At 37.4% G+C, this 144,179-nt stretch overlaps 5 protein-coding genes and 2 long non-coding RNA genes across 7 annotated transcripts; 3 read left to right on the top strand and 4 right to left on the bottom strand.

Moving 5' to 3' along the window:
* Positions 1-26,174: 26,174 nt before the first annotated feature.
* Positions 26,175-27,341, bottom strand: LOC105044939 (1-Cys peroxiredoxin). The gene is made up of 4 exons (XM_010923043.4): positions 27,176-27,341; positions 26,951-27,099; positions 26,716-26,862; positions 26,175-26,589 (listed from the first exon to the last, which is right to left on the bottom strand). Exons 1-4 carry the CDS (start codon positions 27,291-27,293, stop codon positions 26,344-26,346), a joined length of 660 nt encoding a protein of 219 aa, XP_010921345.1. The 5' UTR covers positions 27,294-27,341; the 3' UTR covers positions 26,175-26,343.
* A 188-nt stretch (positions 27,342-27,529) lies between these two features.
* Positions 27,530-29,660, bottom strand: LOC105044938 (uncharacterized). Its single transcript, XM_010923042.4, is given in 3 exon segments — positions 27,530-28,772; positions 28,775-29,555; positions 29,558-29,660. Coding segments are annotated over 3 exon segments (1,965 nt in total). The 5' UTR covers positions 29,627-29,660; the 3' UTR covers positions 27,530-27,657.
* Positions 29,661-68,103: 38,443 nt separating this feature from the next.
* On the top strand, positions 68,104-75,397 carry LOC109505881 (uncharacterized). Its single transcript, XR_002164793.3, has 3 exons — positions 68,104-68,273; positions 74,892-75,211; positions 75,297-75,397. It is a non-coding gene; the product is annotated as an uncharacterized lncRNA (long non-coding RNA).
* Positions 75,398-75,916: 519 nt separating this feature from the next.
* On the top strand, positions 75,917-78,222 carry LOC140857768 (uncharacterized). Its single transcript, XR_012141223.1, has 3 exons — positions 75,917-76,022; positions 76,385-76,786; positions 77,955-78,222. It is a non-coding gene; the product is annotated as an uncharacterized lncRNA (long non-coding RNA).
* Positions 78,223-78,359: 137 nt separating this feature from the next.
* LOC105044937 (uncharacterized) lies at positions 78,360-81,520 on the bottom strand. Its single transcript, XM_019850657.2, has 3 exons — positions 81,245-81,520; positions 78,905-79,234; positions 78,360-78,826 (listed from the first exon to the last, which is right to left on the bottom strand). The coding sequence occupies exons 2-3, from the start codon at positions 79,229-79,231 to the stop codon at positions 78,524-78,526; spliced, it is 630 nt and encodes a 209-aa protein (XP_019706216.2). The 5' UTR covers positions 79,232-79,234; positions 81,245-81,520; the 3' UTR covers positions 78,360-78,523.
* A 2,210-nt stretch (positions 81,521-83,730) lies between these two features.
* Positions 83,731-104,216, top strand: LOC105045108 (kinesin-like protein KIN-12E). Its single transcript, XM_073257584.1, is given in 35 exon segments — positions 83,731-84,193; positions 84,196-84,308; positions 84,714-84,869; positions 84,952-85,035; positions 85,109-85,228; positions 85,300-85,413; positions 85,495-85,587; positions 85,697-85,857; positions 85,939-86,013; positions 86,337-86,424; positions 86,525-86,583; positions 86,683-86,746; positions 86,857-86,922; positions 87,004-87,168; positions 87,255-87,359; positions 87,576-87,811; positions 87,954-88,023; positions 88,119-88,172; positions 88,988-89,067; positions 90,221-90,287; positions 90,368-90,424; positions 90,551-92,668; positions 94,895-97,081; positions 97,167-97,274; positions 98,027-98,190; positions 98,288-98,375; positions 98,478-98,552; positions 98,627-98,869; positions 102,695-102,793; positions 102,877-102,951; positions 103,024-103,082; positions 103,396-103,507; positions 103,586-103,696; positions 103,773-103,904; positions 103,906-104,216. Coding segments are annotated over 35 exon segments (7,965 nt in total). The 5' UTR covers positions 83,731-83,877; the 3' UTR covers positions 103,957-104,216.
* Positions 104,217-105,527: 1,311 nt separating this feature from the next.
* Positions 105,528-127,762, bottom strand: LOC105044936 (calmodulin-binding transcription activator 2). Its single transcript, XM_073257583.1, is given in 14 exon segments — positions 105,528-106,185; positions 107,541-107,849; positions 110,659-111,125; positions 111,128-111,243; positions 111,394-112,070; positions 112,176-112,673; positions 114,437-114,508; positions 115,813-116,078; positions 116,287-116,731; positions 117,812-117,857; positions 123,066-123,154; positions 124,071-124,186; positions 126,236-126,355; positions 127,439-127,762. Coding segments are annotated over 14 exon segments (3,345 nt in total). The 5' UTR covers positions 127,479-127,762; the 3' UTR covers positions 105,528-106,101.
* Positions 127,763-144,179: the final 16,417 nt, after the last annotated feature.

The raw sequence follows: 144,179 nt of genomic DNA, 5'->3' as shown, positions 1-144,179 counted from the left end.
CTGGGGAGTGAGAATAGGATATAAAGCCTAGACTTGTTGAAAAAACAGGTTTTTGGAAAGATGAGGAGATTTTCTAATTAATAAGATGTAGAAGACCGTTGGGTGAGAGTACTCTGGAATAAAAGCATGCATCTATCAAGAGTTTGAACAGGTGATTGGGCAATCTTTTACTTAAAATTAGATATATTTCTAGAATTTAGTCATTTAAATTTTAAAGCACGAAAAAAAAAATTTATCACATGCAGTGATCAAATAGGTGGATTGCGGTATTTCTTTTACTTAGAGGCAAAATCAGATATATGTTTAGAATTTGGTCTTTTAGATTTTAAAAGCAGGAGATAAAGAATTTCTTTTTACAAGGGACTATGTATATATAGAATTTAGTCCTTTAAATTTTAAAGCAAGAGATAAGAGTCATGTTATATAGAGATTAGGTACATTCTTCGGGATGAGGTCAATGGTTTTTGACGACAATATCATCAAATCAAATCAGGGAGTAATGGATTTTGAGGAGGATAAGATAATAAAATAAAGGGCAACGAGTGCATGAATGAGGATAAGCAACGGAAGAGTGCTACGTAGAGACTGTAAAATAGAAGATTGAATGATGCATGGGAGGTCTGGATTGCAACTATATATGCCATGACGCCTTGAGAAATTATTAGATGGACCGGCTCCATCGTGGATTTAGATGAAATGAATCCATCAATTAATTTCATTCTAGGATGAAATGAATCCATTTAAGATGATTTCTTCCTAGATTTACAGTAGACGTGGTCGCTTAAGACCTCTGTGCCGCATCACCCAAGGTGATGCAGGATGCACGTGTAAGGCACGCATTTAGGCACAGAGAATCCATACTCAAGAATGTCGACGATGTTATAGGTTGAGCAAAATATAACACGTGTTTTTTTTTTTTTTTTAATTTGGCAAATGGGCTAGAAATAAGTCAGCAGATCATGTGTTTGGTGAATACTTTCATAGAAGGCAGGTACAAGAAGCTACATTGTAACTTCGAGGTTGGTTGGGAATGAAAAATGAAACTACTGAAACAAGGTCTGGATGTCCGTGGTTTGATCCCTACGATCTTTTGAATGGGGGTTGTATCTTCTGCCAGGAAAGAATGATTTACCTTCCTCCACATGAATCCGCTGATGGATCATGCAATCATTACAATTAGTTATGCACAAGCTTATGAATGAGGGACTTTGAAGTGTTTTGAGACTTGTGTGGGACGTGATCCAATAGCCGACATGATGAAAGAAGAACAATCTTTTTTTTTTTTTTCTTGCACGAAACAGATGTGCAACCCGAACCCCAATATTCCGTACCTTTCTTTTCGTTTACTCGCTGAATGAAGCTGATTAGACTATGACTAATTTTTTTTCTTTTAAAACAAATTAACGATGAGAATGGTAGTAGTTTAAGATTGCTGATGAATTTTGTCAAATCCAGTGACGTAAATCAGAGATATCTTCCAAGTTTTCTCTCTGTAATTAATTAAATTGGAGAAGTACTAAAAGGAAAAAAGGATGAGATTTGTAGCAGTCTAAAGATTGCGGAGTCTTTTTTTCTAAATAATATAAAAAAAAATTATTTATTTAAATAAATTAAATTTTAATTTATTTATAATTTAATATAAAAAAATAAAATATCATTTTGAATGACATTTTATCCAAATCACGTCACTCATAATTTCCACCTAGACGTTGTCCAAAAAAAAAAAAATAAAAAACACTATTTTAAATAATGTTTTTAAAAAAATCATTTAAAATGATGTTTTTAAAAATACCATTTTGAATCGTATTTTTAAAAACGTCATTCAAAATGGCGTTTTCTAATTTCTCCCTCAAAAAAAAAAAAAAAATGAAAAAAATAGGATAATTATAAATTTTATAAATTTAAATTTATAAATAAATAAAAATCTTAATTTTGAATGAAATTTAAAATATAAAAATTTAAATTTTTAATTCAAATAAAAAGATAATTTTAAATTACTTTTTTATTTTAAAATTATTTTTTTTTAAATCTAAAAAATCTTAAAAAATTAAAAAATTAAAAATATCATAGAAAAAGAAAAAATGAGAAAAAATATGAAAAAAATAAAATTATAATTTTGAATTTAAAAAAAATAAAAAATAAAATTTAATTCAAAAACATCATTTCAAATTCTTTCCCCATTTCAAATTAATTTAAAAAAATATTCAAAAAAATAAAAAATTAAAAAAACAAAAAATGTCATTAAAAAGTCAAAAATTTAAAAATATTGAAAAAAAAAGAATTATAATTTAAAATTTAAAAAAATAAAATTTTTAAATTTAATTAAAATAAAAAATATCATTTCAAATTACTATTCCCATTTCAAATTAATTTATTTAAAAAATATTCCAAACCAATAAAAAAATAGCCTAAAAAAATTTCATAAAAAAAAAAAATAAAAAAATGAAAAAAATTATATAATTATAATTTTAAATAAAAAAATTAAATTTTAATTTGAATTCAATTTTGATAAAAGAAAAATAAATGCCATTAAAAAGTGAAAAAAAAGAAGAAAAAAAAAAAAAATTGAAAAAAAGAAATTTATAAATTTAAAATGTTAAAAAAATAAGAATTTTAATTTAATTCAAATAAAAAATATCATTTCTAATTACTTTCTCCATTTCAAATTATTTTTTTAAAAAAATATTTGAAGAAAAGAAAAAAATATTATAAAAAAATAAAAAATATCATAAAAAAGGAAAAGAATAGAATTGAAAAAAAATAGGAATTTAATTCAATTCAAAAATAAAAATTATAATTTTTAATTTTAAGAAATAAAAATTCTAATTATAATTGAAATAAAAAATATTATTTTAAATAATTAAATTAATTTAAATTTAATTATTTTAAAAAAATAAATAAAAAAAAAATACGTAATAGAATGCCAAAAAGATAAAAATGAAAGAAAACTAAAATTATAATTTAAAATTATAAAAATTTTAAATTAAATTTCAAAAAAAATACCATAAAAGAAGTGAATGATGCATATACAATTACAGCATATATGAATGCTTGGAGCGGTGACTTTAATCCATTACCATATGAAGATTATTGGATGCATACATGTATGTTCAAATGTATTCCTGATCATCATCATTTGAGACCCAAACAAAAGGTAGACCAAAGTCAACAAGACTACGAAATGAGATGGATGATAAGCAAATAAGAAGAACCACTATGCATTTGTAGGAACAGGGTCATAACCGCCGTCGCTTCCTAGGATACTTCAACATACTTCAACTTCAAGCAGTGAAAGAAATTAAAGCTCCGAAGACTTATTTTCGTCATTATTTTATGTATTTCTGTGAGATTGTATTTAAATATACGTGTTTAATATCCTGAGATGAACTAAATTTTTGTTTAAGTTGTATTGTGTGACAATATTGTGTTTAAAATATATTTCTCTTAAAATATATTGTGTCTTATTTTTTAATATACCTGTGATAATATCATTATTTTAGATTCATTAGCGTATTATGGCTTATAATCTGCGGTATTCCGATCCTCGAGACAGTAGTATTCTTACATTTAGGAGTACCATCGATCACAGACTATTTTAGATGACGGCGTAAGCATTCCAATCCTATTTACTATTTAAATTTTTATTTTAAAAGTCATATACATTATCTAATTATTATATTTTATTGCAGGAGCCCAGACACCTTCGTCTACGATGATCCGATGCTGATTTCTGGAGGACAGAGGACATCCCACATAGAGTGTTAGATTATTTACGATATCTAGATTTTATGGAGTATATCGGATTGGTTGTATACAGATGGACGTTGGTCTTATTACTGTTTGCTTGAGAGATGACGTCCAGAGACACACACATTTCATCTTCCATTTGGTGAGGCGACCATCACTTTACAGGATGTCAGCATCCTTACTAGACTACCAGTTGATGGCGATCTAGTAACCGGAGTTGATCCCATGCTTACCATTCCAGAGTGGCAGGCTTTGTGCTTGCGATTGCTAGGGTTTGAGCCCAACGCACATTTTTTCGATCATTCACGACTCAGGATTGAGTGTTTGGATGATCGTTATCGATATTTTCATATTGCGGATGATGTACCAGAGGAGATGGTGCAGCAGTATGTTAGGGGTCAGGTGCTGCGGTTGTTAGGTGGTGTCCTGTTATCCGATACTTCATCGAATAAGATGAAGTTGATATTTTTGCCATTATTAGAGGATTTAGACTTCGCTCGTTGACTCAATTGGGCAGTACAGTACTAGCTTGCCTATACAGAGCTATGTGTCGGGGTTCTTATGCTGATCAGAGCGAGATTGGTGGTTATCTTGTATTATTACAGGTATGTGAATTAAAAATTTTTATTTTTAATATTCAATTATATTTTTATTGGGTATATCATGTATGATTTTTTTGAAATTTATAGATTTAGGTATGGGAGCATATGCCGACTATCAGTCCATTACGACGATAATTGCTCAAGATGTGGTGCGTAGTCATTGATAGCACCAAAAATAACTCTACTCACTACGTAGGTAGGATGAGTCGAGATCGTATACTCAGGGACTTGGGCTAAGTTGAGATTGCAAAATAAAAAAAGAAGTTATTTTGATTTAGAAAATAAATTATCTTAAAATTGATGTAATTAGAAAATAAAGAGCTCGAGAGTTTTGAATTAATTTTGCACTAGCAGAGTTGTATCTCTTTTTTAATTAAATAGATGCAATTAATCTTAAAAAAAATATCTATCTTTTCTCGGCACACTCCGTACCCATAGATCACGGTATATCTCCAGAAAGTACTAGGTAAACAACTCTTTTTTCTTGGCACGCTTGTACCCGTAGATCACGGCGCGTTTCTGGAAAGTAAAAGTTATTTTTAATATTAATCTAACAGGAAAGCATAAATAAAAGCATATGAAAGAGAGCAAATAAAGAACTCATGATGATTTAAATAAAAAGCATAATCTTTATTGCATATAAAGAAATAAAGAAATACAAGAAAGTTTAGAACAATAAACCCACTCTGTGTCGTTACAAAATTTTTTCTCCACTCCCGAGACTGCTAGCTTAGCTGCTCATGAAGTAGTCCCTTTATATTCCTTTATGCAAGGCTCTAGAAGAATTTCTGGGCTCTCTCTCCAATGAGAGTACAAAAGCCTTTTTATAGGTATTAGGAGGAGAAGTTTTACATGATTTTTCAATGTGGGACTAAAGAAAATACTAAGGACTAAAAGATGAATGGATGAGATGGAAAGATCACAAGCAGATAAAGAAAATACAAATTCTTCCTCTTGAAGTATTTTCAAATATCATATTTTTTTCTTTTAATGAGCATCTGTTCGTCTGTTCGCATCCGCCAGCAAAAACACCCCACGCCCCGCCATGCCGCACGCCCGCGCTCGCCCGCGCACGCCCGCGCACGCGCTGCCGCAATGCCGCGCGCGCGTTAGCTATTAGGAAGCACTCCTTTTTTTTGATTATCAAAAAAGAAACTTTTATTTCTTTAAAATGATGCCTATATCCTTTTTGGATTCTTTGCATAGTATCTTCATTTTTTATAATACCGTATGCATCTTCTTTTATTTTAATTTTATTTTAAGTCCAATTTTTTTTAAACTTGAATCTTTTTGATCTATGAATCGGACTCTTTGTATCGACGATCATCTTTCTTATAAAACATAAAAAGAAGTATCAAATTCTTAATAAATAAAATAAATTAAATATAATTTTTTGCTTTAAATGACTTAAATTAAGTGTTTATCATACCTCTCAATTTGAATTTTGCTCGTCCTCAAGTAAAATAGATATATCAGCATTGTGTACCTACTCGATCTTGAATCAAAAGTTAGGTTAGGCATCCCAAAAGGTAGATGATACCTGGTCAGACCATTAAAGAGATACTTCATTGAATTATCAATTTGACCCAATTAGTGACTGAGTATTAACTCAAGAAATTTTAAGAGCTTTTCTTTCACCAACTCTCCACTTTACTCTTTAAATCCTCTAACTTAATGTGAGAGAGGTTTATTATCTTCTTGCAATTTAGTCCTCTTATTATCTACTATTTTTTTTTAACATTGCCCACCTTTTTACGCGAACCACAATGCTTACTTAAGCGAAAGGGCCCGGTTACTCAGTAGGAAATCAATATTTTTTTTTAAATAAATTTTAAAAAAATTTTTTGTATACCTCGACCTTTCCACCCAATCTCTCACGAAGCAGATTCTTTATTGAGATCAGTAAGAAGAGGGTTGTAGAATCACTCCTAAAATTTGGTCTAGTCTAAACCCTACCATTCATTGGGTTTTCTTAATAATTTATTCCTCAGTATCTCTAAAATTATCTTGACCGTTAATCATTCATTTATTAGGATGCCTAATTGACTCTTAATCAAATAAAATTCAGATACACAAAACTAATTATTTCTGACCATACTTGAGGATTTGATTAATTTTCATTTCCTCCCCCCCCAACTTAATCTACATTGTCCTCAATGGAGTAGGAAAGCAAAGAAAATAAAAGGAGAGAGTGCACCTGGGATAATTTTGCTTTGAAAGTTGAAGATAGCTTCATTGATTAATAGGTTCTTGTTCTAAATTTCTGTAGCTACAGTAAAGTAAAAAAAAATATATGAAATCATTGGGTTGCCTCCCAACAAGCGCTAAGTTTTACGTCTTCAGCCAAACGTCAAGTTTATTGACAGACTCTTCCATACAGAGCGGTCCTTTATTCTTAAAAAAAAGAAGATCAGTTAAAACAAAATAAAAGAAATTTGGATTGCCTTCCAAAAAGTGCTAAGTTTAACGTCTTCAGCCAGATGCTAAAAGAGTGTCTATTCTATTCCTGCTCGAACCTTAACATGAGTATCGATCCCTCTTTCAGAAATAATATGTCTTAATACAATTTCTTTCCGCACCATAAAATGGCTCTTTTCCCAACTTAAGACAGGATTTGTCTCCATACACTGTTTAAGAACTTTGAAAAGATTATGAAGACAATCCTCAAAGGTGGTTTCAAATACAGAAAAATTATCTATAAAAACTTCAAGATATTTATCTACCATATCTGAAAAAATGGCCAGTATGCACCGTTAAATATAGCGGGTGCATTGCAGAACCCGAATGGCATACGCCGAAAAGCGAAGGTGCCATAGGGGCAGATGAAGGTAGTCTTTTCTTGGTCATCCAAAAATACAGGTACTTGATTGTATCCTGAATAACCATCAAGAAAACAGAAGAAACTTTGTCCTGCTAACCATTCTAAGATTTGATCGATGAAAGACAATGAAAAATGGTCCTTCCTAGTAACGGCATTCAGTTTTCTATAATCTATGCATACTCGCCATCCAGATGATATGCGAGTGGGAAGCAGTTCACCTTCTTCGTTCTCAACCACAGTAATACCTGATTTCTTAGGTACTACTTGAGTGGGACTGATCCATTTACTATTGGATATGGGGTAGATGATTCCAGCATCTAACCACTTTACCACCTCTTTCTTTACTACTTCACGCATGTTTGGGTTCAATCTCCTCTACATATCTCGATGGGGTTTGGCATTTGCCTCAAAATGAATATGGTGCATGCAAATGGAGGGGTCAATTCTTTTTAAATCGGCAATGGACCAACCGATAGTCTCTTTGTGTTCCTTCAGAATACCAACCAATTATGTTTCCTGATTAGGGATCAAGTCTGATGCAATGATTGTCGGGAGGATGTCATTTGGTCCTAGAAATATATACTTGAGCGTAGCAGGAAGGGGTTTCAATTCTAACATAGGTGGTGATTCTAAAGATGGGACTATTGGTGTACTGGCTAATGTGGGCAATGGCTCATACTTGATTGTCCATGGAGGAGTGGTTTTATTGTGTGGTGTATCCAACAAGGTGTTAACTTCTTTCATATATCCCTCAAAGTCATACACTCCAAAGTGAGCCAAGCAAGTATCTAAGGGGTCTGGTGCTAGAATTGTGAGTATTGCATCTTTTATAATGTCTTCTAGTGTATCTACTTCGAAGCAACTATCCATTGATGGCCCTTGGGAAGCACCAAATACATTCAGTCTCAATTTTTTATTCCCAAATGATACGTCCATAACTCCTGTCCTACAATTAATGCTCGTAGCTAGGAAGGATCGTCCTAAGATAATGGAAATTTGTCTTGGGTTGCCACTTAGTTCCATGTCGAGAACTAAAAAATCAACTGGAAAGTAAAACTCATCTACCTTGATCAAGACATCCTCAAGCATTCCACGTGGTTCCTTAATTGATCTGTCGGCTAATTACAGTGTGACTAATGTGGATTTTAGTTCTCCGAATCCAAAAAGTTCATACACCGAACTAGGTAAAAGATTCACACTTGCCCCTAAGTCCAGAAGAGCTTTTTCAATGTGATAATTTTCTATAACACAGGAAATGATGGGGGCTCCTGGGTCCTTAAGCTTTGGAGGAGTGGCATGTTGGAAGACAGAACTAGCCTGTTCAGTGAGGCGTACTTTCTTTGGGATTTGTGATCTAGATTTATGTTTTTGGGTGCATAAATTCTTCAAAAATTTGGCATAAGCAGGGACCTATTTGATTGCATCTAGAAGGAAAAGATTGATTTGGACTTGCTTAAACAATTCAACATCTCGTCAAGTCTTCCTCCCTTCTTATTTGCAGGAATAGGGGCCTTCAGACATCCAAAATAGGACTTTAGGTAAGTAAGATGATTCCGGTACAATTAGTTCATTCTCTATTTTCAGATCCTTGTTCTTGGGTGATTTGACTTCGATTAGAGGTTTAGGGTCGATCTCATTGGTTTTACTAGTGTGCTCAATGACCTTTCCACTTCTCAGAGTCATGATTGATTTGGCATGTTCAGAAAAAGCTTCTGGGTATTAGAGTTCTCAATCACAAATTGCCCTCTTGGGTTGCTCTCGGGTTGGCTAGGTAATTTTTCTCCTTTCCTCCTACTGAATGCAGTCGCTAGTTGACCTATTTGGGTCTCTAGCTTAGTAATGGATTGTGTGTGGGAGTTAAGGGTCTGAGTGTTGACTTCTAATTGTTTTAATGCTTTCAAAACTTTTTTCTCAAAAGCTGAGCGTGACCAGTAGTAGACGGTTGAGGAGCATTTTGAAATTGATGGTAGGTCCATGCCTATATGTTGGGTCTTGATATTGAGGTCGAGATGCGGCAGGGCCAACCATTGGTTGTGGTCTCCAGAAAAAATTTGGATGGTTTCTCCGGCAGGGTTATAAGTGTTCGAATAAGGATCGTTTCCTGGTCTGCGAGCTTGTTGGACTTGAGCTTGCTGAACCTGCTCGTGCACAAACTCAGAAAATTGAGATGCGGCTGGGCATTCACTAACAAAATGGTTCGGACTTGCACACAATGCACAAACTTCTTGAATTGGGTTAGGTGAAATCGGGAATTGTCCAGTATTTAGAAAACGGTCTAATTTTTGGACAGTTCATCTACCTTACTGTGGATATCCATGACGTTTCCAATCTGATAAATTCTACTTCTTTTTTGTTGAAGCATGGGTTGTTCTCTAGAGGTGGCAGACATATGATGTAGGAAATTCTCACTAAGTGTTTCAAAGAGCTGCCAGGCTTCATCCTCACTCTTTAGCATGAATGTCCCACCACATGATGCATCAACCATTTGTCGGTGTTTCTCCGATAGACCATCATAAAAACACTGACAAAGTTGCCATTTAGGGACAGCATGGTATGGACATTTACGAATGAGGTCCCTTAACCTTTCCCATGTCTCATGAAAAAGTTCACCCTCCAATTGGGAAAAATGGTGATAGCTTTTCTAATTTGATTTATTTTTCCAATTGGAAAGTATTTCTTGAGAAATTCTCTCTGAAGATGATCCCAAGTTGAAATGGTTATAGAGTTTAAGGAGTTTAACCAATGCTTGGCTTTGTCCTTAAGTGAGAAAGGAAACAGTTTCAACCTAAGGGCATCATCGGAGAAGTTTTGGATTTTTACTGTGGAACAAATTTCAAGAAATTCATCCAAATATTTGTATGGGTCTCGTTACTAAGTCCATAGAATGATGGCAACATTTGAATAATGCTAGACTTAATCTCATATTGGGTAGCTTCTACTGGAGGTGCTTGAATGCATGGAGAGTAGGTATACGAGGATGGAGTGAAATATTCTCTCAATGAGCGTGGAGGATTAGCCTCACCAGGTGTAGCCATGTTTCTAACTCGGATAGTTCTAAGAGTCTTTTCTAATTCTTCGTCTAATGATTGCAAGTCGGGTTTTAGGATCGTCGACCTAACATGCAACTAAAAGGTCTATGTAGGACTATCCTAGTTTGTTAAGAATTTTTTTTTATTAAGTGGAGAAGAGAAGAGAGAAAATATTCTAAAGAAGAGATCCTAAGAAGTCCTAAAACTAATAGAAGAATTAGTTGTGGTTAGATTTTAATTACAATCAAGTTAGCATGCAGTGGACTCTCTATCCTAAAGTTATCCTAGTTCTAGACAGCTCCTAACTGTAGTTAGCCTTCAAGCCCTCCAAGTCGGAGCTTAACCAACCAACTGGCCAGATAAGTGTAAGGTCGGTGGGAGTCCCCCCTTGCCTTCCTTAGACACCAATTAAATTGGTCAGGTCAGCGAACGGAACCAATTAAAAATCACCTTCCTTCGGGCCGAGTCATCCCGCAAACCACTTGCCTAGACACCAGTTAGCTAACCAAGTCTAACCTGGTTCAACTCTCAGGGTCACTTGTCCTAATAAGCTCGAAATCCTAAGGGGTCAACGTCTAATTCATTTTAGATTAAGGTTAGGTTATGCAAATGCAAGGGAGTGATTTGTGGGCCAAGAAAGGGTGATCAAATCTCCACCTTATCTTAGTTAATGGGTTGCGCCCTTAAAGTTACTTATGGAGATGCACTGCAAAGAAACAAGGTGTCCAATCAAGTTAAAAATTTTTATATTTGAGGTTACGCTATTTTAGTTAAGTGTTATGAAATGTCAGTGGCTTTTTTTTTTTAATTCAACTATGCCAAGGTCCCCAGCAACGGTGCCAAAATTTGGTGCATAGTCGTTGATAGCACCAAAAATAACTCTACTCACTACGTAGGTAGGATGAGTCGAGATCGTATCCTCAGGACCTTGGGCTAAGTTGAGATTGCAAAATAAAAGAAAAAAATGTTGTTTTGATTTAAAAATAAATTATCTTAAAATTGATGTAATTAGAAAATAAAGAGCTCGGAGTTTTGAATTAATTTTGCACTAGCAGAGTTGTATCTTTTTTTTAATTAAATAGATGCGATTAATCTTAGGAAAAATACCTATCTTTCTCGATACATCCCGTACCCATAGATCACGGTTGTCTCCGAAAAGTACTAGGTAAACAACTCTTCTTTCCTCGCACGCCCCGTACCCGTAGATCACGGCGCATCTTCGGAAAAGTAAAAGTTGTTCCTAATATTAATCTAACAGGAAAGCATAAATAAAAGCATATGAAAGAGAGCAAATAAAGAACTCATTATGATTTAAATAAAAAGCATAATCTTTATTGCATATAAAGAAATAAAGAAATACAAGAAATTTAGAATAATAAACCCACTCTGTGTCGTTACAAAATTTTTCTCCACTCCCGAGACTGCTAGCTTAGCTGCTCATGAAGTAATTCCTTTCTATTCCTCTATGCAAGCTCTAGAAGAATTTCTGGGCTCTCTCCAATGAAGTACAAAAGCTTTTTTATAGGTGTTAGGAGGGAGGAGTTTTACATGATTTTTCGATGTGGGACTAAAGAAAATACTAAGGACTAAAAGATGAATGGATGAGATGGAAAGATCACAAGTAGATAAAGAAAATACAAATTCTTCCACTTGAAGTATTTCAAATATCATATTTTTTCCTTTTAATGAGCATCTGTTCATCTGTTTGCGTCCGCCAGCAAAAACTCCCCGTGCCCCGCCATGCCGCGCGCCCGCGCCCGCACGCCCGCGACGCCTGCGCCGCACTGCCCTGCACACGCTACCTGCACAAGCCCACGCCCGTGCCCGTGCTGCCGCGCGTGCCATTAGCTTTAGGAAGCGCTCCTTTTTTTTATTATCAAAAAGAAACTTTTGTTTCTTTAAAATAATGCCTATATCTTTTTTAGATTCCTTGCATAGTATCTTTATTTTTTATAATACCGTATGCATCCTTCTTTTATTTTAATTTTGTTTTAAGCCCAATTTTCTTCAAACTTGAGTCTTTTTGATCTATGAATCAGACTTTTTGTATCGACGATCATCTTTTTATAAAACACAAAAAGAAGCATCAAACTCTTAATAAATAAAATAAATTAAATATAATTTTTGCTTTAAATGACTTAAATTAAGTGTTTATCAAGATGCCATCAGAGCAGCAGGATCCTGATGTTCCATTCAGACTAGACGGACCATTGGGATATAGGAATTAAAATATTATTTTTTTATTTCAAACTTACTATTTTAAATTCGATAAAATTTATTTAACATGAGTAGATTGTGAAACAGATGGAACGTTGTATTCAACGTTCATCACGTATCGACGAGAGTGGCACAGATTTATAGGTGCCAGTTGGATACATTAGTTGATACATATAGATGGATAAATTTTAAATTTTTTATAAATATTATTTTACAGTATTCATAATCTATTAAAATTTTAGCTTACTAATTTTTTTTATTTTAACTCTATCAGTTTTTATGGGAGCCATATACAGATGAGATATTGGCTATACTGCCATAGATGTGTACAGTTGGACACGACATATGGACTGCTAGGATGCCACTTATTTGTTTTGATGTGGTAGAGTGACATCTTTTTATCGTGTCCTGTGACAGTTTGGTCAGATTTAGGGCATCCCAGAGCAGTTTGATACCAGCCAGGGACTTCATCGTATTGATCGACGAAGGAGAACTCGTATTGACTGGCGTATCAGACATGCAGAGTACATCGATATTTGGGATGCACGTCAAGATCACATTGTTCATGGTGATCCTATTTTGAAAGGTCGTTCATATACCGATGACTACATGGCTTGATTTTTTAGCATTACGGTGCGAGTCATTGAACAGCCTCGATATGCAGTTCTTGGATACGAGGGCGAGAGTTCTACTGTGCGTTTTTTGGTAAGATTACGAAAATTACTTTATGTTATTTGTGTTATATTTTTATTTTATATTTTACAGTATACTGACTGTTTTATTTTTATTTTATAGATTGATTTAATGTCGGATCTTGTATTGGATACTCGTCGTGCTTTATCTACGACTGATGAGGACGAACGGATTCGGATACTGCAGGAGATAGAGAGAACAAGTTTCGGAATATTGGTGATGATTGGTGTTGACCAATATAGTTGTGCGTCTTGGTATGGAGCAGCCCCGACGTCAGATATGAGATATACGCCGTCACCATATGTTTCACATATGCCATCACTGCATATTTTGCAGATATCATCATTAGATGCTGCACAGATGCCACCATCTTTTGATCCATAGATGGCAGCACCTTATTCTTCCTACATCCCTCAGATGACATCACCGGATACCAGTTGACCACATGAGTATGATACTTTCTTTTCAGGTCCATCCGTATATCCAAATGAGAGGGTTGAATGGGTCTCTCAGTCCGTAGATGATCCGACAGCATCAGTTATTTCTGAGCAGCATGATCAGCAGATCTCCTCCACTGATATAGGGGAGGAGCCATCACAGCAGGAGCAGCCGGCGAGGACCTTCTGAGAAGGTCCAAGCGACCACGGGCACCGCGACGTCCTTGTGGGACTTAGTCTTTGTTATATTTATACTTAGTATTTTTTATATTTTTATTGTACTATTTTTTATACGTTTGATATTTTTATTTTATTTAATAATATTAAATATTAATTTATTTTATATTATTTAATTTTAAGTGATCGGATATTATGCTTTATGCATATGAATAACATACTCGAATGTGTCTGAGAACATTAGGAGAGAAAAAATTATGCTAAAAGGACTATAAAAATTATAACATAAATAATAATAATATATCAAATAATTTAATTATGAGATAAATCAGATCGTACTGGTACATCTTGATCTAATACAGCATGAATAGGTACGTACGTGTGGTATGAAAAAAAAATTAATTAATTTTAAATAGAAAAAGTAATTTGAAATGATGTTTCTTATTTGAATTATATTTTTTATTTAAATTAAAATTAAAAATTTTATTTCTTCTAAATTTAAAATTATAATTCTAATTTTTTCTATTTTTTATATTTATGGCTTCTTTACCATACTTTTTATTTTTTTAATTTATTATTTTTTTGATATTTTTTTAAATTTAATTTTAAATGGAAAAAGTAAGTTGAAATGATATTTTTTATTTGAATTAAAATTAGAATTTTTTTTAAATTCAAAATTATATCTTATATTTTTTTACCATTTCTTTCTCATCTTTTCTTTTTTTATGGTATATTTTATTTCTTTAATTTTTTAAGATTTTCTTTGAAATATTTTTTTTAAGAAAAAATTTTAAAAGAGAAAATAATTTGAAATTATTTTTTTATTGAATTAAAATTAAATTTTTTTTTTTAAATTTTAAATTTTAAATTTATATTTTTTCTCATTTTTTCCCTTTTTTATCTTTTTGGCATTTTTTTAGGTATTTTCTTTCTTTATTTAGAATATTTTTTAAAAAATTATATTTAAATTAATTTAGTTATTTAAAATGATGTTTTTTATTTGAATTATAATTAGAATTTTTATTTCTTAAAATTCAAAATTATAAATTTTGTTTTTGAATTAGAATTACAATTCCTATTTTTTTTCAATTCTATTTTTTTCTTTTTTTTCTTTTTTATGGTATTTTTTATTTTTTACATCAATTTTTTCTTTTCTTAGATATTTTTTTCAGAAAATAATTTGAAAGAGATAAAATAATTTAAAAAAAAAAATTATTTGAATTAAAGTTAAAATTTTTATTTTTTTATATTTTTAATTTTTAATTAAAATTTTTATTTTTTTAAATTCAAATTTATAATTTCTATTTTTTCACATTTCTTTCTCTTTTTTTCTTTTTCTATGATATTTTTAATTTTTAAAATTTTTAAGATTTTTGTTTAGATATTTTTTCAAAAAAATTAATTTGAAAATAAAAAATAATTTAAAACTATCTTTTTTATTTTAATTAAAAATTTAAATTTTTATATTTTAAATTCATTTAAAATTAAATTTTTATTTATTTCTAAATTTAAAATTATATATTTTATTTTTTTCCATTCTTTTTCATTTGTTTAAGTTACTTAAAATGATATTTTTTATTTCAATTATAATTAGAATTTTTTATTCTTAAAATTTAAAATTATAATTTTTTTTTCCATTAGAATTCTAATTCTTATTTTTTTTCAATTCTATTTTTTCCTTTTTTACTTTTTTTATGGTATTTTTTAATTTTTTACAACATTTTTTTTCTTTTCTTCAGCTAATTTTTTTTAAAAATAATTTGAAATAGACAACATAATTTAAAATGATATTTTTTATTTGAATTAAAGTTAAAATTATTATTTTTTTTTTAATTTTGATTTATAAATTTCTATTTTTTCACATTTTTTCCTCTTTTTTTCACTTTTTTATGGCATTTATTTTTTTAATCAAAATTTAATTTAAATTTGAAATTTAATTTTTTTAATTCAAATTTATGATTATATAATTTTTTTATTTTTTTTTGTTTCTATAAAATTTTTTTAGGCTATTTTTTTTATTTGTTTGAAATATTTTTTAAATAAATTAATTTGAAATTGGAAAAGTAATTTGAAATAATTATTTTATTATAGATAATTTTAAAATTTTATTTTTTTAAATTTCAAATTATAATTCTTATCTTTTTTTATTTTTTTAAAATTTTGATTTTTTAATGGCACTTTTTATTTTTTTAATTTTTTATTTTTTTGAATATTTTTTTAAAAAATTAATTTGAAATGGGGAAAGAATTTGAAATGATGTTTTTGAATTAAATTTAAAATTTTTATTTTTTTAAATTCAAATTTATATTTTTTATTTCTTTCACATTTCTTTCTCTTTTTTTTTCTATGATATTTTTAATTTTTTAAATTTTTTAGATTTTTGTTTAGATATTTTTTAAAAAAAATTAATTTGAAAAGAAAAAAATCATCTAAAATTATCTTTTTTATTTGAATTCAAAATTAAAATTTTTATTTATTTATAATTTTAAAATTTTAAATTTATTTTTTCCCATTCTTTTTCATTTTTTTTCTTTTTTTTGGGAAAAAATTAGAAAACACCATTTTGAATGTCATTTTTAAAAATATCATTCAAAATGATATTTTTAAAAATACTATTTAAAATGATATTTTTTTTTTTTTTTTTTGATGACGCCTATATGAAAAATGTGAATGACGTGGCTTGGAGAAAATGCCATTCAAAATGATGTTTTATCCCTTTTGTATTAGTTTTGTAAATAAGTTAGAATTTATATTATTTAGGTAAATAATTTTTTTTATATTATTTAAGAAAAGGACTCAAAGATTGCGGGCGAGTCCTGTACCATTTAGGCTATCCTCTTGTCTACCACTTTTTGTGCCATGAGGTTATTGTGACAAAACAAAAAAAATTAATTCCAAATATCAAACATAATAAGTTCCTCTATTTGACATAATAAGCCAATATTGTTTATATCTTAAATTTGCATGTGGCTCCTTACAACACTATAAGAAAATTCATCGTTAATAGTCAGTTTGTGTTACTAATACTATTAACGACGGTTTGCCGTCGCTAAAAATTCGATAAAAATATCCTATTCGCTAATTGCCATTATTAGCAACAGTGATTTTACCATCGCTAATAATGATAATTAGTGATGGTATTAGCGATGGCGATGCCATCCTTAATAATTTTTTATTTTTTAATTATAATTTTAAAAAAATTATTGATGATGATTTTTTATTTTTTTATTATAATTTTTAAAAAAAATATTAATAACGACAAACCATCGCTAATGCCATCACTAATAGTCTTTTATTTTTTTAAAAAAACTATTAACGATGACGATATCGCTAATATAATAGCTAATAGTTTTTATTTTTTTTAAAAAATTATAATTAAATATTTTAAAATTTATTTTATAATTATTTTTTAAAATTTGTTATAAATAAAATAATAATAATTTTACATAATTATAAATAAAAAATTAATTATATTATATTAAAATTTAAATTATTTAACATAATTTTTTATAGGGAACTAAATAAGTATAGCTGTTGTGGATGTCTGTTAAGTCATTGAAATATGAAATAGATCAAAACAAACTATTCTTCATATTAATATTGAAATAAAATGGCTGAAAAATCATAAGGATAGCCAAGAGGAAGGAGCGTAAATAAGCAAGAGTTAAAAAAAAGTTGAAGTATGTAGGATTTTCAAATATTTTAAGACATTCGATGGCACTTTTATACTTTGATTTCACAGTGCATTCCATTACTTTGTTCACTGAACTATAGTGAGCTGATTTGCTCCATAAATTATGCTGGACAAAAATTTGAACCATTATCAAGGTGTGAAAATTGCCTAAGTATTAGAATAAATAACCGAAAGCCAGCTATTAAATAAGGGCACTGCTTGCTTAAAGTTATTAAGAAAGCATGCATGTGGCTGCAATGGCTGAGAATACTCTTTGATGTCCTTTCTTATTTCAAATGATCAAAACTATTATTCTTTATCAAGAAAAGCTCTAAAATAAATCTAATCTTGCAAGGACAGAGACTAGCTATATTTTTTTATTTTTTTATTTAAGTTATCTGAGGTCAAGCCTAGAAAATGTCAAATAAAATTATGGGCTCATTGTCAAAAGGTAAACCCTATAAAAATGAATTTTCTTTGGAGATGCAGAAACTCTCCTTCAAGAATTTGACTATATAAGAATTTTCATTCTTGTATTCACAAATTATTTTAAGCAATTCAAGATTATTTCTTATTCTAGTCATCATACATGATAAGCAGTCTAGATGCAACCGATATTAATTGATATTAGCGAATCAATCAAATTGGATATGCAAAAACTAATATCAAGGCATTTAGGTTTGGAAAGTAGAAGACATCAATACATGATAAGTGAAAATTACTGTTTAACAACATCGACCTATGATCAAGGAGAATGAATCAAAATCTTGACACTAACTTATTCATAAAAGGATACAAGTTCTGCTGCAGCATCAGACCAGTGAATGCAATCATATTCTTAAACACTAAGAAACTAGAGCCAGTATAACATAATAATGTACCTAATTTGCTTTACGATCAGACCCTTGAATATATATACTCAACTCGATTAATCTATAAGCATGAAAATTGTTTTCAGAATCATGGACAAGCAAACATTAATTTAAGCCCTTAGATACAAAACACCGTCTGATAATATAAAGAAGACAATGTACACGTAAAACTAGATAATAGATAAAAAAAATATTAAAGCATACACATGTGAATAATGAAAGTTTAAAAATAAAACACTACATCGAGATTTTAGAATCATGTTATGTGAATGGACAGTATGGAATTACCCAATAAGTACTCCTTTGACTGCAATCCAACCATATTATCACTATAATCCTCCACTTTGTATGTTAACATCTAGACAATAATAAACCACCAACCAAAATATCAAAAAATCATTAAAAATAAAGATCCAAAAGATTAAACCATCATATACTGATAATCGGCAACCCGATCAGAGGGAGGCGGCCAGGGCTTGGGGAGGTGGGAGGCAACCGAGGAGCTTGGGATCTGATGGATGAGGGCTCGAGGAGGTGGCTGGGGGGAGAGGGGTAGGGGCTTGAGGCTTAAAGAGGTGGCTGGGGGGAGGCAAGCCGAGGTCTTAGGGCTTGGGGAAGCAGTTGATGGCTCGAAAAAACTAGATTCGGTTGGGGGGAAAAGAGGAGACCGAAGACAGCCAGGGGGAGGTGGGTCGGGGGCTCAGAGAGGCGGCTGAGGCTCGAAGAGGCAGTGGAGGGGCTCGGGATCTAATGGATGGGGGCTCAGGGCGACTGCAGGGTCGTACTGGGGATGTCGGGGCTGGGGTGGTGTCTCGAGGACCGACAAGGTGGGGCTGGGGGCGGCGGGCAAAGGCCACAGGTCTGGGGCAGGGGCTGATAGGGTCGGCTCGGGGTTGGGCCAATGTAGGGGCCGTGGGGTCGATCGGAATAGGGGTCGACTCGGGTCGAGCCGACATAGGGACGGGGCCTGCAGTGTCGGAGCAGTCGCGGGACGCCAGAGAGATAGGAGGAAGGGGGGGTTGGAGGGGTGAGGGCACCAACGAGAGGAGGATGAGGGGCTGGAACAGAAAAGAATGAGCGGAATAGTGAAAAGTTTTTCTCCCATGGTGGTTTATATGATGGACTATTAGCGACGGTAAATATGCTATCACTAATGCTATCGGTAAAGATATTAGTGATGGCCTATTTGTCATCGCTAAAATCCATCGCTAATAACCATGACTCCATCCCTAAAAAATTATTTGAATATGATATAATTTTGACATTTAAAGCTTATATTTATTATTCATTACATAAATAATTATTATTAGAGTATTGTCACAAAAAACCACCTCAATCCGATAGTCCTAGCTATGTCGATCAATAAAATTTGATTTCGATGGTCATGAACGACTGCATAATGATCTGATAGATAAAGATCATCGATAGATCCAAAAATTTACAACAATAATTTCAGTGACATTTGTAGCATACTATCAAAATTTTATTTGAACTGGATATCTTATCATGATCAATTTAACAAAGGATGATTTCGACCATTAAATAAAAAATAAGTGATCAAAAGGCCAAACAGCATTCGATTAAGAAGATTTTTTAGATAAATAATCTTTGCTACTATTTTAATCATTTGTATGAAAATGATCATAAAATCTAAACCGCACATATATGAACCATTCACGTTAAGTAGATCTTACAAAAGCACAAATATAAATTACTTAAGGACTTTAAGAATAAGTATCAAGAGACATATAGTTTTGAATCGTTCATATATGCATAGTTTGAATTTTACGATCACCATCATACAAATGATCAAAGTGGTAGCAAAGATCATTTATCTAAAAGATCACATTATAATCAGACACCGTTTGACCTTTTGATCATTCGATTTTCATTTAATGGCTCAAATCATCGCGTACTAAATTGCCATTATAATGATATTAGATTAAAATAAAATTTTGATAGTGTGCTATAAATGTCATCAAGATCATCGTTGCAAGTTTTTGGATCCATCAATGATTTCTATTTATCATATCATCATGCGATCGTTCGTGGCCGTCGAAATCAAATTTTAAAATGATCGATATATTTAAGGCCACCAGATCGAGATGATTTTTTGTGACGATACTCTAACGATAATTATTTAAATAATGAACGGTGAAGATGGACTTTAAATTTCAAAATTATATCATATTCAGAAAAAAATAATTTTTTTTTTTTTTGCAATGGATATTCCATCGCTAATAGTTCTATCACAAATAATTATAGTGACGGCATCGCTAATAATTATAATAAATAATTTTTTTTTATTTTTTACGATGAACATGCTATCGCTAATAGTGCCGTCGCTAATGGTTATTAGCGACGGCACTTACCGTCGCTAAATATATTTTCCACCATCATTAATAATTTTAATAAATAAATAAAAAATTTTTGATGGCTAATAATATTAAAAAATATTTTTTATTAGCGACAAGGAAATATCGTCGCTAACAATTAAGAATCTATCGTTAATAATTTTTAAAAAAATAAAAAAAAATTTATTAGTGATGGTAAAATCATCATCGATAAAAATATTTATTAGCGATGATTAATCTGCCGTCGTTAATAGCTGTCGCTAATACTCTTTTTTTTTTTTTTTTTATAGTGCAACTTCCATGATATAATAGATTGGCGCATTTTTGCCAAAGCTCCGGACGTTGTGTGGCTAGTTAAGATACAAAGAAAATATTTTGATGCGGTCTCTTTTGGGTCTACCAAAATCAACCCGTTACAAGCTTGTCTGCTCTCCTTTTAGAAATCCAGAAAACTGATGATGTGTAGTCTGAATTGAAAATTCATACTAGTAATCATGATGTATATAATGAGATATTATTCCTATTCATCAAGTGGTCTGGAAATAGATTCGCAACTTCTCTTGCAATGAGACCATTATCTGCAAAAAAGCATTGATTCCTTAATTTTCCAAAGTGTAATGCTATGCTACTGAGAGCTGAAATAAATTGAATTGTCTATGGGCTTTCACTAAAAAAGATCAAAAAATGGATCATTAATTGTTCAATATGTTGTTTCGAATAATTATGTTTTGAATATCAAAATCTATTCAGTTTTGGTTAATACATATTTTGTAAAGAGCAGTGTGTGATCAATAGTACCCAGATTCTTATTCGTATGTCCTAATCTAATTTAGAATATACATCACAACCTGGAATATTTGATGTATGCATAGGAAGTCCATATGCATGACTTTTGATTTCTTGATAAAATTTATAATATAGATAATGATTAATTAATTTTGGATTTATCAAATGGAGATCTCAATTTTTTCTAAGAAAAAAAGAATCTCTAATTTACTACATGCGCGAATTCGGATATAGAGGTATAACCGCCATGCCAAACTCTTGTTGTCATTCATATTATGAACCTTTGGGCGGTGTTTGGTTGGAGTAATTAACACCTGAAATGAGAATCGGAATGGATGACTCCTATTCCTATTATTTGGTAGGACATAATCCCATTCCAATTTTCATTCCAAAAAAGAATGGAAATGATCCATTCCTTAAGTACTCGAATCCGGACTCATCCCAAGGGAGTTAAAATCTCATTCCCGTGTAATGAGATGAAAAAAAACTGTCTCTGACCTCGGATTCTCGTGATTGTGGTGATGGTGAGCATGGAAGCGGGGATCGTTAACGGTGGCGGTGCCCAGATGGTCGGAGAACCTGAAGGGCATGGAGATCTGGTGGAGGTAGCGGTCGGCTAGGAGCGGCGATCGAGAGGAGGCGGCGGGGGCAGAGAATTTCCCCTTGACCGAAGTGGATGGAGGTGAGGGAGTCTTAGTCGGAGGAGGGAGGAGGAAAGCTCGGATCTTTAAGGGGAGGAGGCAGTTGCGGCTAGTGAGATCGTACTCCTCGATGAGGTTGGCGAGGTTCTCGTAAGAGGTGATGGAGACTAGGGTGTCAAGGTCTTCCATCGACCGCAAAGGAACTTGCAGGGGGCTGGGATGTGGGTGTCGGGGTAGGGAGGGAAGTGGGGGGAGAGAGGGATTTGTGCGGAGCCGATCATCATCATCGGGAAAAGAAGGGGGCGAAGGAAGGGAAGGAGGGAGGGAGGGGGTTCGGCCGTGGGGGACCCAGTTGCAGGTGGTGCGAGGGTGCAGCCGGGGGTGCGTGGAGGGTAGGGTGGGGTGCGGGTGCCGAGGCTGGGAGTGCACTTGGCCGCAAAGGAACTCACGGTGGTCGGGGTGTGAGCGCCGGGGCTGGGAGGAAAAGGGGGGGTGTGGAGGGGCGTTGAGCCAAAGAACATGTCGACAAAAATAATTTTGGTATATTAAATTTTAATATCATATAATTTTGATATATTAAATATAATATGAAATAAATTAATTACTATTGTACCTTTAATCATCATAATTTTTTATAAAATAATATTTTCATGATAAAATAATTTTTGCTATCTATATTTTTTTAATGATAAATTTTTTAAAAAAATTTAAAGATATTATTATTATATTTAATTTTTATTTAATATCAATTTTTAAAATAATTAATTTTTAAAAATTTTAGTTAACAATAAAAATAAAAATTTGAGTTAACTCCGATTTTTATCTTAGTATGAACCAAACAACAACAATGAAAATTATCCATTTCGATTTCAATTCCGATCATGAACCAAATACTTCAGGAGATTTGGCCATTCTGATTTCGATTCCAATCCATTTCGATTTCGATTCTGATCATGAACCAAACATTCCTTTGATTTCTTGGTTTCATGAACCTATAAGATCCTTGGATTTTTCAAGTAATGTGGAACGATTTTAAGTAATACCTAAGATTTGATTTGAATATTTTTTTTTTTTGATTGAAAGCAAAGGTAGCAGGATGCTATCCCTTTTTATTACTGATAAAAATTAAAGTTATATTATCAAGGAAAGCAAGATAAAGAAAGAACATTAAATATAAAGAAAGAAAAGAAAAGAAAAAAGAGAAAAAATTATATGCAATTTATTGTAGTAGTAGCTAAAGTTTTTAGCTTCATCTAGAGTCTTCTATGATTGTCATGATTCTTCATAGAAAAGAGGCATTCTTAGCCATGAAAAGTTTGAAAAATATTCTACAAAACAAAGAAAACAGACCTTTTCTTCCTTAAAAAAGTCTCCTATGATCTAAGTATTATTGTTGTGATTACTAGAGGTGGTGTTGGTGTTGTTGCTGTAATATTCAGAATTTAAATTTGATAAAAGAAATAAAAGCCAACAATTATTGGACTGTAAAAAGATGATGCCACGCAAAGACTGCATAGAGATTATCCATACTATCACTCAAGCACACCTAACTGGGATCCCTCCATTTTCATAAAATCATTCATTTTGGAGGATGTTTGGTTCGCGATCGAAATCGAAAGCAAAATAAAATCGAAATCAGAATGGTCTAATCTCCTAAAACATTTGGTTCATGTCTGGAATTGAAATCGAAATGGATGATTCCTATTGTTGTCTGCTTCGTTCATACAAAGATAAAAATCAAAGTCAACTCAAAATTTTATTTTTATTCTTAACTAAAATTTTTAAAAATTAATTATTTTAAAAATTAATATTAAATAAAAATTAAACATAATAATAATATCTTTAATTTTTTTAAAAAATTATCATTAAAAAAAATGTATCCGTCCAATGTGTCGTGCATCAATTCGCAGTGACGTCTGCATTGCGTGCACACTGACCAGCCAATCAGAGCTCCAAAACTCAGGGAAAAATGATTTCTATCCATCCAACATGCCCTCTTGCTTCCCTCCTCTCCCCATCGCTTGAGTCTCAACCTCCCAAAAAAAGGGAGAGAGATTCCTCACGTTGATGAAACCCTAACCCTAGAATTCTCCCCGCAAGAGCATGCATTCTTTTCTTTTCCTATCCATGCGGTGAATTAATCCCAAAACCTTGATCCCAAGATTTTCGTTCCCCAAAAATCACATAAAAATCTAATTTTTTATTTCATGCATTCTACCCTCAAGCCCTAGATTTGGGGCACCCCTTCCCCCACCACCTCTTTGCCGATCGCCTCCCGGTGTCCTCCCCGCCACCGACAGCCGCTCCCTTACTCAGGATGACCTCAAGTGCATCGCTGCCCACCGCATTGTCGACTTAGCCGAGTCTGGCATGGTCCTCGGCCTAGGCACCGACTCCTCCACCGCTCACACTCTGACCGCCCCAGTAACCTCCTCCGCCGCAGCATTCTGTGCGACATCGTCGCATTCCCACCTCCCTAAAAATCGCTGCCCACACCTCCATCGTTGGCATCCCATGCTCCATCCCTTCCTCTTTCTTCATTACTGATTCTTTTGCCACCGCCCTTCCTAACTGACTACCTAGTGGACCGTCTGGACTACTCGAAAAATCAGGCTATCGCTGCCTCTAAGCCTCCGCTCCACATCATCTCCCCGATGAAGTCTGATACTGTCTTCGACTTTCTCAGCCGCCGCATCGGCCTCTTCGTCCTTCAGCTCCACCGCTTCATCCGCTATCGCCCCTCCATCGTCACCGCCAACGTCTCCTCCATCCTCCTCTCCAAGCTCTCCTTCTTCCATTCTCTCCTCCGGCCACGGTGCTCGCACCCCACATCCCACGCTCGACAATCGATGAGTTTTTTTTAAAATCTCATTCTATGGAATGAGATTTTGACTCCGTTGAGATAGTCTAGATTCGGCTACGAAAAAATGGAACATTCTCATTTTTCTCTGAAATGAAAATCGAAATGAAATTCCTTCCAACCAAACACTTAAAATGGGAGTCGTCCATTCTGATTTCCATTTTAGATATTAATTATCCCAACCAAATATCCCCTTAATTCTATTATAGCTCAAGCAAAAGTTTTTCTAGTATTACCATCACTTAGGCATGCTTAATTATAGAGTTTGATGAGACCTGATTCTCCGATATTAATATGAATATAACTTCTAAAAAGGGGGGAATCTCCATGCTTCCTCCAATATTTTTTTAAATATATATATATATATCATCTCCATATAAAGAGGGTTGGAGGAAGCCGGATTGGGAGGTTCATAGAAAATTTGTAAAATAGAAATAGACGGATAGTTAAATATGGAAGAGAAAAATCTCTTTTTTTATTTAAATTTAAATTTTCAAACTTAAGTAATGTATACTAATCTTTCTAAACAGCTCTCTCTCTCTCTCTCTCTCTCTCTCTCTCTATATATATATATATATATATATATATCTTTTCGACCTCTTAACAATTTTATGATGTCCTTTTTTTGCCGACTTACCAAAAAATAATAAAGGATACACTTTCCTTGGAGTGAATCCACAGTTGGAATCCGCTGGACCCTTCGAGCAGGCGGATGAACGATGTGAGAGCTGTGCAGTGGGTGATCCAACGGAGGAGATGCGAGATCTGTGCAGTAGGCGATCCTGATCTCGCATCTCCTCCGCGTCTTTCTTGCAACCCCTTCCCTTACTACTGTTTCCTACTTTTAAAACAGTCCTTTTCCGATATCTTTCTATATTGCGAATTTATATCTTGTTATGTTTATAAAAATATTTTACCAAATATCTACATTTAATATTTTATTTAATAAAAATTATTTTCACATTACAAATTTTTCATTTTTGTTGGTAGATATTTTAGCTTTCTTGTGGTACTTAACTTCTGTTTAATTCTAAAAAATATCTTTTGTTATTCGATGTCGAGCTCACCGCAGAGACCAAAACTTCCCCTCTGAATTCATGCTCGTGAAACAGTCCACAACAACCTGGTACACCCAGTTTACAGCCTTAGCGGCATCTTTCTAATTTCCTCAGGAGCAACGCTTTCACTTAACCGGCAACCAGCCACCAACTTCCCAGCCAGTCTACATGCGAACCAAGCACAGCAATTAGCAAACACTGCCTATCTTAATCTCATGGTAAAAACTTTAATAATTAACATAAACTACAAATTAATATCCAAACTCCCCTAAGGCACAAACTACATGATACCAACACAAACATATAACACGACAACACAGTATACAGTCGGGCCCCAGAAACCACTTATGAACATATCACGGACGGCCCAACAACATTAGACTTTTGTGAAGCGGAGGTAATCCTTCTTCGATGGGAGATTCACATTCTCAACTCCCTGCGGGAACATCTGCTTGGCCTCCTCATTGGACACGCTCGGCGAGATCACCACCGGCTCCCCCGGTTTCCAGTTCGCTGGGGTCGCCACCTTATACTTGATCGTCTTCTGAAGCGACTCCAACACCCTGACCACCTCCTCCATGTTCCGCCCCGTCGACGCCGGGTACAGAAAGCTCAGCTTAACCTGCTCCACCACCGTAACAAAAGTGACAACCCATACGTAAACCGTATACGTCACAAAATCATGCACAACCAAGAAGATCTGGTCAGCCACAAAATTATGACTCCAATTAGCCACCAACCACGGTACCTTCTTATCAGGGCCCACTATATGAAGGGCCCGTGACGGGAGCTGGTTCCCATTTGAGTCCTTCTCCTCAGGGTCTACCATGTTCAGCAGTTTGATCACCTCCCTCTTGGGGTCGGCTACAATTGGATATGTTACGCGACATCCGGGCTACATTTTATATTCAGGCCAAACAAAATTATTAGTCTCAGGAAGTAACTTTTAATGGAAAATTTTTGGTGACGGGTTAAAGGAGGACCGTGTAGGCCTCGACGTCTTTGATCCATTCCATGTGGCACTTGACATCGTCGCAGGAGATGCCTAGCAGCTTCACCCCTCTTTTCTCGAACTCCTCCGCGTACGCCGCCATCTTCCCCAGCTCCGTCGTGCACACGGGTGTGAAATCCGCTGCACATGCGACCAATGAGACATCAGAATGGAAGCAAGGCTCCAAGACTAAAGGTGTGACAGAGGGAAACCTTACCGGGATGGGAGAAGATGATGGCCCAACCATCGCCGACGTAGTCGTGGATCCGGATCTTCCCGTGCGTGGTCTCCACCTCCAGGTTCGGGATCGTGTCGCCGATCGTTAGCCCCGGCATCTTTCAACGGCTCCGATTCACCGAATCCCACCCCACTTGAACAACATCCCTGGCCTCGCTTAAAACGGTCTCGGTTGGGGCTGCATGTGGGCCACGTGGCCCGCGTCGTGGTCTCGTGGCAACACTCGCCGTAAGTTGCAAGCACGTGTCATCGTTCACAACAATGTCACGTCCCATGCAGTTAAGATGTGCAGGAGGAACACTTAATTAACTTTTTTTTTTTTTTTGATAAGGCGGACATTAACTCTTCTTTATTCCAACATGCCAACATCATAACTTTGCTTTAATCCAACTTTCCAACATCAGCTACAGCAGCACAGTGATGAACAGTCCAGATACAAAGTAGGTAGAGAAGAGTAATCACTTATATGTCACAAGTTATCCAGAGAGGCTCATCAAACTGGCCTCGGAGCTTGTCTCCGGTGGGAGACCGAAGGGAAAGAGACCCAAGGTCGTCGGGCCCACCACGCGAGCTCCACGCCGGTGTCCCGTTCTCGTACGAGCCACACGTCAGCCTCCTGAGTCCAGTCCCGTCGAGCCGGCAGACATACAGGTCTCCGTAGGGTTGAAATTGGTTTGGCCACGAGACCGGCTCGGAAGTCACGCTTCCGAGATTGGCCGTGAAGAGGAGCCACTTCGAGTCCGGACTGAAGCACACGTGGTTGATCCTCTCCCTGTCCACGTCGGAGGACCCCGCGGGCCCAGCCACGTGAACCCGACGCAAGCCCGTGCCGTCCGGGCGGATGAGGTAGATGCTGAAGACGTCCGGGTTGGAGGGGGCGTGGCGATTGGAGGAGAAGGCTATCAGCTCGCCGTCCGGTGACCAGGTGGGCATCGTATCCGTCCACTTCCCTTCAGTCAGCTGCCGGATCCCCTCACCGCCGTCGGATTCGCCGTTGACGGCGTCGAGGATGTAGAGGTTCTTGTGGCCGGAACGCCCCGACCGAAAGACCAGCGACTTCCCATCTGGCGAGCACGCCGGGAAGGCGTTGTTGCCGGCGTCCGATCGGGTGAGTATCTTCACCGCCACCGGGACCTCCTCCCGATCGTCGGTTAGGTCGTTGGGATCGAAGGAGATCCGGGCGATCTGGACCGTCGCTTTGCTGGACTCGAAGATAGGGCCGATGGAAGTGTAGATCACCCCCTTCTCGGTAGGGCTCCACGCCGTGTAGAACGCCCCCGATTCCTTCAAAAGAGTCCACCGCTTGGAGCCGTCGGATTTCAGGACCATCAGCCCAGGGGTGTTGAGGAAATCGCCGTTGGTGGCGATAAAATTTTCGTCGGGGGAGAAGGACGGGAAGGTCGTGTGGAGGCGGAACATCCTAATTCCTCTTACCGGGGACTTCACCGGATGGAGATTTGGGATGATGGAGTCCCCCTGGGCCGATTCTCCTCGGAATCGGTGGTAACCAAGATAAACCGAGTCCGGCGAGAAGAAGGGGTTATAGTGATGAAAATTAGGATTTAGAAGCTCTGTATCGGGTAAAAGTGCTCCGATTCGAGATCGAAGATCTCGATGTGGCGGAAATCAGTGCCCTTTCTTCGCGTGGCGACCGCTATTCGCTTTCCATCGTGCGACGCCGCCGGCGTGAAGCAGTGGAGCCCCGGCGGAGTGATCCGGCGGGCGGCGTCGGGGCCGCGTGAATTCTCCAGATCGGCAGTCAGATCGGACCGGAAGATGCTCCACCAGCCGTCCTCGGCCTTGCAGTGGAAGAACACGGTCGAGTCGCCGGACCACACCGGCCATCCTCCACGGCTACAGAGCACGGCGCGGCGGGAGGGATCGGAGGCCCGGAACACGACGATCTCGGTGGCGAGCTCGTGGAAGTCCCCTTTCCACAGCCGAGACCCGTACGACGCGACGGCGACGAACTCCCCCGACCGGGACACCGCCGGGCTGAAGTCGACGACGCCGGGCGGGGTGAGCCGGACGGTCTCGTTAGTATCGAGCCGGGCCGCGTAGACCGCGGACCAGCTCTTGAAAGGCTCGGAGGGCGGTTCGTGGGCCGAGACGAAGTAGACCAGGCCGTTCTTAACGGTTGGGCGGTCGTGGTGCAGGCTTTCCGGAATATTCGGGAGCGGTTTGGGTTTGTGGTCTGGCGACTGGGCCACGTAAAGCCGGGGCGAACCGGTTCGCTCGGACACGAACGCGACGGTCGGGCCTTCGTCCACGAATTGGGCGTTAAAGTTGACGGAGACGCCATCGGTGTGGCGGCGCTCCGTTACTTTGTTGACGGCGGCGTCGAGGTTGGCGGGAGAGGAGTGGAGAAAACGTCGAAGCCATAGTAAAGCAATCCGACGGTGCTGAAGACGATGGTTCCTTGGGGTTCCATCCGGTGGAAAGCGGCGATTCGTCAGCGATATATGAGGGACGAGAGAAGTGGCTGCGGTGGGTGCTGGTTCTGCCCCTACTTATATACAGGCCTCCCCGTTTCGAACGGTTGGTGTCGTATGATGACCACCCTCCTATAGGATAGTGCCACGTTACGTGGTTATCTCTTCGATTAACGATTTGGTGGCACACATTTTACTCAAAACCTTACCTCAATTTGACGTGTCACGATGTTGGCCTTAGAAATGATGATAAAAATGCGACACATTGGATGGTCACCTGATTGAGTTGGATGTGTTAGTGGGGGCAGGATTGCACATTCTTGTGTGACACGGCATACTCCTGACTGTGTAGTGTGAACGCGGAACCGAAGGGAATCCGGTTTGCGGTATGGTTACTTGAGCGGCAAGTTTTTTTTTTTTTGGGGGGGGGTCACAGAGCGGCAAGTTGATGGCACGCAATATTTAAGGCCAATGTTTTCATTTGTTTTTTTGGGATACAGAAGACCAGTGTTTTAACTTGAACATCCTCGAGCGGTAAGTTGCTGCCCGAAAGTCCATCATCATGTTAGCGTGCAATTTGATGCTAGCCCGAGAGTTCATATAGCTCTTTGAAATCTATTTAGATAATTTTGTAGGATTGAACTGGATTTTTCTTTTGCTGGATTCATGAATTGAACATTCTATTTCATCATAATAAATATCAACCCAACATCCTATCAATCCAACCCTACGGGAGCCTAAAAAAAAACACTTCACAAGCTTTTCTCCTGCTCCCTCTCTTTCTCCATCAGAGAAATATCTCGAAGGCTCTTAGTCGCATGGTACAACCATTCGGAAAAGCACAAAAAAGTTCCCTTTGTTCTAGAGCTTAAGATGCTGAAATACAGCTGGTGTAGTAAAAGATGGTAATGGATTGTTAAAGACAGACATTGCATGTGCTAAGTTCTAAAATAAAATAGAGTATATGTTTGATTGAAGGGAGTTGGATTTTAAAATAAAAATAAAAATAAATGATTCTCATTATGGCCACTTGGTTTGAAAAATTTTATTTTTATTGTAATTCCAGAAGAGAATGAAAATATCTCAATCTCCCAAAACTCTATCCCGACTCTCCCTATTAACTAAATCCCATTTCGATTTTAGTCATAAGCTAAACACATCAAATGTTATAGTTTTTCTTGTTGGGACAATCGGATTTGCTCCCCTCCGACTTAAGGTTGATCCCCCAACTCAGCGACGGCAACAGATGTCGGACCGTAAAAATATGGTCGTCGAAGGAGTTACTATTTCAATTATAGCATCTATAGGGTTCATCACTCTGATATTCTATCAGTGTCATAGACATCAAGAATGGCTGACTATCTATCGGTAAGCCGATTTCATATTGGCAAATCTCGATCGTCTTCCCAAACGTCTACTTATTCAAACAACCCAATACACCATATTACTGACGACTCTTTAGCACAAAGTATAACAAACCGACTTATAGTCGGTATATCAGAGTCACTAACTGACCGTTGGTATATTAGAACCATCGACTGATAGTTGGTATATCGAAATCACTGACCTCCAGTTGGTATGCCAAAATCATCAACTTGTTATATAATCAGAATCCATAATCATGACACCGTGATCATGGGTAACAACTCCATGCCATGACTGTCAGTGGACATAAACTGCCTACAAACTTCATGATCATAGTCCAATAATAGAGGCTGACTGCCCTTTAGTGTCATAATAAGCAGAACCACATGTGCTCAACTGTTACATCCGAATCATCTATAAAAGAGAGGTAAGGGAACAGCAATGGTAAGGGGTAATTCTAGGCTAAGATTCTGTCGAATTATATTCTTAAATATCCTATTCACCATTTTTCACTGACTTAGGCATCGAATGATCCCCGTCGAATAAAATTTTGGCCAGTAAACTTGTTTTGCAAGTCACTCTTCATCAGAGCCAGGCGCACACGAGGATTGGCCGCAATAATTTCAATTTTTATTTTAATCTAGTTCGATTCTAATACCGATTTTTCATTCTGATTGTGAATCAAAATGCACCCTAAAAAGCTCCATATTGGTAAAAAGGAAAGGATGATAATTTCTACTATCCAACTTGTTGATGCAAAAATTTATCTCGAGGTTGGGATAGTTGAGTCGAACGGCGACGGTAGGTCGACAGCAATGTGATAGTGGCGGTAGGACCTGCAAGAAAAGTCTCTGACTGGAAATGGCTCTGGCAGAGATCCTCCAACACTTAAGTCAGTTTTCTGCTCAACAAAGGGAGGAGCGAGCATTTTGGTAGAGAGGAGATCGCATACCTTAGGGTCCCTTTTTTAGCTTCTTTTATAGATGGAGACTGGAGGTTGTTAGGATAGGCTGTCAGGATAGGCTGTCCGTCCACTACCTGGTTGTTAGTTGTGGGAGAGCACTGGATTACCAGAGATTTTTGTCTCCGATTAAATATCCTTAACAGTCATGTCTGGCAATATCACCTTATGGCATATAAGAGGCCCCACCAATTGATGGTACAGACTGACAAGTGTTGAAAAATATGTCCCAAAAGTCAATCGTCATCCTGTTGACGGTTGAGCAACCTTGTATTGTTATTGATTTGTTAATAAATAAAATATATTTTTGATATTTTCATCATAAGTTTTCATCTTCTAATGAACTTCGTTGTTATGATGAAGTCCTTAAGACTATTTAGGTTCGATAAAGAGAAGATTTATCGATTAGTCTTTAAAACTGTTCACGACCAAATGATAGGCTGTTAATAAGGACGATAATTTCTATCGAGCATAGGCCGCTGTAGGCCATATGGGTTGGTTGTCCTTTTAATCAAGGAGTGTGGAGACACTGGTATGGCATACAAGTGAGATGTAAGGGTACATCGTCATTGAACGTGACCAACTCCAAAGCATTCTGCTGTCGAGAATGTCTCTGATGGAATATAGGTATAAGTGTCCCTTAAACCTGAGATCGCCTCAATGACTTGCAAGCAACTCACTGTGCTTTGGTACTGGACTAACTGAATTTCTAATTCAGTGACGGAAGGCTTCTGGGCACAGTAAAGTACTTGTGAAGTCGGAGTGTGATCAAGATGGGATTGACCACTCCAAGAGTTGGAGAAGAATGAATCGCTGTATTTCAAATTAGTAAAATCTTGACCAGAGTAATCCATTATATGGATTTTATATTTTGAAATATAATGTGGACAACCTGATCAGAGTTGACAGTTGAACTCTGAGGTGTCCTATGAGTATTTTGATCAAGGGGATGAATTATATGAAAACTATATCCGCATGGGTTTTAAGGATGTTGTTCTACACATTCGCCTATTCGACCGTCGGGTACCATTGCTAGATGATCATTTCGATTGGTACAGAAATTTATTTCTGTGCTACTGGCTTAGGTTCGGACCTATGAGGTCACACACATTAAAGTTTATGATCCGATCGGATGGTTGATCAACGATTAAGAATCGTTCTAGGGTTAAACGATCAATACGATTGACATTTAACCTAGTGCAAGTGTTGCAAGAGGATCGATTAGCCATTCAATTGCTAATTGGCTTAATTTGATTAAGCCAAAGGGCTGAGATTAAGTCTAATTAAATATGATTTAATTAGATTTAGTTTGGACTTGATTGGATCAAGTCCAATTAGTTTATTGGATAAGCCAAGTGCAAGAAAAGATTAGTCCTAGTTCAAATAGGACTTAGGTCAACCTAATTTTTAATTTAATTAAAAAATTAAATCAGATTTAAATCTCATTTAATCTGATTAAGTTAGGCTCTTGATTGGGTTAAGACCTATTTTAATTAGGTTGATTTGGTTTTGGTTTGATTTGGTTTGAGAAATCAAATTTGAACAAGTCATAGATTGAATCCTAGTAAGACTAGGATTCTACCTTAAGCCACCTTAGCCCCCCACGCCCACTCTCTCTTATCCCACGCTCACTCACTCTTATTTTATGCGACAAAACCCCCTCTCCCAGGTCTTCACGCATGCCCAAAACTTTCTTCTCTTTCTCTCTTACATGGAATGTGGTTGTAGACCAAGTCAAAGTAAGAATTAGTTTGGATTTCAAATTCTATGAGATAGAGTTTTAGGAAACCAAAACTCTTTCCTTATGGCACTGATTTTATTCAAATATTTTTAAAAATTTTTGTGACTTTTATGGCACATAATATGCACCCTTTGTTAGTGGTCCACAGAAGAAAAAAGGAGGGGACGCTCAAGAGTTGGGCGCCCCTTGTCTTGCCTTGTTTGGATAATCCTTGACTAGGTATTTGACCTAGACAAGGACTCTTCATATCTCTCTATTTAAAATAAATTTTTTCATAAAATTTTTATGAAACACAGAGCATTGAGAGACCTTTGGGGCATCCAAAAATCAAGAAGAAAGAGTCTTGGGGCGTGGAGATATAATAGACATAAAACTAGGTGTCTGGGTTAGAGCAAAGAGAAGAGGAAGAGGGTCTTCTTCTAGAGTTGCTGGGTTCATCTCTTTCCTTCCTCCATCTGTAAGCTTTCTGAGAGTGTCTCATCTAAAACTCTTTCTCTTACTTCTCATCTTTGAAACAGTCTAAATCAAGAAGAAGGAGGCATCTAATCGACCATCGAAGAAGGATCAGCGCAGTACTAGCATACTGTGCTGATTTTCTAGAGCAAGACTTCTGATCGTGATTCGTGGGCTCGTGTGGATGACTCCTAGAGGTCGGACGCATATGTGACTCACAACATCATCCTCAAGCCAAGATCAGAAAAGTTAGAACGTCTAACTTGCAAGATAATAGATCTGATCTATTATATTTTACATACATTAGATGTAGTATAGAAACATGTTGATATGATCAACATGTAGTTTTTACTTTTTATATTTTAATTTTTGATTTAATATCATATAATAATTATATAATAAGATCTTAGATCTAGAGATTCTCTAATTTTATAAGATAAATTTTTGATTTATTTTAGTCTTCCGCTGTCTGATCTTGAAAAAGTTTCAAGATCTAACCCTGAAACCCTAGATCTGGTTCCTTCAATTGGTATCAGAGCCTAGGTTGTTTATTACATAATTATTTATACATGTTTAGATTATTTTTTAGATTAGATTTAATTTATAATCTGATTGTTAAATCTGAAATTAAAATTTTTAGATCAATCACGAATTGTAGGTTGTCCTACTGTAAGGTTTACCCCTTACAGTACAAAGATTATCCTAGTTTGTGTAGATTTATCTTTAATCATAAATTTATTAGATATGATCTAGATTAAATTTATAATTTATTAAATTTAAAAATATTTAAATCTAAAATTAAATCTCTTTGTTAATAATTTCCGCACAAAAAACCATCATATATTTGTCTGAAAAATTTACGCAGTTTAAAGTTGAAATTATTTCAATTACATGAACATGTTTAGATTAGATCTAAAGTAGTTTCATGCTTATTTCACTTGTATTTTGATTATGAATCTAACATGCAACTTGAGTGGTAGAACCATATTGTAAAAATATTTTACAAATATGAAAATTATCTTCAAAACACCGAACCCCAACCCTCAGCCCAAAACTTAATTGAGAATTAAGAAGTTGTTTGATTAGGTTCTAGAATTATGAATTGAAGAACCTAAGACACAAACCATAACACATTGGGTTAATGGATTAGTGAGAATTAAGTCCATTAATTGGATAAGACCTAAAGTTAGATTAAAGATAGACTTAATTAGAGAATTGACTAAATCTAATCAATTATTGTCTTAGATTAGGTTAAGGATTCTCTAGATCAATTACAATAGTTATAGTTGGTCAAGTCCATATCTTTAACGAGAACCAAATGGACTTGATTCTTGGCTAAGTATCTTGAGCTTTGGTCTTGAAAGAAACCACGCCCTTAAATCTCAAAGGGAACCCTCCACCACCTCCCAAGTGAGATCCCCATGCTCTTTCGCTGGATGATGTTGACTACCCGCCGCCTCCACTGCGGGAGGAGTGCAAGAGGCAAGCTAATTATCTAACTGAAGGATGAGGCGAAGAAAGAGGTGCTCTCATGCCCAGCAACCGACAGCAACCACTGTCATCATTCCACCCTAAGATGGGATTCTGATCCGGCTGGAGAATGGGCAAAGTACCGATGGCAACAAGTGAAGGCCACGTCTGAACCACTTCAGTAGGCCATTGAGGGTCCCTTGAAAGAGGCCCCCCAACAGTGAGAACCGCAGGCCCCATTGGGAGCAACTACGAGGTCCGGTGGCCATCCTTCTTGGAAGCACATGCTCCGTGAAAATCCCACCAGAGACTGTCACTGAAGCCAAGCCCACTCTAAGCATGGCATCAGCGTAATCTCTAAAGGCCATGAATCCGCACTCCCGCGAAGCAAGATGGCCATTTCCAATACCTCTGATGCCAACTTGGAGCTTGCAAGATGACTCTACTCTCTTAAGCAACTGCCAGTGACCCCAGTTGGAAATAAAAGTTTTGCCGCTCGTGAAGAAGCTATTCCACCACACCATGGCAAGCAGAAAACAAACTTCCATCCTGAGGTGGAGAGGGGGAGGAGTCCCCCAATAAAAAGAGGAGTGCCTTGTAACTGCCCTATTAAATCGTGCTACATGTTGATTGGAGATTAGTCGTGGACACCGTCTCTACTGGCACGCATTTAATTCAGGCCTAACAACCTCCGATCTCCATTTATAAAAAAAAGCCAAAAGATGGACTGCAAGGTACGTGATCTTATCTCTCCTAAAACACTCACTCTTTTCTCTGTTGAGCAAAAAACTGACTTGAGTGTGGAGGATCTCCATCGGAGCCATCTTCAATAGAAAATTTTTCTTGCAGGTCCTACTGCCGCCATCACACCACCGTCGACTTACCATCACCATCCGACTCCAGCCATCCCGATCTTGAGATGAATTTTTGCATTAACACAACTCATTAAGCAAAAGAAGGTTTGTGAGCTGCATTTATGGCTTGGTATGTTTGAGATGTGTACAGTGCTTTGAAAGGAGACGGCGATAATATCATCATAAAGAATAACATAGTAGAAGTAATTGTGTAGGCAGGCACACCATATATAAAATGGTTCTTGCATTTGCAGATTTGCATCAGCAATTTGCACATTTTTTTGATGGAAGTGGGAGAGTCCACCCAAAATTTATTTTGATGTGATTTATATTACAGGATTTGAAACATCAGGATGCGATCCCTTTTTGGAGAAAATACCAAACATGCATCCCAAGTTTGATGCGTAGAATATAAGAAACAATTGGATTACACAAAGGGGAGGGATTTTATCATATTTTCCTTCTCAACTGCTATATTCTTCAACTTATTCGCATTCTCTTTTCAAGACCATGAGAATTCTATCAATATTGCTCTACTATTTGCCTTTGTAGTGTGTAGTCTGTTGCCATTGAACCTCAGTAACATCATAATAGAAAGCCAGTCAGGTGCGTCACGGACACGGGCCATCCTTCATGATTGAGGGACTTGCAAAGAAAGTCAGTTTGTTGAAATTTGTCCGGTGGAAGATCCCCCGATGCTTAAATCAGTCGAGATTTGGGGAACAGATGAAGAAAGACGAGTAAGAGCAGAGAGTTGGCCTTTCGGTCCGAAATTCAGCCTTACCTTAATGTCTCCTTCTTACCTCTTTTATATAGAGAATGTATGTAGATTGTTACGTCGGAATCTGATTGGCCGTTAGTACCTATGAAATCATGATTTGACAAACCATTAGGATTTATGTAATATCCCATAATTTGGATTGTTAACTATGCCTAATTATGGGTGCAGGTTGTGCCCACATTCTAGAAATTGCTAGAGAATCTCCAAGATCATCTATATGGTCGAATAGGCCAAGCACTTAAGGAAAGGCTCTACCCTAGATGCACGAGTGTGCAAACAAGTTGCTAGATATTGTCGATCAGGTACCAACCTTGGGGTTGGAAGCTAACCAAGGTAGACATCGGGTGAAAATCGATGTTATGCTACTGGCTAATCCTGAGTGCTCGGATCTTCTCTTGATGTTCCAGGTGGTCACATCTGACCATATCCATGGATGCTTGGTCATGATTCAAAGAGGACAGGTTGGTCCGATAGCAGATAATCCCCATAATATAGTCCAATAGTGTCGCAGAGGAGGCACACCTCAAATCTGAATAATTTCATATTCCTCTTCTTCCATAGCGTTTAGCAAACAGTTGCCACGATGGTATCCCAAGCTTTCAGACACATTTGACTAGGAATGTGCTCTCTCTAAAGTTAGGTGACTATATTTGATGTAAGCTGAATATTAAGATTGTTTGTGATTCGATGCTAAAGCTCCATTTAATACTCATGTTGGGACAATCGGACTTGCTCCCCCCAATTGACGGTCGACCTTCCGATTATGTGCTAGTATTTGATGATGGATTGTTAAAGTTGGACCACTGAACGAGTTTTGATTTGACTACAATGTCTACAATCGGTATCATCGAACACAACTGACTGTCAGTCAGCAAGCCAACTGATTGTCAGTAAATTCCGACTGTCTTTCCAGATAATAACTTATCTCAATTACTCGATCGACTGTATGACCAACACACAATTGGCATATCAGAAACTATCGATGCAAAGAATGTGTAACGGCTATATACTATGATTATTAGTGGGTATTAACTATCCACCCCACTATCATATAGTACTGAGATAAGCGGAACCCCACATGCCTAACCGTCACAGACAGTTATACTTAAATTGCCTATATAAGAGAGAGATAAGGGGACAGCAAGAGTAAGACGTACTGGGCTGATACTCTGCCCAAGTATATTTTCAACTATCCTGTTTACCACTCTTCGCTGACTTAGGCATCAGAGGATCTCCATCAGATACTGCTTCGGTCAGTGTGGATTTATTTTACAGGTCACTCGTCATCGGACTCAGGCATACTTGGAGATTGACCGTAACAAATTTGTGTGCCAGGTAGGGGGAGAGAACAAATACACTTATGGGAAAGATAAGAGCCCAGAGCAACTCCACCGGCTCTGTCAGGCAGTCTTTCTGTCAAAAAAATCTCCCACCTCCATCTCCAATGACAGAGCCCATTTCTTCACATCCGATCATTACTACGGATGCTCAATAACTCGCTGCTTTAATGCAACAAATGAATATGCTGATGGAGGTAGTGCATAGCCTCCAGTAACAGCAAATGCAGCAGCAGCAGTAACCTATGGCAGAGGAGCCGGTCTGCACACAGTGCTGTCCAGGCACAATCGTCGTGCCCCACGATGGTCTCCTCCTCCATCCTTGGAATGATGACCAGCTCGATATTCTCATCATGTCAAGCCACCACCTTCTCGACATTCCCACCGTGCCTCTTATCATTGACGACAGTCTCTTTTACCTTCTCGTCACCACAGTATCAAGAAGGAAAGGAGGCCATGCTCACCTTCAAATTCTCCCTCCTCAAGTTCTTCTGGAGATTCTACCCCTACATTTTTATAGCAATGGTGACTCAATGATTATGAGCGCAAGTTTAGAGAAATTGATTGTTGACTCACCCAACTCCAGATGGATGGCTAAGGGTTCTCCAATAATCTTGACATCTACACTACTCCACCTTTCTCCCGATGCATCTTGGACAAGCCGATCCCAACTCGATTCAAGATACCACAGATCGAGCCTTATGTTGGCTCCACCGATCCTGTCAATCACTTGGAGAGCTACAAAGCTCTTATGATGATCTAAGAGGCAATCGACATCCTCTTATGTCTTGACTTCTCGGTCACTATTCGAAAAGCTGCTCGGACCTGATATTCTAGGCTCCAATTAGAAAATATTTATTCCTTCAAGCAGTTGGAACAATCATTTGTGGCTTATTTCAGGACCAACAGGAGAATGCCACGAATGTCTGACAGTCTTTTCTCCATCAAGCAAAATGAAGGAGAGATTTTGAGGAGCTTCATGGCATATTTCAACACCGCCACACTTGAAGTTTGAGACCTCAATGAGGACATGGCCATCTCGACAATGAACAAAGATCTAAAAGGTTTCAGGTTTACTTATTCTCTAGATAAGACTCTCCTCCAACATATGCCGAACTTCTTGAGCATGCATATAAGTAATTCGCACACATATAAGTATATTCGCATGAACGAAGGTGCTACTAAGCGGCATCAATCAGAAAGAAAAGATCAGAAAAAAAAGAAGCAAAAGAGTGGAGCTCTAGTCGAACCAAGTCGGACATCAAAAACAAAGGAGCCTCACCCTGTCGACGAAGTTCGAAATCGAATAACTTCGATTCTAGGTATGACTCCTACACTCCTCTCTCTGTCTCTTATGCGCAGATTTTAATGGAGATTGAAGGAAAAGAATATATCCGTCACCCCTCACCAATGAAAGCACCATTGAGTAACGACCAGAGGAAGTACTGTTGGTTCCATCATAATCATGGTCACGATACTGAATAGTGTATTCAACTCAGAAATGAAATAAAAGTCATAATTCGATGAGGTTACCATAGGAAGTTTCGACGAGATCGTCCGACTCAACCTCCTACTAACCAACAACCTCAGCTCTAACTTAAGAAAGCGAACAATAATCGACCAATGGCGGGGGTCATCAACATGATCTCTAGGTGACCGAGAGACTGGGGGCAAACTTCAAAGAATAGTCACTTAAAAACCAACGACATGGTAATATAATCTTTTTTTTGGATGATGATGTTCGAGGAGTACAAACTTCTCGTGATGATGCTGTCATTGTCTCGGTGACGATAGCAAACTTTGATATAAAAATAATTCTTATGGATAATAGAAATTTGACTGATGTCTTAGCAAACTTTGATATAAAAATAATTCTTATGGATAATAAAAAATTTGACTGATGTCTTATTTTACTCTACTTTTTTACAAATACGACTATTGACTGACCAACTCAGAAGAGTCTCTACACTCTTGATCGGTTTCACTGAAGATGCAGTCAGTGTTGGGGATGAAATTACTCTCCCTTTGATTACAAAAATTGAACCACGATAAAGCACCATCCTCTTAACGTTCATAGTTGTGCGAGTTCCTTCGACTTACAATGCTATACTCGGATGATCTGGACTTATTGCACTAAGTGCGATAGTTTTGCCTTACCATCTCCTTATACGATTTCTAACAAGAGACGAGATCAGAGAGATACGAGGGAATCAGCAATTGGCTCGATACTGTTTCATTATTTCTGCCAAAAGCAGCAAGCCTGAAGATCCTCTATCGGTTAACAAACTAGATCAGAGGGATAATGAAGAAAGAGGTGAACCGATTGAACCACTGATTTTGATCCCATTGAGAGAAGAAGATCCGACTAAAACTATTCAAATTGGATCACTACTATCTGAATCAGAGCAGAATCAGCTGGTGGATTTATTAATGAGAAATACTGATATCTTTACTTGATCGACAGCTGACATATCCGAAATTCCATCAGAAGTAATAACTCATTGATTAAACGTCGATCCAAAAATTAAATCGATGAGATGGAAGAAAAAATCTTTTGCTCTAGAGAGACAGAAGGTCATCGATGAAGAAGTAAATAAGCTTCTTACGGCAAGCTTCATCAGAAAAGCTAATTATCCAGATTGGCTAGCCAATGTCGTGATGGTAAGAAAAGTCAATGAAAAATGAAAGATCTACATTGACTATACCAACTTGAATGAAGCATGTCTGAAGGATAGTTTTTCTCTACCGAAGATTGATCAGTTAATCGATGCAACATCGGGGCACAGATTTCTTATAATCAAATCCGAATGGTGTCCAAGGATGAAGAGAACACAGCATTCACAATCGACAAAGACATCTGCTACTACAAAGTGATGCCATTTGGCTTGAAGAATGCCAGAACGATCTATCAATGGCTGGTCAACAAAATATTCAAGGCATAAATCAAACACAACATGAAAGTTTATGTTGACGATATACTGGTGAAAAGTGCTGAAACCCATGATCATATCCAAGATTTAGAGGAAGCTTCTAGCACGCTTCGACGATATTGGATGAAGTTGAATTCGACTAAGTGTATATTCAGTGTGACAGTTGAAAAATTTTTCAGTTTTCTCATATCGCAATAAGAAATCGAGGCTAACTCAAAGAAGATAAAGGCCATTATCGATATGCAATATCCCAGCTCCAAGAAGGAGATACCGCAACTTAATGGGAGGATTGCCGCACTTAGCTGATTCTTCTCAAAGTCAGCAGAAATGTATCTATCTTTCTTCAAAACTTTATGGCAAACAAACAACTTTTCATGATTGGATGAGTACTGATAGACCTTTGAAGATCTAAAAAAGTACTTGATGTCTCCCCCACTACATACAAAATCGAAGGAGGGAGAGACGCTGTATCTCTACTTGGCTACATCGTCAGAAGAAGTCAGTTCGATCGTTATCCAAAAGGATGAAAATTAAATTCAATGGTCTATCTACTACACCAGTAAAGTACTCTATAATGCTAAGATAAGATACTCAAAAGTAGAGAAGATGATCTATGCTCTAATTATATTAACTCAGTGAATTCGATCATACTTTCAAGCACACTTGGTAGTCATCCTGACAGATCAGCCTTTGAAGACGATCTTACATTGATCAGATACCTCCGATCGGATAGCAAAATAGATAATCAAACTCAACGAATTCGACATACAAAATTATCCACGACCATCATGAAGGCTCAAGTCTTAGCTGACTTTATCGTCGAGTGCACTATACCTAATGATAAATCTAATCACAAATTTGATGATAAGTCAGAGCAAGTTGCGAATTCAGAGGCCAAACCAAAATCTATTTGGATGTTATATGTTGATGGAGCATCCAACGCTCAAGGAAGTGAAGTCGGCCTCATCCTCACTAACTCCGAAGGGACCATAATTGAATATACCCTCTAGTTTAACTTCAAAGCTTTCAATAATCAAGCTGAATATGAAACCTTACTAGCCGACTTGAAGATTGTGAAAGAGCTTGGTATAGACAATTTGAAGGTCTTCACCAATTCACAATTGATCATTGGACAGGTCAAAGAAAAATTTGAAGTTTGAGACCCGACCACAATGAAGTACCTTCAGAAAGTAAAAGATAGTATCCAAATCTTCAAATATTTCAAGATCTCTCACATTTCAAGAAGTAAAAATGCATGTGCCGATGCACTATCTCGACTAGTGACTACTTTCAATCTACTCGATCGAATGTTCATCGAATATCTCGAACAATCGAGTATCGACAAGATCGATGAAGTGCATCAAATAAATGATGAACCATATTGAATAGATCCGATCATTCAGTACTTAACCAATGGTACTCTTTTCGAAAACTCATCTGAAGTCAAACGACTAAGATGGACGGCTTCATAATATGTGTTAATGAACGGACAGGTGTACAAGAGGTCATTCTCATTTCCATTGCTTAAGTGTCTGAGGCCTACTAAGATCGATTATGCTCTTCGAGAAGTCGATGAAGGGATATGTGAAAATCACTTAGTAGATAAATCGCTGGCCTACAAAACTCTATGATAGGGATACTACTGGCCCACCATGAGGAAAGACACAATCGAGCTTGTTCGAAGATGCGAGGCATGTCAAAAGTATAATAATCTACAACTTCAACCGGCTAGCCAGTTGACCTCAATCACTGCACCATGGCCATTCGCACAATGGAGAATTAACATACTCGTTCCCTTCTCTCCAGTGACTGGTCAAAGGAAGTTCTTGGTTGTCGTAGTGGTCTATTTCATCAAGTGGATGGAAGCTGAACTCCTGACGTAAATTATCGAAGGAAAGATGGAAGACTTCATTCAGAAATTTATCATATATCGGTTCGGATTGTCACATACCATCATCATCGACAATGATCGATAATTTGACAATCATAAATTTAAGAAGTTCTGTGCGAAACTTCATATTACATACAAACTCACCTCTGTCAGCCATCCTAATCAAACAATGAAGCAGAAGTGATAAATTGAATAATTCTACATGGTCTCAAGATCTGACTAAATGAAGTCAAAGATTTATGGATGGAAGAGCTATATCCAAAATATATGGGTTTATCGGACGACCCCTAGCATCTCGATGAGAGAATCACTGTTCAATCTAGCATATGGAATAGAAGCAGTGATCCTATTAGAGATCGGATTGCCATCAATGAGGATTGAACAGTATGCAGAGATAAGTAATTCTGAATGTCGAAGAGCTGACTTGAACTTGCTCCTGAAAGTTTGACAGCAAGCTCAGATAAGAATGGCTACATGCAGACAAAAAGTGGCCCGGTATTACAATGCAAGGGTCAAACCAAAGGTCTTCCATCCTGAAGATTTGATTCTGAGAAAAATAAAAATTTCTAAACTTTTGGATCAAGAAAAATTATCTCCAAACTGAGAAGGCCCCTACAGGATGATCGAAACACTTCATTCAGGTGCATACCGACAAAAGACCCTCGATGAAACGACTATTCTTCTAACATGGAATATCGATAATCTTCGAATATACTATCAATGAAGTTGTCTATATATAATAGTATATTCAAACTTTCTACTTTCAATCGAATATCTGACTATCTACAAATGTGGTGTCTGACTGACGATCAATCGATCAATATACGTATCGACCTAATTCTGATCGGATGACTCTACATATCGACACCAGGCAAACAACTACATATGTCGAGTAAACTATGATTGAGCAAAAAAATATGCCGACTCAACTATGGTTGAGCAGAATAATAAACCGACTCGACTCCAATCGAGCGGAAGATATATCGACTCGACTCCAGTCAATCAAAGGATATTCGGCTAGCTCCTGTATATCAAATAGTTAAAAAAAATTTATGCTTAAAATTTAGTCAGTTGATACCCGACTAACAGATAAATTCTATGACTTTGACTATCGATTGTTATTCATCTACCAACTGATAGTCGGTTACATTGACAATAATTATCTACGATAAATGACACATCCAAAAAGATTCAACACTTGGGAAAAAGGTTCTTTCATTTATCAATAGAGGATTACAAAAATTAGACTAAAGTCTGGTTACAAAAGCAAAAGTTAGACTAAAGTCTGGTACCAAAAAAAAAGAAAAAAAAAAGTAAAGACCAATCTATGCTGATTACTGCTCAATATCCTCAGTTGTCGCTTCGATCTGTTAGACCATGACTGCTGTTGGTTCTATTTCGATCAATGCAGGTGCGATTTTCTCAGTCAGAGCAGTCACTTCGTTGATCAGCTCTACTTCTACCGTTCTCTCTTCAGAGCCCGGGATGGTGATGCTACTCAGATCTAGGTCCGGGCAAAATTTTTTGACAGCATCTCTGCCACCTTCATACCCAACCTAATAGGCCACATTGCCGCCCTCGAGGATTTTATTCTTGAAGTCTTCAAACTTCCTATAATCCTCGATGGCCCGATCTTATGCCTGACTGAGAGCTTCTTGGGAGGTCTTCACCTCTTCCTTGGCGAATGTCGACACTGCATCGGTCAGTGCCAACTTCAACTCAATGGCCCGATGCCTCTCCCACTCACCCTCCAACTCGTGGAAACAATCGTCGCATTCCCCCTGGAGACGACTAATTGTGCTTTTCTTCTTCTTGATCCACTCCTCTTGGGACATGACTGACTGTTGAGCCGACTCCAACTCGACTCGAATTGACTCTAGTTCGGTTTTCATACAGAAAATCTCTTTCTGATACTTCTCTTCCCGCTCAGTTGCCACTTGAAAGCGGTCTACAGTGGCTACTTTGTCAGCGTTTGTGACTGTAACCTTCCGATGGAGATCTGCGATCCTCCAGTACCCTCTTTCCAATGTTGACATGTTGTGCGCCAGTTGAAAAAAAGAAAGAATGGTTAAAAAAAGCAGGTAGAAGAGGTGCAAACGAAAAATAGATTACCAACTTACACTGAAAATTGTCGAATGAAATAATGAGAACATGTCGGCCACAGTCCGACTCTTCCTATTCTCTCGATCAAATGGGAGAAGAACAGCTTTTACAAGCTATTTCGCTAGTGTCGGGTTCGCCAGGGTTGACTCACCTAACGGCACTCGAATGTTGCAATGCTCCACCCAGCTTTCTGGAGCCTCACTACCAACTAAAGCTTCTGGTGCCTTCCCTTGCTCCTGGGCAGACGGTTGATGAACTAGAGCCGCCATCCATTTGGGCATAGGAGGTGCCCAGGATACTGTCAGCCCCTCATTGGCCGGCTCTGAATCGATGATCGCGACGGCATCCTAATCGCCTGGTTGCCTAATTGATGAAAGAACTCCAACTGGTGGTAGGGCCACTAGAGCTGATAGTGCAACGATTGCTTCTGTATGGGCCTCAAAAGCAACTATTGACGGTGCTTCGATACGGGTCTCAGAGACTGCTACCAACGATGTGTCAGGCTGACTCTTCTTCGAAGCCTGAGATGGTCCTGCACCAGCAGCAGGCCTCTTCTTGGTGACGGCAAACCATCGGATTTCATCTGCTGAAAGTCGCATCGAAGATTGCATAGCTACAAGCAGAAGACAACAACAACTCAGCTACAAATTTGAAATCAGATGAAAAAAAATTACACTATGCTATACCTACGGCAAGCACCAAATTAAGTTTGACATTGTACAGGGCCTGCTTTGTCAACAGCTCCCATTTCAAAGGGACTACCATGTCTTTCAAATGTAGGAAATCTTTTTGATTGACGACATCGACTCGACTGTGATCATTCGAGCTCACTCTCGATGCACCCCAAGAAGTCGAAAAATCCCAAAGCAAAGAAGAAGAAATAAAAAAAAATTGGTTCTTCCATCCATGGATGGAAGAAGAAAGACCGAAGATAAAGGACAAACCCTTATCGGGTTGAAGAACCACCAACACTTGGCCTTAAGATGAGGGCGAACAATGAAAAAAGCACGAAAGAGAGATGGTCTAAGATTGGTCGGGATCATGTGGCACAACAAAATGAAACTGATAATGAGTCGAATGGAGTTCAGAGCCAGCTGGGCAAGATAGATCTTGTAGTAATCAAGAAGATTCCGAACAAACTCCGAAATCAAGAAGCGAAGACCGGCTCGAAGGTCTTCTACATAGATTACTACCTAGTCTGGAGGAGGAGAATTTATCCGATCATTCAGACCAAGTGTAAAAAGCTGAAATTGCTTCAAGATTGCTCCCGGAGCTGAAGGATATTGTATTCGGATAAGGAAGAAGCTTCCACATCCAGACCCAAAGGAGAATTGTCAACCAGATTATCTGATCGATTATCCCGAGAGGGTTCATCTTCCCTAATTTTATCCTTGCCTTTCCTACTGCTACTAGCCATCGAAAATGATGGAAAAAGAAATCAAAGGAGGTAAGAAAATGAAGGAGAGAAGGAAGGAGAGGCCTAACCAGAAAGCTAAGGAATGCCCTGAAAACCATGGAGACGGGGAAGAAGAAGGCGAGAGGAAACTCTTAATGGCCTAAAAGCTCTTGACGGTCGACACCCATGAGAGGAACTCTCAGGCTATTAGAGTTGCAGCAGAAGATCCAAAGAGAAGAAGAAAGTGACCTTATATATATAAAACCCATCAACAGCCGTGATGAGCTTATATAAATTTAAACTTTCTCAGATCCTGACACATGGTAACATCTGGACTGACCATCAGTCAGACCTTTCGATGCACCTACCACCTGATTGAGACACATCAGCACTATCCATGTGAACAGTCAGGAGCCAATAATGGTCGGACGCATGGTGACAACTGATTGGTCAGAATCAAATCGATCGGATTATCCGATCGCCTAACCAACTGCAACCTTAACAATCGTCTCTTCAACTAGACGTGCTAATGATGATTGTGTTAGATGTGTGCCCTAGATGCCAGATTGGCTGACACATTCCTGTACAAATCTAAGGGCAAATTTATAATTTTGACTATAAATCTATAAATTGGTTATTCTTCTATCACATTGTGTACATTGTATCTGTGATACATCCTTTGAGTTAGTAGGAATGTCAATTCATATTTTTAAGAGTTAAAAATTTAAGGCATGAATTTACATAACTAACTCATAAACAGCTCCTGACCATAGGATCATCACGAGGATGGTGATCGATCCGGAAGGTTGGTGTACGATCGCTTTCTTAGGATAGATGTGTCTTGAGTCTATGGTGTGGAGACACCGAAGTGAAAGTATAGGTATTCATTGAGAATAAGAGTACTGAGCGTGACCATATCGAGCAGTCATAAGGAAGTCTACCTTTTTGTCGATGACTAGCTCGATGCTGCAGTTGTATGTCTAGTTCTTTGACCTGAGGTGCATTGACAGTTCACCTTGAGTGTGTTATAGTTTGACTACACCATAACTCAGTCTTCTAGCCATTCAAAATTTTGAGGTGTATGTTGACTGTAGCATATTCATTGTAAGAACTAGGTCGCACCAAGATGGGATCTATCAACCTCGGTAGATGAGAGGAGTAATCCTATGGTGATCGAAAGATCGAGTCCTTAAGTCCATGGCCATGGCAGAGTGAAATAATGAAAAAAAGTTTTCCATTAGAGTTTTACATCGGACTCGGATCGATCGATTGATTTATATGACTGATGTTGGGTTTGACGAGTTCACCTTAACCCTAATTCAGTCAGGACTCATGAAAGAGGAACTTAATCACACAGGTAGCTGCATTGAGAGATTCGTCTTCAGTTCTGATGGGTTGCCACCATATATTGCTAGGTGTCACTGGTAGATTTTGGAAGCAATTAGAATGATCTTGATGATCGATCATTCTAATTGTATGAATCAGAAGAGTTCTGATCCATCGAAAGGAGTTTCGATGATGTCGATGATGAGATCATGACATGTCTCATTACCATACAGAATTGAACCTAATTAGATCACACTAACAAGGGTTAGGATCTGGATGTCATCAATTGGACTAGTCCAATTGATTTGGATTAGATCCAATTAGGTTCAAAAAATCATGCTAGCACACGATTGAGCCTAATTTTCTCCTCGTATAATCTTTTCTATCTCGACTGAGCCAAATGTGATTTGACTCATCCAAAAAATCTTGAGAAGATTTCTCTCAGCCTGAATGAAGCTTATCCAGTTCAGAAAAGTCTTGTCTTAATTCATGAGATGAATTTAAGACAAGCACCTGCTAATTCCTGTCACCTGCCAATTTTATTTTAGGATATTTGTCAAAAGTTGACATATGGATCTTAAATTGAAAGCCACTTGGCAAGAGCTTATTGAAGGATTTTTGTGGAGCCAAACCACATCAAATTGGGCACCATAATCAGGTTATGGCACCAGCCCAATTGGATTAAATGGGCGCCCCAAGTGGATAAGGTTGGAGAGTCTTGATAAGATTAGTCTCTTTGGCACCAACCTCTTTTTGTCCTTATCCAATGTTGGTGCCAACTTTGAGATAGAGGCTTGGGCTCTAATCTGATGTGATCAGATGACATCAAGCAACTAATTAAATTTTTTTCAAAATTTATTAAAATTTTTTGATTGATTGAATGATGTGGCACTGCACAGCATACAGGGTCTATATAAACCCTTCTGCGCCTAGGGTTTTAGGCTGAAGTTATTTTTATGCACCAAACCCAATAGCTGCTGCCCCCTCCCTTCTTCTCTATATCTCCCCCTACTCTCCTATCTCCCCTCTTCACGTCCAAGGAGTTGGACGTTCATCTGGTGCAAGAAAAAGGCATGGTGATGCCTGGAACAGGAAGGCTGCAGGACATCTTCGACAGGCTGCTGCTCCAACTTCAGAAGGAGTTCTGAAGTACTTCCAAATCAGATAGAGATCTAATTTTTGGAGCATAGATTCATAAGGAGAAGATGTTCTAGGTTCTACCTGAGTGAATACTGGTAGAGGTCAGACGCTTGCGTGGCTACATCAGAACCTCAGGCTGTGCTGAGATCATCTACAGGGTAATTAGATTACCCTTGAGATATGTCTATACTTCTCATACTTTTAGATTTAATTTTAGATTTTAAATATTAGATAATAAAATTAGATCTAACAGATATTAGATCTAAAATAGCAAAGGATAAAAAATTTTAAATTATTTCGCTCCAGATTTGATGAAATCTGGAAGATCCAACAAAGGAAAAAGGCTGTTTTTCCTTCAACTGGTATCAGAGCCAGGTTTTTGGCTCTATTTCAGATCAAATTTAGATCTAATTTTTTATATTTATTTATTTAATATTTAAAAAATTTTAAAAGTCACATTAGATATGATAAGATCTAAAATTAAAATATTTAAAATTAAATATAAGAAGATCTAACATGCATGAGATGCATGACTAGACTAGGATTAGTTGAATCCATGAACAGTCTTAAGTTTTATATTTTAATGAGATTAAAATATAAATTAAATCTAATTTATTCTTTATTTTTTTGATGTTATAAGTATTATAATCAGATCAAAAAATAAAAAATAAAATTTTAATTTTTTCATAAAATTGATCTGTTACATGCCTAGACTAGTTATAGAATTGTTCCAGTAACTTGTCTAAAAGAGATTTAATTTTGAATAGTTCAATTTAAATCTTATTTTTTAGATATTACATGTGATGTATCAGATCTAAAAGCATGTTAATTAGATTGATTTTTGATACATGAGATGTATGCAAAGCATGTATTAGTTAGATCTTAAATTGTATATGAGATATGTAAATTTAGATCTAACTAGTTTTGTAGTTAAACTTATATTTCTGATTAAGGTGTTCCTCATGGCCGTCCAGTCATAAAAATGAAGTAGGATTTTAAGATCCTCTCTTTCCATTCAATGAGGTGTTCATATGACTAGACTAGGATTAGTTGAATCCATGAACTGTCTTAAGTTTTATATTTTAATGAGATTAAAATATAAATTAAATCTAATTTATTCTCTATTTTTTTGATGTTATAAGTGTTATAATCAGATCAAAAAATAAAAAATAAAATTTTAATTTTTTCATAAAATTGATCTGTTACATGCCTAGACTAGTTATAGAATTGTTTCAGTAACTTGTCTAAAAGAGATTTAATTTTGAATAGTTCAATTTAAATCTTATTTTTCAGATATTACATGTGATGTATCAGATCTAAAAACATGTTAATTAGATCAATTTTTGATACATGAGATGTATGCAAAGCATGTATTAGTTAGATCTTAAATTGTATATGAGATATGTAAATTTAGATCTAACTAGTTTTGTAGTTAAACTTATATTTCTGATTAAGGTGTTCCTCATGGCCGTCCAGTCATAAAAATGAAATAGAATTTTAAGATCCTCTCTTTCCATTCAATGAGGTGTTCATATGATGTGTAGCGATACTGCGCGTTCATCCTTAATCAAAAATTAAAACTTATTTTTCTGTAAAATTCTAGATCCTGAAACCCTAGGATTTATTTTACATGCTTTGTTTATGAACCCAAGACTTAATTAATGAATTAAGCTTATGAAATTAAATTAGGTCTAAAATTGAGAATTTCAGATCTAAGATATTTTCATAAAATTGGGTTTGGGCTTGGGTAGCTCAATTAGGTCTAGCGGTTGATCAAACTGAATCAACAGTTGGTTAGGTGGGATCATGAAAGCTAATAATTGACCAGCCTAATGGTATTATATCCAGGTCAAGATCGAATCACATTTAGATGTGACTCGATCAAGTTAAGATCTAATTTGGCTCAGTGGTTAGAGCTTAGATTGTAGGCTAACCCAATTAGTTCTGGTTCGATAATTTGGTGTCTAAGATAAGTTAGACAGATGCAATCGACTGATTTTTAATTGGGAGCTACTCGACTCGAATATATTTTTATCGAGTTAATGGCATATCCCTTCCATCGGTCTCACTTACCTGGCCATATGTGTCGATCCAGTTCTGATTTGAGGTGGCTAACAATTCGAGCTAACCCATGTCACTAGGTTAGTCATAATTGTTATGACTATGTCAAGTCAAGTTTAATGAGATCTAAATCAACTCTTTCTAAGAAAATATTAAGTCTAGGTCTTCCACCATTGTGGATGTGTGGGCCCTTCCCGAGGTTGATTGTTCTCGGCTGGATACAGTGACTCAGTTGCACCGGAAAGATGCAATCATGTCCATTAGGCATTGGATGCTACGAATTAGAGGATGGGTTGAGCTCAATATTTCGGATACGGTGAGGGATTCAATCAGGAATCTAGTTCGTGCAAATAGTGGGTTTGACTTAACTAAAGATTGGAGCAATATTTCGGGCACGGTGAGCTTCATAAATTAGAGACCAAGTTTTGGGTGCACCATGATTAGAGAATCATTGGATAAGAGTTGTCCACTTATCGGTTGATCCATCACTAATAACTATTAGGTGAGGTGATGAGCCAGTCGGTGAGACCGCACCACCCATTAAAAATTACTAATCACGGAGATTTTCACATCTCTACCTAGGGAGTGTAGAGATCTGAGAAAATAGTGAAAATCTAATTTGTTTAAAAATAAAACTCCTAAATAAATTGGTTAAGTCTGATTATAAAATCTAACTAGAAACTGTTGACTCTCTACAGGAAACATGTCTGCGTCCAACCTCCTGATCAAAATACAAGACACCCACAGATTGACTGGACCCAATTTCAAAGACTGGTTAAGAAACTACAGAATTATTCTGGGTTTCAAAAAATTGACTCGTGTCTTGGATCAGGACCCACCTGCCATGCCAGTACGTCCGACTGCTGAACAGAGAGCGTCTCTGAAAAAGTGGACGGATGATGATAACAAAGCAAGGTATTACATGTTGGGTGCAATGTCTGATGACTTGCAGCGCCAGCATAAGAACATTTTGACTATCCGTCAAATGTTCGCTCACCTACAAGAGTTGTTTGGTGAATAGAGTCGCGCGGCCAAGTATCAAGTCTGTCAAAGACTTTTTAAGGCCAAGATGCGTGATAGGCAGTCAGTCCAAGATCATTGTTTGACAATGATCAAGGATCTTGAGGAGCTTGAGAAGCTCGGTATCATCTTAGACAAGGATTTTCAGATTGATGTGATCTTTCAGTCCTTGTCCGATGCATATGGTCAGTTCATCATGAACTTCCATATGCATAAGATGCAGTGTACCTTGGCTGAGTTAATGAACGTGCTGGTTACGGTTGAGCTTTCTATGAAGGGTTCAAAAGGCTCAGTTCTTACTGTGGAGCGGACTTCTTTCAAGAAAAAGTTTTTTGGAAAGAAAAAGAAGTCTGTGAAGAAGCAGAAGGTGGATGGCAAGAAGAAGAAGACAGAACCGAAGAAGAAGGCTATTGATAAGGAAAAATATTTTCACTGCCAATCAGAAGGCCATTGAAAGCGGAACTGTCCTCAGTACCTGGCCACCTTAAAGAATAAGAAGGATGGTCCTTCTGGAGGTATGCTCATTTTAGAATCTAACCTTACAGTTTCTTCTGCATCCAGTTGGGTGCTTGACTCTGGTTCTAGTGCTCATTTGTGCACTTCTATGCAGGGTCTTGAGGAGAGCGGGAGGTTGAGGGATGGGGAGATGATCCTACGCATCGAGAACGGAGCAAGAGTTGCTGCTGTGGCCATGAAAACCTACCCTCTGCGATTACCGTTAGGATTAGATTTAGTTTTAAGAGACTGTTATTATGTGCCGGTAGCAAGCAGGAATTTGATTTCTATTTTATGTTTAGCACAAGAAGACTATGTGATTAGCTTTCATAAGGATCATTGTAACATTTTTTATGAAAATAATAAAATTGTAAATAGTTTTATCATGAACGATCTCTATCAGTTACATGTTGATGTATCTGTATTTAATATCGAGCAAAATATGAATGCCATAGGAATTAAAAGGCCTAGAGATAGTCTAAATAATAGGTACCTGTGGCACCTAAGGCTAGGTCATATAGTGGAAGATAGGATTAACAAATTGGATAAATCTGGGCTATTGAGTCCGTTGACTTTCGAGTCATATTCAGTTTGTGAATCATACCTTCAAGGCAAAATGACCAAGCTTCCTTTTGTGGGACATGGGGAAAGGGCCACAGACCTACTTGCCCTAGTTCATACGGATGTGTGCGGCCCATTTGATGTGCCGGTTAGAGACAACTACGTCTACTTCATTACCTTTATCAATGATATGTCTAGGTACGGATATGTGTTTCTAATGAAACACAAATCTGAAGCTTTTGAAAGGTTCAAAGAATTCAGACATGAGGTAGAAAAACAAACAGAAAAGTCCATTAAGGTTCTTCGATCAGATCGAGGAGGTGAATACCTTAGTCGGGAGTTCCTAGACTATCTTAAGGACAATGGTATAGTCTCTCAATGGACTCCACCTGGAATGCCTCAACTCAATGGAGTTTTAGAACGGAGAAACCAGACCCTATTAGATATGGTCCGTTCCATGATGAGCATCACAGACCTCCCTAAATTTTTTTGGGGATATTGTCTCATGACAGCAATATATGTATTGAATAGGATTTCCTCTAAAACTATTCCTACCACACCATATGAGATATGGCATGGTAAGAAGCCAAGTCTGAGTCATCTCAGAATTTGGGATTGTCCGGCTCATGTCAAGAGATAGCAGGCGGATAAGTTAGAGTTCAGGTTTTTTAAAGCTCGATTCATAGGATATCCTAAAGAGTCATTAGGATACTATTTCTATATTCCGAAAGATCACAATGTGATTGTGAATCGACATGCTATTTTTCTTGAGAAACAGTTTATTCAAGATAGTGACATCGGAAGAATAATTAAGCTCAAGGAGAATGTCTCCCAAGAGCAACGAGCTAAAGAACCTGAGGAACCCAATCAATTAGAACCAGTCCTAACACAACCTCTTCCACCTCGTAGATCGACTAGGATTTTTTGTCCTCCTGAAAGGTACTTAAGTACCATACAAGAGGATGTAGAGAAAATATTCCTCACGAAAAATGGGGCTCATGGTGATGCCCCCAAGACCTATGCGAGGCGATATCAGATATCGACTCCGAAAAATGGTTAGAGGCAATGAGATCAGAAATTGACTCAATGCACTCAAACTATATCTGGACCTTGGTAGATCCACCTGAATGTATTATACCTATTAGGTGCAAATGGATCTTCAAAAGAAAGATCGGTGCAGATGGGAATATGGAGACATTCAAGGCTAGGCTCGTAGCGAAAGGTTATAATCAGTGCGAAGGCATTGACTATCAGGATATCTTTTCGCCCGTAGCCATGCTAAAATCCATCCGCACATTGCTTGCTGTTGCAGTCTATTTCGATTATGAAATATGGCAGATGAACATAAAAATGGCATTCTTAAATGGATATCTTGAGGAAGATATCTATTGGAACAGCCGCTTGGTTTCACATCCAGTGATGATGATCACAAGATCTGCAAGCTGCAAAGGTCCATTTATGGACTTAAGCAAGCATCTCAGAGCTGGAATACTCATTTCAATGATGTGATCAAAATATTTGGTTTCATCAAGAACGAAGAGGAACCATGTGTGTTCAAAAAGGTCAGTGGGAGCGCAGTTGTCTTCCTCATATTGTATGTAGATGACATCCTCCTAATTGAAAATGACATTCCCATGTTGACCTCAGTCAAAGTATGGTTGTCTAAGGAATTCTCTATGAAAGATCTAGAAGAGGCATTCTTTATACTGGGTATTAAGGTCTATAGAGATAGACCAAATAGGATGCTGGGACTTTCACAGAAGATGTACATAGAGGAGGTGCTAAAAAGGTTTAACATGAAAAACTCCAAAAGAAATTTAGTACCTTTTAGACATGGCATTCATCTCTCCAAGAAGATGTGCCCTAGCACACCTGAGGAGATTGAACGCATGAGCAAGATCCCTTATGCTTCGGTAATAGGAAGCCTCATATATGCCATGCTATGTATACGACCCGATATATCCCATGCTGTGAGTGTCACAAGCAGATATCGATCGAATCTAGGTGAAGAGCACTGAACTTTTGTGAAATGCATCCTTAAGTACTTGAGAAGGACTAAGGATATGTTTCTAGTCTTTGAAAATGGAGAACTCCAGGTTCAGGGATTTATAGACTCAGACTTTATATCTGATATAGATGATCAAAGTTGACATTTGAGAGTCTGTTCATTTGCAATGGTGGTGCAGTCAGCTGGAAGAGTTTCAAGCAGATGGTGATTGCTGATTCCATCATGGAGGCAGAGTACATTGCTACATCGAAAGCTGCGAAGGAGGCATTCTGGTACAAAAAATTTACCGTAGAGCTTGGAGTGATGTCATCGGATGCCATCCCTCTTACTGCGATAATAATGATACCATAGCCCTAGCTAAGGAGCCAAGGTCTCATCAGAAGTCCAAGCACATCGAGCGGCGATTTCATCTGATCCGTGATTACCTCGAAAAAGATTATGTCGAGGTTAAGAGAGTCGACTCCACAGATAATGTGGTAAACCTGCTGACAAAGCCATTAGGCCAGCAAAAGATCGAAGTCCATCTTGAGAAGATGGGACTTAGATATGTAGCCAATTGGCATTAGGTCAAGTGGGAGTTTGTTAGATGTGTGCCCTAGATGCCAGATTGGTTGACACATTCTTGTACAAATCTTAGGACAAATTTATAATTTTGACTATAAATCTATAAATGGATTATTCTTCTATCACATTGTGTACATTGTGTCTGTGATACATCCTTTGAGTTAGTAGGAATATCAATTCATATTTTCAAGAGTTGAAAATTTAAGGCATGAATTTATATAACTAACTCATAAACAGCTCCTGACCATAGGATCATCATGAGGATGGTGATCGATCCGAAAGATTGGTGTACGATCGCTTCCTTAGGGTAGATGTGTCTTGAGTCTACGATGTGGAGACACCGAAGCGAGAGTACAGATATTCATTGAGAATGAGAGTACTGAGCGTGACCATATCGAGCAGTCATAAGAAAGTCTACATTTTCGTCGATGACTAGCTCGATGCTGCAGTTGTGTTTCTAATTCTTTGATCTGAGGTGCATTGACAGTTCACCTTGAGTGTGTTATAGTTTGACTACACCATAACTCGATCTCCTAGCCATTCGAAATCCTGAGGTGTATGTTGGCTGTAGCATATTCATTGTAAAAACTAGGTCACACCAAGATGGGATCTATCAACCTCGATAGATGAGAGTAGTCCTATGGTGATCAAAAGATCGAGTTCTTAAGCCCATGGTCATGGCAGAGTGAAATAATGAAAAAATATTTTTCATTGAAGTTTCACATCCGACTCGGATCGATCGATTGATTCATATGACTGATGTTGGGTTTGACGAGTTCACCTTAACCCTAATTCAGTCGGAACTCATGATACAGGAACTCAATCACACAGGTAGCTGCATCGAGAGGTTCATCTTCAATTCTGATGGGTTGCCACCATATACTGCTAGGTGTCACTAGTGAATTTTGGGAGCAATTATAATGATCTTGATGATCGATCATTCTAATTGTATGAATCAGAAGAGTTCTGATCCATCGAAAGGAGTTTTGATGATATCGATGATGAGATCACGATATGTCTCATTACCATACAGAATTGAACCTAACTGGGTCACACTAACAAGGATTAGGATCTGGATGTCATCAATTGGGCTAGCTCAATTGATTTAGATTAGATCCAATTAGGTTCAAGAAAATCATGCTAGCACATGATTGAGCCTAACTTTCTTCTCGTATAATCTTTTCTATCTCGACCAAGCCAAATATGATTCGACTCACCCAGAGAACCTTGAGAAGGTTTCTCTCAGTCTAAATAAAGCTTGTCTAGCTCAGAAAAGGCTTGTCTTAATTCATGAGATGAATTTAAGACAAGCACCTGCTAATTCCTGTCACCTGCCAATTTCATTTTAGGATATTTGTCAAAAGTTGACATATGGGTCTTAAATTGAAGGCCACTTGGCAAGAGCTTATTGGTGGATTTTTGTGGAGTCAAACTATATCAAATTGGATTCCATAATCAGATTATGACGCCAGCCCAATTGGATTAAGTGGGCGCCCCAAGTGGATAAGGTTGGAGAGTCTTGATAAGATTGGACTCTTTGGCGCCAACCTCTCTTTGTCCTTATCCAGTGTTGGCGCCAACTTTGAGATAGAGGTTTGGATTCTTATCTGATATGATCTGATGACATTAAGCAACCAATTAGAATTTTTTTAAAATTTATTAGAATTTTTTGATTGGTTGAATGATGTGGCACTGCGCAGCATACAAGGTCTATATAAACCCTTCTGCGCCTAGGGTTTTAGGCTGAAGTTGTTTTTATGCACCAAACCCAATAGCTGCCGCCCCCTCCCTTCTTCTCCACATCCTCCCTGCTCTCCTATCTCCCCTCTTCACGTTCAAGGAGTTGGACATTCATCTGGTGCAAGGAAAAGGCGTGGTGATACCTAGAACAGGAAGGCTGCAGGACATCTTCGACAGGCTGCTGCTCTAACTTCAAAAGGAGTTCTGAAGCACTTTCAAATCAGATAGAGATCTGATTTTTGGAGCGTAGATTCACGAGGAGAAGATGTTCCAGGTCCTGCCCGAGTGGATATCGGTAGAGTCCAGACGCTTGCGTGGCTACATCAGAACCTCAGGCTGTGCTGAGATCATCTACAGGATAATCAGATTACCCTTGAGATATGTCTATACTTCTCATACTTTTAGATTTAATTTTATATTTTAAATATCAGATAATAAAATTAGATCTAACAGACATGAGATCTGAAATAGCGTAGGATAAAAAATTTTAAATTATTTCGCCCCAGATTTGATGAAATCTGGAAGATCCTACAAAGGAAAAAGACAGTTTTTCCTTCAGATGGCACGACCATTAAAACGACAAAACGGCTAGAGACCTTTCGATTATCGAGGGGATTATTAATGACTGTAGCCGAAATGATCTCAAAATCGGGGTTCGAAATGACACGTGGTGATTTTCTTCGTCCAACATATCAAGCCACGTGTCAAGCCATGTATCAAGCTACTTTTTGGACTTGGGAGTGGGGGGCAACCGTTAGAACAACCAGACTTGCTCCCCCCCCAATTCACGATCGATCTTCCATCTATGTGTCGGTATTTGATGGTGGATCATTAAAGTTGGACTGCCAAATGAGTTCCGATTCGACTACAACGTCTACAATCGGCATCATGGATCATAGCCGACTGTCAGTCAGCAATCTGACTAATTGTCGGTAAATTTTGACTATCTTCTCAAACAACAACTTATCTCAATGATTCGATCAACTGTATGACTGACACACAGTCGGCATATCAGAAACCGCCAGTGCAAAGAGCGCATAACGGCTATATACCGTGATTATTAATGGGTATTAACTATCTACCCCACAATCATATAGTGCCGAGATAAGCGGAACCCCACGTACTTAAATATCACAGACAGTTACACGCAAATTACTTATATAAGGGAAAGATAAGGGAACAGCAAGAGTAAGACATATTTGACTGATATTCTGTCAAAATATATTTTCAACTATCCTGCTCACCACTCTCTGCTGACTTAGACATCAGAGGATTTCTGTCGGATACCGTTTCGATCAATATGAATTTATTTTGCAGGTCATTCGTCATCGAACTCAGATGTACTTAGAGATTGGCCGTCACAACTCACATGTAACAAAAATAGGGTCTGCTGTCTCCTCTTTGGCTAGCACACAATGGACAGTGAGGTGGCGCTTGTATTGGCAATTTGCATATTGCCTCTGACAAAATTGGATCAAGGTCCCATGAATTGTTCGATTATTGAGTTTGTTCATTTGAGGCAATCACATGTCATATGAAAATTATTAATTTTATTATTAATTTCGTCCTCCAGCATAAAAGATTTATGCTTCATTGATTTGCCGCCCTTGGGCCAAGTCATCCGAAAAGGACCCATGGCAAATACGAATCTTTCTTTCGTTGGCCAAATAATTTGGTCCATAAAAGCCAATGCCTGAACTTGCTTGCACTCATAAAATATTGACATGATACCCCACCTGGCATTGCCGGGTCCAGAATATGAGCCGGCTCCTTTCAGAAACACTTCAACATGCTGACGTGGCAAAACGAATGGAGCTGCCATATCACCAAGTACAAGTGCGAGTGGAATTGTGAATCCCAACCCTATGCTCGTGCTGCCCTTCATCATCGCGATCGTTATCAAGCATTCAAACCCTTCGTCTTCATCTCCATCTCCTTGATTTGGCCTGCTGTTGCTTTCCTCTCCTCTCCAAAATCCTCTTGCACGTCAACATGAGATCATATCCCCTCTTTCTCTTATGTAGTTGTTTCATTGGGTTGCACTCGAGTTAGGTTGGATTGAATACAATATAGATTAAAAATCCGTCAATTCAAATATGATATGTATATTAAAACAGGTTAAAAATCTCATTTTGAACTTGACCATTTTATTGAAAGCCTACGTGGATGTCTAGATCCAAAATTTCATAGAATTTATGATTTGGACCGAGACTATCAGTTAAGTCACATAGGATTAGACTTATATTAATTGAGATTTTTTTTTCTCTACTGTAGGATTCGGGTGTCCCAATCTATCCATTTTTTTGGAAATTTTTAAAGACAGATCTAGCCTAGTTTCATATAGTTGGTTGTGTTGGCCCAACTCATAAATCACATTTTTGGGCCCAAACATCTCAACAGGCCTTAAACTGTTAAACAGACAACTTGACCCAACCAACAACAGTTTGAATCAAGTTAACCCTCTCCTAATTGCTGCCCTCTTGTTGACCTCTTCCATAACCCAACTATAGTGGTCTATTTGACAAATGAATCCACATCTAAATCTGAGAGATCTAAATCCTTCCCTCTAGGATGGTAATGGTTAGGTTGAATTAGGGTACAATTAAGCCAATCCGAGTTAATTAGCTAAAGGCTTAAGCTCGATATGATTTAAAATATTCAAACTCAAAATTCAACTCATGATTGATTGAAATTGACTCAAACTCGAAACAATAATCGAGATTGATTCGAATTGACTCAAATATCAACTGAGCCATACTTGAGCTTAAATGCGAGCTTGAATTCAAGCCTTGTTCATAACTTCAAAAAATATGATAAAAAATTATAAGTTAGATCAGATTTGAAAAATATAAATATTATATTTTTAAATCTTAAATTAATATATATTATAAAATATCATATATATATATATATATTGTATGTATTTGATTAGGCTTGCAAATATTCAAGTCGAGTATTTTGCCACTTGAATTGGACTCAAAAAACTATTCAAGCTATTCGAGATCGGTAATAGCCGAGTTGAGTTTGGAATCGAGTTGAACTTTTATGAGTTGTTTGGCTCATTTGCACCTCCAAGGTCAAATACAATGATATATTTAAGTTGGGCCTGATCAGGTCAAGTTTGGTTCCAAAATTTCTCAACCCATAACTAATCCATTTATAATGATCCTATACATGAGAAAACTTGCAAATGACAGCAAATCAAGGTAAGATATAAGTAAATTTAATATAAGATTATGCTGAAAGTGGCTTGTGGTTTCTGTTATAAGCAATGCTACTTTGAATCTCCAAGAACAAATAGGAGAATTCAGCCACAAGAACACGATACCATCTGGTGATTAATGTGAATTAGCAATCATAGGCCCCGGCGAACCGCAATTGGTTCATCTAATAGATCTTTTCATCAATACTATACTATATATGGATAATAATTTTGAAACCCAAGAATATTCCCTCCTGATTTTATTTATCATTTTTCATATCAAAAATGCTGTTTCACTTTTCTATAATATATAACCTATTCCCTCTTATTAATTCTAGTAAAAAAAATAAAAAAAAAATAAAAACATTTGAATTGCTTATGAAAAAATAATTTGCTAAAATAAGAAAATATTTCTTCTAAATCAATTCTATTTGGTAATAGTTATTTTATGAAAATACCAACCTAATTAATCAGCTTTATTGATTTTTAGACGGGAGTCGTTTGAATACTATGAAAATGGGCAAACCACACGACATGGTGTCTCATGCATGGCACTCTGAAATTTGGGTAACTAGATTTCAGCATGTGTTTTATCCCCCTCCCCTCCAGAGCGAGAGAGAGAGAGAGAGAGAAGCATGGACATCTCTATCTCCGTCAAATAACTTTCTCCCATCTCTCTGAATATATAAACAAGAAAAAGAAATTCGATTAAACAATCATGACAGGGCATTAATAGGTCTCTGAGACAACTTTCCTCTGCCTGTAATTGCGCTTGGACTACCACCATCTCCTGGAGGTGTTTCCCCTGCATATAGGAAAAAGGAATATCTTGGAGCATATCTTGGCATCATCACATCTGCTGTTCCAATAACAATTTTATCACACAACATCACCATAAGACCATCCTGTAATTATAACTATAAGCAACACACTGCCAAGGTATGATTCCTATAGCCCCCATATCTTACCTAAATACACCTATTAATTTAACCCATAATATAATATACCCGGACCATTATAAAAACAAGGCTGCTACTGTGGATACGAAGCATAGCGAAGAAGATCTAAGGGTGGAATGTTTAAATGCCTTTGCTGGCGGGAAGAAATGGAGACAAAAAATATCAAAAGGAGGGGAGAGAACAGTTCAAAATGGCGTATTGCTGAGAATGTTAATGAATCCTGCTTCAAATAATTGGTGGAATAGTTATATGAAACTTCGAAGCTACTTTTCATTAAACGGATCCTATGATTTTGGAAGGGGGCATGTTCCACCGTATTGGCATGGCCTTCAGATTGACTATTCTGCAATGGCAAGAGTAATTCGATGTTTGGCGGTCACAAATCAAGACGTTTGTGGATGCAACGCCACCGCTATCTTTATGTACAAAAGCAAAAAGATAGAGCACTTTGCAAAAATAATCCACCAGTCTCTGTCTTCATTTATATCAATGTCATCAAGATACCCAGATATACATTGTTTGTTCGGCTTTAGGAAATATGGGAACAGAAGAGAAACAACGACTGTTTTCCAAGTAGTTCAGAAGAGATGTATTGCGTTAGATGGATGTCTGATCAGAACATCATTTTTTTTAATTTTTTTGGTACTACATGATATAGTAGAAAGAAAAAAAATAATCAAATACGTAGATCAGCTAAAACAGGACTCGTCTCTACCAAGCATGCAAATTTCACTATAAGAAAGAAATATTACAAGAGGAGATCTCACATTCAACCCTCCAACATCCAATTTTTCCTCACAGAAAATTTTTCCTAACAAAAGCTTTCTCTCTAGGAAGACCCCCCTGAACCCTTGAAGTGACCGCTGTCCGCTGTCTAGAAGTCTTGCTCCTTCTCTCTACAGCTTCCTTGCATCTCTCTCTCTTTTTCATGGGTTCTTCTCTGATTTTCACACGAAGCCGTCCGTGCCCACGAGACCACCAGCCGAACCTCGTGTGGGTTCTCTCTCGTGAAAAACCAAGCCACACCCTCTCTATTGGTATACAGGCCTTTTATAGGCTTAAACAGGACTTTGATTAGGATTAGGAATCCTAATCAAGCCCAAACAAAGCCCAGAAACCTCCCCAACCCATTGGATCAAGACCGCAACGTCCCAAAGCCGTCTGATCATGACGATCCACAGAATAGTATCGTGGACCATGAGAAACGTGTGAGAAACACCCATGCGATCCATAGATCTCTCGGTGCATCGCCTGGTCCACGGTGGACTGGGCAATCGGGCCTCAGAGTAGGGCGCTGAACCTGGGCCGTGCTCGCCTGGACCTGGGCCGGGCACGCCTGCTGGGCCGCGCCCAGCCCGCATGCTGGCCTCACCTGGGCCGCATACTGCTGCACGCGACCGCACCGCCGGCCTCCGATGGTCCTCTACCACTTTGGATTTCGTAACGACTTCAAACACCCGTATCTCCTCCATCCAAGCTCTGTTTGAGGTGATCTTGGTCTCGTTGGACTCCGTTTTTTATCGCGGACCTCATTGTGGGCACAATATGAAACGAATCTCAATGTATCAAATCCTAACAATCTCCAACTCGACTCGATATTTGACTTCCTTCTAACTCTGGGAGCTTCTGGATCTCCTCGCCCTCATGTCTTGGGACAATCACCTGCTGATCATGGATGGGCAAATATGGGAGTCGAGCCAGGCTGCTCGATCCTATCTCCATCGTATGCTATGCTCCTCCTGACTTGAGACCTGCTCGGGGCATCATCCTGCGATAATAGAAATCTCACCTTGCGACGTCACCTCTCATCTTCCCGAGTCTCCTGTCTCAAGCCCGATCCACCTCCACCTGGAGCTCCACCTCGCTTTGGACTCTGCCTAGCTCCTGAAGCTCCACCTCACACTGGGCTCCCCAACAGGTAATAATGTTCTCTCCTCCCCTTCTTCCCCTCCAACACAATCCTATCACCACATAGCACCCTTAGAATTCCTCCACCAGCTACCCTTCTGTAGCCTTTCGAATCCAGTCTGCTAGTGAGATGAGATTTCATCTGAAATTGGGTATGTATCGAACCTCCCTTAATTTTTTTACTGCACCATCATGTATCCTCCAGCTGACCGTCCTGATATCTCTGATCGCACAGTTCGATCCATCTGGTAGATAAACAACGCCTTTACTATTTTTCAGAGAGTAAACTACTCCTTCGTACAACAAACATGATGGGTGCATGCAGAATTTAATATCCACTACTGGGAAGAAGTAGATACCTCGTCAGATATCTTCGGAACATTTCCTCTGAATCACTGCTGGCCGTCACCACAGCAGCCATCGTCCGATTTTTGAGTTGAGGCAATCTCTGGCTAGATGCCCCAACTCCTCACACCGGTAACATCTGATTTTACTCAAATCTCTCTTAGACTTGGACCGCCCTTGTCGCGATCTCCTGTCGCTCCATCTACCGCCTCCTGCTCCTCCAGAAGCCACCAAGGCTGAGCTACCGCTACCTGAGCTTGAAGCTGGGTTCTCCCTCTTGAGAACCTCGTTCTGGAGTATCTCCGCGATGACCTCGTCCATCTTGATGGTGTTCTTCCCTACTAAAAGAGCAGTCATCAAGAACTCATACGAAGGGAAAAGCGACGCTAGTAAAACCAGTACCCTGATCTTCTCCTCAACATTCTCACCAACACTGAGGAGGTCAGTGAGGATCTTCTGGAAGTGGCTTAGATGCTTCTGCACGCTTTGTTCTTCAGTCACCGCAGCTGGTAGAACCACCTCCAGAGGAAAAAAATATTGGTGAGAGACTTCACCATGTACAACTCCTCGAGCTTCGACCACAGTACCGTCGGGGAAGTCTTGCTAAGTACATGGATCACCACCTCATCTGCTAGATACATCCGGATAGTACTCACTGCCTGCATCTGTAATCGTTTTCAATTTCGCACCTTCATGGTGATCGACTTCTCTTCGCACAAAAGAGTATCGATCAACCCTTATTGGATGAGCACATCCTTCACCCTTGCTTGCCACAAGGAGAAATTATTCTTTCCATCAAACTTATTGATCTCCATCTTGATTGATCATTTCTTCTCTATCTTCAGTCTTGCTCACCACCGCTGCAATCACGTCCTTGTATCACCTCGCTCTGATACCACTTATTGGATGGATGTCTGGCCAAGACACCACCTCCCAAGACTTTTCGGTACTGTGCGATGCAGCAGGAAGAAAGAAGAAATAAAATAGAAAATAATCAAATACGTAGATCAGTCAAAAAAGGGCTCGCCTCCACGGGGCATGCAAACTTCACTATAAGAAAGAAATATTACAAGAGGAGATCTCACCCTCAACCCTCCTGCATCCCATTTCTCTCTCACAGAAAGTTTTCCCTCATAAAAGCTCTCTTTAGAAAGACCCCCCTGAACCTCTAAAGTGATCGCTGTTTGCTATCCAAAAGCCTTGCTCCTCTACACAGCTTCCTCACATCTCTCTCTCTTCTTCACGGGTTCTTCTCTGGTTTCCGCATGAAGTTGTCCGCGCCCACGAGACCACCAGTCGAATCTTGTGTGGGTTCTCTCTCATGAAAAATCAAGCCACACCCTCTCTATTGGTATACAGGCCTTTTATAGGCTTAAACAGGACTTTGATTAGGATTAAGAATCTTAATCAAGCCCAAACAAAGCCCAGAAACCTCCTCAAGCCGTTGGATCAAGACCACAACATCCAGAGCCGTCTGATCGCGATCGATCCATGAAATAGTACCGTGGACCGCGAGAAATGCGTGGAAATGCCCACACAGTCCACAAACCTCCCGGTGTACCGCTCGGTCCACGATGGACCGGGCAATCGGGCCTCAGAGTAGGGCGCTGGACCTGGGCCGCATCCGCCTGGGCCTGGGCCGCGGCCCCACACGTGTGCCTGGGCTTGGGCCGTGCCCCGCATGCCCGGGCCTGGGCAGGCCCATGCGCCCGTGCACCCGGGCCTGGGCCGGCCCGCCGCTGGGCCGCCCCAGCCCCCGCTGGCCGTACTTGGGCCCTCGCACCACCGCATGCGGCCGTACTGCCGCGCTCCGCCGACGGTCCTCCGCCACCTCGAATTTCTTGCCGACTTCAAACGTCCGTATCTCCTCCGTCCGAGCTCCGTTTGATGTGATCTTAATCTCGTTGGACTCCATTTTTCATGCGAACCTCGTCGTGGGCTCGATATGGACTGAATCTCGAGGTATCAAATCTTAACATATTGATGGTTGCATCGGCCAATGGGGAGTATTCAAAATGATCACGAGGAAAAAAGAATCTGTGAAAAACAAAATGCATATACAAAAAAAAAAAAGGAGGGTTATGAATATGGAAAAAAAAAGAGGAAAAAAAATGATAAGATGAAAAATGTAAGGAAAAAAAAGAGGGAGAAAAAATTATGGGAAAACCAAAGGAAGTAGGAAAAAAAAAGCGAATCTCCCAGAAAAGGAGTGTTTTTCACTAACTTTTCCTTCCTTGTTGCAGGGTTTAAGTCATGTCAAAGGAATTTACATTGGGAGGGCATTATTCAATACCTATTATATAATAATTTCTCTAATCAATCAGTGTATGGGTGTCATCAGGTGAAGTTACATAAGCAGCCACAGCTTCATTGTCGCTGTCAATGCAAAGATTTCTCAACGAGTGTCCGAAGTTTTTACTGCCTTCCATCTTCATCTCTTTACTTTCATCAACCATGTGGGGGTAATACCAAAAACTTATTACGGTCCATATTTATTTTATTGATAGTTTATGTGGTCTCAAGCAAAGGGAAAAGGTAATACATCACTATCAAAAATCAGTCTTTCACTAAGAAATATATTAAGGGATCTGTCCCTCAGAAAATCACTGAGGGATTAGGAAGAATTTTCGAGAAATGTTAAGTTGCATTCAAAATTAGCTTCACTAAGGAATCTTTAAGCGATTTATGAGGATTTACTGAGGACAGTAAATCCATGAAAATCTCTTGATAATCTGTAAGGGATCAGTGAGTAATTACTTTATTAATTTTCATCAAGGGATTTGTAAGGAAAGTTTTGTTCTTTGGAGATTTACCGAGGGATAAATCCTTGGTGCTAATAAGATATTTTTTAAAAATTAAAAAATTATATTGGAAAGGGATTTTTTCTTAGAAGTCCTTTAGTGATATTAAAATTCAACACCAATCACTATAAGAATTGAAAGTATTAGTAACACTATGAAAAAATGAGGTATTTAATTCACTATTATAATATAAATTCATATAAGATATAAAGTAAATGAAGAGCATTTAACTTTTTGCTGAAGAAGTCCTATCATCTGATTAGGAAAAGAGAAAAAGATATACGAATTAGCAAAAGTAAAATTTTTACATCCTCATTAATGTTATTCTTCATTTAAATTGAGTTATACAATTATATTTATGAGGATATTACTCAAGCTCGATCAAATTTATATATCAAATTTTAATATAGCTCACTTTCTTAAAATATACATGATTAGTAGAAATAAACTTATAAAAGCTAAAATTATAAAAATAATAGATTTTAACTTCTACATAAATGTTAATGTGGCTTAAATTTTAGAGATTTTTTATGGGCAGAATTATGATCCAACTCGAAAAGCCCGCATTGCGATTTGAATGGAACTTCTTTGGAGGTCTGTGGTGGTAGCGGAGGGTGAACCAGTATAAATATTGTATTTTTTACCGATATCGGCAGGTTTCGTGAGAGGTTTCAGAAATCAGGCTACGGCTTAAGTCCATTTTCAATATAAAAATTGATTATATTTTTTCTGATCCATCTTATTGATACCATATTATGATTATTTTTATTCGAAATTATGCATTAAAGAAAATAAAATTATCCCACTGCCTATTTTTTTTAAAAAAAATCATGCCTTTTCCATCTCTTTCAAACGAAAATGGTCTAATGTTGGATGCACGGATGTAATTGGACCGCACCAAATCCCATGATGGACAATAGGCCATGTTACTTATTGTATTTCACCAATTCTCAATTGCATACTGTCCAGCGTCCATGTCCTTAAGATTTGGCCTGGTTCACTTGGACCAGGTGCATAAATTCTCTTGGCAACTTTTAGCTTTCCTATTCAGCCATTCAAAACCTCTCACCCAATTGAGCCTTTTCCCCTTCCTCTAAAGTGAAGCTTCCTATCCTGCTGCTGCAAGCTTCCCAGCTAATAGAGGCTCTTGAGACACCGTAAATAGAGAGAAAATCTGTAGAAAATGGAGGGAAAAAACCAACGGAGAATAAAGGACAAACGAAAAAATCAAAAGGTAAGAGCTTTTCCCATTCCCATTCCATCCTTTTTTTTATTTCATTCTTCTTCTTCGATTGCTCTTATGGAGTTTTAATGGGCTATGAGCTATAATTTTTCATTCTTATCAAATTTTTTGGGTAAAGAAAGAGAAGATATGAATCACAAATCAGCGATATTCTTCTACCTCATTAAGCTTCTTATCAAAGAGATGTGACTGCAAATACTTTGTGATTCCACATCCCATTTGCTGATCCAAGACTCTAAATAACCACATCTCTGAACCTTCTATTTGCTCTCTTTGCGCAAGCACAGAACCTTTAGGGTTCCCATCTCTTTCAACTATGTGAAAATCATGTGAAATGCCCACCCAGTTCCCCTCTTCTTTGCTTCCTCCTTGTCCTTAATTGCCTTTGTAGCAAATCTTCTCAATCTAAGTGCCTACAAACAAAACAAATTGCAAAAGGAAAAAATTACCACATCTAGATATATCCATTCATTAGGATCATTTTGGGGATCAAAACAAGATTGATTGATTCATCAAGGACTCTATGTTTCATTATTGATAGAAAGAGATATTAGATGCAATATATATGAACTACCACCCATCCAATTGCTAGTCCATGCAGTTTCCTCTCGCAAAATTTCAAGACACTCTAGTAGCATATCCTTATGAGCAAGAAATAAGAAAATCATAATTATATAATACTATTTTAGTCAGATAGTCAGCCATTTTCCATCAGACCAGAGCACTGCTTTTATATATATATATTTTTTTTTTTTTTTTTTATATATATATTTTTTTTTCTAAAAGAATAGATCAGATTTGCGTAATTCATAACTAGCACATCATGTAGCGCATGGTCATGATTCCAAAAAATGATCTTAAATTACAGCCACCAATACTTTGCTTGAGTTTTGATTTTATTTAACGTTATGTTCTAACTCCCAAATAGAATAGTGGGTATTCTTGTTTGGATTTTTTTTTTGTTTGGCATAGTGGTAGAGACCTAAAAAGAATCTTTTTCCAATTTTAAAACTATTTCTTGAGGTTAGGATGAAGTGCCATGCTCTAAAAATAGCATCAGCTGGCACATCTCATATTTCTGTTTCTTTATACTTATTGCAGTAGCTCTGAGTACCTAAAACTAAACTAAATATTTTTATTTCTTACACATATCCAACAATAGATTTTTTTATTGTTTGAATATGTATATAGCTTGTAGATTAATAAAATCAAAACTGAAATCTCCTAGATCAACACTCACACAGCCACCTTAACCTATTGATTTACAAATCATTCCCTGTTTTATAAACAAAAATTACCAGCCACCATATTTTTGCTCCTCTTCCCGATAAAAGCTCATCTTCATCTTATCTATCTAGCAGGTCCACAAGATGTTTAAGAAACAAATATATAACAAAATGAGAGATAGGATAATACTAAAACTAGCCTTCCACCACGTGATAAATTTGTTATTCCAAACCTATAATCTCGATTCTTGTTTACCACTAGCAGCCAATCACAAAACTAACAAGTCAAAGAGATAATTCCATATGCATAACATTCAACACCTTGCAATTAAACAGAACTGTCACATATACTGAACTTTATTCATCTTCTCGAAATGGACTAGAGCTGAAAACCAAACACTTATAGCCAAATTAACCTTCAAGCCTGAAGGGCATTCATAACGTAAAGTAATGAATATGAGGCATGCAATTGTCATACCACCAGCTCACAAAATAAAATGGTATCATCCACAAATTACAAAGAGAGGGTATCATCTCTCAACCTATCTTAACTCCCTGTGCACTTACATATAGGTTATTATCAATTAGAGCTAGAATTTGGACCAAACTAAAATATGCATGTCCCCTATCTGCATCCAATCTGAAATTTTTTAGGTTATAGGCTCGGTTTAAATCCGAAAATATGACAAAATCTAAGCCCGAGCATAAAACCTGTTGTATTCCTATAATATATCCAACACTTGGGCTATAGTAGAAGAGAACATCCACTGTGTTTGTTGAGTGATACTTGTATTATTTACTATTAAAATCTTGTCTATTATATTGAGTTTGATTTTTTTTTTTTTGCTTCAAAACTATATTCGAGCGATACTTATATTATTTATGATCTGATTTGACATGATTGCCTCTCATAGTTATCATTTGCATCATTATTTCAAAATAGCCATATTTACAATTATTTGATAAATAAATTTTATAATTTTATAAAAATACTGACTATTTATTGATTTTATATAGGTAAAAAAGATACAATATGTCAAAGATCATAGTTGGATGTATAATCGCTTGAGAAATGGATATGTTATCGATGAATTTAAGGAAGGGGTTGAAAGATTTCTTCGGTTTGCATTTTTGCAATTAATAATGTGGATGAAAATAAAATTAGGTGTCCATGTTCAAAGTGTCGTGACTTAAAATTTTGTATTAGAGATGAAGTGGTTTTGCATCTTTACTATAAAGGTTTTGATGAGCACTACACTGTATGGACTTCACATGGTGAGACTTATAGTCAGATTAGAGAATGTTCAGAAGGTGATATTAATCCATACAGAAAGTTGGTAGTAGAAGGATTTGGTCAGAATTTTAAGAATTACAACCAAATATAGAGATTATCTATTAGGAGGTTATAATGTACATGAATCTCTGAATACACATGCTAAGAAATTTTATTCTTTACTGAAAGCAGCAGATGAGCCATTATGGGAGGTTGTCGGAAGTACACAAACTATCTGCAGTGTCACAATTCTTAAATTGTAAGTCTGAATTTAATATGGGTGAAAATTGTTATGATCGTCTCTTATCGATTGTTAAAGGTTTATTACCAGAAGATGAAAAGCTAGTAGATAATTTCTATGAAAAAAGAAAATGATGGGAAAGCTTGGCCTTGGCTATCAAAAGATTAATGTGTCCTAATATGTGTATGTTGTATATTTAGAAGATGAGGCAAAGATAGAATGTAGTGTTTGTGGTCATGCTCAATGAAAACCTAGGAGAAATGATTGTAGTAGAAGGGTAAAAAATATCCCTTTTAAAGTACTACGATATCTCTCACTAATTGATAGACTTCAAAGGCTATTTATGTCATCAAAAATGCACAATATATGACTTGGCATGCCTCAAATAGATGTACAGATGGTTTTATGGCACACCCATATGATAGTGAGGTATGAAGTATTTTGATAGAATTCATCCAGACTTTGCATCCGATCCGAGCAATGTGCATTTGGGATTATGTACTAATGGGTTCAATCCTTTTAGACATTCATCAACACATTATTATGTTGGCCTGTTCTAATTATGGTATATAATTTATCTCCATGGATGTGCGTTAAGCGGCAGTATATTTTTTTAAACATGGTGATACGGGCCTGAAGAGTCCAGGCAAAAATATTGATGTATTTCTGAGGCCTTTAATTGAGGAGTTGAAGGAGTTATGGAGAGTGGAGGTGAATACTTATGATATAAGTAGAAGACAGAATTTTGAAATAAAAGCAGCACTTCTATGGACAATTAGTGACTTCCCCGATATGGCATGTTGTCTGGATGGAGCACACATGGGAGACTATCATGTCCTTATTGTATGAAGCGTACTAAGGCATTCACTCTGAAAAGTGATGGCAAGGCATCATTTTTTGACTGCCACCATCAGTTTTTATCTCTTGATCATCAATATAGGAGACAACGAAATACTTTTTCTCATGGTCGAGTTGAGAGAGATGTGCCCCCTCCTCGATTATCTGGTGAAGAAATATTGAACAGAGTATGCATGCTTCCAGATATGTCATTTGGCATGCAGCATGCTAAAGAAAAGCACCTGGATTTGGTGTTGAACATAATTGGGTGAAAGAAGTATATTTTGGGAGTTGCCTTATTGGCACACAAATCTAATTAAACATAATCTTGATTCATGCACATAGAGAAAAATGTATTTGAGAATGTCTTTAACACAGTAATGGATATTAAGAGCAAAATAAGGATAACGCAAAAGCGAGAAAAGATTTGGAAAGATATTGCAATAGACCTCATTTGCACTTAAGTTATATAATGATAGGCTTTGCAAACCTAAAGCCTCTTATGCATTGACCATTGAACAGAAAAAGGATATTTGTAACTGGTTGAAGGAATTGAAGCTCCCCGATGGCTATGTCTCAAACATATCTCGATGTGTAAATATTGAAGATTGTAAATTCTATGGGTTGAAGAGTCGTGATTGCCACATACTTATGGAGCGATTGCTTCCTATTGCTTTTCGAGGTATGGTGCCACCTCCAGTGTGGGATACGATAGTCGAACTATTCATTTCTTTCGGGATGTATGCTCCAGTGTCATTCAGATTAAGCATATGGAGATTTTAGAGAAAAATATTGTTGAAATTTATGTAAGTTGAAAAAAATCTTTCCTCCTGCTTTCTTCGATTCTATGGAAATTTACCGATTCACTTGGCTTATGAAGCAAAGGTTGGAGGACCAAATCAATGTAGATGAATGTATTTATTTGAGAGGTACTATTCTTTATTCTTAGTATATAGTTTGTTAAATTCATATCTTATACAAGTGAAATTGATGTTGTTTAGGTATATGTTGTACTTGAAGCATATGGTGCGAAATAAGTCTTCTGTCGAGGGTTCAATATGTGAGGCTTATGTCATCGAGAAAATCAGTTCTTTTTGCTCATATTATTTTGAGCCTGAGGTACAAACAAGATTGACTCGAGTCCCATGAAATGATGATGGGGGAGATGTGGGGCCTTCAGGATGTCTTTTTATCTTTTCGCATCCCGACGATCGATGAAAGCAATTGCGTCTTATAGGTTAATGACTGATGAGGAGTATGATACTGCACACATTTATGTATTGCTTAACTGTGAAGAGCTTGGACCATTTATAGAGTAAGCATTTTATTTTTCTTATTTATAATATGTATCAGATATTAAATTATTTAGATTAATTATGTGTGACTAACACAAGTACAGTCGATATGAGTCATATGTCAGAGCATGTTCACCTCATATTACCAATACAGAAGTTGAGAGATTGCATGAGTGAGAGTTTGCGAGATGGTTGAAAATTTTGGTTAGTCAATAATATCTCTATTTAATATATTTTCTTTATTATTGATTATTAATTTAGATGATTGTGATATTTGTTTCTTGAAAATAGGTGAAAAGTGAGAGGCATATGATTGATCGGCGTATCGTGGACATAGCACAAGGCCCAAATTCAGGAGTTATAACTTTCAAAAGATATTTTGTCAATGGTTTCAAATTCTACACACTTGAATATGGTATCAATAAACAAATAATGAATAGTGACGTGTGTACAAAAGGAAGCTGCTATAATGACTTTGAACGTGATTATTATGGCATGTTAACTGAGATTTTGGAGTTAACTTATTATGGTGCTGGAAATAAGGTTGTATTATTTAGATGTGATTGGTATGATACTGAGAGAGGCACAAGAGTACATCGTGATCATGGTCTCGTGGATGTGCGCCATAAATCATAATTGAATACCAATGAGCCTTTTGTGTTAGCACAACAAGCACAACAAGTATATTACACTACTTATCCATGCAATAGTAGAGAGACACGTGATTGATGGGCTGTATGTAAAATTAAAGCTAGAAATTCTTTTAATATCCCTTCAACGGATACAGGTGATGACAATGTATCTTCAGATATTGATGTGTATCAAGATGATGATATCACAAATCCATCTATAGTTCAGGCTAATGAAGAACTTGATGCACTCAATTTACTAGTTGACTTCTCTCAATATGAAATGCTTGATGATAATGAGATATGTAGGTTGCAACAAAGACTAGAAGAAGTGATCGTTGAACAGGAAGAGGAAGAAGAAGAGAAGGATGAAGAGGATGCAGAGGATAACGAAGAAGAATTTGAAGACGATGATGACTCGGATGAGAAAGAAAATAAGTTTGAGTTGTCTGATAGCAATAATGATTGATTTGTACAATATTGCTATTTACATTTAAATTTGTTGCTATATAATGTATTATCATATTGGATTGTTTACAATTACATATGTTTTGGATAATTTTGATTATATTTATCAAATATTTGTTTGGACTATTTGATCTATGCCTATATTATGGATTTATATTATATTATAGTAAAAATATATTTGATCTTAAGTTAGATTCATGATATATAATATGTGCATCTAACCTTTATGTATGAACAGGGATAATGATACATTGTGGAGTTTGATATGTGCCTACATTGTGAATTTGTATTATATTATTGCAAATAATATATTTGATCTTCAGTTAGATACATGATATGTAATATATGCATCTAACCTTTGTGTATGAATAGGGATAATGATATATGGTGGAGTTTGATATGTGCCTACATTATGAATTTATATTATATTATTGCAAATAATATATTTGATCTTAAGTTAGATATATGATATGTAATATATGCATCTAACCTTTATATATGAACAGAGATAATGATACATGGTGGAGTTTGATATGTGCCTACATTGTGGATTTATATTATATTATTGTAAATAATATATTTGATCTTAAGTTAGATACATGATATGTAATATATGCATCTAACCTTTATGTATGAATAGAGATAATGACACGTGGTGGAGCATCTAGACTTGGTCGAAAGGGTGGAAGAGAAAGAAATATCCCCAGACAACAGCTTCAAGATGAACATGATGGAGATAGTGGAAGACACCTACAATGATCTACTCATAGACTATTTGACACACCTCCACCTACTGAGAGACATGGCTCATTGTCGTGGAGGAGCCTTCTGTCAATCCTTCACCTCATGTGCCTGATAGTGTAAGTTCGGTTGATTCTATGCGTACAAGAGGTCCAAACCAGTCGCCCCTGAGCCAACCATCGAAGCAGATAAAGTTTTCATTACAGTGGAAATAAATAAGTAAGTTTTGTAATTATATGTTCTTATTTGATATTTATTTTTATTTTATTTTGTATAATTAATTTGGTTGATGGCTTATGCATAGATTCATCGAGCCTGAGGTGTCACGTCAGATGAGTGTTTAGCTGAAGCAGTGTTTTAAAGAAGCTTGGCCTTCATGGGGAATGGTTGAGCAAACAACCAAGATGAGTTATTGCGTAGATTTGAGGTATTGCATTAGATTTTTACTTAGTTCATAATGTAAGTTATTATAAAAATACTATATAAATCTTCGATTTATTTTGTAGACAAGATACAGATGGTCTCCAGCATAAGATTATATATTAAAAAATACTAGGTGAGTACTAATAGATGTTTACTTACTGGCATGATGAGTGAGGCATGAAAGAAATGCGTTGATGAGTTAAAAGAGACAAATCCACAAGCCACACTTGTAGACACGATTGGCAAAGTTCATCCAAGTTGGATGAAGCAAGAGATATGGATGAGTTGTGTCAGAGACATTGGCTTAAAGATAAGTGGCAGCAAAAATCTAAAGCTGGTAGAGAAAATCGAATGAAGCAAAAGGAGGGATCCATCACCAAGCATTCAGGGGGTTCCATTCCTTTTTGACAACAAGAGGAGGATGGTATTTTTATTAAGTATTTATCTATTATTATTGATATTTACATTCAGTCATATATTTATGATATAATAATTTATTGTAGATGCAAGAGAATGGTAAGAATCTACTGTTGCAATGCTGTTTGATCGCACCCACAAAAAGAAAGGAACGGGAGAATTCGTGGATGCAAAATCCAAGAAAGTTAGTGTAGGTTCTCAATTTTCTATCCAAGTATATCTATATATTAATATATATTAATATATATATATTTATAAATATATTATAAGTATCTAATGGTTGGATGTTAAATTCAACAATTGGTTTGCATTATTAATAGGTTATATGTTTATTATTTTTGAAAATCATAGTTTTAAAATAAACTCTGCTAAAATTTTTAAGAAATATCTAATAGATTTTAGATATTTAAATTTGTAGAGTTATCATGTTACATTAAGAGATAAATTACTATTATTTTGTTTGTCTTGTTTGTATATATATCATCCATAAAATAGAGATACTTGCTCATTCAATTTTTTTAAAAGCTGAATATTTTTCATATGTCACTGCAGGAGACATATAAGGCTGCTCTTACAGAAAAGTATGGCTCAGAGATTGATTCACAGCCTTCATTTGATGCTACTATGTGGGTAGAAGCTACAGAAGTATTTCTAAGAACAAAGTGTATGGATTTGGGCCGAATGCACATTCATCCAGCATACTCATGAGGACTGCTATATCATGCTCTGCTTCTGAATCAGATGATCTTTCAGAAAGTGCATCTACTGCCTATTCTGCTACTCCAGAAGCTATGGAAATGACACAGGAGCATATTATGGCGGCTTTGATGAACCCTCAACATAAGGAGATGCTACAATCTCTTATTTCTAGTTTTGGTTTTACATCATTTGAGCAGTTGTCATCTCCTCCACAAGAAGAAACCCAGTCAGCTATCCCTCCAGCTGATCCTCCAGGTGATTGATTCTTGGATATGAACTTATTAGATGTAGTATTATATTTAGTGCTGAAACTAATTGGAGTTGAATTATTTAATGTTTTAATATTTGTGTTTGTTTATAAATTGAAACCTCGATGGATACTAAATTTATATTTTATGGAAGTTTTATAAAAATATGTTTATTCAAATGTGTTGATGTGTTATTTTGTATAATAAAATATTGAGGTATCATTGATATATTAAGAATTAGGATATATACAGGTTTGATAATATATTTGTAAAATAGTCTTCTAAAGGAAGCTTCACTAAGGATTTGTAAGAAAAATAGAATGCTAAATAAAAACTTTACCAAGGGATTACTAAGAGACTTTTTAACAAACCTTAAACTATCACCAAGGGATTGTCAGGGCTATCACTAAGGGATCTGCAAGGAAAAGTTTTTTACAAATCATCCAGTTAGTCAATTTTTAGCAAGGGATATTTCCTTGGTGAATCCCTTGTTAATTACTGAGGGATTTCTGAGCGTATTTTGGCTAGTGAATCCTTTGAAAAAAATGGTCGGTTTTTGGCAAATGGCTTTCAGTTTCACCAAGAAAAATTCCTCGCTGAAATTTTTCGATCCCTTGGTAATTACTGAGGGATTTTTGAGGGAGACTTTCACCAACATCATATATTCTGAGGAACGGATTTCCCTTAGAAATCCCTCGGTAAATCTCTTCATCAAGGGATTTTTAACTTCCATCAAGGGATTTTATCCCTCACTAAAAGGTTGATTTTTGGTAGTGCATATTTCTGTTTCAACGCGGCATTCCAAAGGATTCTTGTTCTGTTTATCTGTTTTGGCACGCTGTTTCACTGCCTTGGCCTACATGATCACTCGCACTTCAGTTTTTTTTCTGTCACAATGTTTTGCTGGTTTACTCAGACCAAAGTTGTAATCTATTTATTCACACAAAGCTTTGATCACGACTGGTTTTGTGACAACCTGAGGGATTTCTTCCTTAATTTGGACGTCCCTGTTGTTATACTCTGCTGCTTTCATGCCTTGCAACGATTGGTCTGTTGGTATACAACTTCTCAAGTATTATTGGGTTCTCATGTTACGAGCTTATTCCTATTATCAACTTAGCAAGTTCCTACTTTGGATGTCATGTTTTCCTACTCATATATGAATACATCATCAGATTTCATTGATTCAGCATGCTTCGTCGCTCAACTTCAAATGTTATGCTGCTTCAAGCCACTTGCTAGATCAATAGAATTCAGCAACTACTTTTTAACAAAGCATGGGATTTCAAAGATCAATGCAGATGCGTCTACCTTGTTGCAGTTTTATACCTATTTTTGGCTGGATATTGTTACTGTTTATATTTCTACATAGAAAATTTTGTTTACCATGAAACATATTTTTTTTCCTTGTTCCGTAAAATTGCCATTGAAAGCTGTGTCTTAATATCCTTTCTTATCTTCCAGCACGTAATCTGTTGTCACTTGTGTTTTCGGCCTGCTTTTACTTTCATGTATTACAAGCTTTTTTCTGTACTTGTACTGCCACACTTTCTATGTTAAATAAATAGTCTTATACCTTTCTACCAAAAAAAAAACAGTGACTTAACGTAGTCATACAAACTCACTAAATTGTAACTTGAACAGAAAGCAAAAGTTCACAACATCTACATTAGTCCAGAAACACAAACAAAGAACTCAAAGCACCAATTATTCTTCACAGGCATCACTCACACGGGGACTCTCACTACGGCTCTGACATCAGAGTAGGTGCTGCAAGGGTCTCGAGCTGTGGCGGGTGGGAGTGGGTCAGAGTTGAGACGCCGCACTGCAGCGATATGATGGTGACGATGATGATAGCATGCGGCGACATCGTACTGCGAAGGCCAGCAAAACTAGCAATAGACTGCATCCCAAGGCTCAGGCAATACAGAAGTACCGTGACGATGGAACCTACGCTCGCAGGTTTAGATATCAACACCTCCAGCGCCGTCGGATCCATACCTGAACGCTCCCTGCTCAGCCAGTAGATTAAACCACGTACAGGGAGCTGGAAACAGAAAGAAAGTAGCTAAATAGCGCAAACAGTGCCTCCAACATAAGTCAGCAGGGGCAAGCCAAGGTGTACCGAGAAGAGAAACCAGCCGTAGGAGACGAGGAGCACAGAATATGATCCCAGAGCTAACGCAGAAAGCAGAGCTACATCGTATGGAACGCAAGTAGCAGAGCGGAGAGCAAAGATGGCAAATATTATGAGTGCGGACACTGAGAAAAGCAAAGCCAGAAACTCCGCAAATATGTAGAGACCCAACATATGTGGATGAGATTGGCGCAAGGCATCACTCATTCCATGGGGTGACCGGAGTCCAGCAGAGAAGCAAATGACAAAGTTGATGCAGAATAGTTGAACATGAAGCATATCCTGTCTAAATGTAGGGGTCCACCAATTTCCCATGACCTGAAAACATGGAAAGAAATGATGAAAGTTCAGTAGTAAGTTTATATTAGAAGAGTATAGAGCAACATGATATATGTTGAGATAATGAAGGAGGAGAAGAGGATTGCAAATGGCATGCATGTGTTTCAGGACAACTTGATCTCTTCCAAAACCATATCTTACATGTCTATCTTCTCATCATGGACATATCACATATGAATCCTCAAACACAAATTTTAAAGAAAAGAACAGACAGGTCCAATTATATGGTAGTTTTAGAATTTCCCATCTCACCTTACCTCTCCCACAAGCTTCTTCCAGTACTCAGCAACAAGTTAAAATAGATGATATAGCATGTTGATCTTACATGTCCATCAAAGTGAAGACTTGATGCCTTCAATGACAATACTTAAATGGTGGCAAGTTATGAACCTCAGGGTGGTAAGCTAAGTCAGTTTTGCAGTGTTCTGGACTATAGCTCTAAAATCAATGTGCAGGAATAAAAATGGCATAATTCCATGGTTAAATAATTATATCCAAAACCTAGAGATATCATCATGGAAGAACAGTAAGGATTCAAATTCAACATTTCAATACCTAGAAAAAACTTTAAGCAAGAATAATGTAGAAGCTGAAAGGATGCTAAAGTGATAAACTGGTGAATTGGAGAGAAGCTCCTTATTTGTCCAGAAAAAGAAAAAGAACATATTGAAGTGATAGGATGACCATGAAGAGCTATTGTCTTAGAGAAGCTTTAGACGTTATATAAATGTAGCAGCTTTCCATGGATAACTATCGTTAATCACAATAATTGCTAATATTATACCTTAAATGGTAATGAATTAGTCAAAACAAAAGGAGAGAAATTATATTTTTAGAGAGAAAAGAAGGGAGACCAATCTGCACCATAATTACCTAGATATAGATTTTGGGAATGCACCAACCAAGAATCAAATCCAAAACACTTACCTTGCCAAGTAGGGAAGATATAATTATGTATTAATTTTATTTTTTTATCATATTGAGAAAACAAAACACTACCAGTCCACTCCCAAAACTTTATAAAACATATAATCCTAACTGTTACAGGTTGCCTCTATCATTTTTGAGTGATACATGCCAATAAATGCAAGAAAGAAACTCTGTTTATGGGATATCAGAACTGAACTTTAAACACCAATGAAAGCTACAAGAAGAGGTCTAGCAGCTAGAAATTCAGCCCGGCAACAAGATGATTACATGATATAATTCATAATAGAACCTAATGCAGAAGAAATGCCCGTAAATTATCATTGCAAGAGATCCAAATTGAAAGCGCAGGGGAGGCAAAAACCATTGCAACTTGCATGAAGTATCGAGGGGGTCTAGCATAACAGCATACCCATCTGAGTCTAGATCCACTCCCATTGATGGAGGATCTGGTTTAATTACCCACCATTTGTATATCACACTGTGGAAGGTGGTTAAATAGTGCAGGGCATGCACATCCTGTCCAATCACCTGATATTGCACGATAAACAAATAGGGGATGATTTCTTGGACCTCTCCGGTTCAAAGAAAACCATAGAGCATCTAAACTCTTTTCCTTTTCTTTTCTTTTCTTTCTTCTTTTCTTGGGCGAACAGGGGAGGAAGGGGCGGTGGTTCTTGGCCGGAAGACCAGCGGCAGGCCACGACAGCAGGCGGCCAACGGCGATGGGGCAAGGGATGGCCGATGGCGAGGTTCGGCCGATGAGAAGCCATGGAAAAGGCTCGAAAAACAGGGCACCCAGACTTTTCTTGATTTTTCCGGCTGTTAAGCGGTCATCGACGGCCATGGCACCATCGGGAAGAATCGTGATGAGACTGGGGTACTCGGATTAGTGCTCACCTTCAAGGAAAGGTGACGCCGGCGGCTGGAAATGGGAGAAAACGCTCAGCCTAAACAGGGGATTCCATTTTTCATGGTTTTCCGGTGAAATCGATGGCCAGCGAGCGTGCACTGGGTCATGAAAAGAAGGGGATAGAGAGAGGAGGTGGGATCGGAGCTTACCTTGAGCTCCAGTGGCGTCTCCGGCCTCGGTTTCCGGCGGGCGCAAGAACGAGAGGCCGCGGCTTCAATAGGAGAAAAGATGGACAAAAGGGCTCAATGTTAGCCGGTGGAGAGCTGAAGGGGGTCGTGGGGTCTTTAAATAGGGTGCCCTAGGGTCCTCTTTGCCCTAGGACTCCAGCTCTTCCCGGATTCAAACGGAGAAGAGGGAGAAGGGGGAGAAGACTCCTTTCACAGTCTTCTCAGTTTTTTTTTTTTTTTCCCATTCGTTGGGGAGCTGGGCCGACTGAATAATGGGCCGGACCGGGCCATCACAGTTGGACTATAACAACATCCCTATTCAAGTATTGAAGTAATGAATTGCAACCTTAATATTTTGAGATCTATGATATTTCTTTATCATGGACTGTAAGTTGGATGTAAACATTACTGTAATTGTGAATCAAAAATAGAAATTAAACATCAATTCTTTGGGTTTGGATTGCTATCCATACCTTGATGATCAAAAATTAACTCTCACAAAATAAATGAATCTTTGATATCAATCAATTCATTAATAGTCCAGCTAAACTAATTCAATCCCTACCAAGTAAGCAAAATTAACATTTTTATAAATGACTCAATCCTAGAAGACTAGGGTATCAAGCAATCTTAAACCACAACCAAGATGCTTTTAAGCCTACAAGGGGATGGAGAATAGGAATCAAGATTGGGGACCATGAAATGGAAATTATAAATAAATAAATAAATAAACCTAATGCACGTGATGGCCAAAACGCAAACTGCCCATGCTGACTATCGGATGCCCCACTCTCTCCATCAAATAAGGTAGAATTAGGGTTTAGGCACTGGTTGCAAGGGAATTGTGGAAAGTGCAATGTACCTACTGTTATAATGCTGGTACTGTGGGTACCACTCTGCTCCTAAACAACATCTCTCCTGAACAAACCAACTTATAATAAATTCTCAAACTATCATTCTCTAACTCTATGCACTTGAGGCTTACGCAGCTCTATCTTTTTTTGTTTTTTTCTTTTTAACCTTATTCAATCATTTTGGTATTACACATCACATGTATAGGATTCCAGTGTCTATTATCATAATACAAACATTGAAGAATATGACTCCAACCACAGATGACTCTATTTAAATGTCCAAGCTATCCTTCTCAATTCTCATGACCTTCGAGCTCATATAAATCTGTTTTTCTTTTTCGTTACTTTACCCTTTATTTTGGCTCATAGTATTGTTCATCTATAGTTCTAGTAAAAAATTAGGAAGTTCAGTTTATCACTTTTGGTTAAGTTATGATTAATAAGATCTAGATATTGAATTAATCAATATCCATCCCTTTCTAAACCTAACCTACCATAAACCCTATTAGAATAGTAACCATTAGTCGATAATTAAACAATTATATAATGGCTTTTGAGACTCGTTTGGTTCGCGGGAAGAATTTTTCTTCTCAGAAAGTAATTTTCTTGAAAATAACTTCCCAGAAAGTTACTTTCTGGGAATAAAATTTTGATATATTTGGTTGACCATTAGAAGATGACTTATTATAAAGTAGATTATATTTGGATGAATACCTATTTTCCTACAAAAACTGCATAAAATACCTATTATACCTTTAGTAGATATAAAATCATACATTTTTACTCATAAACTTTATATAAATATAAATATTATATTTATATTAATATAAATATAATATTAATATATTATAATATAATATTGGATCATAATAATTTATTGTATTAATATAATACCAATATATTAATATTATATTAACATAATATGAATATTTTAATATAATAAATTTATTAATATAGATATAAATATGATATTATATTAGTATAAATATTATATTAGTATTAATAAAAATATTATATTAATATAAATATTAAAATAATATTAAAATATAATAAATATTAATATTATATTTATATGAATATTAAGATAATATTAATATTAGATTATATTACTATTCGGTATTTCATCCTAACCATCTATTGATATTTTTTTAAATTTTAATTATGAATCTTAAAAAGATATTTTAGAAAAAAAATATCATGATTTTTCATGTCACGGAAAATGCCTAAACCCATTTTTTCTATGAATTTTCACTTCTCATGAAATATGAGAAGTGATTTTCTATAAAAAATATTTTTTTTTACTCTCTCTCCCCTTGAAACTTCAATCAACTAAAAAATATTTTTTTTTTTTTACCTCTCCCTCCACTTCTCATCAACCAAATAAGTCCTTGTTTATTATCCTCAACAGATAAAAGTTGATAAATATACTCCAGTGGTTTGTAAGTCTCTCCCTTTCTCCCATGAGAGTACTCGGTAGGATGTGTTCATAAAAGAAAAAGAGCGTACCGGCGCTGCCCTCGCTTCTGCTTCAAATTTGAAATCGAGCGGAATCTCCCTACAGTCTACACGCGCGACCTCCCGTTCTCCACCTCCCTCTCCACTCTCTACCGACCATAAAATCAAGAACTCAGCAGCTACCTCTTTAACCCATGGCGGACTCCCACCTCGGACCGAATCCCTCCATCTCCCAAAACCATCCCGTTTTGTAGGGTTTCTTCGGCTCTCTTCCTCTTCTCAATCTTGAGCTTCTCCTTCATCGCCATGTCCTTCTCCTCGAGGCGGAGCGGCTCCAGAACCAGACCTGCGGAAGGGAACGAGAACGAGCACGGAAACCCCGCGGATCCCGTTCACCTGCCACCTCCCCGATCCCCTTTGATCTCCATCCAAGATCTGTTCCAGAACCCCAGGGAAGGGCCATCAAGCGAGCTGCGTCTCGCCGATTTTCCTATCAAGGTTTCCGGCGCGACACCTAGATCGGCTCCAAGTACCCCGGCTAGGGGCCTGTCTAGGGTTTGTAGTGGAATTGGGAGCTCGGGAGCTAATAATGCTGGTCATCAGCTGGCGGGGAGAGAGAGGGGTTTCTGTCTAGGGTTTCGACGGGGATACCCGAGATGAAACATTTGGTGCCGGTTGACGTTCCGCATTTTGAGCTCAATGAAGATCCATCCTTTTGGAAGGATCACAATGTGCAGGTCAGACACCTCTCTGCTACTCCAGAAGATATGTTTTGGCGTTCATTTTTATATTACCCCTGACAAGGTGGAATCTTTATGCATTTCCATGCGTTTTGTAATAATTTTGTCAATTACTGTGGCTACTTTTGCAAACTTAGTTTTTTACTTCATGCTCTATTTTGAAGCCTTTGTTTGTTTTGTCCAATTATTGTTTGATAAATTTCTAGCTTTTGTCAGTTTTGCTTATTGAGATCTATAATTCTTTTGGGTTTGGTAATACCTAAGAGGTGTTTTTGGTGAAGGGTGTCAAAAGATTCCTTTTCAATTGATTGCTACTTCTGGCTTTATCTGTAATTCCATTCTAAAACAAACAACTAACAACTTGCCGATGCAATAATATGATGCCAAAGTTGTTTGGTATAGGTCCTGATACGAATCCGGCCAATTAGTGGAACGGAGAGTGCCTTGCAAGGTTATAAGAGATGCTTGGTCCAGGAGAGCTCACAGACATTAGTATGGGCAGGTCATCCTGAAACCAGGTTTACTTTCGATCACATAGCATGTGAGACCATATCTCAGGTTTGCAACCATAGAGAACATTTATAAAATCTTGCGAGTTACCTTGTGGGTATGTCTTGATGGTCTTCCACTTTTTGAACAGGAGAAACTTTTCGAAGTTGTTGGTCTGCCAATGGTGGAAAATTGCATGTCTGGCTACAATAGCTGCATGTTTGCATATGGCCAGGTACGTTTTCTCAACATATTGGTGTAAGCTAAACTAACTACTGACTAATATAGAATTTTTGGATTTTTTGCAGACTGGTAGTGGAAAGACACACACCATGATGGGAGAGATTCGAGAGATGGATAACATCCTCTGTGAAGATTGTGGAATGACACCTCGCATTTTTGAATATTTATTTTCAAGGATAAGGGAGGTGAGGTACTTAGAATACTAATACCTCTCAACTTGTAGGGTTCCTCTTATCAGGTCTTTGTCTGGAAACAGGAAGAAAATAATCGAAGTGGTGAGCAGCTGAAGTATAGCTGTAAGTGTTCTTTCCTTGAGATCTATAATGAGCAGATAACAGATCTCCTGGAGCCTTCTTCAACTAATCTGCAGGTGTGTTACCAAAATATTAAATGCTCTTATCATCTATATTCATTTCTAAAAGGCAGATGATAATAAGATTTTTTACTATAGCTAAGAGAAGACTTGAAGAAGGGTGTATATGTTGAAAACCTAAAGGAATTTGAAGTATCATCCGTAAAAGATGTACTTGAGCTTCTAATACAGGTAACAAACAGCGCCACTATACCTTCTGCCCCTTTAGAATGCCTAATACTTCTTATAAGATGATAAGAAATGTTATTCTGGGTACTTGTGTGCTACAATATCTCTATAGGGTGCTGCAAACCGAAAAATGGCAGCAACCCACATGAACCTTGAAAGCAGTCGGTCACATAGTGTCCTTACCTGTGTTATTGAGAGCCGATGGGAGAAAGACTCCATGACACACCTCCGTTTTGGAAGGTTGAATTTGGTGGATCTTGCTGGTTCAGAGAGGTAAGACTAATATTCTGAGATCAAAACATTTTTTTTATTTACTCATTTATATCAGTAATTGAATTAAATACTTGGATCTAGGCAGAAAAGCTCTGGTGCAGAAGGAGAGCGATTGAAAGAGGCAGCAAATATCAACAGATCTTTATCAACTCTTGGGTAATTATAATGAAATAGTTGATTAAACGTTCATGTTACCATTTGCTTATATGAATAATAGATGCCAACTTCTTCAACCTTCTGGTGTTATCACTGTGTACTTTCTAGCTCCTTTTACATTATCATTCTTTAATGTCTTCACTAACTTGTGTTTCATGTGATTGTATATGTTTAAGGCTGGTAACATCATGCAAGGGAACCCACAATTTGATTGATTATAGTCAATATTCTCAAGTCATTCTGTACAGACTTTTTATACATAGGTGGAATAAGGGTATTATCTCCAACATGCATTCTTAATAAATATGTTTTTTTGCTTTCAGTCTAGTTATCATGACACTAGTAGATATTGCCAATGGTAAAAGCCGTCATGTGCCATACAGAGATTCAAGGCTCACATTTCTCCTTCAGGTTATACCTTCCAACTACTAGATAATGAGTTCTCCTACCCCTTGCCTCTGTTAGATGGCATGAGTACAAATCAGGGCTTATATCATCATCCTAACTGCAGGATTCTTTAGGTGGAAATTCTAAAACAACAATTATAGCAAATGTCAGCCCATCTATCTGGTGCTTATTCTATCCTTCAATTTTTTCATTTTGTTTCATTGAGTTAGAATCTACACAATATGGATAATATATATCTGATTTATTTTTGTTTTGATGCAGTTCTGCAAGTGAGACATTAAGCACTCTGAAGTTTGCTCAGCGTGCCAAACTGATTCAAAACAATGTAATTAGTTGTTGTGTGCCCTAATGCATATAATTACCCAAAATTGAGGAAGTAACAAGAAAATTTTCTTTTTTTCTGAGTTTAATGGTTCGTTCTCCTTCCATGACTAGGCAAAAGTGAATGAAGATGCTTCAGGGGATGTAATGGCATTGCAAAGGCAAATACAAACATTAAAGGTAAAAATCTGTATCCAGAAGTAATTCTCCTTTTAGATGTGCTTCATTGAAGCCAAGCATGTGGACTGCCTGTATAAACAGGATCAGCTGAACTTCCTCATCAAGCATCAGAGTGTTACAAGATCTCTAAATTATCCCTCCCCTGGTCTTGAGCTGGGTAATTCAGGTGGTCTTTTTGATGATTTTGATTCATTAGGGGGAGGAAACCCTAATGCTTTCAGTGATCTAGGTCATCTAAACCAGAAGGTATCCTGCCATCCTTCACATAACCTTTCGATGCTATCTAAAGAGATTTTACATTGATTACTGACTGCAAGTCAACAATGGATCAGATTAAACATCTGGAAACTGCTTTAACTGGTGCCCTCAGGAGGGAGAAAACGGTAGAGGATGAAGTCAGGAGGCTAGAAGCTGAAATTAAGCACATGAATTGTTTGGTATCTGTCACTTTTCATGAGGCATACTGTTCATTTGCTGGAAAAGTTTATTGATTGACATGTTTAAGTTCTATTCTAGGTGATAAATGACACATTTATAAGCTTTACAGAATTTTGAATTCTTTGCACCACTGCCAACACCAGCACATTAGACTTCTTCTTTCACAGTGATAATAATATGTCCATGATTCATTTCCAGTGCTGCTTATCTTATAGGTGCATCAGAGGGAAGATGATGCTCAGCGGACTAAAGTGATGCTAAGACTCCGAGAGGAAAAACTTAGAAGATTGGAAATGCTTGCAGATGATGTTGTGACTTCTGATGGGTATCTCATGGGGGAAAATGCAGCACTATCTGCAGAGATTCAGCTGCTACAAGAAAGAATGGAAAGCAACCCCAATTTGACTCAATTTGCCTTGGAAAATATGAGACTGGTCGAGCAACTTAGAATGTAACTATTAACATAATTTTATTAAGAGAGTTATCTATGTTTTTCTTACTGGATTAGACTCCTGGAATGATGCTCTTTCTTCCTTTTGAATTGGTTATTTGAGCAAATGACCCTTTGCTTGATTGTTCTGATTCAAATTCAGGTTTCAAAACTTCTACCACCAAGGAGAACGAGAATTGTTGTTAGCAGAGGTTTCTCATTTGCGCAACCAGGTCTATCCTATTCCCCTTTAATATTCCAATTCGCTATGGTTGTTTTTCATCAATCTATTTAGCAGCATGCTAAAATTTGCTATAAATGTGCATAGCTCTTAAAAGTTCTCGAGGGAAAGTTCACACCAGTTACTAGAGGGGCAACTCAGGTTAGAATATTTTCCTATGTAAATATATTATGTTGACATTGGCTTTAGTTAATACATGCATATCATGTCATCTGCGACATTATGTTTTGCTATTAATCGGGGTAACATAAGAGGATATAATAAAGTGATTAACATTAATTAAGAGGAAGCCTAGAAAGATTTTATGCATTGCTAATCAAGATTCATAATGACTAGAAAGTTGGAAATAAGCTAGAAGAAATTATGGACAACAAGATTTAGTAGAAAAAGCTTTTATATTTTTTTGAGGTCCTATTTTGTTTTAGCATGACATGTTAATCAATGCACTATTGATTTTTTGTGCAAATTATGGAGTTTTTGAGCTTGATTATTTGAAAAAACATGACAAGAAATTGAAATGAGTTTCTACAACAACTCTAGCAAATTATAAAACATCAAATGCAAAGAATAAAGAACTTTAAAGATTTTGTGAACTTATCACTTGCCAATATTTTGAGCACCAACTGGAAATAGGAGTATAGGTATACTGCGTAATGTACTTAGTACTCTGATGCACCGCAAAATATAGTCTAACACCACACCCTGTGGTCTACCTAGGCCAAGGTGGGCCACTCAAATGCCAGGTAGGAGGTTGGCTTCCATATAGAGGCTGCATAGGTGGGTGGGCCCTAAGCAGAACTGGAAACTTCAACGATTGTGGTCAAACCTGTTTTTCCATTTGTTAGCTTGACAGTGGTTGAGCAGAATAATAGTTCTCGTTACCTCTTAATTTTGTTCATACTTTGTTTTTGACATTTATTGCATTTATTTGGTACATTTTTCTTTTTAATCTTCAGGGGGATGATGCCTCAAAGGAGTTAGACACCTGCAAGAGACAATTGGATGCTTGCCTAGCAGACAATGCTAGACTAACTTGGTAGGCTCTCATTGCCCATCATCCAAATTTGGCATATGTCTCAAACTCTCATCATGCAGTGACAATGCTTTTATGTGCCCAGAATAAAATATTTAACAAGTAGATGAATAAAGTTATGAGCCTAAATTAGGTAGCTATCAACATCTAATTCTTTGCTCAAAAAAATCAGTCTCATTCATTGTTTGATTTTCAGACAAATTGCACTGTTCTTAGATTGCAGATGCTTTGTATTCTTCCTCCATTGTTGTTGACATTTTGAATGATTCTCATTCCATCACTCATCTTAGATACATAATAGGTTTTATTTCCTAGATAGGCTTGCCAACAGGACGTCAATTATTTCTGAATCATATGGAGAAGCTTATGTTAGTAAACTGTGGGGAAAATACAAATATAGTTCTATGAAAAGCCAAAATGACCTAACATCAATAGCTTCTAGCGTTAGAAAGTAATTATGAATTTGCACATATTGGAGGCCGAAGGAAGCTATCAAGTTTCAGTTATATTGCAAGTTTATATCTACTCTTCAGTACATCATGAGACACTTGCAGCTTTTGTTGTTGATGTAAATTTGGTGCTGTAGATTGAACTGTCACAAACAGCATAAACTAATATTCCTTTTTCATGGAAACAAAATCTAAATTTCCTGGCAAACAACTCAATGCTAAAGTTGACATTTATTGGTATTGCATCTTTGGTTGAAACTGAGTTGTTAAGTGGGCCTTCATTGTACATTGATACTTCCTGCAAATGAAGGTTTGTATAACAGCTTACAAGAAGCACTATGAGCTCCAAATATCTCCAAATTAACACAGCAATTATCGTTTTTAGGTCAAATTATTTTTTGTGTGGATGGGTGCTCTAGTGCGACTTGTTCATGCTTGCTTTGCGTGGACAAGGTTTATTTCACTGATGTTTGGAGTGAAACGTTGAGATCTGACCAGCAAATGGAGGCTGACAGGTTATACATTTTGGATATGGTAACTCATTGGGCCTCATAATCATTGTAAAAATCATCATAGATAATTTATTTAAGAAACTTTTACAACCCTAAAAGATATAAAAGGTGAATGGCATCTCTGTGTAGCGCTTTGGCTCCAATTCTTGAGTGGGCAAAGTTCTATTGACTATTGTTGATGTTCTATGCCAACAGGGAAATTTACGATTTGCGTTGTCAACTTAAACAATGTTTGGACTTCGAGCAAACTGCAGTTGTCACTGTAAGAATCATATTACCTATTAGATTTTTCATTGAGAGTATGGTTTCTTCGATGCAATGATTTGTATGGCTACTCTTCAGGTTGGAGATGAGTTTACTGTTAATGATAGGAACAAAGAATTACATAAACAAACAGCGGTAAGTTAACAAATCTGTTTCAAGGCTTCCAACTATAATTTAATAGTGCATCTGTTGGGCTGCCCTTGCATGGTCAAAATAATTTGAAATTATAGTTTTCCAAACTGACTTTTATTGATGGAGCAGACATTAGCTAAAGGGGAGTCTGAAGCTTGGACTGCATTTTACAATCATGCTGACAAGTTTCCACATATAAGCCTGGCTGATGGAATGATGGATGTACCTTCGCAGTTTGGAGACGTTGAAAAGGAGTTGAAGGATGCCAGGGTTTTGATTAGAATTATGGAATCGCAACAAATTCAACTGACTGCACAGCTTGATACACTGAAGCAGGAGAATGACAGGTTCTTGGAACTCTTACAGAGCCAGGTACATGATGAGACATGTCTTAAGAAACATCACAATTATGGTATGCAATTGTCAGAAAAGCTTGGAATTGTATTTAAGGCTTGCCATGCAGACGAAGTCCAAATACCAGAAGACACTCAAAAATTAGCTTTCATTGCAACCTCAGAAAATGTGGTTAAAGATGTTGAGGCCAAAATCATGGATAAGCAACACAAGGATGAACAGATATCAACATGGCAACAAGAGATAGAACAGGTCCAGGAGCAGGTTGAGGTGGAGACAGCAAAAACTATTCTTGCCTTGCAAGAAGAGATTGCTGCCCTTCAGCAAGATGTGCTTTCAAGGAATACCTATGACCTATCTTCAGTAGCAAACTATGAACTCTTGAGAACCAGAAATGAAGAACTTAACAATCAAGTACATATTCTGATGCAAGAAAATGTGAAACTCTCAAATCTTGTGGCTGCTAGAGATGCAGAAACCAGTGCATTGTCTGATGAATGGGAGAAAGCACTTATTGACTTGACAGAATTCCTTCTGGATGGTTGCAAATCACTGGAAGATGCATCTCAGTACATCGAAAGCATTGTCAATTCATTTCCTCAAGGAAATGCATGGATTAATGAACAAGTGGAAAGAGCTATAAAGGTCTTTGTTGAGAAGGAAAAATTAATTGCTGACCTGCAAAAGAGGGTAAATGATGCACAACAAATGGAACTGGAAATGAAGTCGAAGCTGGACTCACTAAGAGGAGCAACTCTTGCTATAACTGAAGTCCAGCAGATTGAGCATGATGAGAATGCAAAAGAACTAATCCATTTAAGAAAATTGTTGGATGAACAAGCATTAAAAATTGAGGAACTAGAAAATGCTGTGAAATGCAAGGAAAATCATATTGTAGAAGCAAGAAAAAGTGCTGATGCTGCATTTCTAGTTACTAAAAAGTTGTTTGCCATGAATGATTCAGAATCTTTAGATGTGCAAATAACCAAATCTGGAATTAACATGCTTCTTGATGAAAACTCTCAGGTAGAGAGCATAAATCAGGCTGAAGGCTCTGATACTACTAAATCTGAAATTCATATACTTTCTATGGATGCCCAGAGAGACAATATTAAAAATAGAATCCAAAATGAGAAATCTCCTCTTTCAGTTGAAGACCCAAGTCTTAAAGCTCAGGAAGCTAATGCTGAAGAAAATTCATGTGCATTGGAAGAACTCAGGGTTCAAGTTGGGATGGCAGTCCAAAGGTTTGTAGATATTAACAAAGTCCTGCATACTTCGTATGCTGATACTGAAAGACATATTGCTGCCATAATATCTGATGTCAACAGTACTTATTCTGCCATCAAGATGTTGTTTCATGACTCAATAAATGATGTTCATGAAATTAATGATAGGATCAGGGAGTTGAAAGTACAAAGAATGACTCTTCCTTCAATAATGATTGAGTATCCAAAATTTGGAGCTCATGCTGATATTAAGTCCACCGCAATGCAGATTATAGTGGATGGCCTGGCCAAGATCAACAAATCTTTGAGTGGCATAAAATCTGGTTTCCTCTTACTATTCAATGCGAGTAAGACATTGTCCATACATAAGGATGGAGACAAACTGATTCCTAATCTTATGGAAGATGTGGAGATAGCCATGAATGCCTTAGTTGAAATTCACTTTCAGTTGGGCATGCTTTTTCATGACAAAGATGCTGCTAACTGTTTGGCACCAGGAATCCATTCAAATGAGCCACCTCATGCTGGGGCAGACAATATGGTTTTAGATGTTATTCCCAAATATCCATCAGATCAGATTGCCATATCGCAACTGAGCCACATGCTGCAAAATCTGGAGGAAAGGATAGAGGAAGTTGATGTAGATCATTGTAGAAATAAAGAGGTAACTTATTTCATTTGTGTGAGTGTGCATGTTTGTTTGTTTTCAATTATAATGTTTTACAACAGTTGCACATCAACATATCATGTTCACTTCCTTGTTGATTCACATAAATTATCATTTGATGCAGGGAGTGTAGGCAGTAGTAATCTGCTGTCCTTTTATTGCAGTTTCTTTCAAGATGGCATGATTACAATCATCAAAAAAGATTGTAGTCATAATAGTTTGATGTTAACTACAGAAACAATCTAGCTGTAGCCTTTACTTGAACGATGCCCTTATAGTTCTCTAGCAATATGGTGATGTAGTACAGTCAAAAGGCCTTTACAACTTAAATTTGGTATGAATTCGTTCAAGAACATGTAAACATGGATCCAAAGGTTGTTTACTATATGGATGTTCAGTATCATTAAGAACCAAAATGCAGTACCCATATACGTCTCATATACTGAAGAACCAAGATGTTGTATGAAACTGCTTGGGACATGCATATGTATCTATACCCTGAAGATGGTTCAAACTACAGACATAAGTTTACACTTACAAGAACTTAGTTGTGGTATAGATCCTGGGAGGAAAAAATGTTGATGAATGTCAGATCTGTGTATGGCATAGATTTGAAGTGGACGTGTAGGTTCCCTTAAGAAGCATCTATATGTCAACTAAAGCTGAAATGTGGTGCAAACTTCATGGTTAGATGCTATGGAATCCAAGTATTGCATGGGTCCTTCGACGAGCAAGTAGCTTGAATATGTTTTAGGCTTATGATTAGGTAACTGAATGACCTGGATGGATCATGTACGACAAATTTTATATAATTGATGCCTTGGGACCAGAGCAGGGTTATACTCATTGAACTAGACAAATTTTTAATTGAACAAAATTAAATGCATGTTCATATATTCTGTAGTTTTTAGTACTTATGTAATGACTATGATATATAATAGTCAAGTACAAAGTATAAACTCCAATGCTTTAATTCTTTTTCAGAGATCATATTTTTAATTATTAGCTAGACTTCTTAGTAGATAATGCATTGTAGCCGAACTATCATAGTTTCCCTGGCACTATGTTAATGGAAGATACTTTAGTTTCATTCATCGGATTTGTGTTACACCATTGTTAGGCATTATTAATTAATTTCATGGAGGAGGATTATATAGTTTGAGGATCAGGATATGCTTTTATTGATGCTCACTAAGTTCTATTATTGGGCAATATATTCATTCACTTATAAGCATTTTCTGCTTCACCAAGTGCCTATCTATACATTGGTATTATGGATCTGGGAATACCTTAATAAAAGTGTGAAATTTGATGTTTAAGGTGATAATGGAGAGGAGAAATCTGAGGAGGAGTTTGTTGAACCTACAAGCCTGATTTTTAAAATAGCTGGAATCACATTTCTTGTGGATTTCTTTATCCCTAAGTACCAAGGATTAAGGGAAAGTGGACTTTCCCCAACACCTGCAACTTTTCCCTCCCTTTCCCAACTTAAAGAGAAAAATGCATCTATGTTAGTGATATGGACAGATGGTTTATCCGGCTATCCAAAAAGACCCAAACTGGTACAGCTTGGTGCCTTAAGGGGCCCTTCTATCTACAGACTGCTTGATTCCTCCAACAATGTCACCGGTTACGAGGATAAGGTAGTAATAAACCAAGCAGTACAGGTATGCATACAACACATACATTTAAGGTTTAGGAACCTCTCAGCATGGTATGTGTTGTACGGCATGATATGATACCAGCTAATGTTACCTTGGTATAAAGTGATACCAGCAAACTTACACAAGAGTGATAGAGAGATTTGGAAAAAATGAGAAACTTTGATATGGTTTACATTGGAATAAGCATAATGTTGGACAGCAACAACAACAATTGTTACCGAACTCTGTAAAATTTATGAATGTATAATAGAACAAAAAAAAAATCCACATGCGTGTATAGATGGTTGCATGTTTGTAGGTATATTTACATAACTTCACAGCACAGACAGCTTGTAATATCAAGTGAAAAAAAATAAAGGTGAATGACATAAAACATTTCAATGACCTAACTATTGCTTTCAGTACTGGAGCTTGTGCTTTTGTAAATCTTGGGAATAGAAACTCCAACGATAGCAAGTGAAGAAACACTAAATGGTAGCACATTACAAGAATAACACGTAATTCTAATATGTGATTATTGATAATCAAATAAAAGTTCTAATATTCCATTGCTTTCAAGTTTCAGAAGTTAAGGCTTAAGATGAGTCATGCATGGCAAGATGCAGAAAAGGAAACAAAGCAGGCAACTGGTTTTCTTCAGAAGTTTGAAAAAGCTCAAGAAACCATGGAAGAGGCTGAGCTCGTGCTACAGGCATTGCTTAAAGCAAATGAAGATGCAAAATGTGAAAGGGATCGGTGGAAACAGGCAAGCCAAGAGTTGCTGGCAGACAGAACTACATTGGTCGAAGAACTACACCGACTAGAGGCCTTAAACTTTTCTGTGGATAACCAAAATCAAAATTTAGAAAAGCAGGTTCATTCTACTATAGCAGAAATATTAGGCATTGCAATCTCACTTAGTGAATCTTTTGTGGAAATGCGGAGGATCACATTAGAGGAAGTAAATGTTATTTGTTCTGACATGTTTTCCTTTGGGCATGAGCTGCTACAATGGATTGGCACCTCAAGATCATGGCTTGAAGAAACAATATCAGAAATAATGGAGAAAGGTTTTTCATTGCTTGTTCTGTGTCAGTGTCACATCGGAGCCTTTTCTGAGCAAAACAAGCATTTAAATGTAGCTTCTCTTGAATACAGCCAATTGGGGTCTTATTCAGTACCTGAGAATGTGGATAACAATCGCATGGATGTCCCAATAGATACCTTGATAACTAAAGGGTTAGCAGACATGGTTGCTCGGAATGACTGTAAACTGAACTTCTTTGGTTTGAGAAACACCGAGGGGGTTCAGAATGAATTTCAAACAGTTGAAGATTTGGTTGTTGGACCTATTGGTAATATGCATACTGTGGATGACGAAACAACAAAACTATCATCAGACCAAAAAGGTACAAAGGACAGAGCTGCAAAGTTGCAGAGAAATCATTTGGACTTGACCCATGATACAGAATTAGTAAAAGGGATGATTGCAAAAATGGCTGACTATTTGGATAATTTTGTTCAGGAGTTGACCTTGTGTGGGGAAGCTCCTATATGTGCAAATTTTCCTATCAGAAAAGGAAAAACTGAATTGCTTACTGTTGCAGGGGAAACAGGGAAAACCGACACGTTGGTATCTTCAGGTGCTTCTTGCTTTGAGATTCATAAGGATTTTGAGCTGAAATCCAGCATATTTCAAGATGATAAGATGGGCATCCTGAAATGTGAGAACGACATCCATGATGACAGGATCAGTGGGGCACAAACAGATATAAAAGTTCTTCTTGTTGACATTGGGCATCTTAAGCATCAATGTGCTCAGTTGATTGCTTCTCACTTGGACTTAGAAAATGATGGAGAATTGTCTCTTTGTCAGTACAACAATGTGCAAAAAAGTTCAGTGAACAAACATAATGTTAAGCTCATGTACGGGGAGAAAGAAGAAACAGGGAGGTTCCATTATTTACAAGCAAAAACTGAATTTGGCAATCAATTAATACAGACACTGAATGAGCTAAGGAACAATTTATGTTATATAGTTGGTCTGGTTCATCCTAGGCTGCATTTCCATGCTTTAAACAAATCGACTGACTCTTTTCTTGGCAAAATGTTTCAAAACATATGCAGCATTGAAGAGAAAATGTACATGCTTTTGCATATAGGCTCAAATGAGGTAAAAGATGTAGTAACAGATGCTTTGTCTCTGAAGAGGGAATCTGCTCGGAAAGACAACATTATAAGAGGGCTACTTTTTGATCTTAGATTGTTGCAAGAGTCATCCTCCAATGTTAAGGACATGAAAGATGAAAGTACAGAGATGGTTACCACTTTGTCCAATGTTCAAAATGAACTTGCCATAAAAACTGCCCAGGTTAATAATATCTTGTCGAGACAAGGCAAGCTAGAAGCTCAGTTGGCTGAAAGTGAAGCTGCACTATCCAGTTCAAAATCTGAATTGGAGCAAGCCCAAAAATTATGTGTCATGCTTACAAATGAAAATACTGAATTAAGGCTCCTGCTTGAAGATGAACATATTAGAAATACTCAAACAGAGGAGCTGTTGGAAGAGAAAAGAACGGTTATAGATGGTTTAGAGAGGCAAATTCTTTCAAATAATTCTTCTGTTGAGGGAATCTTGGATAACTTGACAAGGGTCAGTAATGAGAGAAATCATTTCCAGGCAGAAATAGTGTACTTGAATGATAAACTTGACATGGCAATGACTTTAGTTGATGAAAAAGAAGCCATTGCTGTTGAAGCTCATCAGGTAAGTAATTAATGTAGGCTACCTTCATTCACTTATTTTAAAAGTTACAGTTGTTCTATAATTGAATTTGGGTTGACTATTTCAGGTTGCAGAGTCGAGTAAAATATTTGCAGAAGAGAAGGAAGAGGAGGTTAAAATTCTTGAACATTGCATTCAGGAGCTTGAAGGTACCATAAATGTACTGGAGAGGAAGGTAAGTTCTGCATTTTATAGCTTGACATGGTTTAAAAGAACAGCCATTCTGATGTTATGAGAGCTGTTTCAGATGGCTTAGTAGGACACCTTTATGTCGTATGCATGCACATGCAATAAATATGTAATCAGTGGCTTTCATATAAGCTGTTATCCTCTTACAGCAGCCACTGTGAAACAGGGAAAATGACCAACATTTGATCTTTCTATTGTTCCTTTGGTTAAATTAATACTTTTACATCAGATCCCCATACCATGTATAAGACAATTTCTATACTGTGAAAATTGACATTTGCTACCTTTGATCGGGCACATAATGGGCGTTATCTCTGTAAGTGGATTTCCAGGTGACTATTATCGTAAGATAATTGTTGTCCAAGCCTTGAGGCTTATTTATGACTTGACATGCCTTTGAAGAAAGGATGATTCTTTTCTGGTCTGTGGAGGAAGTTAAGTTTATTATATTTTTAGTTGTAGTGAGGAAGAAAAAAATATGCAAATAGTATTATGCAATCAATTTTTTGCATTTTTCTTCCACGAAGAGTTTCACAGGTTACTCCAGTGCTTTATGTCTTTAGATTGGTCATAGGATTTGAAGGCACATAGCCTTTCTTCCCACTTCTTGAGCTCTTCTTTATTATCTTCATTTGTGTGTCAGTGCTTGTTTGCATAATCATACATCCATTATTTGTATCTATTCCATGTAGAAATATGTCTGTATCTATGTTGAGTTCCCATCATTTCTACTATCAGGTGGATGACATGAAGGAGGAGGTAGAAAGCTATAAGTTAATAAGGAATAATTTAGAGCAGGAAATCCAAGTTCTTACAGACAGGATCCATATGGTAGAAAATGCTGCTGAGAGTTTGATTGCAGAGGATTCAAGTCTTGGAGAAGGATCATCTGAAATACCGAGGTGAGGCATATTGCTTGCATAATTCTGTATTAAACAAGATGGTAAGCAATGTCTTTTGCTTTGTGTTATCAAAGGCTGAAAGGAATTCAAAATGCAGGTGGCTAGATGATAGGATTATTGAACTTTGTGAAGCAAGAAAGCACATAAAGGATCTTGAAATGGAAATATTATATAAAGAAAAACAGGTTCGTCCATACTATGCTTTTAGTTTTGTCATATTTTAGTTCCTCATCCAATTCTCTCTTGTTTTCTCCCTCTTGTGGCTCTAAAATATGCTGTAAATAAAGATCGAGCAATATAGAGAGCATGTCTCAGAGCTGGTCCTGCACTCTGAAGCACAATCATCACTATACCAAGAGAAGGTATGAAAGACAAATACAAGAGAGAACCTTGTGGCTATTGCAATATATAGATTTGCTAATTTCTCTTCATGCAGTTCAAAGCATTGGAGGGTGCATTTTCTGAGGTGAAAGCCGATGCATCAACTTCCAATCCTTCTGAATCACATGCAGCAAATAAAATGGAGAAAAATTCAGTAAGGGCAAGGGGCTCTGGCTCACCATTCCGATGCATATCAAGTTTGGTTCAGCAGATGAACTTAGAGAAAGATCAAGAATTATCTGTGGCTCGGCATCAAATAGAAGAACTAGAAGCGTTGGCAGCTAATAGGCAAAAAGAGGTAAAATTTGTGGTCTTACCAAATATTTTATTTTTTGGAAAGTCAGAATTCCTCATTAATAGTTACCATTATATGTAGTTTGTCATGTCCCAAATCTGGAACATGACACGGCCATGCTATCATGGAGTATAGCCCACAATGATATGAAGCCAGCTATAGAAATCTGTATGAAAATCCATCTCACATAAAATATTAAAAAAAAGTGTCAGCCTACCATCCGTTAGATAAAGGAACATACAATGATACAAAGCTTCTAAATCCAAAATTCAAATGTTCAAAAAACCATAACCTCAAAAATCCATAAAGTCAGCAATTTCAAGTCCATATTCCACTAAATAACTAAAATTCTACTACAAAAGCCTCCAAGGTTTCTAGGACAAACTCCTAGCCTAGATCATTTCCCACTCCTAGCGACCTTATTCATCTAAGTAAGCAAACCTCTCACTATCATATCGGATCAAGCATAAGTTTTACATAACTCAATAAGTGATTTTCACTGAAAATAGAGTATTTTATGGTAACAATACAATAAGCCAATTCATAAAACCAAACATGTTTTCATATATACATAAATTACGCCAATTTCATAAACATGGTTCTAAGTGTATAACATAAATAAAATCATAAATCATTTGTCATTTAGCCATACCATGGTTCAAAATATTACTCATAGATATTAATACTAAGACCACTTTATACTCATGACAGGGCTGTAATCAATAAAGTATCTTGATTTATAGCATATTTGAACATTATACTTGCTGGCTAGGTCATATGGAACTAGTTTTGGATGTCGATCTTTCTCATTTCTAGGGGTCGTATACAGCTATCTAAAACCCTTTAAAATATTTAAATTTGTTGAAAAACATATATAAATAAGTTGAAAAGCATTGACTGGCATTATAGAGTTCATAATTCATAAACAAGTCACTAATAGTAAAACAATCATGGAATCATTCATTTCATAACAAATACAAATTTTCATAATTAAAAGTTCATGGTTCATAAACAAGTCATTAACATTAAAATATTCATGGAACCATTCTTTTCATGATAAAATATGATTTTCATAATATCATATGCTCGATCCTTAATTTTAAGAAAAATATAGAATTATCCATGCCAAACATTATTTATAATTTTTATAGAATCTCAAGAATTGAGAATAACCAGTAGTTTAAAAACTAGTAAGGAGTGTAAGGGTTACTCACCTCTTTCACTTTGAACCCTAAAATTCAACTGACCAAATCAACCAAACCTATTCAAAGCTATTTAAAGCCCAATTAATTCATATTCAACAATTTCAATGGTAGTAAAATTTCAAGAAAGAGAAAAAGAGCCTGGTTGGCTGGGTGATGATGTCCAATGGCTCAAGGAAGGTCAAATCTAAGTGACTAAATCATTGGATCATGAAGTAGAGACTCAATCAAGGTAAAGATTGTATGATATGGATTGTCATGGTGGGTTTCAAGGATGCTCGATAAATATGAGATTGTGAATTTGACACGTTGCCCGATACCATAGTGATCCTAGGCCCATTTATCGAGGTCGACCTGCATCCATAGTAAAGAAGTACAAGACCCTCCACTGGGGTTCATAGATCCATGGAGAAAGCGAGTGAGGAAGACGAGAGAAAGAAGGTAGAGAGAAAAGAAGGAAAGCCCTTTAAAACCTCTCAAAATAAGAGAAAAAGGAGGAAGGCGGTGGCCTTGTGGTTGTGGTGGTGTTTAATGGCCAAGGACTGGCGATAAGGGTAGTAATGAATGGCCTAGGAGTGCAAACGAGTCAAGCCACTTGTGGACTACTCGAGTCCAAGCTCGACTCGATTCGGTTATTATCAAACTCGAGTAGCTCGAATAATATTTCGAGTCAAGCTCTAGTAGTAAGACACTTGGCTCGAAAGCTCTCAAGTCTTCTCGAATTTATATATTTTTTAATAATATTATTTTTTTATAATATATATGTTAATATATATATATTATTAGTAAACTAAGGTTTGATTTCGAGCTTGAGTATGGCTTGGTTGATATTTGAGTCGAGTCAAGTCGATCTCAAATTTTGCCTATTTTTCATTGAGCCGAGCTCGAGCTTGGAATATTAAGGCTCGATTGATTTGAACCTGTGTATTTTGAGTTGAGTCGAGCTCGAGCTCTCAGCTACTCGACTCTACTCGGCTCGACTCAATTGCACCTCTAGGATGGGCAATGGATGACAGAAGGTGGCTATCAGTGAAGAAACAAAGTGAAACAATGCCTAATAGTGTCTTTGGATTCGATTGAGAATTAGAGAAAGTAAAAGAGCCCATGATTGGCTGATGGTGGTGATTGAAGGCCACAGCCTTGGCATCATTTGTTGGCTGCAAGTGGCCGGTGGCGACATCAATAGTGAGGAAAACAAAGAACCGTTCGAAAATAAGGATGGAAACAAAGTCTTTCCTGGTCAATTTCGAGCAAATTCTCAGTTGGAATAGACAAGAGAGAAAGGGAATCAATGGAAAGGCATCAATTCTTTGCTTTCAATGAGATTTGTGCTTGCGATCTGATGGGCACAATAACAAGGCACGGTAACATGTGTGGGCATAAGAGAGGAAAAGAGGCGGTGCTCTGTAGTGGAGGATCTCGAAGGGGAGATGAGCATCTCTTATAGAGGAGCGCTTGGGTTATGCTCGAGTTCGGCGTCCCCGCTTCCTACCTTGAGTTGTTGGAGAAGGGAAAGAAGAATCCTACTAGGAGTCTAATTGTTGGCCTAGCATGTGAGGAGCACATGCCTGGCCTATATTTTAGGCCAAGGGTGAGTTTGGGCTAGTCCAAGCGGACTGGGCCATCACATACTTCATTATAGTTACCAATTACATAGTGACAACAAAAACTTGTAAAAGAGGGCATCAAGCTCCTGCCACCATAAGGTCTATCAAGCATTAGATGTACACAACCTTAACCCATGTGCGGAGAGGCTGCTATCATATTTCAAACCCATGACATTTAGGTGACAATGGAGCAATCTTATCATTATACCAAGGCCCACCCTCAATAGCAAAAATTTATGCATGGAGAAATCCTTTTAAAAATGCTTCTCTTCTACAGTGTTTTAATTCTGCCCTTCTATACATTACTTTTCATTTTGTATGTATAGTCATATAGCTCAAAAAAAAAAAAAAAAAGCTAACAATTCATTACAATATAAGCTTAGCTGCATAATCAATATTTTAGTTTTTGCTACATGGCAACTGCCCTTCTATATTATATTACATGTTCTTCTCTTGGTGAAAGTTTGCCTTTACCTGAAATTTGGCACCAATTCAAAGGGCTCGAGAGTTGGGCATAAAACATTCTCAGACTCTCAGCATATGGATGGGATGAGGTGCATTAATTTAGTTTCATTTGGCTTGATTTGTGCCTTCAAATTTGTAATTAACTCTTATCATTTTTACAAGTTCGTAAGAAACTATTAAAATTGCCTACAGTAACTTTCATTGGCCTTACTAGATGCACCCAAGATCAAATTTTTGATTCATAAAAAATTCATTCATATTTCCTACTTCTTTAATTAATTTGTTTGTTTGTTTGCTTTGAGAAACAGTTTATGGGACCATATGTTCATCAGATCTCGTCTCATGAACCTTTTCTCTAGATATTTAAATACCTATACTTTTTGACCAGCAATTCCCTTTGTCATGTCTTGTCCACCCTGTAACTTATATACTGTAAAAGTTTTGGAAATAGCATCCTATATCTAGGTGCTATCTTGTCACTAATCACTATGTTTTATTTTGCTAAGAGTGCAGTTATAAGCATGTTGAATTCTGTGATGTTATATTTTGTTCAGGTTTGTATGTTAACTGCACGACTAGCAGCAGTAGATAGCATGACTCATGATGTAATTAGGGATTTACTGGGTGTCAAGTTAGACTTGACCAACTACGCTGTAAGTGAATTTAAACACTGAGAAGTTTGTTGAGCCTTTTTTGGTTTTAATTATTAAAGACATTTCTTTTTTTGGAATTCTAGAACTTAATTGACCAGGAGGAGCTGCAAAAACTATTAATGACTGCTCAGCAACAAATTGAGGAAACAAAAGCTAAGGTAAAAGCTTAACTAAATGATTTGTTCTACTCTTCAACACTCTTTTCTTAACCTTTCTTTGTGTCAAACTAGGATATGGAAATCCTGAATCTGAAGAAGCAAATTAATTATCTCCTTGAGGCGAGGGACGGGTGAACCTCTTTTTTTTCTCCTTCTGTTTTTCTCTTTTTAATAAACAACTACTCTTATTATCTTCTTGCAGTGTTCTCATATTATCTGGCTTTGAGATGACTGATGCTTTTATATATCTATCTGAGTTCTTATATAAAATTAAACCATGACCACTAGAAAAATTATCATAGGATTTTAGTGAATCAAATCTAAAACCATCCACCATTTTTTCCATGTTTGTTGCCGATGGTGTTTGTCAACTTTTATGTAATGATTCCATATATGCTTTTTTTTCCTTCAAAACTAATGCATTTCAGGGACTTTGATTTGCAGTTTGGCCGAAGAAGTTAATCAAAGAAAATCTGACATACTTGCAAACCAGGTGTTGATTGAACAGCTTCAGCAACGAGATCAGTTGCTTACAGCACAAAATGAGATGCTGAAGGTGCAGATATTTGTTCAGCAAGTCATCTATAACCCCTTCCTTCCAACAAGTTCTAATGTTGTCTGCTTGCATTTGCAGATGGATAAAGCCAATCTCCATCAAAAGATTGCAAAGATGGATAAAACAGTGAAGTCACTAGTTGGATCATCGAGCATCCAAGACCATCTACGGCATCCATTAAAGACCAAGGTATGATTTTAACAGCTGGGTTTCTATAGTTGGTTTTATGTTTTCCCAATCTGCCAAGTGCTGGTTTTTACAACAGGAGAGTTCGCAGAATGTTGGCTTGGAGGATCTTGGCAATAGGCTGGCTGAATCGGACAAGCTTATCTCACATGCAAGAAAGGAACTTGCTCGTTATCACAAATCTAGTAGCAGGATGCCATTTGACCAATATCAGTGAACAAAAAAGGCTCATCGGTCAACGATTAGCGACCATCAAGTCCTGAGATTTTGTGAACTGTAAAAAGTTGTGTTTATAGTCTAATAAACAAGCCGGTCCACGCGTGACTTACCTTTCATTTTTTATGAACTTAGATCAGCAGCGACACGAAAGGCCGTTTATATAATTTCAGTATAACAAATTTATCTATAATTTTTTGTACGAATCAAATTTGTGCATTTTACATAAATCAGATACCATGTCCTTCTGTCTTCAGCTTGGTAAAATTCAAACAATTGATGCCTATATTCTGCATCTTTTTATCCAAACGAAGAGAATGCAAGAGCTTTTTGTGCTCGTGTAAGGCAATTGGTACCAAATAACATGCAAAGAGCGAGTCTTTTATTTTGTGAATATCTTTTCTCCAATAATCAACCATGACATTTTATTAACGAGATGATTTTGATTAAAATAAAAGAATAAGTAACTTAGGAGGCTTATTAGTCCCCATGTTTGATGGAAAATGTCAAAATCAGTGAAATAGGTCCCCGGAGCGAGTTTAAGCGATGCAATTAGTTAATCACATGGATGGAAAAAGGTGGTCCGTATCCTGTATTTTACTTGCCAGCAAGGCTAGACTGCTAAAAAATGCAACAGATTCTTAAATGGTTATCAGCGTAGAGTGTTAGGCCTGGATGCATATGATCTTAGCCACAAACCATCTTATCATGGACCCCGCATTTGAATCAAGCAGAGCTGCTGTATTAACTATTAAGTGGGGAATGGTGGGCAATATTGGAGTGGGAAGGATTAACCTGGCATGCTCTTGTAGGTGATGTCCTTTCCACGTAATGGGCCAGCTGGTCTGAGTTATCAAGCCAAGGAAAAAGGAATCCTGTATGGTGCATCCATTTAGATACTGAACATTATCTCTAGACTCATCAACAAATTATTTGTCAGAAATCATCTACTTCAAAGGTGTAGGTAAACAGAAATTGAAGAAAATTATAGGTAACCAACTATACTAAACTATAGCAATAAACATCCTCCAGTTCCAGCTCCTCGCTTTTATTTTACCCCATACACCAGGTTGGCCCAAAATTCAGCGGAAAACAGAACACTCTGCAATACTTCAACGCTATACAATACTAGGAACTTGCTACCATCGTTGTTGAAACCGTTCCGTTTGGTCCCATTACATTTCACACCGCTTAATGCTGACTGGGCAAAACTAGACAACAGACACCAGATAAAGAAATCCAATCTCCACCTGTACATTTTGATACACTATATGCAACCTCTCATGTCTCATACATGAGGTGGCACAGGCGCTCTTGAAAAGATGCAAGCCATCAACACGGCTCATATTCATACCAGCAAGTGCCTCAATCCAATACTATAGCCGTAGCAGGGCACAACAACCAACGTCACCATCCCACCATTCAAAACTTGTGCTCTGAAAACATCTGTCAAAAAAATGGTACGAACCTATGGGAATGATTTCAACTATTTGAATTGCTTTTCCTAGATGTGATTATGCCTCCCCACTACGGCTGGAGATGAATAAATAAAGCACTTCAACAACCAGCAGCTACAGATAATTACACACACAAGTCCAGCAAGACCAGCACGTCTCTGTAATGATTGACTACAATGTTTTTTTTTTTTCCAATGAATATAAATGATTATATAATTTGTACAACGCTCTCCTTTTTGTTCTCTCATAACTCTTGACCCTGAAAAATAGGAAATGATTCATACAAACCAAACAAGCAGGCAAAAGAAATTTACCATAAAGCATTAGTTGGCAACAAATGAACCATAGATTTCAACGTTGTAAACCTGAAAATTCTACTTTCTGCACCTTTTGTGGTTGCAATTCTGTGGCTGCAGGCCAGCATCATTTTCAGATGTTGGACGTGAGACTCACTGTGTAGAGGGCAGACCACCCGTTCCGTTCATGGTTACACTGCTGTTTACAGAGAATGGCCAGTGTATCCAATATCCATCGAGCGCTCCCCTTTCCCTCCACCGTCTCCCCCCCCCCCCCCCCCCCCGAAACACACTTTCAAACTTGACACAAAAAAAGCCTTTACATCTTGCTCATTGCATGTCAGTAAAACTTACAGGAACCACATGGGTTGGTAAAAACAGTTCAAACTCTAAAAGAGCCAAGCAACCGTGTCACGAATTCAGCCTGGGATTGTTAGTCTTAGTTTATCATCAGTGCAAGTTGATCCTCCTCTACCTTTTCTGAATTTTGAACTTGAGCAGCAGAGCTTTTTTCATCTTCCAACTGTATAAAAAAATTTGTTGATTCAAAGACAATAGAATAAACCATTCACTCCAGGGAAATATAACTAAAGGTGGAGGGGAAAAAAAAGCTGACACCATGTAAAACAGAAAGATGGTACTGATCAATTCAGACAATGAACAAAGAAGCTTAACAGCACCAACTATCTGTACAGAATAAATAATACATACATATCTTAAGAGGAAAATCAACATGAAATTACATCAGGCAGTGCAGAAGCATTATAATTTCCTGCCCAAGAATAGAATAACTTGTATAGTAGCTTATAGCATTCAACTATCCACGAATTACAATTAGGAATTAATCGAGATACTAGGAAGACTTCTGTGCCTTGCACATAGAAGCATCAAATATAAGGTCACAGACCCTTACAGAAGTGAACAAGTTTCCTACATTTTCAACTTTTATCTGCAGCTAATTTGCAATTATTTTCATCAAAGAAAAGCTAAATATATTGATAGACGAGCAATCAAACTCATTGCAGGCAGATAGAAACTCATCCTCATTATGCAATAAGAGATCAATAATTCACTAACTTGTGATAATTTTAACTTTCATCTGATCTACTTTTGGCATTATCACTTTGAAAATAGCAAATTCTGCTACAAGGTATATCTCAGTAAGCTCATAGACATTAGGTCTGTTGCATGCCAAATGGAGATAAAATCAAACTGACAGAAAGATCATGCTAAAAAAATTGTTATTATTGATTAGTTATACTGAAAATAATCTAGGAATATGCATAACCTTAGATTCAAGGATAGTTCCAATGTGTACCTGATATGCACAGATTTTGAACATGCATTAGACACAGGATATATGTTGGGCACTTGTTTTAGAATTAAAAATGGGTGAAGGTCGACAACCCCCCCCCCCCCCCCCCTTCCTCCCCAACACACACACCCAAAAAAAAAAAAAAAATCTGATGAATGCTGATATTTCAATGATGGATACATAACTTCAAATTTTGCGATGTTGATGTTGTTGGAAAGAGCAGGGACCATGATCTACTGATTTTAAAGATGGCTAAATGAAGTTTGCAGATGATGTGATCGTATGGAGCAGGGACCATCAGGAGAATGATATCCCCTATACGTATGCTCAGGACATGACCACAGGAGGGCTCATAAGCAAGCAAATGTGCCTCAATGAATACAAGATCTGAGAAATAAAACATTCAAAAAAATTGCTAACTCAAAATGATCTATTTGTCTAGCACCTTAAAACTGTGAGACAAGGCAAGTGCCGCTAATCTATAATAGCATGAAAAGGCCATGGAAACATGGAGTCACTTTAACTGCATCTCAGTTACACAACAAATATAAGCATAGAATCACCTTCAATTTACGGGAGCATGCAACCAATCTCATGTACTGATCACGGGCCTCTGGCTGACGAGCCATGGACTGGACTCTTGCCAAAGCTTTCTCTACACCAGCTGCCTTCTGTTTTCGCCCAAGTCGAAGAAAATCATACTCATCTGTCTTCTCAACCACTTGCTCAGCAGCACTACTTGCATTCTCAGCTCGAAAGCCACGTAATCCAGCTCCTTTGCGCCTCCAGCGCAATATGGCCTTTTCAACAATACTAACAGACCAAACTACATTTTTATATTGCTTACGAACCTGATGTCCCCTCACATGTGCCTGAAATAACACCAATCAACCAACTATATATCAGAATGTTTAAGACAACTCACTATCATGCAACCACATTCTTCTAAATAACGAATCAGCAAAACAATCTATCAAAAACAATGGGCAAATATAGTAGTGAAAGATGAAGCAACTATAGCAAAATATATAACTATATGGGATGCATGTGCAAAGCCATATTCCAGGTGCTATGCTATCTGTCTTCTGTGCTGTCACTTCTCTCAGGAATCAGAATTTATAAACAAATAAGAATTGCTTGGATGGAAAAAGTGAGAAGCATAGAAGCCTCATGCTAGAATCTAAGCGTTTCATATTTATATACACTAGAGTGCATCTGGTTCTATACGTCCATCCAAAAGAGCTTAGAGAGAGAGGAAGGGCGAGAGAGAGAGAATTTGGTTTGATTATACGTATCCTTGTTCCTTTTTAGATCACCGGACAAGTGACTACAACGAAAAGGCATCATGCTCCCTCATGTTGGACTGCAGTGCTTTCTCATGAAATATGCAAGACTAGCATTAGGCACATGCAATGCACATTAGAGGGATAGAAGTAAGAGGCATAAAAGATGGACGTGATTTTGTATCTATTAAAAATGACTTTGATTATTGCTGCTTTGGTTCCTAGAATCCTTGTTTTCATTGGTACTCCTGCAACCCAAACCCCCTAACACGAAAAAGAAAAACAAAATGCCGGCTCTACTACACATGCAAGTACTCTGGTTTCCTTTTTTACACTGGGATTTCTAAAACCTATAAAAAACAATATTTGAAGGGAAAATGAAAGTCCAGGGTTTAAGGTCCAACCATGCATGGACTCTAAGCCTTCCATGTCCTAACAAGGTAGATGTTTGTCATTAACATTGAAATAAGCAATTCGCAAATTCTTGGTTGTTGCAACCTGGTGGAAGGGAGAATCTGATACACTACGAACAACATGTACCATGACATGAAAATGAATATGATGATTTCATAATAGCGACTGGTCAAAAGTGAAAACCGATGGTCGGTTGTCCAGTGGAGGAAGAAAAAAGATCTTAAGAGCCAGATCAACAGAACAACATAAATTTTACAGTCCAATTACTGAATCTTGCTTTCTTGCTCCTGTTGCTGCCCCATGCTTCTATATAGAAGCAGAAATAACAAATTATAAGAGACAAGAATGCAAGAAGGCACTATACTTCATATGGATTGATGATCTGATGACATCATGCCTTAATATTGATAAATAATAGCTTATGATATGCTACGAAGGCTTATTTGGCAAGTTATGTATTTGATTTTGAAGGATTGGGGGGAGATTGACTGTGTTATATTTGAAGCTTTTTTATCCTTTTTCCTTCTGTTTTTCCTAATGGACTGCCTAAGCCAGTAGGAGGTAAGGGGTCCCTACTACCTAGAGATTGCTTGCCTGCCTTGATGAAGACATTCCCAGTTACTTGGAATACAATTGACCTGTGACTACCAGTGCTGCAGATTATGAATTTATAAATAGTTGATGGCAACAGGAAGCCCATGATGAACTATGCTTATATAATGGCCATAATGGCCGACTGAGCAGCAAAAGCACCAAAACCTCACATTTTCAGTGATGTTAAATTTAAATGATAATTGATAATGTAGCCAATACAACTACATGGCTAACAGGCGAGTCATTGAGCCACTGCTACTTGCAGATGTCTGCAAAATGCAGGATCAGAAAAGGAGACATTATAAACCAAGGAATATGTTGGAAGGTCTTGTACCACTAAAACAATAAACAAGATGTAGAATATAATAATGAAAGCCATGAAGCCATGGCTCCGCAAAGATGTCAGGAAAATGCATAATCAGAGACGAAAATACTACAAAGTAGGTAATCATGCTTAACCTCCAGATGATTGCAGACTCTTAATTACCCAATATATGAAGAAAGGTGACAAGCAACTTCTCCATTTATAGATTTACAAAGATGATGCACGAACACTTCAATTAAATTGATTGGTATCATTTCCAGTTTGCTCTTACTCTTGAGTCTTGTCATCTACATATAATTCAAAGGCTTGAGTAAAATTAGCATGTTGTAGTATACTTCAGAATGAGACTCCCCCACACTAACCAAACAGTTGAGTTGGATACAGGTGAGAAATGAAAGATAAGAATAAGCAATGATGTAAAATTACATTTTCAACTTAACAGAGTATGTTCAATCTTTTCTATTAAGCTAACATTATCGGTTACTTCATATGCTATCTGGATATTGTAAAAGTACAACAAGAAAAGCACTTATTATTTCAAATGTATGAAGATGTTGAGAAGAAGGAAACACTGTACTATATTCTCCATCACCCCCCCACCCCCCCGGCCCGTAGGAAAAAAAAAAAAGAAAAAAGAAAAAAGAAAAAAAAACTGGAATCTGTGTGCTGCTGAATAAAGGGAAATTTTAAGAATGGAAATGAATTGCTGGCTCATCCAACCATCTATGATTTGTAAAAATCTCTATATCATGTTACATTTCCCAGAGGTCACCATCAATATTGAGCTTCCCTTTAAGAAAATTGGACACATAATCCAGATATTGACAAAGTGCAAGTTCATAGATGACAGTGTTGTGCTTGCATTTTCAGGTACAATGACTTTCTACTGTAAAGCCGTCCTTAACTATGTTTCCAGATGATCAGACTAGGACCAGAGCATCTGGTTAGTCATTCTCACCTATGCAACATATGCAACAACTACAGAACAAATTGTAGTGAGAAACCTCATCAAGAAATAGCTTAGGGAAAATGAAAATGTAAATATTGCTCCACCTTAAAATTTACCTGGATTTTCACAATCCGGTCACGGACCTTTAAAAATTCTTTACGCCCCTTCCATCCACGGTATTTCTGCTGAATTTTAGTAGCAGCAGTATGCAGAGCTTCATTGAAGTGACTTACTCTTTGGAACTTATTGCTCAGAGAGGACAACATCATCACGTCATCCAAGATCCCTGCTTCTTCATCCTTCCTCTCTGTTAATTGTCTTTGGCGGAATGAATGAACTCGGAAGGCAGCTTGAATACGTGCAGCAGCTTGAGCTGAATTCCTCACAGCAGCAAGAGATCCTCTGAGTGATAGCTGCTCTCCTTGATCTCCAGCCAAAGAATCTATATTTTGATCTTGTACAGTTTCAATGGCCTTTTGTGCAGCAAGAGTTGCAGAAACACTTTCCATAACACTTTCTTTTAGTGCTAATGAAGAAAGATGACTGGTCAAATCTGCTTCAGCCAAGTACCCAGCAATTCCTTATGCCCTCTACTCGATGCTAAATCAGCAGCAGTTTGTCCTTGGGGAAACTTTGATGTTGGGTCCTCGACTGCACCAGGAGCAGATCCCAGCCTAATTAGCGCAACAACTGTCCCCTCTCTGTCCAGTCAACATTTAAGCAATAGTTAAAGAAGGGAAGACCATAGGCATAAAATTAATCTGTATATGAAACTTGAAGCAAAAGTGTCGAAGTGCTGAATTCATAGCCAAAAACCTAACAAGTAATGACTTAGAAAATTTTAATCAAACCTGCCATAATATGCAGCCCAATGGAGCCCAGTCCTGCCTCGGGTATCTCGAAAACTTGGACTGACACCAGTGGTAACTATAGGAGCCATTGCCCAATCATAGCCAAGAGCAGCTGCCAAGTGGATAGCTCCTTGGCCTTCCTCATCCAAAAAATTAGGGCCTTTGCCTTCCTCGTGAGCTTTGCAAATGAGCCACTCATATAGCTTACCTTTCAATATCTTCTGGATCAAAGCATCTCTACAATTTTGAAAGGCCTTTGAGTCGTCCTCAATTTTCTTCCACTCATTTGGTTCATTTAGCATGGAAAACAACTTTTGTTTTAGACTGCATTTGGGACAGTTTTCAACTGAGCAGAACAACTTTTTCCTATCTAATCCTTGCGATAACAATTTCGCAAAGCGTACTTCAAGATAAATTTCATCTTCCGGTTCACTTTTCAACACTAATGAAACACCAGGTACGTTTTCACGATATTCAAATTCTCGAATCTCACTACAGGCTAACCTATCACTGCGAGTTATATAGAAGGGTACCCGTCCAGGGGTGTGTGCAGGAACTTGACACCGAAGAACATTTGTCGTCAAAACTTCAGCAGAAACCTCAAGTTCACCAAACATACAACACCACTTGATGTTTCTGGGCTCTAAACTGCCTAGGAAGGTACCAGAAATTAGAACCTGAAATAAACAGTGTTAACACTGGATAGATATTTTGGGGTTGGAAATTGAGTTTTCACTGCTTACACGTGCATAATAAGACCACAAGTAGCACAGAAAAGATACCTTTGTTTCAACACCAGAATAGGCCCAATCAGGTGAGAAGTCAACAATACTGAATAGCTGTTCTTGGGAAAGAGAAGGACCCAATGAATCAATATCCAAACGCATATGACGGGAAAGGCTCGAGACCTCCTTGTTATCATTCTGAGAATCAAGTGCATTCCAGTAACTGCAGGAATCTGAAGCCATCAAGGAGTCATCACAGTCTTTACCAATCTCTTTGTTCATCCATCTCCCAAAGCTGTCTAATTTTTTCAAACCCCCATGCTCAGTGTTATGTGCATCACTTTGCAAAGGCTTCTTTGAAGCATTGGAAACTTCAGCTTCATATTCCAGAGGCTGGTCAGGAACAGAGATGTTCATTTGAGAGCCCATGTTATTCTTAAATTGTGATGCTATGCGGTGACAGTGATCGTGGGACATTTGATACATATGAGTCGATTCATTCACAAGGCACTTGTCGTCAAACCTGTTTACATTTTCAGCATTCTCCTCTTTCATCTGCATGGTATGAAGCTGATTCTCAAATCAATAGAACAGCCCAAAGAAGGCATAAAACATGTAAACAAACATCATGATACAGGCATCAGTATATCAACTTGCACAGCATCTAAATATAAGCATACATGGAACTATATAGGAACCATGATTATAGGATAGTATAACTAGACACATAACCAAGAATTTGGGATACCGCAGAATGTCTTATGACTTCAAACTGCAAGTAGTGTATATACTGATTTGAAAGTGCAGGAACTGAAATGGTAGATCCAAAAAGGAAGTGATGAAATGGGGAACAAAAATAGGAATATTATATGCCGCCCAAAACTGTAACCAAGGGCAGTATCTGTTAGCCCTTAGCTTTTAAAATTGACCAGGGGAAAAAGGAAAAAGAATAAACCTACATTTGATAAACAACAAGACATTTCAGCAAGTCAATCTAACAAACAGGATTATGCACATGTCTATCTGGGTGATTAAATATCCACCTCACTGTTCCTTCTACTAAAGTGGAGAAGAAGCAGAAATCACCATCTAAATAAGAGTTGTAAACTGAACTGATCCAGACATCTCAAGGGAAAGGACTTCAGGCACATCTTCAATTGGAATAATGGTAATTTGCTTCATACAGTAAAAGAAATTAAACACTATGAACCATACAAACTGAAGGATGTAAAGTGTGAACATTATGTAAGAGTATATGTTTGGGAATATCCCCTCATGAAACCTTGCTCCTTAATTTACAGTTTAAAATGGCCCCGTTTAGCAGCCATGGATGCATGTTAAAAGGTCTGCAGGGAGAAACGTAGTTAGCGGTCAGAGATGATTCAAAAACAAATTTCCATTTGAAGTACCAGCGCCTGGCCTTTGAAGGGTAAAAGCATGTCTAGTATCATGCCCATGTTGGCCGGAAGTGAACATGGTATGTGACTCCGTGTACTCTTTTTACATGTGCGATATATTTTCAAGTCGTTCATTGTAAAAGAGAACAATGCACAACTATCTTCAAATTAGCAACACAAACAAGATTAAACCACATGATAAAATCTATGTGGTAGCAGACAATTATTCATGAAATGGTAACACATTGTCAGTATTATGGAACCTTTGCAATAAGATGACCTGTCTCTGATTTTAACCTTCGATCTGATGTAGTAATATGATTTTGCATCAATATCATGCACTGTCCTTGGATTGAATATCCAAATCTTTATAAAATAAGCAAAGAATCATTAAAAAAAATTATTAATATGACTCCTAATCGAGACAAACAAAAGCAAGGCTATTTGGAATGTTGGGTAACAATTTTAATACGAAGCTGCATTAGTGGCCTCCATCAGTGTATAGTGCTTTGTGCCAGTGTGTATAGCTTTGACATGCATTGATACAAGCAGTACCAACACAGACACTGACGAGATCGTTATATGCACCCATATGCAATGTTGCCAATGTGACACCTGATGCAGATAATAAATATGCACGATATAGACATTAATTCTTGCCTCAATTCGGCACAAAACTTGAGTATGAACATGAGCTAGGCAGTTGGAAAATGGTGACTACGAAAATATTAGTAAACCTACGGGAGGGTTGACAATTTGGACTAACTTGATGGCAGTTGATTGGATTTTTGTTAATTGTGTTGCAACATATAACAAAGGTAGAAAAGGTGATTAAAAATTTTAAGTTCAGATATATATATGGATGATCTCATGATAGCACGGTTGTTAGTAATGTACATAAAGAAGTTAATAAAGTCTTACAAGTAGGTGAAAGAATAGCCCTCTAGTATGGTTGCCGTGCCTGATACATGGGACTCCAGAACTAGGTTTTGTCTACATTTATGGCAGAAAAATAGAAATCCATTATGTTCCCATGCAAAAGATGTAATTAAATGCGATCAAGAATTACAAGGGGCATGAATCATTTAATAACATTAAAATTGCTGATTCCAAGCAGAATACATTTATTGGCTGATTCTTCAAGGACATCATTATGATTCAAAAGTAACACAAAACCTTCCCAACATTTTAGATTCACATATACTGGATAACGATCAACCAACAATGGTTAAGAAAGAAATTTATAAACAATTACAGAACTGATGAACCTTCAAACCAGCAAGCAAGTACAAAATGCAGCTTAATAGTATGCCATAAGCCCTTTAACATTTATGAAAGGAATAGTATCATCTCCACTTTCCTCTCAAGGATAACAAGCAGATTATTTAAAGGACTAAACAATGCAAACAGCTTGCTACAAAAGGTCAAAGGAATACCATTAAAAAAAAAACAACCTACCACGATGGTTACTAGTAGACAATGATGACAAAATGCAGAGCCCCTTCACAGCCATTCCAAAGCCCGTGGGCAACAACTATTCTAAAAATGCGCGATACTTGATAGACCCTTTCCTTCCAAAATGCCCTTGCTTTGCTGCACTTCTTCAATAGATTTAATTATTTCCCTCCCAACACTTTCAGCAAACATCAAGAAAACTTGCTTAAACTCTCATCCTATTGAGTCCAGCAAAGTATTTATAGCAATGTTCATGTGGGGTCGAAACTTTCACCATATGGATTCTCAAACTCAAGCAATGGAATGGCAAAGAATTTGAATATGAGGTATATTTCCCACCAAGTAATCATAGAAAAAGTGATCTATCCATCCTCTATTCCATTTAACAAATTATGTCCAAGATCAGAATTTTCATACTTCTATAAATGCCACCAGAATTCTGCATTGCTGTTAAAAAAAAAAAAAAGCATGGCTATAATGACATTACTTATAAAAAGAATCATTGTGATCTTTTTTATTAAAAATATTTCCACATTGGCGTAGTTGGCATTGACATCATTAAATGCAGAAGACAGAACTTGTTCACAACTCTCTGGAGCCACCAATACATTCACTATCTATATTTTAATTCCATGTAAAAGTTTTGAATATTAGATACAGAACTCAAACTATGAGAGAAGCTCAACCCTTCGTATATAGTTGTAACAAGTTTACTGATCTAATCAAGCATGAGGCAAATACTACAAGGATTATTTATTGAACTAAAAAGAACTTGTATTCCACCAATTGACAATGTTTTATGAGTTCTGAACAGGATAAATAAGTGAACTATAAGAATATACCTGATCGTTTCTCTTGCCAACTCCAGTAAAAATTTGTGGATTAGCACTTGATATGATATTATACCCATTATCTGTGGCATGGTTAACCATGCTATGGTCACTTGACGCAGAAGAAGCAATTCTTCTTTGCATGTTATCAGGGCAATTTTGATGTGCAAAGGAAATATTCTGCTCTTGCTTGCCACCATTTCTTCTGCTGATACTAAGAAAATCTGACCACCCAGCAGAACTACCATGACAGTTAAAACAGTCTCCACTAAATGAACCTGCAAAAAATGTTTTTAAGAACTGAGGACATGGACAAATTGAAGGTAGTAGGGTATCAAAATCTCCTACTTGTTCTGAAATAGATGCATCCTTCAATCTCATAGTAATTGACAAAAAACATTTCTTAGTTTTCTGTTTTAACAACATTGAAAAATGATGACAGTGGTACAAGTGGCCTAGGCATGTTCTTATGAATTAAATGCCTACCAGCTCCTTGCGAGGCTCCATGAGTTTTTTGGTCTTTACTTATTAAAAAGTTTTGCAGGAGCACTTGATTCACAAACGAAGGACCAATACTTGAGCCTGCACTATTTACAAAACCTCTTGGATAGAGATGTGAGGAACCACTGCAACCTACAGTGTTCTCCTCTGCCACATCAGTTCCAGCCATCTCCAATCCTGAACAAGATACAGAATCCGTACGTGGACCTCCACCAAATTCCTCCCCAGAATCTGCATTCTCAAATTTACAAGATGGAGTATGTCCATTCCAGTCAGCAGCACCACATTTCGACGCATAAGATGCTTCAGAGGTAAAAGTAGCTGAATTCAAGTGGGAAGAATAAAGAGCTGAATTTGCTTGAGTTCCTTGTATGCTGTGAACTCTGGTTGAATCTGTATTTGACAAATGGGGAACAGCAGACCTGCTTCCCTGGAGGACAGTTAGTTAGTTAATACTCTATGGTAGAGTATAAGGTTTGGGGCCCCTTTCACAACCCAACTCCCAAAAAATACAGTAGAACAAAAAAAAAGAAGGATGAAGAAGACATACACAAACCATGCAATTAAGAGTTTGCACGACTTGGTAAAATCACAGATTCAGGGGTTGCATGCCATTTCACAAAATATGCATGAGAACCAAAAAGAGTGGCTTTTGACCCTCTACAAAGACAATGCATAAGGGAAAGAAGAGCACAACATGAAATTAGATCAGTAAGATTAATGACTAGAAAAGTTTTTGAAAGTTCACATAGATTATGTTCTTATTAGAATGTTTACTTAACATAATACATCATCATCCACTTCAATTCATAGTAATTTGTAATACTTGCAATGCATCTGGATGCCAAGAAACAGGACACTTTCATCACTGCAAATGCAAGGAAATACACTTTTGAGTTTGTAGAAATGTTAATGGTTTTTCTGGAATGCCAGATTTAAAATAAATAAGCAGAAACAAGGTAGCCCTACATGGTACCCTCAAAGTTTACCAGGCAACCGAGGTGCATGCTTCAACGATTACTGAGACACGGTGTTACCCATACACTCCAAATTCTGGTTCTTAATGGATCAGAAGTCTAAATACTTGGGACAAAGACACCCCTTTACACAAATTATCAAGTCAGTATGCCAGTACCATTAGGTGTCTGCCTTTGACAACTGTACAAAAACTGGTCAAGTCTAACATTTAGCAAGGATCATATCAATTTTATAAAATTTTGGATCAATTGATTGAAGTAATTATCCATTACATGCATACATCTACATGCATCTGCACAGAAGATATAAAATATAGATGTCACCAAATTGAATTCTTAAACATTCCCACGTCAGATTCCTTCAGTCACTTAAACACTGACATACATCTCAGGTGTCTGAGTAACATGGCTGAGATAAACACATCCAAAGATGTAAGTTGCAGTTGGTTAGTATTAGATTCTCAGGTAGCTCATACATGAACTCAGTAAGAGTTGGGAAATAACATATTATAATGAAAAGACTAACGCATCACCTCATTCACATCTCGATAGTGCACAAGAACAATGTGCTCCAACTGCCTGGAAGAATAACAAGATGACAATATGAGAATTAAATTTCAAACCCTAAAAATTACAATAAACAGATCTGGATTTTTAAAAATCTAATAATACTAGTGAATTTCCTTATGCCAATGCACGTGAAAGGATAATAAAGAATAAAAGAATAATATAGTTGTTATTGCAAAACAAGAGCTAAAATTATATATATGGTTAACATAAATATGAAAGAACTCCCTTAATCATCTTCCAGCTCACTGAATACAATTCGCATGTCTATAAAACTTTAACACTTGCATGATAATTTACCGATGCACCAGATGAAAAACTAACTCGATGCATCCTACATGGATTCATTGAGTTGAAAAGATGCAAATAAGGACATAATATTGCAGGTAAAAAGTTTTATCGGACTTGAAAGCAAGCAACATGCCTCATTTGGGTTTTAGACAGCATGTAGGAGCAAGTAAACAAGTCTGGAACAATACTTGACAAATCCTAGAATCATTCCCCAACATGTTATCCTACAGTGGGCATCTGCCCAAAAATAGACTTTCTGCATAGGCTGCAAGTACATGCAATTCACGTATCGGATGAATGATTACACACGACATTATTATTATCAGCCATCTGGAACAACATAGTTGACATCTTAGAGATAGACTGCATCTCCTTGGCCATTCGACGATGGTGAGTCTTTTTTGACACTGTATCACACCCATGGCCACTACGTATCAGATGCTCCAAGTTCCTTGCTAAACCAGCATTAGAAGTCTCACCAATCAGAGGTTTTGCAAACTTTGTACAGCTGCAAGTGGGAAGCTAGCAAGGTGAATCTTGAATAAAACAGATTTGAAAAGAGATCATCAAGAAAGTCAGGGGTGTTGGAACTAGAGAATAGGTAAATAACTTTTCATTGACCCACTCCTCAACTTTTACTAGATATCAAGATGCTTTTTAGTTTTTGAGGGAGGAAAAAGATGCCCAAGAAGAAAGTTGGAGCTTTAGTTAAATTCTTATTGATTGGAAACAAAGTAATTCGAAGACAGCATCGTGAACGCAAGCATGTCACCATAAGGTCAATCAAAAACAATGTAGGGTTAGAGGGGCATCGCATGCAAGCAGGAAAGCTTTCATGTCCCGTGCAATGCTCACCAGACACTCTCTAGGATCATACAAGTAGATCAATGCGTTCACTTGACGAGCGTTTTGTTAATTGTATTAGTGTTCTAGTATTTTTTTGAGGAACAAATGAAAGTAATACTATTAGAAGATGAAACTCCAAAACGGAGAGCTTCCAAACAAAGTATTCATATTTCATTCTATTGAAGAATGATACAACAATAACAGCATCAATGGTCTTCCAAATTGACAGTTATTTGCATTGCTAGGACAATGCAAATTCATTCAAATGTGGATTTCTGCAAGGGCAATATTAGTTGCCAAAACGTTGGTGGATTCCAAATCGCAAGTGTGCAGCAAATAATCAACAATGGCATCTTGAAATTAGTTACACAAAATGGGTATAATGGCCCATGTGTAACCCAGAGCTCCAGATGCTGCCAAATGAGCCATAGGTGTGAGAGATGCTAGCCTGGATCCAAGTGAAAATCAAGTGAAGAATAAATGCTTCAGACCTATAGCTGACTCAAAGTATACTGATGATTTTGGACCAGGTCCAAGTACTAATCCTTAGAATGAGCAGTGGTGTGAGAAGGGCATCAATGGTATGAGCAGCAAGGGGAGTTGCTAAACAGCAGACTGAATCAGCAACAAAGCACAAACTTGGATTGCTTAAGGTAGGTGCAAAGGACTATTAATAAAAAGAGACAAAATAGAGATCAAGAGAGAAGAAGGTGGCAAAGAAAGCTAGATAGCTAAGTGGTAGGGGTAGAATGTGAGCTATATGTGGGAGGGCATAGGTAAAATCTCAGGATAAGTGGAGAGACAGCATAGCGGATAGAGGGTAAGGATGGGGACCACTAGCAGTCAGAAGCATTACACACTAGTGGGCCAATCAAACATCAGTCAAAGAGGGGCAGAGCAAAGGGGGAGGAAAGTAGAAAGAGGGGCTGGGACTCAAAGAATTGGGAGGTGGTAGGCCACAGGAAAGGTAATGGAGAAGGTTTAATCCTACTTTCTTGCTGCAGAAGGTAAGTGGGAAATCTTATACAAGTTACCAGATCGTTATTATTGGAAATTGGATGGGCATATACTCAAAACCTTTTTTTTCTAATTCCTCAGTGTCCTATCGCATCAATTTAACCAGGTTCTGGAATCAGATTCAATCTGAAATGGGTTAATAGTAATACAGTATCAAACTTGCTTGCAACACCTAATGTGTAATTTCCAGTGATTCTGTAGATGAGATCATTGATCTAAATAGCAGGACAAAGCACTATTACAATTTTAGTAGCTGTCATAACAGTTTATGGCCCACCAAGATTCACAGACTCAGTACTGGAGCCCGTGCTGGCCGGCACGTGGTACGGATTGGTATGGGTTCGTACCGTACCGGACCGACGCGAACCAACAGAAGGAAAGGAAGGGAACCGAGAGGAGGAAGAGAGAGAGAGAGAAATAGAGAGAGAGGAGGGAAGAAAAAAAGGAGGAGACGGAGTCGGAGGGGACGCTGGACGACCTTCGGCTGGCCACACCCTAGCCGTCGGACGATGCAGTCTACGCACACGGCACCGCGGGCGTGAAACAGGGCTGGTGCCCCCTGTTTCATAGATTTTTTTAAAAAAAATCAGAACTTAAGTGAAGTTGGCAAACCATTTGTCAGCTTCACTATTTTTGCTTTTTAAAAAAATCAAAAAAATGAAGCCCGCAATCCAATTGCCGACTTCAATGTTTTTAAATTTTTTTTAAAAAACCTCTTAAAAAGTGAAGCCGGCAAATGATTTGCCGGCTTCATTGTTCATCTCGATTTTTAAAAAAGAGTCGACGCGAAACAAGGACAAGCCACGACTCTATCCGTATGGTTTTCGCCGCTCGCTGGCCACGGCGGCCACCTGAAAACCTCCGACAGTCCCTCTACCGTCCCGTCCTCCCTTCGCTAAGTCGCTCTCCCCTCTCTCTCTTTCTCTCTCGTTTAACAGCCCTATCGGGCAAACCGAGCCGCGGAGGCTTTCGCAGCCCTCCGACGGCCGCAACAAGTCACTGCCGACCTCCGGCGATATCTTCCTCTCTCTCTCTTCCTCTCTTCCCCTCTCTTTCTCTCTCAGCGCCAGCGTGTGCCGCTTTTCAAGCCGGAACTGTCCCGCTTTCCCGCTGATCCGGTTCAGCATGCCCTGAACCGTCCGGTTCGGGACGATTCTGAAAACCTTGTGGCCCACCTTCATGAAATTATGAACATGTAGAGTAGAATAAAGATAACAATCAGTTTATCTGTTAAAGTTATGACATCCTAAAATAGTCACAATAATCTTGATAGTGCTGATCTTCCAGAACTTCAATTTTAGACTCTTATATCAATTATTTCAAACAAGAGTTGATTGTTATTAGTGCCAATATTGTTATGTGGTATAATGCTGTACTGTGATATCGTGCACCTTGATATAGGCGGAGGAAAAAAAAAAATCAGGCAATGTACCATATATCAGTATGGCATGGTGCCAAGAGACATGCATCTGTGCCTTACCAGTACAATGATGCTATGGTCGGCATGGATCAATACACAATTCTTTGATTTCAAAATTGAAATCATGATAACTTTTTTTAAAAGTACTATATATAATACACACACCCCCCCAAATATTCACAATATTTTATCGTCGCTCTTATAATTATTAAATGTTGTTTTAATCGCTCATAGCAATTACTATAACAAATCAATACTTAATGAAAAATAAGGTTTCCAATTTAATACAGTTCAATTTTTATGATGATTAATTTTACAGAATAAATGGTAATATGTCTGAGCTGAAATTTGCCAATTTCCTAGCATACTTTATAAAGAATTATGAATGCAATCGGTTATATATATATATATATATATATATAATGTAAAGTCACAGAATTCTCGAGAGACCTTGCCTTACATATTGGTTAGCATCTTAACAATGTAAGAGACTTAAAAAATTTTGGTTTCTTTGTTTCTTTTTAGCTCATTTGAGCATTTCTTTTACTTTTGGAGTACTGCAGTGCTCCCTCTGGTTGTAATAACTATCCCTTAATAATGAAAAAGCAGGTGCTAGCATAAACTCCATCCACAATACGGGATGTTTAAAATAATTTAAAAAATAAAGTAGCAGAATTCTTAAGGGACCTTGCCTCATATATTGAGGAGCACCTTAACAATGAAAGAGACCTAAAAAGGTTTGAGTCTTTTGTTTCTTTTTAGCTACTTGAGCATTTCTTTTACTTTTAGAGTACTCACAATACTCCCTCTGCTTGTAATAACAAACTCTTGTTAATGAAAAAGCAGGTGCTAGCATAACCCCCATCCACAACATGGATGTCTTTAAAAAAATAAACAATAAAAGGGCTTTGGCATAACTAAAAATTAGACTGGATTCAGCAAGAGATGTCACTGCTTTCATGGAATGGTCCATGCCTCTAATAGCTGATAATTGAATAAATTGCCATTTGGAGATCCACAATCCAAACTGATTTGGCTGAGGATAAAATGGCAGTAGAAATCTTATCATATGTTGTGAACAGAAAATCCAATGAATCAAATTAAATGCGCAAAAGCCATCACTTTTGAGAGAGAATTGCCAGAACAAACATGTAGACGTGTCCAACATCACCACTGGGAGAGGGGCAGGGGGATTATGTTTTCTGGTCATGGATGTTGTATTCATAACATATCAAAGAGTGGGAAACAAATCAACAATTGACCTCCCAATTACCATGAAAAGCATACAGCTACATGCATTCGAAAATGTTTTACAAACTGACAAAGTCAAAATGTTAAAATTCTCTCTTTTATTGCACTTAAGTCCCTGATTTTCCTGCCATCACGCACACAGTACTCAATGAATTCTTAAAATTTGTTATTTTTTTGAAAATTTTATTGTTGGGCATCTGGAAGCCTACCAAGCAACAGAGCACAATTCATGCCGACCTACTATCTACTGTATCCTAAAGTATCTAAATGTCAACTTATCTGTACACACTTATGATGCCAGCAAATAAAAGTTATACCATGTGAAGATAATTGTTCACAACTAATAGTAGCCTACACAGTTCAAATTTACAGACAAGCAAGGGGAAAAAGCTCACCCATCAAGCATCCAGTAACTTCGTCTCTGGAAGTTTTCATTGTCCTCACCATGGGCATAGTAGCAATGAAGAACATCTACACTTCCACACTAAAATAAAGAAGGTGAAGACTCCATTAAAATGAAAGAATAAATATTGCAAGCATGAATAAGATATGTGCAAAAATGCAATTGGATCATAATGTTGAACTCCTAAATCTCAATGAACAGGAACCAGATAAGATCAACCACAATCGCATATATCAACTGACAAAGATGAACATAACTAACATCTTATCGAGCATCGAATCAAAAAGACTGAGTCTGAACAGCTAGTATTAGATACTAGATTTTTACTTGTACTTGCTACTTTGATCATCCAATAGATATCTAACCAAATAATGCAGATTTTCTTTAAAACTCATGCCAGCAAGCTGATATAATTACTGTTGATAAAATCAACAGATTGCTATCTTCATTGTCATAGGAGGCAAACACAAGAACAATTAATACAACCTACAAAGAGTTAACTGATAATGATCCTTGAGCGGAGGGAATTGAGGTCATAACATTTTTTTCAAGTACATGGATAAAAAAAGGAAAAATTAGCAGGTAAAAGAAAACTAGCTGAAAAATCATTTACGAGACTTTTGAAGATACATATAGAAACATGTTATTTGCTATTGATAAGCAAAGACAATGGATGAGCAGTGCTCCACAAATGAACTATAACCTTATTTCACTTCAATCACAAGACAACCAAAGATTTTTAGAAACATAATGGAAGCACTCTAACCAAATAGTGCAACCACATTTCCATATTTTTAAGCATAATTCTTTTCATTATAACAATAGCAAAAATGTGTTCCTTATCATTAATATGTTTGCTCACAGTAATTGTGGCCAGATATTCATTGTGCCATGCAATTTTAAAGGAAGAGACTAATATAAACTGAAAGCACCAAGCTAAGAAATGCAAATAGGCATCCAACACTTTGGATATACCATAGAGGAAGGAATACCATACCTTTAGTTTCTCATGAGCTTCTCGAACCGTTTTTCCATCTCTCTTCTTTCTCCAATTATGGCCATCTTTACGGAAATACCTAAGTGCTTTTCGATCAAATAAGAATAATGAACCACCTATAAACAACATCGAACTTATCAGTTATATTTCATGATGATCATCAAAGTGTGCTTATGTTGATAAAGCAGCATGCAAACCAATCTTAAAAACACACCGAAGCTGATATAACAGACCATCACCCAATAACTGAATGATATGGGTGAAGTGGGAGACCAAAGAAAAATATAGCAAAGATGAAATAAGAAAGCCCACTACTCAGAGCATTTAATAAGAGTCTATTGACATAAGCTCTAATGGACCATATATCAATCAGAAAGATCACTTGCTCCACATTTTTCTTCTTATTCAAATTCTAGTAAGTCTTTCACATTCCAAATAAACCCTTTAAGACTTGATGGCTGCATCCATTGCAAGTCAACCACCAAATAGCAGCAGGAAACAAATGCTGTTATCATAGATTTAACAACCTTCATACTTAAATACAAAGGCTCAATTTATCATCACCCAACTCAAACTCAATAAGCAGCTGGGTAGCTTCCATGTCAAAATTTACCACAAAAAGGGGGATTGCTTTCATGTCACTCACAGCTAGAACCTAATTAGGACCACTTACAAACTTGTCACACAGGCCAAATCAAGGCATCAAAGAATTACACTTGACCGTAAATTAGATAAACAATGATGCATATTGGCTTAAGGCTGCAACAAACCCCAAATCCCACCAGAATAGTACTGGATCAGGATAGCACCTTTGAGGCTTGGACATTACCCATTTGCTTATTTTAAGAGTTAGATCATAATCCAAAGTTTTAGCACAATTAATAAAAAAACTTACCCTAATATTTCTCAAATTATTTTCTTGATTTATATACATAAACTTTAATACTTATTTATCTTTTCTATAATGTTGCTTTTACAAAATCCTTAGGTTTCAGGAATAATCCGTGAAAATGAATGCCAAGTTTTCCTCCTAAGCCTGGGCCAATAGGCACTCTGGAAGTAAATCTAGTTATGCCCAATTGCAAAGTTTTTTTTTCTTTTTCTTTTTTTTTTTTTTTTTGAGGGAGGGGAGGGGCACTCAATTGTAATGTTTGGTCATCTCAAGCAGTTCCAGGTTCAAGATTTTGACTCACAGGCAAAGCCACAAAATCACTGTCAAAGTTAATTCCAAGTACAATCCATCACAGAATTTTTTTAGTTTTCCTATTCATCAGTTTGTAAGTCATGTACTATTAAGTCATGTAAGTTATACTCTGATCATGATGGTAAACATAAGACTGCATATAAAGTGCGTCATATTTTTCCTCATTTATTCTGCAAGGCGATAGTTTCCTTAATTTGAAGCATTAAATGCACAAGCATGATCATCTTTTAACTTATCTTCATCATTTGACAGCAAATAATATGAGATAATGTCTATCTGGATGAATAAATATGATTTCTATAATTCAAGAACGAAAATATGTTTGATACTCATCAATCAAGATCAATAACCAAGACAAGATCACATATCAGCAGACATATTTTGATACTCCACTGCTAACCACTTATACCATTCTTTATGCGATGTTAATAATTTATAAAGAATGGTACATCTTTAAATGAACAAAATATGTCACATTGATCAACAGATGAGAGAAATAATTGAACTTCTACAACTGAACTCATAGACCTTGACACTCATAAAAAAATTCAAAATTTGCACCTAAAAAGGTAATTAGTGCAGTTATTGCAGAGTTTTATTATCTAAGGTATGAATATTTATTATTTTGATCCGCTGAATTTACAGTAAGTTATTACTAAGGCTATCTTATGACAGTAGGTAACCTAACGATCCAGAACAGGAGTCATGAGACTCATGACAGGTGAATTGAGAAAGCTCCAATTCGTAGCATACAGGCTTCTGAAAAGATAATGGTGAACGGCTTGTTGGTTATGGTTGCAATGCATGCCAGAAACTATTAATCATAAATAATATGCCAAAACCACATGCAGCAGATCAAAAGACAAAACATAAAGAAAAGGATAATGTTACAATCCTATAAAGCCTGATTTATATTGATATATTGAAGAAACAGTAGATCGACAGTCAGACATGTGCATACCAGGAGGGCTATAAGGTGGATCAGTAGCCAAGTTCAACTTCTGGTAGTTGCGAAGAATCTCGCAAATTTCACTTGGACGAAGCCAGCGAGTTTTTGCCTCTAGCAGAATCTGTGTAATGTCTGGTCAACGTACATATAAGCTCAAAGAGTTAGATTCTTGACCATTCACATGATTAGCTACATTTTGTTGTTATAATGCTTATCAATGAAGAAGAGAGCAACTAAATACATCTTATCTGTATTCTCATCACAATAGAACATCTTATATTAACCAATAGTTTATTTCCAGATGATTATCCCAAGCAATGTCAACAGGTTGTAAGTAGTAACTGTTGGTTAACGATCATAGTCTGCCTCGAATTGCTCTTATATAATAGGAGCAAGTAAATGTAACTAAATTGTTATTCATTTCGTACATCCAATTCAACTACCAACTTAATGAATGTAACAATGAAAATATTTGCAATAGAAACATTTTAGCTTTAACTGAAGGAATGACAGACCAAATACAAATTTTGGTTCATGTGTAGGGTACCAGTTAAAGTTCAAAGAAAATAGCACTTTCTTATAAAGTTTTTAACATTATCTTACCATAAAGGTTAAGCAAATATTAGAACCAAATCCAATTCAGACATGTCAAAAAAAAAAAAAAAAAAAGGTTAAAGTTAGTTAAATTTATATCTTTAACTGGAAGACTCAAAAGAAGCTTTTCGCTACTATGGTAAGTTCTGGTATGAATCTAATAAATCAAAACTATAAACTTTTATATGTTAGGATTGCAGATAAACTATTAAGGCTTGTCCTATGGACAACCATCTCATCTCCAGGCAGCTGGAACAATAAGTTGGGCTGCAGGTAGGTAATAATCACCGACACATAACCAAAACAAGATCCCCATTCAAAAATTTCCATTAAAAAACTAACTCAAAACACACTTTTCAATAAGTGTCGACACATCCGCACCAAAAAAATCTACATTCTTGTTTTTCCCATCAACGACCTAATTCTGGACAACTGAGAAAACAAATCTTCCAGCATTATCTTAACAACAAAAAAAAAAAAACTGTTCGCGGACAAATCCTAACACCAACCCAAAGGAACCACAAAAATATTCGGTTTTAAACCAACAAAAGGGGAAAATTTTAATAGTAAGGCAAAGAAATGGAAGGGAAAACCGGAAGTAAAGAGAGGAGAAAGACTCGCCTAGTTGGGGATCGAGAGAATATCGCCTACCGTCGGCCATCCGCCAGCGAGAATCCGACGGGATGACCTCACATCAGCCGGACCCTGGCGATCGATCGTGTCGATTGTGTTTGAATGGGGATCCAAAAAGAGAAACGAGCGATAGAAGCGGGAGTGACGATCGCGGACTCTAGAAAACCCTAGTATCCAAGCGTCCGCCTCCTGGTATATGGTCTCCCAAAAAAACGAAACGAGATGGGCGAAAAAAAAGGAAAAAAAAGAGAGGAGCAGAGAGAGAAGCTAAGGCGGGGCCTTTTTAGCGAAGAGGATCACAAGCCACTCGAGGGCGTACGAGGGGCAGTTTCACACTACGAGACTTTAAAAAAAAATGTTTATGTTTGTACCAAGAAAAAATGTTTGTGTAATAGATTGAATAACATACAGTATCTTCCTCAAAAAAAGTATAAGTGATGGGGCATCACAGAAACTATATTTTTTATATTTTAGTCCCTCATGCTGTTCATCATGTGGACGCATGACCAATTAATATGCATGAATTGGCAAATGGTTGATACAGCCTCTACGAGGGGGGGAATATGATAATAACACATGCGTAGTATTTTTCTTTTTTTCTTTTTTTTTTGTAGAGTGTGAAGTTTTTGTTGCATCAATAAGAACCGGAGTACATAAGATTCAAAAACTAACAAATGGTAAAAGTAAAGTCCTACAATATAATTCACGAATGATGATTGATCATATAAATAGCCATCTAATATGTAGTGCTGTTAGTTTTCATATAGATGTACATATCTTAGGAGAATAAAAGCTAGTTACCATCCATCAATCAATGATTTTGAACTAGGAGACAAGGGTTGATATCATTAGACTCCAGCATTAATAACATTCTACCATATTATAAGAGTCCTCTACGAGAAGTCATAGAGCATTAGGATCAAAGATACGGATGCCATTCTTACTCAAAAATAAATTTAAAAAAATGGATACCATCTGCTGTGATGAGGAAGCAACAATAATGATTTTGTGTGTGTATGTATATATGTATATATATATATATAAATAATTAAAATTATATAAAAGATGGGTACGATAAAGAAAGTTGAACATTAAGGTTCTCGGGAAAAAAAAAACTTGTTGATCTTGTGAGCACAATCCAATGACCCATTACCATATTTAATCATCAATAGAGGTCCGGAGATATAATAAAAAATAACAATGACCTACTGTTATTGAGAACCGTCACAATCAATTACATATAAATTACAGGCCGTTTTTGTCCGAATTCTTTCTCTAAGCTTCATCCCAGGACTGGCTGCAAAAGAAAACTCTGTGCAAGAACTTACCCGCAAAAAATTACGAAATCTACGTCGTAAAAATATTGCTATCAACGCCATAGTGTCGTCAAACCTTTTTGACCCTTACCTAGAGGATTCCGACCACCTGCATACTAAGTTTATACACGTACACCCTCTGGTGGGCTCCATGTTCGACTGTACGGTGTACATTGCTTTTGACCCCAAGTCCAAGCAAGTGGCCTTCTCCTCCACCGTACACGTGGTGCTTCCAGGTGAATTGCCCTTCCGGACGTCGCATGGTCGATAAGCGGAGAAAATTTGTGGCGTCAACGTCATCTCCTGAACGCATCGATCCCACCCGTCCGTGTTTGTTTTACTGTCATCTACTGAACCAAACACGTTGCTTCGTGGGGCAACTGTCGCAACAGAACAAAATTCCGCGTCGGAATTTAATATTACTGGCGTCCGGAGGACCGGAAGACAAACGGACCACGTGAGGAGCAGCTCGCCGTCACCGCGTGCTTTCCTCGGCCACAGCATTGGCCATCGTGCTTGCTTCTTTCCAGGAAAAGGCAATGCACCAACCACGTGATACCCAGATTCACCCCTCCGTATTGCATGCACCGAGTGGAATTAGACCGTGTCAAATCGCACGGTGACAACACGCCGCCACGTTATCCATTGTCTTTCACCAATTCTAGATTGCACGCTATGCCCCTAGGTTTACTCTGCTTCACTTGGACTTGGCCCACGCAATAATTTCTCCTCGCACAGCTGGATATGCCCTAGGTTTCTCCTCGCAATAATTTCGTGTCAAAGAATCATTAATCTTTTTTTAACAACACCAATCACTGTTCCAAGATCTATATGGATAGTTGATAGAATAGATTGGCATGCTTGGAGATTTATATAATGCAACGACCGACATAGCAAAAAAAGATCGATTATTTTTTTCACGCAAAAAATACAATCCAAACCTCTATCCTTTTATCAGGCTATCTCCTTGCAAAACTTCTCTGTTGCAACTCATCGTGTCAAAATTGCGAGCCAATTAGTCAAAGTAGGAGTTGGTAGACCAGGCAGATTACATTAAATATCCTAGAAAAATATTTTGTTCTTAAATTTTTCATAGTTCCAGGGAACCGACTAAAGATAAGTAGATAATATAGATATATTATAATTTCTGAAGACCATTGAACTACTATGATAGGTGCATGGCAAATATTACCAAATTTATATGCCGGTGGTGGCATAATCTGAGAGCATCATGCATGCTATACAAGATCAGTTAGTTGTGACATGGCCCATCTAGATTATCCTGGTTTGGTAGAGTTTCATCAAGTTTTTTGTTATTTTATTTAAAAAAGATTATATTGAAGGATATCATGTGCGTTAACGTTAGACAAGTCATTATCTTAGCAACCGTGATTTTTAATTCACAAAGATGATGATTGTCTGTAAAATCTTATCATCACACCTTGGTGCACTGGTATTACCTAATGCTCCTTCCAACCAAGCATCTAACATAACTCTGATCAACCCTACTTTAACCACCACTAAGCCATACACCTATCACCACACAATTTCTATGATTCTACGCATCTATCAAATGCAATTAATTTACTCTTGTATCAGAAAAAATTTAAGATGAGTTTGGCTAGCTATTAATTTTTTTTTATTTTTTTAATTTTAAAAAAATAAAAAATAATATTTGATAATATCATGAAAAGTAAAAATCAAAAATTAAAATAATTAAAATAATTACTTTATATACAAAGCAAAAAATTTTTGCTTTCCAATACTTATTTTTCTGCTTTTTTTATTTTCGCACATCTAAAATATCAAACTAAAAAGTAAAGAATCCGAAGCTTTCTCCCTCGTTGAGCTCTTCACCTCCCCACCCCCTTCTCTCTCTTATTGAATTCTTCTTCTTCCCATCCCCAAACATTATTTTTTACTTTATAGCAACATAGTTATCAAACATACTTTTTATTTTTTTATTTTTACTTAATAATAAAATCAAAAAATTAATAAAATCAAAAAATTAAAAAAATATTTTTAAAAAATTAAAAATTAAAATTAAAAAATTAAAAAAAAATGTAATCAAATGTACCTTTAGTTTTTCTTCTTTTAAAAAAAACCATTATTTGTAACTGCTTAGCCAAAATTGTACTTGTACCCTTACCCAAATCTAGTACAACTAAACCTATAAATCCATGCCAGGACAAGTTTTTAAGGTGTTGTGATCCTTGAATATACATTATAGCAAGGGTTCCCTGTGATGCATCGAGCTCTCCATCATATGGTACCTCAACTTATATTGGACTCTTAAAGCATCTTTTTCAAGGATTCTCCATAATTAGTTCCAAGGTGAAGAGGCCTGGACCGAGGAGTGGGCCCACATTTTCTCTTTTCATGTTCCTCTTATTACCCAAATGGGCTATGGCCAAACTGATGCCATCTCCAGCTATTTACGGCTCCCATTTACCTAACATTTTATCATAGAGTCTTCACCTTGCTATGAGGCACTACAACCTATCAAATGACAATGTTTTGGGTACGGCTCTAAATGAATGGTGGGGAAGGGCTGATGAGTGCATCCTATCTCCCCTCTTATGAAGAGAACTTTAAGGAAATGGTTTCCTAACTTATCCTTCGAGTTTTCATACATGCACGACGAAAATAAAAGGAAAATTATGAAGATGAGAGGGAGAGAAGGGGAGGGAGATGTGGGACTATTGTAGATAGAAATATTGAGAATATTAGAGGGAGGCACGAGGCTCGTGTGGTTGTAGGAGTCCCTGTGAGCCTTGAAGGGACTGCTAGTGGAGGTAGTCAACAACCATAACTTTTTCGAGAGATATTGTTTGGTAGTTTTTGAGAAACTTATTGTAAGACCTAGCGTTGGAGTCCTTGAGGGGCTAAATAATGTAGAAAATAAATTTGGTTTGATAGGTTCGATGCTTCTAACCAAATATGAAGGTTATATTTGCTTGTTGTCCGAAATTATTTGTAGGTACAAATCTAGATGATGGATGATAATTATGTCCAAAGTGGGTTGACATGTTCGGAACTTCTTGAGTTTCAATTTAAAGCTTTTATAATACTTAGCTATGGAATTTTATTTATACATACATCCTAACTTTTTTTCTATATCTCCTTTCTTTTTGTGTTGCATGTGGGCAGGGCCAATCCTGGCATTTTTTAGACCTAGGGCTAAATGAAAAAATAGGACCTTCTCTATTAAAAATTAACATGCTTTAAATATTAATTATCATTAAAAAATTAATCTACGTGCAATAATTTTCTATAGATATATTCATTAAGCAGTGTATAAAACCCATCATTAACCAATTTAATTATTTTTCTTCTTATAATATTGTAGAAAGCCATCCTTGCACCCTATTGGAACATTAATACAAGGTCTAGGCCTGAGGCCTGGGGCGGTCGTCCAGTTTGACCTGCCCCAGGACCGACCCTGCATGTGGGGGTGTTTGGAGGGGCCGAGCGGGTTACATCAAGGCTACAATCAACGGCCTTTATTTTTGATTGCTAAATTTTTATTTTTTTAGTACAAAATATCCTTCTATAATTAACATTATATAATAAATTAAAATTATTATTATCATGATAAAAATTTTGAAGACACTACAAGAAAATATATTATTAGTGACTAGCAACTTAGCTATTGCTAATGCTATTAGCGATGGACTCCTGTCGTTAAAAATCTGATAGAAATAATTGAAGCGAAAATTTAGTGCAGGGGCAAAATGATAATTTTAAAATTTTTTCAAAATTATTATTTTACAGCGAAATTATTAATTAATCTTATTAATTAATACTAATTAACCCTACACTAGGATCTAAATATGATACAACAGCATGCATTTAAATTTGAAATTCAAATTTGAATCAGTAAACGTTTTACAGTACTGTGTTCAGAACACATCACCTTTTGTGGGTAGTCGATCACCGTAATCTGATCACCATCGGAGGGCTCTGATCGTCACATCGCAGCCACACAAATGTCTGACCTCTGCGGATCATCCACACGAAGCTCCCGTCTGATCAGCTCCTCACGAATGCTAGTTCGTGATTTCACCCTTTTGATGGCAGATGTTGATCGAACTCCTTCGATCGATGTGTGCCGACTTCTCGGATGCTCCGGATCATCTGCACAGTTGCTTGAGAGGCTGATGGATCTCTTCCTGAAATTTGGTGGACACACGACACTCGTGGCACACCAATCTCACTTCCCGAACCCTAGGTAGAAACCCTAGGGTACACACCAAAAATCCTGCGCCCAATTTTCTCTCTTTTCTTTCTTTTTCTCTCGAAAGGTTTTGGACCTTCACCTTGCGCAGAAGCCTTCCTCACGCCCCAAAGTTTCTCTCCTAAAATTTCTACGCACGTCCCACCTTTCTCTTCTTTTTAAAACAACGTCGAACGTGTCTTATCCGCGTGAGAGGATAAAGACAAGAGGTTACACATTTGAATTCAAATCAAATTTGAATTCAAACGAAAACCAACTTATCCCTATCCTTTTGGGCGTGAGAAGAGAAGGGGCGTGGCTCTTTGTGCGTGGAAAATGTTTCACGAGAAACCTTTTCTCGTGTAAGTAATGTGGCGCACAAAATGGATAAGGATGAAAGGGCAAGTGATAAGTTATCCATTCAAATTCAAACATGCTTTGAATTTGAATGGCTAACTAATTATTTTATCCATCCATATGGCGCACAAATGAGGGCGTGGGGAAGGGTTTTGCATGAGAAAAATTTCATGAGAAGTTTCTTCTCGTGAATTCAAATGGGTGCAAGGAAGTTGGGTGTCGCAGGGAATTTAAAACAAGGTGGTTTGATTCAAATTGAGCCAACCTAGTTTAAAATAGGTTAAGCACAATTAGACCAGATTAAATCCAACATAATTAAGCTTAATTAGGCTCAATAAAATCCTAATCAAATCAGAAATTAACTAAACCTAACCCCTGATCAATCAGGGACTAAACCACCTTAGCGATTAGGTCAACATTTAACCTAATCGGGTCAATCCAAACTGAATCCAATTCAATTGGACTTGATCCAAAAATAATTACTCAATCAAATTGAGTTAATTAGTGATTAAATCATTAATTAAACCTCTCATAAATATTGAGTTCAAATCCAATGGGCAATCAGGCATCAGAGACCATCGATATGAAACCCTGATCAAAGAGTTCAAATTTCAAATTCAAAATTTGAAATTCAAAATTTTGACCCCGATACCCAAAATGTGTGGAACTCATGATTAGAGAATCCTAATTCTCAATCATAGAGTCCCAGATAGATAAGACTCATAATCAGCCATCAGATCAGAAAGGAACCTCTAATGTGTGTGACCCCGCAGGTTCGAACCTAAACCGGTAGCACATGAACCAATTCCTGTACTAATCGAAGTGACCATCTAGCAATGGTACCCGATGATTGGATAGGTCGAATAATCGCAATCGCAACATTCAGAACCTACGTGAATATGGTTATCGTATAATTCATCCCTTTTGACCCCTGTGTTTAGGACGACTCAGGGTTAAACTATCAACCCTGATGATATCATCCAAATCGTGCTCAACTCAATTAGTCCTGTGACTCCTCATTAGGACTACCCTGGCCAAGGTTTTGCTAAATTGAAACACAACTGTACACAGCTCCTAAACTGGAGTGGTCAATCCCATCTTGACACACGCACCGACAAGTCAAGTACTTGACTACACCCAGCAGCCTTCCGTCACTGAATTAGAAATTCAGGTAGTCCAGTGCCTAAGTGCAGTGAGTTGCTTGCAAGTCACCGTGGCGGTCTCAGGTCGGAGGGACATTTATACCCATATCCCATCGGAGCAAATCTTGACAGCAGAAATAGCTCCGGAGTTGATCACGTTCAGTGCAGATGTACCATTACATCTCACATATATGCCATACCAGTGTCTCCACACTCTTTGGTTATGAGAACAACCAACCCATATGGCACACAATGACCTATGCTCGATAAACGTTGTCGTCCTTGGTAACAACGTATCATTTGGTCGCGAACATGTTTAAGGACTAAGCGACAAATCCTTCTTTGTCGAGTCTAAATAGTCCTAAGGACTTCACCACAACACAGGAGTTCATTAGAAGATGAAACATTTGTGATGAAAAAATACTAAAATAACTTTTATTTATTTATAATTCATGTACTAATACAAAAAGGAGCACAACCGTCAACAGGCTGATGATTGGTTTTGGGACACTATTCCCAACAATCTCCCACTTGGCCTAAAGCCTATCGGTGCAGTATCTAATACCCATCTTCGACTTGTAGTCGTTGAACTCCTTCACCGCAATGGCTTTAGTGAATGGGTCGGCCAGGTTCTCCTTTCCGTTGATCTTCTGAAGGTCGACGTCACCTCGATCCACGATCTCCCGGATGAGATGGTAGCGGTGCAGAATATGCTTCGTCCGCTGGTGTGCCTTTGGTTCCTTTGCCTGAGCAATGGCTCCAGAGCTGTCGCAGTAGAGCAGAACTGGACCAACAAGGGAGGGTGCTACTCCGAGCTCGATGATGAATTTCCTCAGCCACACCGCTTCTTTGGCAGCATCTGATGCAGCAATATACTCCGCCTCGCATACTGAATCAGTCACAGTGTGCTGCTTAGAACTCTTCCAGCAGACAGCCCCACCATTAAGGGTAAAAATAAATCCTGACGCACTCTTGCTATCATCGCGATCAGACTGAAAACTAGAGTCTGTAAACCCTATAAGTCTCAAGTCCGATTCACCATATATAAGCCACTGGTCCTTAGTATTTCTTAAATACTTCAGGATGGTTTTAACAACCTTCCAGTGATTCTCTCCTGGATCAGATTGGTATCTACTCACTACCCCTAGTGACTATGCCACATCTGATCGTGTACATGTCATGGCGTACATGATAGATCCCACTGCCGAAGCATATGGAATCCTACCCATACGCTCTCTCTCTTGAGGTGTTGTCGGACAATCCCTCTTCGAGAGAGAAATTCCATGGCCTATCGGTAGATAGCCTTTCTTGGAATTTTCCATGCTGAACCTTTTCAGCATAGTATCAATGTACGTGGACTGGGATAAGCCAAGCAACTTTTTGGATCTATCCCTATAGATCCTCATCCCTAGGATGTAGGAAGCTTCTCCCAGATCCTTCATGGAGAACTGTGACGATAGCTAAATCTTTATTCCCTGTAATGCAGGGACATCATTCCCGATTAAGAGAATGTCATCCACATACAATACAAGAAATACTACTAATGGACCATTAGCCCACTTATAAATGCAGGGCTCTTCTCCGTTCTTAACGAAGCCATACGTTTTGATCGTCCTATCAAAACGTATGTTCCAACTCCGAGATGCCTGCTTAAGTCCATAAATGGACCTCTGTAGCTTGCACACCTTAGACTCATCCGTAGATGTGAACCCTTCAGGTTGTATCATATACACCTCTTCGTCCAGCTCTCCGTTTAGGAAAGCTGTCTTCACATCCATCTGCCAGATTTCATAGTCCAGATGGACAGCTATCGCAAGCATAATCCGAATGGATTTGAGCATTGCCACAGGAGAAAACGTCTCGTCATAGTCTATACCATAACGTTGACGATATCCCTTGGCAACCAGACGGGCTTTATAGGTCTCCATCTTTCCGTCTGTGCCCCTCTTCCTTTTGAAGACCCACTTACACCCTATGGGTTTTACTCCTTCGGGTGGGTCAACCAATGTCCACACATCGTTGACCTTCATGGACTCCATTTCGGATTTCATGGCCTCTAGCCATTTCTCAGAGTCAGGTCTCTGCATTGCATCCATGTAGGTGATCGGATCCTCATCGTTTTCATCAAGTTCGACAGGATCACCATCCCGGACCAAGAAACCATAGTATCTGTCCGGTTGATGTGGTACTCTACCAGACCGTCTTAAGGGTGCATAATCAATGGGCTTCGGATCTGATCTAATCAAATCCGGTTCAGGTTCAGTAACATGTGTCGGTTTTTCTACCTGTCGAACTTCGTCAAGTTCGACTTTAGAGGCAACAGTTCCTTCACTAAGGAACTCCTTTTCTAAAAAGATTGCCTTAAGGCTGACAAACACCTTTTGCTCATCAGCAAGGTAGAAATCAGGGCCGGCTGAAAGGTAAGGCCACCAAAGCTTTTGCTTTAGGCCCCCATCCCCAGGCTCTCCACTAGTTGCCATCTGTCTCGGTGTCTCCACCAGACCATCGCGTCCAGCAATCCACCCACGAGAAGATGAATGCAGCTGGCGGTGGCACCAGAGGATGTAAAAGAGTGGGGCAGTGACGAGAATGGACCAGAAGAGACCCCTACCCCTGGTCTCCCGCTCCCAAGGATTCATGCACCCCAATGTTGGCACGATAATCAATAGGTCGAGCACCACGAGGAGGAGGCTCTTCGTCTACCTAATGGGGAGAGGAGCGATCAATGTGGCTCTGTGATCCGTGGGGGAGGGCGGCTGGTGGTGGATGAGGTTCGGATCTGGGCGTGCGATGCTCACTTCCAGGGAGGGCTCGGTCAGTGTGAGGAAATGGGCCGCCAGTGGTGCGTATGGAGAAAACGGTGGCAAAGGCAAGGCGACCCAAGGGGACGTGATGGGTTCCCTTCATCAGTACCAAATTGATGGAAGAGAGGTGGGGACTGATGGGCAGATGGGGGTTATAGGCAGGAAGGGCAGCAAGATTCGTCGAGATTGTTGATGCTGCCCACCATTCTTACAATTGGCCTTGTTGCTGCCATTCCTCTTCTCGTAAGTAGTAGATCTATTTTGTCTCTCTCTTTATTTTTTTAATTTGTCTACATCTATATATGTTTCTTTGATGTTTGCTTGTTTGGTTGCTGATTTACAAGAAAAGATGATATTTTGATGTTTGCAGTGATATTTTTTTTCCTTGTGGAATTGATTTCATAACCTTAAGTTAAGCTGGTTGGCAATGCTTGCCTTCGAATTTTCTTCCGGGTTTCAGGCTATGATTTTATGTTTCTCCCATCCCATATTCTTTTGTTGATTCTGCAGTATTTGGACATTAAATTCAGGAGATATTACAAATTTATTTATTTGTTGATTATGTGATTTGAATCTGCTTCTTCCATATGAAGGAAGAATTTTTCTTAATCTCAAAAGATTGATATAAAAATGTGCATCCTTGGAAACAAGCGTGCTTGTTGGACAACTCATGTATCTATAGAATCTTGGAATAAATCCACAGTTCTTATATCTTCTTCCATTATTCTTCACCATAGGTTGATGAAGCATTTATTAATGCATACCACCGTTGGTCACTTGGCTTAGGATTTTTTTTTTAGAAAAAGAATAATTCCTGATTTTTTTTCAGGGGAGGGAGATTTTTGCACTACAACTAATCACTGTACTCCAGAGGAAAAAGATATAATTTTTTAAATTGAGGATTTGCTTCGTATTAACTTGTGTAGAATGTAGGCAGAAGTGATTTTGCCTCAGATATGTAGGATGATCAACATAAAATTGTCAATGTTCTTAGTAAAGCCTTTGCCATGACATATAGGATTGCCATTCCAAGGGTTCATAGGATGCATCATGAGGCGGTGAAAACCTGGATCCAAGGGTTGGCTGTATTATCAATTAAGATCAACAATGTCTCAAAAAAAATTAAATGAATTGACTATATTATCAATTGAAAAAAAAATATTAGAAAAATTGAGTTATAAAAAATTAATTAAAAATTTTGCATCTCAAAAAATTAAAAAAATAAAATTTTAATAAAAAATTTATATGAATTTTAATAAAAAAAATTATATTTTAATATTTAACTTTAGGCCTCCATATGTGTTGAGCCGCCTCTGGTAGAAATAATATCCTTTGGTCTCTTTTGGGTACCCTATAAAATTACACTTGTCAGACCTAGGTCCAAGCTTGTCTGTAATTAAACGTTTAACATAAGCCGGACACCCCCAAACCCTAAGGTGCGAGAGTACTGGCTTACGTCCTATCCATATCTCATATGACGTTTTGGCTACAGACTTACTCGGAACTTATTTAGAAGGTAACAAGCCGATTCGAGCGCATATCCCCAGAGGGAGATCGGCAGACCAGCAAACCCCATCATGGATCGAACCATGTCTAACAGGGTCCGATTCCTCCTTTCAGACATACCATTATGCTGTGGTGTTCCAGGAGGAGTCCACTGAGAGAGAATCCCATTCTCCCCTAGATACGTCAGAAACTCATTGGAAAGGTATTCACCTCCTCGATCAGATCGAAGAGTTTTAATACACTTCCCAGTTTATTTTTTTACCTCATTTCGGAATAGTTTGAACATTTCAAATGATTCCGACTTATGCTTCATTAAATAGACATACCCATACCTAGATAGGTCGTCTGTGAATGTTATGAAGTAGAAAAATCTACCTCTTGCACTTGAGCTCATGGGTCCACATACATCAGAATGTACCAGACCTAAGAGTTCACTGGCTCGCTCATCTTTTCCAGTAAAAGGTGACTTGGTCATCTTCCCAAGAAGACAGGACTCACAGGTTGGAAGTGATTCACAATCACTAACTTCAAGAATTCCTTCTTGAGCCAACCTGTTTATCCTGTTCTTATTGATATGACCTAGCCTACAGTGCCAAAGGTAGACTTCTGACACATTATCTATTCTAGAGCATTTACCGAATTTTTGAACCACATTAACAGGCTGTGATAGTAAGTAAATTCTATTATTTAATTGTCCAACAAATATTGTAACATCATTCAAAATGATATTACAAATATTTTCTTTTATTAAAAAATCATAACCGTACATGGCCAAAAGGCCTACAGAAATAATATTTAATAAAAAACTTGGATAATAGTGACATTCACTCAGAATTACATTACGAGAATTGATTACAAGACTCATGATTCCTAAAGCTAGAACTGGAACTTTGCTTCCATCTCCAACATTCAGGAACCTCTCGCCTTCATCAAATCTCCTACTGACCTGCAGACCCTGCATCGAATTACAAATATGATAAGGGCTTCCGGTATCTAATACCCAGGCAGTAGTATTACAAATCAAAAAGTTGCAAGGAGTTATCATATAATTACCTTGCTTCTTCTTTGGCCTGTTCGGGTTCAGGGAGGCAATGTATTGAGGACAGTTCCTCTTCCAATGCCCGTGCTTCTTGCAAAAGAAGCACTCCGCCTGGCTCTGGTCGTGCTTGCGCTTCTTGGTCTGACCCCGTGCTACTGTCCCAGCATGAGATTGCACCTTCTTATTTTTCTTCTTCTTGTTCTTCTTCCCCTTCCTAAAGGGTTGACGACGAGAAGAAGACCCTCCCACTACATTCACCGACTCCTTATGGAGTTGGTGATCCTTCTCAAAGTTCTGCAGCAACCCCAACAATCCGTGATAGTTTACTGCAGGCTTTGTCATTCGAAAATGAGTAAGGAATGGGAGGAAAGACTTGGGCAAGGAATTAAGGATCGCATCCTTACCGAGCTGCTCGTGCAGAGGAAAGCCCAATTTGCTTAGGCGCTCAATCATCTCGATCATGTACAGTACATGATCAGTGACTGAGGCCCCATCCCTCATCCAAGCATTAAAAATGGCACAACTAATTTTGTGCCTTTCAACATCGTCAGGCGTGCCAAAGGAGTCGTTCAATATTTGAAGCATCTCCTGTGGCTGGGCGTTCTCAAACCTTCGGCTGAACTCATCATTCATTGCTGCCAGCATAATACATCGAACGGTGGTGCGGTCATTAAGCCACTTTAAGTAAGTGTCTCGGATCGTCTTACTAGCGTTCGGAGCTGGCTCCTCAAGTGCTGGATCCATTACTACATAAAGGATCTGCTCATGCTCAAGGACGATTTTTAATTTTCGATACCAGCTATCGAAATTGGGTCCCATGAGCTTGTCATTATCTAATAATGACCGGAGAGACAGGGTAGTAGCCATAACTGCTTAAAGAAAAACGAGACCTCTATTAGTACATAAATTAATACTAAAGACTTGGATTTTAGTCTAAAGTTTTTCCCAATATTTTTACGAACTGGTAGCCTCATCCTCCAATTCGAAGAATTACTTTAATTTCTTAATGGGTACTAGAATCCACACAGACTACACATGAGCCCAACTTTGGTTGGTCAACCCATGTGCATCTATGGGTAGGTTCTTAACCAGTTGTTTCTCTAAACAACTTCTAGTAATTGATTTTGCCCCAGAACCTAATCAGTAGGCTTTGGCCTTCACTGAAAAGATCTGGTTAGGTCCAACCATTAACATGACTTAATTTAGTGAATCGGACCAATAAATGATCAGGCCCGACTTTGGCCGGCCAACCTAACCACCATCAGAAAGACTCAATCAAATTATCATATTATGAATAATAATTCCATTAGCCAATGAGCACCAGGCCTTTGGGCCTCCAATGATCATTGAACTAATGGACTCACTATCACTCACTTAATGGGAGGCTATGACTTAGTTATCATTATAACTTAATCATTTTAGGGACCTAATAATTTTGAGGATTTTATTAAAGAACAGTAGAGAAGAAATCATCCAGCCAATTTCAATCCTCCCACTGACTTCACCAAGTCAGATTAAAAAAAGATTTAATTAAAGCTGGCATTAGGAGCACCTAAATCAGTCACACTGATTTACCTAATGACATGGGTGAGCTCTAATCACCAAGTGATCTAATCAAAATCTAACTTACCAGATTGGCCAGGTAAGTGAGATCAGTGGTGGGGATTTGCCATTAACTCGTCAATGATCGAATCAATGCGAGTAGCTCCCGCTTAAGAACCACTGGTCAAAACTGCCGAACTTACCTTAGACACCAACCGGTTCATTAGTTTTAATTTTGATCAACTTAGTAAATAGGGCTCCACCGCGTAGCCATGAATTAAGTCCATCTTGGTCTAGTTAAAGACATGGACCCATTCAACTATAACTATTGAAGTTGAGTCTAGAGTATCCTTGACCTAATCTAATTCAACTTTTGATTAGATTTGACCAATTACTCCATTTAGTCCATTTTTTAAACTAACCTTAGGTCTAACCCAATTATGGACCTAATTCATCTAACCCATTGACCCACAAGTTTATGCAATTGTCTTAGGTCTTAATTCACAATTCTAGACCTACTAGACAACACTTAATTCTTTTAATTAAGTATTTGGGCTGATGGGTCAGGATTTGGCATTTCAAAAATAATTTTTAAATTTGAAAGATTTTATTTTCTGTTCACCAAATGTGTTGACTCATTTCACAAACGGGTCAGCACATTTCATAAACAGCAATTCTATTACACATTTCATAACAGAAAATAACTCAAAATAAATCATAAATTTTTTTTTAGATCTAATCTAACACATTCATGATAAATTTTTTAATTAAGTCCTTTCGCTGCTTCATCGGCATGGGATATAATTGCATCGGCACCCCTACCGCCATAGGAGATCCCATCGAATGGGAAGAGAGGGCCTTTAAACCCTACTTTTCTCCTATGACCGGACGGCCATGGCAACCAACCCAATTAGATTACTTGCTACTTGGATCAAGTATATCTAAATATACCAATTTCAAAATTTAAATTTTGAATTTCAAATTTTAAATTTTAAATTTGAGATTTCAACCAAATTTCGAATTTTGAATTTCCAATCTTTAAATTTTAAATTTTGAATTTTGAATTTCAAATTTCAAATTTGAGATTTCAACCAAATTTCAAATTTTGAATTTTGAATTTTGAATTTCAAATTTTAAATTTTGAATTTCAAATTTGAGATTTCAACCAAATTTCAATTTTCAAATTTTGAATTTCAAATTTGAAACTTCTAACAAATTTCAAATTTCAAATCTTTTTGAATTTTAAATTTTAAATTTTGAATTTCAAATTTAAACTTATAGATTACATCTTAATCTACGCATGTATATGTATATCATATTCTAGAACCTGGCTCTGATACTATTTGAAGTAAAAATTTAGTGCTGGGGCAAAATAGTAATTTTAAAACTTTTTCAAAATTACTATTTTACAGTGGAATTATTAATTAATCTCATTAATTAATACTAATTAATCCTATACTAGGATCTAAATATGATACAACAGCATGCATTTAAATTTGAAATTCAAATTTGAATCAGTAAACGTTTTACAGTACTGTGTTCAGAACACATCAACTTTTGCGGGTAGTCGATCACCGCAATTTGATCACCGTCAGGGGGCTCTGATCGTCACGTCGCAGCCACACAAATGTCTGGCCTCTGCGGATCATCCACACGAAGCTCCCGTCTGATCAGCTCCTCACGAATGCTAGTTCGTGATTTCACCCTTTTGATGGCAGATGTTGATCGAACTCCTTCGATCGATGTGTGCCGACTTCTCAGATGCTCCGGATCATCTGCACAGTTGTTTGAGAGGCTGATGGATCTCTTCTTAAAATTTGGTGGACTCACGATACTCGTGGCACACCAATCTCACTTCCCGAACCCTAGGTAGAAACCCTAGGGTACACACCAAAAACCCTGCGCCTAATTTTCTCTCTTTTCTTTCTTTTTCTCTCGGAAGGTTTTGGACCTTCACCTTGTGCAGAAGCCTTCCTCACGCCCCAAAGTTTCTCTCCTAAAATTTCTACGCACGTCCCACCTTTCTCTTCTTTTTAAAACAACGTCGAACGTGTCTTATCCGCGTGAGAGGATAAAGACAAGAGGTTACACATTTGAATTCAAATCAAATTTGAATTCAAACGAAAACCAACTTATCCCTATCCTTTTGGGCGTGAGAAGAGAAGGGGCGTGGCTCTTTGTGCATGAAAAATATTTCATGAGAAACTTTTTCTCGTATAAGTAATGTGGCGCACAAAATGGATAAGGATGAAAGGGCAAGTGATAAGTTATCCATTCAAATTCAAACATGCTTTGAATTTGAATGGCTAACTAATTATTTTATCCATCCATATGGCGCACAAATGAGGGCGTGGGGAAGGGTTTTGCGTGAGAAAAATTTCACGAGAAGTTTCTTCTCGTGAATTCAAATGGGTGCAAGGAAGTTGGGTGTCGCAGGGAATTTAAAACAAGGTGGTTTGATTCAAATTGAGCCAACCTAGTTTAAAATAGGTTAAGCACAATTAGACCAGATTAAACCCAACATAATTAGGCTTAATAAAATCCTAATTAAATCAGGAATTAACTAAATCTAACCCCTGATCAAATCAGGGACTAAACCACCTTAGCGATTAGGTCAACATTTAACCTAATCGGGTCAATCCAAACTGAATCCAATTCAATTGGACTTGATCCAAAAATAATTACTCAATCAAATTGAGTTAATTAGTGATTAAATCACTAATTAAACCTCTCATAAATATTGAGTTCAAATCCAATGGGCAATCAGGCATCAGAGACCATCGATATGAAACCCTAATCAAAGAGTT

Source organism: Elaeis guineensis, chromosome 5 (assembly GCF_000442705.2).
Source record: "Elaeis guineensis isolate ETL-2024a chromosome 5, EG11, whole genome shotgun sequence".
In the NCBI taxonomy this organism is placed as follows: domain Eukaryota; kingdom Viridiplantae; phylum Streptophyta; class Magnoliopsida; order Arecales; family Arecaceae; genus Elaeis; species Elaeis guineensis.
This window is presented reverse-complemented; position numbering and strand designations above follow the sequence as displayed.

What these genes read in the sequence shown, in the direction of transcription:
- LOC105044937 (XM_019850657.2), bottom strand. Translation starts at nt 79,231, where the DNA reads ATGGGAAATTGGTGGACCCCTACATTTAGACAGGATATGCTTCATGTT. An exon ending in ACGGCTGGTTTCTCTTCTCG is followed by an intron (nt 78,827 to 78,904) that starts GTACACCTTGGC and finishes TTCTGTTTCCAG; the next exon opens with CTCCCTGTACGTGGTTTAAT.
- LOC105044939 (XM_010923043.4), bottom strand. Translation starts at nt 27,293, where the DNA reads ATGCCGGGGCTAACGATCGGCGACACGATCCCGAACCTGGAGGTGGAG. An exon ending in AAGACGTCGAGGCCTACACG is followed by an intron (nt 26,863 to 26,950) that starts GTCCTCCTTTAA and finishes TATAAAATGTAG; the next exon opens with CCCGGATGTCGCGTAACATA. An exon ending in TAGTGGGCCCTGATAAGAAG is followed by an intron (nt 26,590 to 26,715) that starts GTACCGTGGTTG and finishes GTGGTGGAGCAG; the next exon opens with GTTAAGCTGAGCTTTCTGTA.